The following is a 144179-nucleotide window of genomic DNA, read 5'->3' as shown; positions in this document are numbered from 1 at the left end:
TCGAGGCAACAGGAAAGGTATAGTTCACTCATCTTATATGGCTGGAAGGCGGGAGGGGGGATCTGTAGGGAAATACAGTCTAAACATATTAATTGACCACAGCAATAAATTAATAAAAGACTAAAATCCATCAGGTTAAGCAAGTCCCCTCATAGGTACAGGTCTATCTCACTTTGAAACATGCTTCTAACAGGAAGGGAATTCCAAGTGGAAATGATGAAAGTGCTTTCCCCCCAGATGTCCATTAGTTTTCAAGTGAGCCTGACTCTCTCAAGAAACGTCAGCGCAGTAAGTGAACTAATGGATGAATATTCAGGAAAGCTCAGCTGAGACCTTATTTACCAGCTGCAGCACTGTTTTTTTTTAGTAATGAACATGTTCTCCAAAAGGTAGCAGATGATGGGTGAGAGCTCTGCCTTGGACAGTGGAATGATGCTTCCAGCCAGAGAGACATCACTGGGCTATGTGGACCAGTATAATTTGACTCGGTATAAGGTGACTTCATGTCTTTCTAGGAGTTGAGCTGCAGTCCAGGAAGTATTGCTAGCCCTTGACTAGAGAAGTCACATATGTTGAAAAAAACACGTTTGATGGATTCCCCCCACCCACTGCCTTCCTTCCAAGGTGTCTGTTTGTAATTCTCCTGCTTGCCTTCAGTATCACTGTAATGAGTGGTTTTAAATTCTCCCAGCTGAAATGAATTCATATATACAAATGGGCATCCCACACATCATTTCTCCTAATCAAATCTTTTGACCCAGTGCATTAAAGAGATGTGTGTCAATATTTAGATAGTGTGTATGTGTGCGCGCATCAGCTTTTTAGCTCCAAATATTACAGTATTTGTGGATTCCAAGCCGGAAAGTAAATAGACACAAAAGGTAACATCTGAAGTGCTGAACTCTGTGCTTCATCCATAATACTGGAGCTGACAGCTTTCTGTTTTCAATAATATAAACAGTGGCATTATAGAATTTCAATCACGCTGTATCTCGCCAAGAGTTTGCAAATAACTTGGAGGAATTGGCCCAGCCATACTTTTTCATGTTTCCCAAATGAGCAGCGCGGTGTTATGAAAATTAGGGTAGGAATGAGAAAGAGGAATGCCCTTCTAAGGCACTGAAGGTCAAAAGACATGTTTTCACTTAAAGAGTCCCCCCCTCCTGCTGCCGCCACGTGCACAAACTACTTGTAAACAAGGTCAGAGGAAAATACAATTAGCTGAGAGCAAACCTGGTTTTCATTTTTTTTTTCTGTCTTAAAGGGCCTGAGTGCCTTTTTTTTAACAGAAATTTGAGCCGTTGTTGAAGAGCTGTGTGATGCTGTGAATTTCAAGAATAACACTAGGAAATTAGTTCAAAACCACGTCTGAACCGGTTTGCCTTTCTATGCAATGAAATCTTTTCTAAGTCTATGTGAATGAATGTTGAGAAATATTTTTCAGTTTTTCTAACCCCTTGCCACAAAAAAGCTATACTTCAACAACATGTTGGTTCATGCAACTGCTGGGTTCTTTGCACACATACAGCCAGCCTTGGCCAAAGTTATGTGTTTTGAGATGTAGTGTGAAAATGAGGCCAATCTAAAAGGACATTCTAAGATTAAGAAGAAGAAAAGTAGCAAGATGCTACTTTTGCCACCATTTGTGCCACCAATTTGCATATTCAGAAGATCCCAGGTACCTCCCAGGCTTGAGATGGCTGTCTAAAACCCTAGAGAGCCACTGCCTGTCAGTGCAGGCAATACCGAATGAGCACATGGAATTGTAAGACATAAGCCATCTTCCTATGTTTCTGTGCTACTGGTAGCAATTCTCAGGGCGTGGAGTCAGTGAGTCACCATTTGCTTCCACCAACAGCATTCATGGAATGTCATAACACTGTGATATAGCCCCATTAGAAGGGGGTTTTGGGAAGTGGGGGTCTTATTTTTAGTGTTCTGTCAAACTGCAGAGAAAGAAGAGGGGGGATGAAAGAATAAGGCCAAGTGTGGAATCTTGGAGGCTAAATTGCAATGTTCAAAGCAAAAAACAACAACTCACCATTATTAAGCTAGGAAATGCCTTTGAGAAACAGATGGTATTTTACAGCCACTCTTGTCTTTCCTTTTCAAGCGCCAAAACCTTTAGCCCAAACAGTTGAAAGTTCAGTGGCAGAACACCGGTTTATGCATACAGAAGGTCCAAGTTCAATCTCTAGTTATCTCCAGTTTATTTTAGTTTATTTAAAAAATGGATCCCGGGCAAATAACTTGGCAGCAGCTCAACTTGACACCCCAGAGAGTTGTTTTCAGACAAGAGTACACAGGCAGTTGTGGGCTATGTAGGACAGTGGTCTTAAACTTGGCTTCATGAGTTGTGGTAATGGGGACAAAAGGGTAAGAAGACTCTGCTTTCAGGCACTTCAAAATGTTGCAAGGTAAAAATGTTTGTTGTGGCCTTTGTCAAAGCCTTCATGCAGCTCTCACATGTTTCCCATTGCAGTTCAAGAGCCAGCAAAAATCTCCAAGCTGCTTGTGTGTTTTTCAGCATTTGCTTAGAAACCACATTCCCAAAGCCTTTAAAACATAGGCTGTTCAGCAGCTTTGGCTTATTAGTGCATTTGTGACTTGGTGAAAGAAGCTACCTCCAGCTTTTAGGCTAGAGACCCTTTAGAATACAAATGCATGACAGGATTTTATTTGATAAAAGACAGAAATATTTATACCCTAATTCTCCCCTGCCCCTTATAGATCACATAACAGGAAAAGCACACCGCTTCTGATCTTCCCAGAATATATTCTGTTGTTGTTGTTGTTGTTGTTGTTGTTGATTGTTTAGTCGTTTAGTCGTGTCCGACTCTTCGTGACCCCATGGACCAGAGAATGCCAGGCACTCCTGTCTTCCACTGCCTCCCGCAGTTTGGTCAAACTCATGCTGGTAGCTTCGAGAACACTATCCAACCATCTCGTCCTCTGTCTTCCCCTTCTCCTTGTGCCCTCCATCTTTCCCAACATCAGGGTCTTTTCCAGGGAGTCTTCTCTTCTCATGAGGTGGCCAAAGTACTGGAGTCTCAGCTTCAGGATCTGTCCTTCCTGTGAGAACTCAGGGCTGATTTCCTTAAGAATGGATAGGTTGATCTTGCAGTCCATGGGACTCTCAAGAGTCTCCTCCAGCACCATAATTCAAAAGCATCAATTCTTCAGCGGTCAGCCTTCTTTATGGTCCAGCTCTCACTTCCATACATCACTACTGGGAAAACCATAGCTTTAACTACACGGACCTTTGTTGGCAAGGTGTTGTCTCTGCTTTTTAAGATGCTGTCTAGGTTTGTCATTGCTTTTCTCCCCAGAAGCAGGTGTCTTTTAATTTCGTGGCTGCTGTCACCATCTGCAGTGATCATGGAGCCCAATAAAGTAAAATCTCTCACTGCCTCCATTTCTTCCCCTTCTGTGGATCAATGCCTTGCCGTGGCGAAGGGGATTGAATAACTCAGAGAAGCTATGAACTATGCCGCGCAGGGCCACCCAAGATGGATAGGTCATAGTGGAGAGTTTTGACCAAACGTGATCCAGCTGGAGCAGGAATCGGCAAGCCACTCCAGTATCCCTGCCAAGAAAACTCCATGGACAAAGACAACAGGCATATTCTGTTACTTCTCTGAAAAAAAAGAAAAAAAGATTAAGACTTTTCATAATACGTTATGGGGGGGGGGACACTAATCTAAACAAAAACAAAGGATCAAGAGAGAGAGAGTAAAAGATTATAAAGTCCTCCTTCACAGGTAAATCTTAGCTTTTCCCACACAGAGAAAGGCCAACCCTCCCAGCTCTCACCTGGGAGCTTTCTTTTCTTCTCCCAGCCTCCCAACCAGGGAGATCTTCCCTTCCCTGCCTCTCACACAGGGTCCTTCATCTGTTCTTTCTCATAATACAAGTGAAGTTACTTTCTGAACATTACACCTAGAGTAGGATGCATCCATTTGCAAAACCCCTTTTTCTGTGCTAGCTGTAAACTGTACCTACTTGTCATGACTGAAGGACTTTAAACTTCCCCAAGATGTGCTTTGCTAATTAAAATTTAGCTGCACTGTTAAATGAAATTGCTAGTAATACTAAAATAGTCCTGGGGCAAGATTTATTTCTGCAGTTGTGGGCCAAACTATGCCCACTTTACACAATATTTCTGTAGCTGCTTCTTCTTCTTCTTTCCCCCTCTTTTTATTTAATTTTTTTATTTTCAATGCAAAATTACAACAAAAATTACAAACATTGAATCCAAAACAAAACAGTACAAACAAGAAAAAAAAACAAGAGAAAAACCACACAAACAAACAAAAAACAAAAAAAACAAAAACACACATCTACAAATAAAACCATATCATCATTCTAATCATTACGTACCTATACACATATTGACTTCCTTCCTTTGTTCTAAGACCTTGAAATTTTTACTCTTTCTAAATTGTTGTGTCTAATGTAGGTTACCTCTATCTTTATACTTTTTGCACCATTTTTCTCTTTCTTTAACCCTGCAAAGCTTCATTCGTTACATACCGATATGCTTATTCCAGAACAATGTTTTTTCATATAATCTTTAGCACATCCCCATTCTTTTAATAATTTTTGGTCCGATTGTCCCCTTATGAATGCTGTGAATCATGCCAGATGTATATATTCACAAAATTTAATTTGCCATTCTTTCATTGATGGAATTTTTCTCCCTTTCCAATTTTTTGCTATAAGCATCCTGGCAGCTGTTGTCGCATAGAGGAATACTTTCCTTTGATTGTCAGGAATATCGTTTGTGATTATACCTAAAAGGAATGCCTCCAATTTTTTACTAAAAGATATTTTAAACATCGTTTTGATTTCTTCATATATTTCATTCCAAAATTGTTAAATAGGTCGGCATTACCACCACATGTGAAACATTGTTCCTATTTCTTTCTTGCATCTCCAACAGGTATTTGATTTTAATTTGTAAATTTTAGCCAATTTTACCAGAGTTAAGTACCATTGGTACATCATTTTCATCAATTTTTCTCTGATTGTATAACATGCTGTAAATTTAATATCACATTTCCATAATTTCTCGCATTGATCCAGCCGAATTGCGTAACCTATATCGCATGCCCATTTAGTCATAACTTCTTTTACTTCTTCATCCTTTAACTCCCATTCTAATAATAAATTATACATTTTGGATATACTCTTTCTCGAGTTTTGTAATAATACTTTTTGTAATTTTGATTCTTCTTTTTCAAATCCTATTGTTTTGTCCTGATTAAATATTTGGGCAATTTTATGATATTGTAACCATGTGGTGCAGTATTGGGTCACCTCTTTGTATGGTCTTAATTTTAATTGGCCCTGTTCCTCCTTTCGGAACTGCTGGTATGTCGCCAGCCTTCCTGTCGTATTTTTCTTTTTGACCGATATCACTTCTAACAGTGATACCCACCATGGGATTTTCGGTTCTAACAGCCTTCTATGTCTCACCCAGACCTTATATAATGAATTTCTGATTACATGACTTAGAAATTCTTTATGCACCAAATTTCTAGGTGCATGTAGCTGCTTCTTCTTTGTAGACCACTTGTAGCCGAGTTAGATTGTCTTCCATGAATATGGTCTTTTTGTATCTGAAGAAGTGTGCATGCACACAAAAGCTTATATCAGAACAAACTTAGTTGGTCTATAAGGTGCTACTGGACATTTTTTTATTTTTTTATTTTTTATTTCGACTGCGTCAGACCAACATGGCTACCTACCTGAATCTATGGTCTTAACAGTGAGGCCATAAATGACTGTGGAGGCCAATTCACATCCTTCCACAGTGGGGACATAGGTTTCCAGGCGGGAATTGATCACAGTGAGGATTTGTCAAATGTGCCTTCCCCTTAGCTCATTTCTCCCTTTCATCCTGAGTTCGAGTGTCTTCAAAGCCTATGACACCTTTGGTAGAGACTGTTCTCCAACTGGAGCACTTGCAGGCCAGTGTTGAATAATAATAAGAAGAGTAGTTTGGATTTGATACCCCGCCTTTCACTCCCCTTTAGGAGTCTCAAAGCGGCTAACATTCTCCTTTCCCTTCCTCCCCCACAACAAACACTCTGTGAGGTGAGTGGGGCTGAGAGACTTCAAAGAAGTGTGACTGGCCCAAGGTCACCCAGCAGCTGCATGTGGAGGAGCGGAGACGCAAACCCGGTTCCCCAGATTACGAGACTACCGCTCTTAACCACTACACCACACTGGCTCCAAATTATTTGTGCTTATGCTGCATTTTTTGAGATTTGACTTAAGAGTGTATTTAAACCTCTTTTGTTGTCCACCAGAATTTCGCTTTCCGTTCTTAAGCTGGGAATAAAGTAGATACTTTGGAAGACAATAATCAGGCACATCTACTGTCACAAAACCACTTTCTGTGATTCACTTCTTTTTGTTAGTAAAGGGAGAAGGGGCATTCTTGGCCTTCCTGGTGTTGCTGAACTACAATGCCCATCTGCTCCAATAAGCATTACCAGGGGAGCTGTAATTCAGCAACGTTCGGAGAGCTAAAGGTCCCCCATACCTTGTGCATGACTTGCAATGGAGAAAATATGGGATAGAACAACACTAGTCTCCATTTTGAATGCTGAAAATAAATAAATCAAGCCTTCTGTGTGTCAGGTGTTTCCAAATTGGCCTCCTGCCTTTGATATGGAAAGCATGCTACTTAACACATTGAAAGAAAGCTGGCTATAAAGGGGCACTGTTGAGAAAAATGTCAGAGTTTCTTGGTTTTATTTTTTCCTCTCATGAAAGAATTTTGCAATATATCAGGAGACAGGCTGAAAGACCCTGTGATTGAGGAACTAGCAGGTAATGCATTTCTGAATACTAACATTTTCATTGCACACGTCCATGGTGTGAATGGGAACAAAGAGACGGCCAGCCCCATCACTTAAGGGTTTGGTTTTTTTTTTAATGTTCTGGGGGATTATAGAAAGGCAACACTGTTTTTTCCCTAAATGATATGAAGGGGTCTTGCCACTAGAGTATGTTTCTACAGCAATTTGCTGAAAACTCTGGCATTTTAGTGCTCAGTTGGAAATCTAGCCAGCAGGCATGTTTGGTTATTATAGCTCCAGAATTCGGTGCGGGTTGCCTCTGGATGGATTTGGGAATGTCCTTGGGCTGGACTTGTAATGAGGAGTCCTAACTTGAATTGGCTGTAAATTTGTGACACTTGGGGCCCCTTCCAACTCTACAACTCTACAATTATATGATTCCATGTGGCCACATGTAATGGCATCCTGGAAAATGGGGACACTTGGAGGGTCTGGATTTGTGGCAGGGGGTGAGGGGTGTCTGCTCAGTATGTTGTGGCCATGGGGAAAGAGTAGTGGCCACTCCCCCCCCCCAAGATCCAGGGTCCTGGTTGGCTCAGTCTACTTATAAACTAGAAAATTGGAAGTTAAGAGCAAAGCCTGCATGTGGCAGTGGCACTAGTTCACAATTCCTTTTCTGTTGCTCTGAAACAAGAGGAAACCATATCCCTGGTTTTCAGAATGTTAGCAACATGATCTTGTTTTTATATTCCACTTTTTCTCTTTATAAATATACATGCATACGTTATAAACTTTTTTCATTATAAATATACATTTGGTGTTGTTGGCGGGATGGAAAGGGGCAAAGCTGAATTATAAATGGTGGGAGAAGATAGACTGCTTGAACGTCCCTTGCCCATTGTCAAAGGTATCCTTTAAAGGTGTATGGGGCTTCTAATTTATAATAGATAAGGCTTATTTGCATCCATTTTATAGATAATTGCTCGAGCACTTCCAAGATTGTATCCAAGCATGACTTTTATAACCTTGTGAAAATTGCAGTGATAGAGGATTCTCTAGGCTTCTGCACTTTCAGTCCCATTTATTTGTGAAAGCAGTTCATCAGTATCAGTCCAGAAATAACAAATGAAAGAGGAAAAAAGCCAGAGAAAAAACTCCAATCAGGTTAATCTAGTATAACAGATAAGAGCCAGACTTAACATGTTCACATCATTTACTGAATATCTAGATGATAGCATGGTCAAACATCAAGATCAACAGCTTTTCATTTTTTAATCCACTTGCTTCGGAGTGGAAAGCAATTATTTTATGGGATAAAAGTCCCGTTACATATTCAGCAAGCATAAACCGGTGAGCTCCCTGATGTTTTGTGTTGCAAGCCTATGAAGACTAATGGAATAAACATAAATACAGAATAACTAGAAGCAAGCACTGAGAAAGATAACAACATAATATATCCAAATATGTCTGAGCAGTGATGGTTCTAGACATTTTGCTGCCAGAAGCGGAATACAAAATGGTGTGTTGCTTCCATTTTTTCTGAAGCAAGTCAAATCCCAAGGTATTGGAAACAGGAATAAAATAATACGGCTCCACCAGGAGAATGATCTCCCTCCACACTTTTGTGTTCCTCTTTGTGCAAGCACAAATTCTGAATATACCTTTTGCTTTTCTCTCTATATGCATTTTTTCTCCCACACATAGAATCATAGAATCATAGAGTTGGAAGAGACCACAAGGGCCATCGAGTCCAACCCCCTGCCAAGCAGGAAACACCATCAGAGCACTCCTGACATATGGTTGTCAAGCCTCTGCTTAAAGACCTCCAAAGAAGGAGACTCCACCACACTCCTTGGCAGCAAATTCCACTGTCGAACAGCTCTTACTGTCAGGAAGTTCTTCCTAATGTTTAGGTGGAATCTTCTTTCTTGTAGTTTGGATCCATTGCTCCGTGTCCGCTTCTCTGGAGCAGCAGAAAACAACCTTTCTCCCTCCTCTATGTGACATCCTTTTATATATTTGAACATGGTCATTTTGAAGTGTGATCCTGTCCTCTGGGGTGTTAGCCACCCCTCCCAGTTTGGTGTCATCTGCAAATTTGATCAGGATGCCCTTGAGTCCATCATCCAAGTCGTTGATAAAGATGTTGAATAAGACCGGGCCCAAGACAGAACCCTGTGGCACCCCACTAGTCACTCTTCTCCAGGATGAAGAGGAACCATTGATGAGCACCCTTTGGGTTCGGTCAGTCAGCCAGTTACAAATCCACTGAGTGGTAGCATAGTCAAGACCGCATTTTACCAGCTTCTTTACAAGAATATCATGGGGCACCTTGTCAAATGCCTTGCTGAAATCAAGGTAGGCTATATCCACTGCGTTCCCTTCATCTACCAGGCTTGTAATTCTGTCAAAAAACGAGATCAGGTTAGTCTGACATGACTTATTTTTCAGAAATCCATGCTGACTATTGGTGATCACAGCATTCCTTTCTAGGTGCTCACAGACTGTTTGCTTAATGATCTGCTCCAGAATCTTCCCTGGTATTGATGTCAAACTGACTGGGCGGTAATTATTTGGGTCCTCTCTTTTCCCCTTTTTGAAAATAGGGACAACATTTGCCCTCCTCCAGTCTGCCGGGACTTCGCCTGTTCTCCAGGAATTCTCAAAGATGACTGCCAGTGGTTCTGAGATCACATCTGCCAGTTCTTTTAATACTCTTGGATGCAGTTCATCTGGCCCTGGAGACTTGAATACATCTAAACTAGCCAAGTATTCTTGTACTATCTCCTTAGTTATTCTGGGCTGTGTTTCCTCTGCTGAATCATTTGCTCCAAATTCTTCAGGTCGGGCATTGTTTTCTTTATCAGAGAAGACTGAGGCAAAGAAGGCATTGAGGAGTTCAGCCCTTTCTGTGTCCCCTGTTTGCATTTCACCATCTTCTCCTCTGAGTGACCCCACTGTTTCTTTGTTCTTCCTTTTGCTACGAACATAACCATAAAAGCCTTTTTTGTTGCTTTTAACCTCTCTAGCAAGCCTGAGTTCATTCTGTGCTTTAGCTTTTCTGACTTTGTGTCTACACGTGCTGGCTATTTGTTTGAATTCCTCTTTGGTGGTTTCCCCCCTTTTCCATTTTTTGTACACATCCTTTTTTAATCTTAACTCAGTTAAAAGTTCTTTAGATAGCCACCCTGGCTTCTTTAGGCACCTTCCATGTTTCTGTCTCATTGGTATTGCCTGAAGTTGTGCTTTTACTATCTCCCTCTTAACAAACTCCCAGCCATCATGAACTCCCTTTCCTTTTAGTATTACTGTCCATGGGATCTCACCCAGCACTTCCCTAAGTTTTATGAAGTCGGCTTTCTTAAAGTCAAGAAATTGAGTCCTAGTATGCTTGGCTGCTCCTTTCCGCTGTATAGTAAACTTAAGAAGAGCATGATCACTCGTGCCTAATGATCCTTCCACTTCTACCCCACTAACCAGGTCATCAACATTGGTTAGGACCAGATCTAAAATGGCTGTTCCTCTTGTTGCTTCTCCCACTTTCTGGACAATGAAGTTGTCTGCAAGGCCAGTGAGGAATCTGTTTGACCTTATGCTCTTGGCTGAGTTTGACATCCAACAAATATCCGGGTAATTGAAGTCCCCCATTACTACTATCTCCCTTCCTTTTGCATGCTTGGCCATCTGTTCCAGGAAGGCATCATCTATGTCCTCCGTTTGGCTTGGGGATCTATAGTAAACTCTCACAATGAGGTCACTGTTATTCTTCTCTCCCTTAATTTTGACCCAAATGCTCTCACTTTGGCTTTGAGGTTCTAAATCTTGGATCTCTTCACAGGTATACACATCCCTGACATATAACGCCACTCCTCCTCCTTTCTTGTCTGGTCTGTTTCTCTGAAATAGATTGTATCCCTCCATTATTACATTCTAATCGTGGGAGTTATCCCACCAGGTTTCAGTGATGCCTATTATGTCATATTTAGTTTGCTGTACCAAGAGCTCAAGCTCATCTTGTTTATTTCCCATGCTTTGTGCATTAGTGTACAGACATTGAAGTCCATTAATCATTCCCCTGTGTCTCTTATTTAAGGATTTTTTCCTCCCACCACTAGGTCTGCGTGCTGTTAACCTTACTGACTTCTTCCAATTTTCTTCCACCCAAATGTCTATGCAATTATTTTCTCTCTTTACAGAACTTTATTTGCACCATTCATATTTGTCTATCATTCCTTCCTCCCCACCACCACCATGCCCCTCTCCCTCTTGCAGATTCCCTCTTCTAAGCACAGTACTGGATCCTCATGAAACTGCACCTTGGGAAAGAGTTTGAAAGAAAATGGGGAAAGAAAAAAGATATATGCCTTCATATGTTCAAGCAATAATGGGGGGTGGGCATGCATGCTGCTCCTGCTCCCAGTGTCACTGTCCCCATCAGACTGTGGTGCATTGGGCAGGAGGTCTGAAGGGGGGGACATATGCACATTGTGCTAAACCTCAATATGACCCCCCAATTTCCCCACCCATTGCATTCTTTGAACACATAGAAGCTAATTTCTGAAGTGCGTCATAATCTTGAACTGTCCTGCAAGTGGCTTCACTCCAGGGTTGTGGTGAAGGGGACAATATATTCTGGAAGGTCATCACCACCCCCGCCATAAAAAGTCCCAGAGGATGGACTCCACAAGGCTCCAGGGGATCAAGGAGCAGAGCTGAGCACTACTTTCCATCCCAAGCAACAGCTTCTGGCTGGGATGGAAAAGGTGGAATAGGCTGGATGCTTATTTAGGATATCAAAGTGGGAAATTTTTAGATAGCAATGGGAAACCTGTGGCCCAGCAGATGCTGTTGGACTCCAGCCCTCATCAGCTTCAGCCAGGATGGCCAAAGGACAAGGAGGCTGAGAGCTATAGTGCAACAACATATGGAAGCCAGTGGCTCCCCATCCCTGCTTTAGATGCTTATTTTTCTGTGTATTAGCTATGCTTAAGGGATTCCACCTTTGCAATCCCTTCCAACTCAACAATTCTATAAATACTACAACACTGTGTCTTGTGAACAGCACCCCCCTAATTAATAGAATCATAAATGTCAAGTGAAACAAACCTCTCATTAATTTTGCTTTGATTGGACCTTGTGGTCTTTTGTCACATGCTTTCCAGCAATATTTATGTGTTTGAGGTTTTATTAAGTTGGAAACTAATGAAAATACAAGCTTGGAGTAGGATGTAATTTGGTGAACTTGCTTATGGAAAATACAGGCGGCTGCCGCATGTTTGGGTTGCTTAAATTCAGCTGACATCAGTGGGATTGAAGCAAAGTAGCTGGGTGCAGTCAAAATGTTTATCATGTTGCTGGGAAGGTGACAAAGAAAGCATGCTGAACTTCTTGGCGTGGGGCAGGTTCAAAATAATGTAGTGAGAATAAAAGGTTTGATCACCATACCTATGTTACCCAGGACTGGTGCCAGACTTGAGGAGACACTCAACATGGTTCTGCTTATTGATACTCCTCCCTCCAATACTCACCCATCATTGCCACAACTATATAATAATCTCTTCTTTTCAGCAGTACCACTCATGGTCCTCCCCTGCTAACCCCCCCCAAGCATTTTAGCAGTGGGTGGGCAGCAACGTCACTTTTCTATGGGACCCAGGTTTGACTCCCATCTGCGGTGTCCGTCTACCATTTTACTTTACCCAAAATGCAATGCCCTGGCCTATAGATTTGTGGAATATGTGGATTGGGTTAGACATTAAGGCACTGTGCATTGCATTTTGGGTGAATTAAGATGGTGGGCAGATGCTGCAGATGGGAGCCAACCTCAGCTCTTATTCAAAACTGGCACTGCCACCTGCCCACTGCTAAATTGGCCATCCAGGGAAGATGGCAAGTAGTGACATGGTCAGGTCAGCCTGAGGAGGGGCCTCTTCTGAGTCCCTGGTGCCCTTGGCATGTTCCTACTGGCACCAGGCCTGACTTTACTACAGTTGTATTAACACATAGTAGAGTTGCATTGCAGCCAACCTGCTTAGCTTGTTTGCAGCTGTGGAGTTACACCTTCATTTCATTGTTGGTTGTGGCTGGAGGAATTTTGACCATTGTACTGTACAACCCCTCATGTCCTCACTCAGTTTATTATTTCTTTAGAGTATTTGTACCCCACTCTTCTGCAAAAAAAGCTCCCCAAGTGGTTTACAATCAATTAAACAAGACAGTCTTTACCCACAGGCTTACAAGCTAAAAAATCCAGTTTATTTACTGATTTCTAATGTGGCTGTTCATAGCTACAATGATTACTGCCATTGATTATTATTTTTTTAGTGCTATTCTATACAGCGTAGTACCATAATATTGCCTAGGCAACAGGAGGTCCTTCCAAAGTGGCGATGCTGCACAGTCTCCCTGTTCTCTCCTCCAGAGCACAGCCCTAGAAGACAGGATACAGTTCCACATTGCCGGGAGAACTTGGCCACTTTTGTAAAATGGTAGCAACTCTTGCAGCTGTGAACTACAGAAGAATAAATTGATATTCTTTTTTTAGTTGTGGGTGGGGTTTCACACCTTGTACATTCCCAAATTCACCCCTGACTTCCTGCTGAGAGATACTCTGCCTCAGCCCTAGTTTATATCAGATGTGAGTGCTGCAGAGGGACAAACTGTAAATTTTATGAAGGTTGTATATGTGACACAGTAGAAATTATCCTTTAAGTAAACTAGTAAGTTAGTTCAGTCCATTGTGAAGTATTTGTTGTTGTTACTGTTGTATTTGTATAATTTTTATTTTATTTTATTCTTAGTATATTCATATTTATATCATTTATATCCTGTTACTAAATAGGTACCACTCTGGCGGGAAGGTAAATGGTGTTTCCGTGCGCTGCTCTGGTTTCAGCAGAAGTGGCTTAGTCATGCTGGCCACATGACCCAGAAAAACTGTCTGCGGACAAACATCGGCTCCCTCGGCCAGTAAAGTGAGATGAGCGTCGCAACCCCAGAGTCTTTTATGACTGGACTTAACTGTCAGGGGTCCCTTTACCATTACATTTACTACAGTATATGGATCTTAAATCAGCTTAAAGTTAATTAAATATGAAAAATAAAGAAGCACCACATTCTATTTATTTATTTTTAAGTAAGCACATCAAGAACCTGTGGGCCACATTTTATCATCCTGTCGGGATGACTGTGTCCTCCTAGCCTCTGAGTGCCTGACTGGATCCTGCCCATGGAACCTTTTCTTTACCCAGAGTTGGGTAAATGTGGTCAGTTGCCAGAGAATGCTTATTCAGAAGGGCCATTATCTTAGGATGGCCACCCCCCCCCACTTCAGATGTAATAAGAGCAGCCATTCGAACTCCATCTAGGACTTGATTGACACTTATATCATAACTGGGAGCCTTCTAGCTGAGTCGGTTCTTGGATCATCTTTGACTTTGTGTGGTAGGATAGTCACAGCCTTCCCTCTCCCCAGATGGACTATGGATTCCTAGATTCAGGGTCATGGGTTCAAGACCCATATAAGGCAAAATATACTTGCATTGCTGGGGTTTGGACTAGATGGCCCTTGTGGTCCCTTCCAACTCTACAATTGTATGATTCTAAATGTATGGTCAGCTACCTCCCTGGACTTCAGCCCTTGCAGGATACAGCCAATCATTGAAGGATGATAGCCATCCCTAAGCCAGGCTCTTGGTTATAGAAGTCAGTCCACCACAGGCAACCCAAATGGTTAAACCTGTACTGATAAAACAAAAAGCTGAATGGATATTTTTCCTTTGTATTTTTCCTTTCCTTTCCTTTTTTAAAAAAACCAATGACACATTTAGTGCCAGCACTTTATATAGGCCATAATTCAGAACACTCATCCTTCCTATATACTTCACGACTACAACACCCCTCACTATAATTCCAAGAGGCTAGGTTGTTCTCTTGTTCTTCTAAAGTGGCTATTACTCCATTCCCTTCCTATTGCTCTTTAAATATTTACTGCTAACTAAAAGTCTCTAAACCGTTTTGCTGCTCTTCTATTAAAGGTTGCTCTTTTGACTTCTGCTCCATGCTAACAGGGAATGGAGATCCATTTAGAAGCCCCTCACTTGGAATGACAGTAGCACCTGTGGTTTGATCTCTAACTTTGTCTCCAGCCTAATGGAAGCTGATGGGGGAAAAACCTAGGCATGGGGAGTTCTATTTGGATTCCCCTCTGCTGTTGTACACAGCTGACTGAAAACACATTAAGCACAATATTTACAAGACAGCAGGAACCCCCTAAGTCCACATTACTTCAATATATTTAATAGGCACTTTGCAGTAGAAGTGAGGAACTTTTGGTCCTCCAGATGTAGCTCTAGCAAACATGGCCAATGGCCAAGAGTGATGGGAGTTGTAGTTCAGCAACATCTGGAGTGTCTAATGCTTCTCACACCTGCATTGGAGAAAAGGGCCTGGGTCAGTATTTTGCATGCAGAAGGTCCCAGCTTCAAACCCAAGCCTCTCTATGTGGCCCTGGGAGGCCCTGTCTGAAACCCTGGAGAGCCTATGTCAGTATAGATAATATTTAACTAGATCAGGGCAGTCCAACATGGTCCTCAAGGCCTTTTTGGGCAGCCCTTGGCAACATTTGATGCCTCGCCCGGCCTCCCTGAGGTAAGTGAGATGGTTGGCATACATCTTTCATTTTGGGGATTGCAAGTGTACCCCATGCTGTATGTTTTCCCCATTATCTGATGGATCTAATGTAGTACCTTGGTTCCCGAATGCCTTGTGACTCAAACGTTTTGGCTCCCGAATGCCACAAACCCAGAAGCGAGTGTTCCGGTTTGCGAACGTTTTTTGGAAGCCGAACATCCAACACGGCTTCCGCGGCTTCTGATTGAGTGCAGGAAGCTCCTGCCGCCAATTGGAAGCCGTGCCTTGGTTTTTGAATATTTTCGGAAGTCGAACAGACTTCCAGAACGGATTCCGTTCGAGAACCAAGGTACGACTGTATTGGTTTCTATGAACACATCATAATGTGTTGAAAACTGCATGGGTGTAAGTACATTAATAGAGACTGCATTTTGAAAGTCTTACTTCAGCCCTGTAAGATGTGCAACACAACTTTGTTCAACATCACATCTTGGCATTTGGCATGATAGTACTTCAAGAATGATTGTACTTAAGCGGTACATATTAGGAATGTAGTTTGATATTGCAAAATCTGGCAGCATATTTTGCTTGTATCGTTGTGACTGACACATACAAGCACTTTATCTTTAGTGTTTCCACGGGACTTCAATTGTAATTCAGAAGGGCACATGACATTCTGCCCCTCTTGTTCTAAATAATATATAAACATGTGAAATAAATCTGTGATGAAATGGTTTGGCGCATCCAATTAATGTTAATGATATGTTGGTTTCAGCCTAATTGGATCAGAGCCTGGGAATTGAGAAGTAGTTCGGCTCCACTGTTTCTTTTTAAATAAACACTTGGAAATCTTGTTCTGTGTAATGATCTTGATTTATTGGATACATGGCAAAGAAGAACTCATCAGATCAGTCTACCCTTGTGTCTTCTGTGTGAGCTCATATGGAGAGCAACCATGAGAAAAGCAAAAGGCTGCTGTTGTGAATTAACTTTTCTGAAACAAACTGATATTACAGTGACACTGAGGATATGTGCCATCAGAAGGTTGTCTTAGGGAACTTTTTTTAAATAGGGTCTGAGACAGGTGAGTCTTTTTGTCCTGCTAATGCTGCTTATTGCTTGCTCGTAATGCACACAACTGAAGGAATTTAATTTTAGGAGGATTTTCAAACCTCTGGGTTACCGCGGAATGGCGGTGGACGGCGAATTTTGTTCTTCATGAATGGCTTGCTCATCACAAGAGCCTGGGGGGAAACACAAAGGCACTGTGAACTCCTAAAGAAGCCCCAAAGTATTTTTTGTGTTCCAAAAGGTCCAGCAGCACGGAACTGCGAGTTCTGTTGTCCCTCTTGCCGTTCTGAAAAGAGTGGTGTGTGAGAGAGATTGAGCCAAAAGCTCAAGGCTCCATCGCAGCTCCGTGATGGAAAGCCCCAAGCTCCGTGCATCAAATTAGTAACTTTTCTGATATTTCAAAGCAAGAATTAATGAACTGTAAAGGGAACTTCGTTTTTTTTAAAAAAATGTTTGTTTAATTCAGCAATGATTTGGGGTGTAAAAAGGAGGTCTGCCCCAGTCGTGGGGTTTCTTTATCTGCATGAGAACAATTTACAAGGGAATTGAATGAAAAGAGGGGGGAGGCTTTTGATTTATGCTCAACAAGGAATTTAACAAGGTTTTACTATGCCCCCCCACCTCGACTGAGGCTGAATGGACTTTATTTAAAATTATTCTTGGATTGCTGTTGGAGGAATGCAGTTGTGGGGGTGGGGGTGGAGAAAGAATGAACTGCTGCTGAACAGATGCGGTAAAGAGGCTGAATTTGAGAAAAGATCTTGCTTTTAACTGTGTGCTGAGGAAGAACTCCAGGGTGGAATTTTAATGGCAGGGTTTGGATATATACTCTGTAAGTTATTTATGGCTGCAGCTTGTACGCTAGTCTGTAAATAGTGGAAGGAATGGAATGTGACCATGTGCCATCCAGATAAACTGATGAGGGGGGCTCCTCTTCCCCCTCCTCTCTGCAGCCAGCAAGTCACCCTTTTCCATGAGGAGGGGCTTGGACTCGGAGGCAGAGAGATTCTCTGAGCTCTGAGCTCCCCCCCGACCCCCGTGAAAAGGGTTCCTCGCTGGCTGGCTGCTTCTCTCTCAGGTGTAGCGCTGCAGAGGCTGGCTGGCTGCCTCTCTCTGGCTTTGCCCATTGACTTTATGTGTGCCCGGCCCCCACAATTATATTAGTGTGGGTTCTCAAGCACCCACGGTCCCCTGTCAAGGGGTAGAATGAAAATAAAGCCATCATTGCAGATAAAGATTTCTGAATGGCAACCTCTTTAATATCTGCTCTAAGTTAAAATCTGGCTTGTATGTGTATAATGCACACCTCTCCTTATAGATTTTTAAAAAATGATGAAAAATGGGATTCCTCTCCTGACTTTTTAGAAAAGATCCAGTTATTATGTTTTCCTTACATAAATGGAGCACTCATATTTAACTGCTTCTTAAATGGTAGCAAAATAAAATTCCACAGAGTCTATACAAATGGTAAAACGGTGTGATACTGCTGCCTGAGCCCTTGTCTGTGTGATGTGAAAAGGAGAAGGTCACCCCATCTTTCTCTTTGCATTTCCTTAAGATGTCTTTTACCCAGGTACTCAACCAACCTCTCAGATCTCTCCGTGGAATCTTAGCACAAAGCGTTATGTCTCCAGGCAGGTAATTAGCAGAAGCAGCACAGCGAGTAATTAGTAAAGACAGCTAACTTCCAAACTAGCAGAAGTGAAAGCTAGACACTGATGACCAGGTAATGTGCACTCAATTTGAGTTTGCCTGCATTGCTGACGTATGAGATGCTTGCCCTGTTGATATGGATTTGAAGCTGGCTGTAGCTGTGCTGGAATAACATTAGAATTTGCAGCATCTGTTTCTCGGCGATATTATTATTATTACTTTCCGGCTTTCATCCCACGAGTCACATTCAGTGTTCTGCCAGTTTTTCATACATGCTTTATTCACACCTGCTCCCCGGTTTAGAGCTTCTCAGCAAAGCTGGGAAACGCACAGTGATAATATGCCTGCGGGCTACAAAACCAACCTGCATCTACTAATCTGTACTGCAGCTCCCTAAATGGCAAAAAGCACATCGGTGTGTAGCTTTTTCCGCTGCTAGTTTAAAATGGCAACAATTTCCTGTGTGCTTCAAATGTAAATTTATGTTGGTTTAGAGGGAAATGTGTTCAGGATGGCAGCCCTGCATCCATTTATCAGCATTTCAGAAGGTGTCCCACAATCCCACTGTCTTCTTTACAAACCAGGATTATGCCCTAACAGTTTTAAGATTATTGCTTGATAGGGTTGTACGAAGCCAGGCAAATGTATTCAGAAAGCAATTGCTTGTGTTCTCTGGCAATTGCTTATCCAAAGCAATAGCTTTTTTTAAAAAAAAAAATGTGCTGGAGGAATTAAATTCTGAGTAAAAATATGAAATAGGGATCCAGAAAACTATTAAAACCTACACCCAGCTATTTATTTTGTAGTTTGACACCCACCTAAGTGTATCTAAGCGTTTATGTGGAAAAGTCAAACAAACTTCCAGAAATATTAAAGTAAAACAACAGACAAGAAAGCTAGTGCTGCCTCACACTCTTTGCTGCTTTACCCCACAGTACTGGAAATTCACATTTAGCAAAAATGAGAAACATGGTTTCAAATAAATACTATCAATAGCCAGTGTGTTATAGTGGTTAAGAGTTTGGGGCCAGGACAGGAAAGACTCAGGTTCAAATTCCCATTCAGTGATGAAGCCCAGTCATTATATTGCTAAACTACCTCACAGGGTTGTTATGTGTACACTCTGAAATATAATCAACAGGACTTAAGGAAAGGTGAAGTTTTAATTTTACTGTCCAATTTATAGATGTTCATTTGATGTTCTATTTTTGTAAGAAGTGACATTTAGTAACACCCTTTTTTGTCCACATGGGATGGCATCTGTGGTGGAAAATCAGAGATCATAGAAGAGATATAACTGTTTGGTGTTCTGATAATACCATTGCATCTCATTCAGTGACCACACACACACATTGAATGGGGAATGGAATAATCCCTCTAGGTCAAGGGTCAGCAAACTTTTTCAGCAGGGGGCTGGTCCACTGTCCCTCAGACCTTGTGGGGGGGGAGACTATATTTTGGAAAAAAACATTCCTATGCCCCACAAATAACCCAGAGATGCATTTTAAATAAAAGGACACATTCTACTCCTGTAAAAACACGCTGATTCCTGGACCATCCATGGGGCGGATTGAGAAGGCGATTGGGCCGCATCCAGCCCCCGAGCCTTAGTTTGCCTACCCATTCTCTAGGTCATTGTATGGAATACACAGAGGAATCTTGCATCAAACCTTGTCTGTGAAAAGGTTACCTGATTCCATCTCCGACAGGTTACCCATATTCTAAGTCCTTACAGCAGGGATGCAGAATCTGTGGCCCTCCAGATGTTGACGTTTGTCTATGCCTCCTGAGGCTGATGGGAGTTGTAGTCTGGCAGCAACTGGAGAGCCACAGCTTCCTCATACTCACCCTGGACTCATTCCTGTGCATGGAATTACATATAATGTGGGGATGAGGCTACTGACATATATAATACATAATGGAAGAAGTAGGTCTTTGGGCCTAGTTAAGACCCAGAATTATGCTAAGAGAAGGGCAGGATAGGGGAAACCTGATGATGGTGAGGCTGGTATTAGAAGGAATGTGCATCTATACTTCCTCAGAATAAAAGCATAAAGTATGTTCAGATCACTGAAATAGCAAAATAGGTTTACCATTCTATGGAGGATCAGGATCAGACAGGCTTTCACTTCTCAGCCTCGGGATCAAAGCATTACATCTCTTAAACTTCCAGACATCTTTAAGGTTGCAGTCTTTTGCACATTTACTTGGAAGCTGGTCCCTATGCAGATTGCTTCTGGGGGGAAAGCCCATTCATGGGAACAAGCTGTAGAAGTGTTAATGTGTCCCGTCCCCCCCAAGAGCAAGGGAAATAGAATTCTCTTTTCTCTGTTGTTTTCAGTGTATGATTCAGTGTGCGATTAGTTTGATTTCTTTCTGGGTCCAAGATCATCACAGTTCCCCATTTCCCAAGAACTGAACAGATGGGAGCTTTTCAGAAAGGACGCATTTCATTAGAAGTATTGTTAAGTAACGCTGTAATATTTTCACAAGATACAGTTAAAACGTCTGATGATCAAAGCCTACAACAAATGACAAGTTTGGGCTTGTGCCAAAAAACTATAATGTTAAGATCCTAGGGAATTTTAATATGCAGTTAGTGCTCTGTGGGATTTACGATTTACTGTTCATCCTAGTAATTCTGATTAAGCGACAAGATGGAATCTAGTTTTGGTGAGATTTAGGATCTGGATGGAGCTGGCACTGTACTTTCTCCTCTTTTCACTGTGAAAACTCAGTGCCAGATTAAATTACACCATGTGGAGGTCTCTAGGCAGTTGAAATCTTGGGGACCCCCTCGCAAATTATCTCCTAATATGTTTTTTATTCTACCAACCAAAAATTGTAATAAACCAATTTTGATCCACCGTCATGGGGCCCCTAAAAGGCATGGGGTCCATAGGCTGGTGCCTACTCTGCATATTTGGTAATTCGGCACTGTGGAAACTTGTTGTTGTTGTTGTTTTAATGATAATAAATACATTGGAAAGGGCTGCCAGATGTCAGCCACTTGAACTGGACAAAGGATGTGAATCAGAGTCAGCAGTGATAGTCAGAACAGCATGCCTTCAAAATGGCCTTCATTTCAATTATTGCAATTGTTTTGGATTTGGATTTTTTCATATATATTCCATCAAAATTCTAAAAATGGCCTGCATTATTACACAGTGTATTATGCAAGCAGGTCAATGGTCCTCAGCTTTGACTGTGGAGTGTTTTGGTGAAGTAATGAGGTAAGAGAGACCTGAACTTAAAGTCTACTGCTTTTGCTTTGTTCTGATTAAACAGTACATTTCTTAATAAGACATATTCATCAAGGAGGCCTGTCTCGAATATATGTTCCCAGTACATAACATCTCAGTTTAACTCCGCTGTTTGAGTAGGCAGAAAACTGAATTCAAGAATTAATCTACTTCTACATCTTAGTTAAAAGCTTTGGGCCTCATTCATAACATAATTAATGAAGTGGGTGGAGAGAAATCATTCCTAAAGGATACCAAAGCCAATCTGGAGACTGTTGCTGCACATTTGAATGGCCTTTGCTCAGTGTCAATGGGTTGGGCAGAGTTAACAAACTACTTATATACCTACTTAATGCTAAGTACATGAGTTGCCTTAACTAGTACTAGAAAACATGTTGCCTGGACTGGTGGAAGGAGCTTGATTAATCAATGACTTGCTGCAAAACACCCAACGGCTACTGTGAATGAATCAATAGAACTCTGTTAAAACTTCAGTGGAAAGGGCAATACTCCCTAATATTAAGTGGAAAGGAAGGAGTTTTCTGACTACTTGATTGCATTGGCAGTCGGGACACGCACTCATACATACAGATTTAGAGATCAGAATCTGTACGCATTTTCTTCTCTGTAATGTTTAAGCTTTGAGGATGGGTAAAAGCTTAAGATGATCCTATTAGCCTGAAGAATGTAGGTAATAATTCCCTCGGTGGCAGGGCAATAAGGAAGACTAGGGATTAGAGAACAGGATGAGAACGAAGGCGCTCTGCGGGTCTTAATGAGAATAACCAGGGGAGGGGGGGAGAGACATTGCTCATCTTCCGTCTATATTTCAAATTGCAGTTGAAACAAACGATGCAGTGGTATATACCTGGAAATAACAGCAAGCAGGCGGTTAGGAATAAATTTGGGGTGTTCCCCATTGTGTTTGTACAAGAGCCGAATGTGAAAGGAATCCTGTGCATTTAAACTAGAAAGTAAGGCTTCTGTCTAGGGATCCCATAAGTGGAAATGTTGGGGGCAGGAACCTAGAAAGTTCTGCTCAAGGGGTGTACCCACTGTCACAGTGGAGGTGGTGATTTTTGCCCTCTTCCCCCTGTTTTGGAAAGTTGGAGGACTCTCTGAAACAGCATAGGAGGGGTTGCTAAGGCCTGCAGGGGGTTGGCAAGATTGGTGAAAATAGCCAGCGCCTTCCCCCTATGGTAGCCTCTGGAATGGTGTCAGTAAGGGGCGAGGTTGTGGTAAAGTTGGTGCAGTGCAATCAACTGGTGCAGGGCCTTTAGAAACCTATAGCCCTGAAGAGATTTTGGTCCCCCCCCCTATATATCTAATTCAAAATATAAACAATAATAAATGGTACAACAAAATTTTATTTTTCAAAATGAAAAGATTGAAAACAACGTTCATTTTTCCATACAGTGGTATCTCAGGTTACAAACACCTTGGGTTACAAACACTTCAGGTTACAGACTCCGCTAACCTGGAAGTAGTACCTCAAGTTAAGAACTTTACCTCAGGATAAGAACCGAAATCGCGTACTGGCGGCGCAGCGGGAGCAGGAGGCCCCATTAGCTCAAGTGGTACTTCAGGTTAAGAACGGTTTCAGGTTAGGAACAGACCTTCAGAATGAATTAAGTTCGTAACCAGAAGTACCACTGTACTTGTATAAATAATGTTTATTTTTGTTCAGCTGCACCATTTGGTAAATCCAGCAATAGAACATTTCTGTGGTGCCCCTCTTCCCTTGATGCTCTAAGTACAGTCATACCTCGGGTTAAATTTGCTTCAAGTTGAGTGCGTTCGAGTTGTGCTCTGCGGCAACCCGGAAGTAACGGACTGTGTTACTTCCGGGTTTCGCCGCTTGTGCATGCGCAGACGCTCAAAATGACGTCATGCGCATGCGCAGAAGCAGCGAAAAGCGACGCGTGCGTGCGCAGACATGCCGTCGCTAGATACGTTTACCTATAGATGCGAACGGGGCTCCAGAACGGATCCCGTTCGTATCTAGAGGTACCACTGTACGTGCTTATTTTGTTTAATGGTTAATCCAGCCCTGCACTTGTGGAACCAATCCAAGGCTCCTGCCAGCATATTTGCACCATGCTGACCTTGCCACTGCCTCACCCATCCCACCCTCCATTGCCGCATGCAGCAGCAGCAGCAGCAGCAACACCACAGCTGGAGGGACATAAGGTGAGCAGCAGAAGTCCACCATGCCATCCACTACTGCAGGAGCAAATTCAAGGAAAGAGACAGAGTGCTTCAAATGAAGCATATTTTTCTTGCGACTTTGAACACAACAAGTTCTTTTTTCTTAGAACAGTTTTGACTTGGACTTGAAATAAAGTTTAATCTACCTTGAAATATAGAACAGAGATGCTTTGGGGTGAAGGAGCAGAGAGGTATATCTGGCAGACTTCAAACAAATGCTGTGGTGAGAAAATCCATATCAAATCCACGTAAAATTGAGTTGGTTAGCAAGCTTTTGATGTCATTCAAGTGCTTCACAAAACTGCTTTGACTGAAAGATTATCTATTAAGATTTTTAGCTATTTGGTGACAAAAAGCCTCCCTTTGTCTTGTCTACGGAGTACTATGCATAATAGCTGTAAAATGTGCTAAAGCATACTTTTTTTTTCTTAATAGAAAACTGATACATTTCTCTCTCAAGCCATCCCTTCCTTTCTCAACAACACCAAGTTGCGAAGATTAAATTCAATCACTTTATAAGCCAGATACTGTTGGACATTATCCTTGTACATTCACGTGAGAGGTAATCATGCCTTTGCTGCTTCCAGATTCACAGCACTTTCTGGAACGGAAGGTTTTTTAATGGACCAAATTCTGATAAAACTAGTTTCTGAATTTTCAACAAAGCCTCATGAAAGAGTTGGCAACATATTGTAAGAATGCAAGAAGGGCCCTGCTGTATTACTTCAAAGGCCCAGCTAGTCCAGCATAATGCTTCTGACCAAGCAGATGCCTCTGAGAAACACACATGCAGGACATGAGCACAATAGCACACTCTTGTTCACGACCCCCAACAACTGCCATCCTGAGCCATACTTTGCTAATGCTGAAGGTAGCACACAAATAGCTGTCATAACTAGTAGAATAGACAGTCACCCTCCATGGATGCGTGCAACGCTCCTTTAAAGCCATCTAATTTGGTGGCCATCACCACATCCTGAAGAAGCAAATTCCATAACTGTGTGCTATATGAAGGCAACGGATCTGTTCAGGGCTTCTTTTTCAGCCGGAACTCACCAGGACTCAGTTTTGGCACCTCTTGGGTGTGCACCACTGCTGTTATAAGAGAACAAGGGAGGCACTCATGGTGAGTCCTGGCCCCTCTTTTTCTAGTTAGCTCCAAACTCCAGGATGTACGTAAGCCTGAGGTGGTGGTGGCGGCGTGGTTGTATGAACTGCCAGACAGGTGGCAGCAGTGGTGAGTAGGCAATGCCACATAACCAAGGCTCCAGCTGCCATTTATTATTTTCATTTAACAATCAAAATTTCCTGGAAAGGAGAGTGGCAGTGAGCTCAGCCACTCAGATACTGCTTTTGAGGCTGCTGCACTTCAGGCATTCAGCTGATAGGTGTTTTTCCCCCCAAAGATGTGGAGGAGGAAAAACAAGAGCAAGGAGGAAGGCACATTAATGCTTTGCCTCCTTGCTTGCCTGCCTGCTCCTGGCTGCCCCCTCAGAAAGAATGGCCCCACAGCCAAATACCCGAGGTGTTGCAACTTCCCCTCAGGCGACAGGCTACAGGAGGAGAGAAAATGGTTGCTATGGCGGGTGACAGGCTAGTGGCTGCACTATACACCATGGCTCAAATCATGTTTTGTTTGGTGTCCAGCCTGGCCCATACATATCCACCCTTCCTGTTAGTATCCACAAGATTCTATGGTAAAGGACAATACAGGAATAAATACCAGCTCTCTTGCTCAGTATATAATGCAGATTATATTAAGTGATAGAGTTCTGCTCATTTTTGAAGTGAAGATGTGTAGTTAAACACATGTCTCTTCCGGAAACCATTGGAAATAAAGAAAGGACAAAGTATGAGAATTTAAGCTAGATAGTGATTCTCAGAGCTAGAAAAAGAAAAGAAAAAAAGAAAGATAGCTTAAATTCCCTAATGTGATGCTGTTTTCTAACTAATGTTTGGTTGTCTTAGTAGAGTCCCCCCAAATTAAGCTATACATCTTTTCTTTTCTTTTTTTGTGGTAATTCCATACAGAAAGCACTCCTCAGAGCAGATGCTCTTTGTCTGGGGAAGGCAGGGATGGTGCTGTTACTTTTCCTCATCCTCTTGATTGAATTCATATCCAAATCCTCTGGGAAAGCATTTGGGCTGCTGTTGTTTGTGACAGTTCTCTCTGCCATTTGTCTGTGCACCTCGTTAGCTTGGTTACATGGGCTGGTGCCTGTGCTATGTTACCTAAAAGTCACAAATAAAGGCTTCGAGTGAGCTCATAGGATGTAATTAAAAGCCAGTGAGCAAGATAAGCACACATGTCCTAAGACTTAAAAATACTCTGTGCCCAAATCCAATTTATCCTTAATGGTGCTTAAATGTGCTTTTTATATTAAAAAAACCCTGCATTTCCTCTGCGTATATTTTATAGTAAGCCAACCAGATTTTCAGTGTGACCATGCATGCAATTCCATGCAAGGGAACTGCAAATTGAAAGACATCTTCTCCGCTGCCACCAAATAAGTCCTTGTTATTCTAGGGCAGCACTCAGACAGGACTTATTCCATTTTTCCTGATGTTTCCCTACCTGATAATTTCTGCATTTCATATGACCTTTCACACGACAGACAAGCCACTTCTGGAAATCTAGCAGAATCTAATAGAAGTTCAGTGTTATTCACCTTCAGGAAAAAATAAATCTGTTTGGAACCCTGTTAACCCAGAAAATCCAGGGGGGTTTTGAGCTGCAATTTCTTTGTTGTTTTCATGGATGCCCCATGGAAGGAAATATGGGACACTATTCCTGTATACAGTTTCTGTAAACAGTGGGGACATGTCTGATGGATGAGCCTCAGGCTTGTGTCTTCCCCACAGAACCATAGAGTTTGAGGAAGTTTGGGAAGCTAGCTAGTCCAATCCACTGCTCAATGCAGGGAATCCAGAGCTAAAGTGTCCCAAGCAGGCAGCATCCCCACTCTGCTTGAAGACCTCCAGCAAGTAGTTGGATCCATTGTCATACTCCTCTTATCATTACGTTTTCCTTATAGCCAACTTTATAGTAAAGTTATCTAGTAAATTAAGCCCATTAGACCTAGTTTTGCCCTCTGAAATTGCTCTTTTCTATATGACAGTCCTTCAGGTATTTGAAGAATGTCCCTATTCGGCCATGTTTCTGCTGACTCCAGTTTGTGATCACATTCTGACATGCCCTACAGCCAAGCCCCATCCTACAAGTATTTATTAAAAAGAAAATAACTAAATGCATTTGTCTCTGTTAAATTCAATTTATTTTCTGTTCAGTTTTAATGAGGTCATTTTGAATATTATTCAGTCTTCTGAGGCGTTAAGCTATTCCTCACAGTTTTGTGTCATTTACAAATCTGATACAGATTACATCGGAATCACTGGTAAAAATATTGAATTTTACCAGGTCCAAGACGGAGCCCTGGTTGTCATCCTGCTTGAAACATCCCTCCAGTTTGGTAAGGAAAAATAGGTGAACAAATTTTTTCCAAACAGCTGTGAATTCATCTGATGAAATGATCACCTAATCCACATCTAACCATTTGCTAACTAAAATATCATGTGGAACTTTCTCAAATATTTTGTTGACATCAGCACAATTAACTCCACACCATTCCCAAAATCCACGAAGATAGTAGCCCAATCTAAAAAGTGGTCTGTCAGAGTTTATTCTTAATAATAATAATAATAATAATAATATGCATTTATTTTGTATTTTTCAGGAAAAAAAGAGAGAATCAACCAGGCAATACAAAATTATAACAATTTTCCAACTTGACACAGAGAATAGTTACAAAGGAATCTTGCATTCAAAATTTTCCATTAGATCTATTAATTCATCTTGGAATGCTTCTCTACTGAGTCATGCAGAGATGAATTAAAATTGGGACGTTTGTCTGCCTTCAGTCCTGTGGCACCTCACCTGCCCCCTAGGATTTCTCAAATATGATAGATGGAGGACTGTTGTGATGCAATAATCCAGGCCTAAAGACTTGAACTCATGTAAGGTAGCTAGGCATTTCCGGACTACTTCCTTATCAGTCTTGAACTGTAATCCTCTCTCCTCATCAATCGTACCACAAGGAGGCCATTGGAAGCTTTTACTTACATTTTCCTCTAAATGCGGCTTTTCACTGTCTCTTCATACTTGGCAAATTGTGGTTAGTGTTAACTATGGTTTATTGAAACAAGCCAACTGATTAATGATCTGGTTTTGCATTACATGCTCAATGCATTTTGTAGATTCTTTTGTTATCATCAGTCCAATCCAGTTGTTCAGTGAACTTTCCTGCTTCATGACTATGAGAACAGTTTTCTTGGGTGATGAATCAAAAGAAGGCATTTTGTGTGCCTTCCCTATTGACCACTACATTTTAGCACTAACGGTGTGTGGAGTCATACTTTGAAGTTGTAGTTTCTTGTGCACTCAAGAAAAACACAGAAGGAGGGAATGGATGGGCCTGAGAGAAGCTTGCATTTTCTCTGCTAATTTTCTATCATCCACTCTGTCAATAGTGAGAACCCTCGCATTGTATGGAACAGTTGTCATTAAACAAAATAATGTCAGGGTACTTTTACATTTCCATAAATCCTACATATGCTGTACTTGATATATTTTTATGTGTGAAAGCAATTGCATGCATCTCAATAAATGTATGCAATATTTATGAGAAATATAATTATGGCAACGGATATACCTGGAAAATATGGGAAATATAAATATAGCTGATACTGGTATTGCCTCATGTGATCTTTGGTCCTTCACATTGCCACACTGTTTTTGATACGCACAAAGGTAATCTAGGTAGAGGATGTGCGGCTAATCCTTGAAGTCCTATGTATGGGGCCTTTCTTGGGTCTGCATGTGGTAGCAGTGCTACATAGGGAGACACATAGCCTAGGAAGCAGCCAAGAGGTCCATTAGGGACTATGATCAATCTGTCTCATGTGTTTGTTTCTGCATTTTTGCCTCCTGCTAGCTTTTAGGAGCCCAACTGTCTCTTCTAATACAAAATAATGTTTCTTTGGTGAGTGTCAGCAGTTGGACAGCTCAGACATGTACAACTGAACACCTTTATTGAAGATCAACTTATGCCTTGTACAATCTTACACAATCTTCTAGCCATAGGCATATCACTGCTAGCCAAAACTGCTAGTGTCATAGAAGGAAAATGAGGTTTTTAAAAAATATCTTCTCCATTACAGGACTTGGGTGTTGGTATAGAAAACTCATTCTAACTCTGGCTCATGAAACTTTAGCCTGTAAACTGAGTAGAGGGTTTGAAATCCACGTACTTAAAGTTTCAGCAACTTTATAAAGTTAAGTAACTTCCTTTCTATATATGCCAGTTTCAGAATCCTTTATCCCTGTTAGTGCAATATGCTGGCACTTTATATTGGTGGAGTCCTGTTCTGCGCCCAGGTGTTGCCACTATGACTTGATACAGTGACCCTGCAGGGCAAGCTGCCAGTTCCCTTGCTCTTCATAGCCATTCTGCCCGTCAGTTTTCTTTCAGGTCATCCCACTGACATTCTCTGGAAAGAAGGCATCTCAGGCAGCAAGAAAATCTGCCTTATTTCCCATTCAGCGGCACTGCTCGCAGTCTCTAGTCCAAAGCTTGCTCCCTGGCTCCAATGTCAGATTACAGCTGCCCTCCAGGATTGGATCTCACTTCAGTAAATGCACTCTGTAGCAGGAGTGGCCAATATGATGGCCTGCTGACATTGATCTCCAGCTCCTATCACCTCTGCATGATGGCTAGGGATGATAGCAGTTAAAATCCAATAACATCTGGCAGGCGCCTCATTGTATACCCTTCCTCTAAAGGACCCCTGGAGTATTCACTCTTTCCCTTTCCCATCTTCAAACCTCTTGTATCCTTTCCCACAACATTCCAGCCCCACCTTGCAACAGTTGCCTGGAGTTGTGCACATTCTCTCCTTCAGCCCATCCTAGTGAACCTTCCCTCATATTCTGCCTGATCATTTGTTGTGTTGCCTATTGTTGCGGCAATGTTGCAATCTCAGCTGAAAGGTTTAAAAGCTGGCAATGTATTTATCATGGGATTCTGGCAAGAGATTAGTCCCTAGGGGTAAGATAGACAGTTCTATGTAGGAAGGCGACATGAAGCTGTGCAATTAAGAAGAATGAAAAAAATAGGATCAATATATGCATTTTTAAAAATATTCCAGGGGAAAACCTTAAGTTATCATATTGGATGGCTCACTGCTTGGATTAATGGTGGGAGATTTAGTTGTATGAACAAAAACGCAGCCTAGCACATGGATGTGTAATAGATCAGTTCATAGATTCTTATGCTACAGAAACAGTTAATCGAGGGGCCCATGTGAATCTATCTTTCCTTTTTCTCTTTTTCCAGTAAGTCATTAAGCGCTTAAGTGAAGCTGCTCCTGCCAGTTTTCCTTTTCATTAAATATTCATATTTACTAATGGATATTGTCTTGACAAATTGGTCAGATTGAGCAATTTATGAATTTATGTTGCACAAAAAATAATAATTTCTGTTTTCAGAATTCCCAGCGAGCCAAAGTAATGCTTAAATCATTAACACTTCATTGATTTTATAATTAAAAAGCTGGAGAGTAAATATAGCAGGCTTCCTAAATGGCCGGCTGTTTTTCTTTTCTTTTCTGGAGGCTGCAAGTGGATGCCCATCTCCATCAGATTTGGACGTTCAGCCTGTAGTTATGCAACAGTTAACTTTTAGATAGAGGTGGGGGGGGTCTACTGTCTGTAACAGAAAAGTGAATGGCACTCCAAGAGAATCAAAGCAATGGGCATCTCATCATTTATGTACAGAATGCAATGTTCCCTGGCGCTGGGAGCCTGGAAATAAGAGACTCTGAGGGCAACACAGATTAGATCAGGCATGGTAGACCTGTGGCTCTCCATATGTTGTGGGCCTACAGCTCCCATCATCCCTGACCTTTTGCCAGTGGTGGCTTGGTGGGAGAAAGGCAGTGTGAAGCATGGTGGTAGGAGCATCAGAGCTGTCCACCGAGCTCCCCACTGCCTTGTCCCTCCTTTTCCTGCTAAATAGCATCAACACATGATGTTCAGAAGCCAGGAAAGCAACACAGTCCCACCAGCTGCCACCATCTGGAGGATTACCGTTTTGACATTCCCTCATAGAGAGTTCTTGTGTAGGGGAACAGTGAAACCAAGCCACTCCCTGGTTCTTCTCTCAAGTGTGACCTCTGTCTTCCTAGTGTAAGGCTGAGATTGAGCAGCCTGCATTTGATGAGACTAGAACACAGTAGCATCCACTAGGCATAGCCTTATTACATAACAAAAAGCTGAATGTTATGCCCATTTTCCCTGCAGGGAGCAGAATGGCCTTATGTTAGGGTCTGTTAATGCAGACAGAACAGCTGAGATCCTAAGGTGCCATTGCTAGTCAGAGCAAACAGTGCTGCTGTAGGGGGACCAGTGGTTTGACATGATATAGAAGGTAGCTTCATAGATGATATGATACCAAGATCCTTATATTTGGTTCTCTTATTGGTGCATGGCACAATGCAGGGGCTTGCCTGGTGTACTGTGCCTTGTAATTATTATTATTGGCATGTGTTTATGGCATAAAACAGAGCTGTATGTAGGGATGGATGAATCTGTCCATTTCCATTCTCTAAGCTTCTCATTTTTTCGGTTCTCCACATTTCCATAGCAGTTTGTGACTTTAAAAAACTCCTTTCTCCTAATAAGCACATTTTTGTATGCAGTTTTGACTGGCATGTACATTTGGGAAAGCCGTTTTCCCCAATGCAATGCACTTCTGTATCTTACTTTAATGAATAGAGGCATTTCCCTGCACACTTGACTCTTTTATATTTGGCAGGAGAAGCGCATTGCAATATTCAGAAAATACGAATGTCAAAGTATAGCTGTGTTTCGGTTCACAGATTGGTTCACGAAGTTTGCGAATTAGCTAGTTTCTCATTAAAATGGAAACAACATTGAATTTATCCTCCATCTCCGTGTTGGGAAAAATTAATGGCTGCTCCTATGGAAGGCTCCTTCAGTGCAGAACCTGTCTGAAAGGAGCATAGGAGAAGAGTGCGCATATGTGACTGCTGCAAAACTCCAAGGCACAGAGCATATGAGTAGGAAGTGATGCTCTGGTAAGTGCAAAAGAAGGCCTCCTATTTCGTGTTGTTTGGCTCTGAATGGCAGATCACTTCCCTTTTTTTGCAATAATTTGGAACTAATGTACAGCATGAGTTTTCCTTTTTACATCTCATGGCTGTAATAGTCTCCATTTTCCTCTCACATTTCAAGCAAGAACCCACTTAAAAGCAGAACAGTAAAAGCTACAGCCAAAGTAGGATCAAAGCTTGGTTTTGTTTCTCTGAATTCTCTCTTTTTTTCTGCCTAGAGGCAGCCTTATGCTCTGAAAGTATCAGTTGCATGTCTGGTCTTGCCACACCTATTAGAAAGGCACATTCAGAAGCCATAACCTTTGGGCAGAGCAGCAAACTTTGGGGCACTGCTATGTGCTAGTAATATTTGTGCCAGCTTTATTTGTTTGGATAGTGAACCCTGTTGTTGTTGTTGTTGTTGTTGTTGTTGTTGTTGTTGTTTGTTGTTGTTTTTAAAACTCCACAATAAATTGTGATTAAATTACATGGTTTTAAAAGAAAAAGGCATTATCTGCTATTCACAGACGCATTGTAGAATATGTCTATGCTAGAAGTTATTTTAGTGAACCATTTTGCTGAAATGTCAGTCTGACTTATCAGTGTGCTATTTAAAAGTAATCAAACAGGGCAGGAGCAAATCAAAATTATTGGATATAGGGTTGCATCCAATGGTTGTATCCTCTCCCTATGCAGCCCCCACCCTCCAAAAACTTAATATGGAGGTTTTCCCCTGCCAAGCTTCTGAAGCATATCTATTTTTTTTTTAAATAATATTTATTGAAGTTTCCAAAATACAGAAAGAGAAGAAAAGAAATTATGAAGATACATTCAGAACCTTATTTTCAAACATCCACTTTCTGGGACTCCCCCCTTCCCCCACCCCTACCGTATTCCCCTTTCATATTGTTGTTTCCACAAGTTCTATTTCTAATTTAAAGCACAATTTATATACCCCATTGTTCAAATTTAAATTTATACAAACCTTATGCAACACCCTTGATAAAAAAAAAAGCAAAAGATCTCTCCCCATAGCCCACCCCCTTTTCTTTCCACAATGTCCCCCTTTTTTCCCATTAAAGTAAAAGCACACAGAATAAAAGTATAAAAAAATAAAAAATATATTAGAAAAAAGAAAACCAATTCAGAAAATAGTTGCAAGCCTTTGGATTCTAATTCTCCCTCCCCTTCCCCGGTTTAATTTCCCTTATCCTCCAATCTATGTTTCCAGCCTGGAAATCTTAAGTCCATCAATCCCATTTTTCCCCCAACTCCTTGCAGAATTATTTCCCATTTTTAGGATTACTTTTTTTTAAAAATTAATTCCTAAATCTTTAAAAATGTCAAATTATAAAATTCCCCCCATTGTTCTTTCAAGGTTATAGTCCAGCTTCCTCTTGTTCCGCTGCTAAAACTTTCTTATTCAGAAGTTTAGTAACTCTACATGGGTTGTTGTTATTCAGGAACAAAAACTTGCGTTCAGTCCCTTCCTTCTTCAGTAAGGTATTCTGTTGTCTCCTTTTAGTCTAAACACCCTGTAGACGAGATTCAGTTTCAGTTTTGCAGCTTTCCCAGGAGATAACCAGTTCTGTGAAATTCCGAAGTGTTGTATTTTTCCCGGCTTACGCCCATCTTTGTAATGTCCCGAAGCTCCTCTAGGGGGGTTGTTGTAACTTTGTTTCCAAAAATCCGATTGTTCTCCGTATTTTCGCCATTTTGTATTCAAGTCTTAACAAATTATATCAAGTTGTAACAAATTTGACCAGCAAGGTCCTTGTAATAAAATCCTCTTTAAAATTCCGACTTTGACAGCTACTTTGACAGCTGTCAAAATCACCGGCTCTTTTCACCAGGCTCACTCCTCAATCGCCCCGGTTCCCAGGGAGGGGGGTGCATTTTCCTTCTCCTTCAATTCTTCCTCCAGCACAATTCTTGTACTTTCCCATCATGGAATTCTTGATTTTAGCAAAGATACCGTTCTTTTTGGGCCTTGGCTTCCCAATCCTTGTTTTAAAATGTCTACAATAGGGAGGGGGACTGACTTCCTTTTTAGATCCCCCCCCGCTCGTCTCAAATCCCAAAAATTTTTCTTCTTTTAAACCCGATTTCCAATTTACTCACGGGTTGTTGTTAAAAGTCCAAATTCTCAATGGAAGAAGTCAGCGCTCTCCGCCGGATGGCATGCGGCTTCGCTCGGCAGGGATGGCAGAGGACTCAAAGCACCACGCTTCTCCCCGGCACCCGATCCGTAGCCTTTAAAAAGGCTCCTTCACGAGTCGGGAGGGCGCTAGCGGTGCTAGCCGAGTCTCCAAGTCCACGGCCCCCGTGGCCGTGGTTTCTAAGGGTCCCCGCATCGCCGGTGCGGTAAAACCCAGCCCCTGCCGAGCCGGCTCCCTCCGGAGCTCGGAGGGAGTCCGCCATTCGGCGATGGCGCCAACCCGGAAGTTGAAGCATATCTAAAGGGTGTGGGGAGCTGCAGTGGGGAACTGTTTTGCTTCCTATTCCACTGACAGAAGCCTAGCTATCAGGCTGATTCAATCCATGGCTGACATGGCCATACTTAATTTTGATTAATAAATGAAAACAATAATATAATATTGCACCATCACAGAGGAAATATGCAGGGGGAGGGGTTCATTTTGGCTCATTTTTCTAATTTAGCATGTTGTTGCTTTGTGATGCATTTTGCAAGTATAATAGTTTGAGTAGCAAGGGGGGCAAGACCGTGCTCTGATTGCCATTCTACTAGAATAAACATCAATGAAGCTGGGACAAATTGGTGCAGTGGTTGGTGCCACCTCCAGACTGTCATAATTTTGTGGGAGGGATTCAGTTGCAAACTGGAAATTTACTTTTGTGCAATTAAAGTGGATTAAAGTGTTCTGATGGGGTGCCTGTGACCTTCCAGAAGTTCTTGGGCTTCAGCTCTCATGATTCCTAACCAATGGTCATGTTGACCTTGGTGCGAAGGGAAAGAGAGTTCAATTACCTCTGAAGGAGCCCCAATCTTTACTCAAAGCATCTTTACTCAAGAGAAATACTCCTACAGCATCTTTATTCAGAGAACTAATTCCAGTAACCAGCACAAGATTTACTTCCTACAAATAGTGCATAGAACTGCAACTCAGTGAGCTGAATATAGACAAATTTGTGTGTGTTTGATTTGCCAAAAAACATGGTGCTGGAAGAATCAGTCTAATTTGTGTCCTACTGAGAGCTGTGCTGAAATTAACTGTGGTAGGGGTGTTTTGGTAAACATATTAAATGTTGGAGGGGAAAGGAAAATAGCAGAATCACTTGCTCTTGGCAGCAAAGGAATCATTATAGTTGGGTTCTTTCTTTCCCCTCTGTTACCTCCATAACTAATAGATAATCTTCCTTGTAAGACAGTGACCCAAATTAGTTTCTTGTTTCATGGAAATTGTGTTACGTATGTTGCAGACATTCCTCTTCTGTAACAATTGTGAGCCTTTAAAATAAGTCCGTCCTGATGGCTGATCTACAGCAGTTTAACACAGTTTCTATCAACAGCTTGCAGAGAGTGGGAGGTTTGCAGCAAGATATTAGTGGCAAAAATCTAGGGGTTGCTCTTAAAATTGCTCAGAATTTGTGGCTAATGGGCAGTTATCTTGCTGAGTCTTTTAATAGTTTGGTGCAGCTGGAGAAAAATGTATCAGGCTAAGGAGAATTGGATGTGTGGGAGGTCATAGGAAAGGATTGTCACTTGGCTCTGTCCTCAGTTTCTGGATATTTCCCAATTTGTTCACAGTAGTGCTCTTAATGTAAGAAACTAGAAATGAACAACGTATAGCTGAAAGCAACTTAACAGAGCAGCATCTCAGCATTTAAAATGTGGTACAAAATCCATGGGAAATGTTTTGTTTTAGTCCATTTGGATAGATCTGGCCTAAGGGCAACAAAGTGTGTGTGTGTTTGTGTGTGTGTGTGTGTGTGTGAGAGAGAGAGAGAGATAGAGAGAAAGATTCATAATGTCATGTAATTCTGCCCTGACACATTTCTATTGCAGAATACAGTTCACCCCTTTTTTCCAGCTCGTCTCTTTTCCTCCAAATGGTTAACTCCAGCATATTATAAATGAGATTAATTGTGATGTCCCATGTGTTGCAAGCCCCGGAAAGGCCTGCTGCCACAAGGCCCAGCCCCTTAAGATTGGAATGGGTGGATCAGCCCCATTCCAATAGATGGGGAGGGGGGCTGAAAACACCTCAGCCCTATAAGAGTTGGTGCCTATGCTCAGAAGGTGGTGGACTCTCCTTCCTTCGAGGTTGTTTAATAGAATATGGATGGACATCTGTCATTGAAATTTCTGCATAGCAGGAGGTTGAATTAGATGACTCTTGGGGTCCCTTCCAACTCTACAGTTCTATGATTCTTTGAATTTCTGAGTGGATCAACCGAGACTTAGACTGTGATGTTCTTTCACAGAAGCCTTGTTTACCCATGTTGTTTTCTTAAGTGTGGATCATAAATGTCCTTTGAATCAGACAGGAATTATGTAACTTTATTCACAACTCCCTGCTTCCCAACACATTTTTCTTTTTTCAAAAAAGATTTGGAACTCAAATAAAGCTTCCTGACAACTCACATTATGCTTATTATTATGATTATTCCCCCCCTGATATTTACTGAAGCTCATTTCTGCTAGAATCAACATTTGGCAAATGAAAAATGGAAGGTAAATTGGAAAGTTTGTGTGTGGCATTTGTCAGGGAATCTCTGGTAAAACTGAGCTGAAGGATACACCGTGCCCCTGGAGGATAAAATTAATCTGTCATTGTTTGTTGGACCACAATGTGTTGTTGTTGTTTTGGGGGTGGTTTTTTGCAACTATGAATGGCCAACTGGCAGTTTTGGGGTCAGATCCTGCTTACAGCACATTTTCCCTACCTTTAGTGTTCTGGCTAAATTTTGTTCAAGATGTGGTGGAATATCAGCTTCTCTGGTAAATAAAATAAAATAAAAAAGGTCCAGCAACTGAATAATAAAGTACCTGCAAAGAGTTCCATTTAGTGATGGGGGATTTAGTTGGAGGGTCCTCTGAAACAGATTTTGGAGGTGTATGAGGGGAGACGAGGAAGGGAAAGTCCTGTTGCATGTGTGGCACATGACTTATGCAGCATTTGATACTTTGCTGCTATGGGAATTTAATGCATAGTTGTTGTTGTTTAGTCGTTTAGTTGTGTCTGACTCTTCGTGACCCCATGGACCAGAGCACTCCAGGCACTCCTGTCTTCCACTGCCTCCCGCAGTTTGGTCAAACTCATGCTGGTAGCTTCAAGAACACTGTCCAACCATCTCGTCCTCTGTCGTCCCCTTTTCCTTGTGCCCTCCATCTTTCCCAACATCAGGGTCTTTTCCAGGGAGTCTTCTCTTCTCATGAGGTGGCCAAAGTATTGGAGCCTCAGCTTCAGGATCTGTCCTTCCAGTGAACACTCAGGGCTGATTTCCTTAAGAATGGATAGGTTTGATCTTCTTGCAGTCCATGGGACTCTCAAGAGTCTCCTCCAGCATAGTAGAATACATGAATTATGAAGTACACATTCATAGCAATGACCTATGAAATACCAGGAGTCAGAGATCCATATTTCCAGTCACTTTTCAGGAACAAACACAGGACAGTAAGGATCGTTGCATAAAAACTAAAGCTAAAATTCAGTTCAGTTCAGATTTCATGTCAAGTCTAAGGAAGCTGATCTAAGGTTTAGTGGGATATCTGCATTGAGAAACCATGGTTTGCAACTGGCTCAGTTCAAATAATCTTTCAAATCCTCAACAGTGGTGAGTTTCAGGTTCATATCTTATCCTCTTGCCACAGCAAAGATCAAATTGGAAGTCTCTCAAAGTTGCTTAAAAGAGAAAGAATCAGCAGATTAGTTACAGATCTCCCAAATAATAGGCATATGATTCTTAAACATAAATGGAAGAGAAAAATCTTGTGCTGGGTGTCAAATCTTTAAAATGAGAGTGTTGATGAAGTTGTTTAAAAACCCTCTATTATATTATTTACTTTAACTTTATACGGTAATTAAATCACATATTACCAATACAAGGGCAAATTCCATATTCCTCATCTGTCATGTGATAAATGCTGCTGCCCTAATTACCTGAATGTGTGAAATTATTTTCTTAGACTAGCTACCACAATTTATTGTCTTTCACATCGGGCAATTAACCAGCAACGTAAGACAGAGGAGGGAAGATTCATACCTGAGAGCTCTCATTATTTTCTCTACATAATCATATTCATGGGTATTTATTATTTTATGCATTATTTATTTATTTATTTTATTAAGAGATTTTATGAAAACCACCTCTAATAGTAGTCTTGAGGTGATTTACAAAAGTGTGTGGGGGAGTTATATATCGATAAAAAATACAGCTGAAATTGGAGGGAAATAAAATAAAATCATCAAGCAAAGATGTTTTAAGAAGGTGCTGAAATGTCATCCGTGGAGGTGTCTTGGGACAGAGGGAAAGTGATTCCACCTCAGGGGTGCCACCATTAAAAAGGCTCTTCCCCTAATTCCGCTGTCGAGCCTCTGCTGCCCCACCAGGAACATCCCACCAGGTGAATGCAAAAATTTACCTCTCAGCACAATTCTTTTGAGATGGCTGTGACATGAGTGTGGTAAGTGATTGGCCTAGTTGTGCATTTTGCACCTGCTGCTGTTTCCAGACCAGCACCCAAGGTAGCAGTGACAGACTTTGGGCTTTCAAATTTCAGCGTTGGCCTGTGTGGCAGCAGAATTCAGTGCCTCCCCACCTCTCACCTTCTGTTCTAAGTCATTGTTGTGGCGTCCTCTCAGGTCAATGCCCAGTACGGACAAAATGGTTGTGCTCCCCTAAATCTGCCTCTGAGGGCAGCCCCATATGTCATTAGTGGCATAATGTTTACTGAGGTAGTGCATGCTCTGATTGGCAGTGCAGTTCTGAGCGAGATTTTCCTTTATATGTTTGGTCATATGTCTCTCTGATGTGTCCAAGGCCTGAACTAGGACAAAATCTTTTCTTTTCTCCTCAGATTATACACTGCTTTTGTTTACTTTTGCTCAGTGAAGTTTTCCCAGGATTTTCTCTCTCTCTGGACTCCCTCTGTGTCATTTAAGTGACTTTGCTAACTCATAGGTGATGGTACACATTGAGCCTTTTACCAAGGTCTCCTTAAACCTGCAGCTAAAATGTGTTTGCTTTGTGTTCCTGGCTGCTTCCCTTCATACAGTCTGTTGAAAAAAAGGAAGGGCTGCAGTGTAACATTTCACTGTGTCTTTAAATGTTTTAATCTGAGAGATTACTTCGAATTTGAATGTCCTAAGTGGTTGCATTGTAATAATAGCAGGAACCACTGTGAAAATGGTTACATTGCTCCTTGTCTCTCTTGATGTCATCCCTGCACTTTGCTATAATCACATTTATATAAGGCACATCTTCTGTAATAGCCACAGTATGTGCAACAGACACTAATCTCTCATTTTTATTAGTTGATTACCTATTGTCATCCATTCCTTTTCCTGCAGTTTTCCAACTTGCCAGCACCTTTTCATCTGACCAGTAGGAACACTGGCAGCAATTTTCTCCTCCAAATTTCCTTAAAGCTTTGCTTTGTTCCCATCTCCCTATGAGCTATTGATTGTGCTATTGGTTATGGCTACCCTCTGTCCAAGGGACAAGGCTTTCCGAAGGAGAGAGAAAGGATCCTGTTGTGTCCGTGAATGCAAGATACCTTTTAGTGATTGGAGTTAATTGAAATTGCTGGACAGCTGCAACCACCTATGTAAAAAAATGACAATGGTTGACTAATGACTTGTACTGTTTGCAAGTAATTAGTGGTCATTTATTGTAACAGCATTATCTGAATTTGTTTCTGAAATACACTTAGCCACAGGGAATTTTCTGTATGTATTGAAAAGAGTGGCACATACTTCAACACCCATCATTACGTTGGTGAAGTTGTGTTTTCTACCTCCCTCTTCTTTCTTCCGTTCAGCGTCAAGATCACTATCCAGCATTCTTTCATTCAGCACAACTTTAATGTCTGACAAATTAAATTCCTGGGCTGCATAATTACATGTAAATGCTGCTAGGCTATTACTCTCAAGGGGGCAATTTCCTAGCCATTTGTCAGCATCTGAAATGTCAAACGTATTGCATTGAGAATGTAGGTCTACATACAACATACTCTTCAAAATAAAGTGTGGAAGGCATTAATCAACATTGCCAATGTAAATTAGAAAGGTATGAGCTGGCCACTGTAATGTGAAGTTAAAATCATTCAGGTTAAAGCACATTATCTCAGAACAGACAGAAAATGGGGTTAAAATAGACTTTTCATGCCATGCGGTTAACAGGTGTTATATTTCAACAAGTTCTGTCCTTTCTGAACAATGATTTCTTAGTGAGCTGCACAGATACCAAATATAAGTATACATACATATGCATGTGAAGTGAAGGCACAAGACAGGTGTTGATCATCATGTGAGCTGCGCACAGGTGGGCTGCATGCAAGCTGCTGACCAGTCCTGTGGAGCCTCCTTTTATTGAGACAAATATGCAAGCCAGGCAAATACATATTGGGCTGTGACCTTTACACACCTTCAGTCCCGAGATCGTGGGGTGGTACAAAGTTATTTTGGCACCTGTTTCCACCGCGTCATTTTCCCCTTGCACAGTGTATGACGAAGGAGACAAAAGGTCTCAGGGACAAAGGTTACAGACAGGACACCGCCGACTAATGAGACCGCAAAAGGTTAGACAGAGGGAATGATGTTCCAACAGCTGTGGCTTGTCTGAGGGGGGGGTGTACCCCTCACCCCAGGGTTATGCGTGCAGGCAAATTGTGGCTGCCTGCTGGTGGGGAGTGTGCTCCCTCCGGACCCCACTGCCCACTCCACGACATGCATGCATTCACATAGCCTTCTGGGTGAGTCAACAGGAATGGCCAGTGGTGAGGGGTGTTGTTGCAGGCATGGCCTGCTGGCAGGGGTGGCGCTGCCACTTCCTGGGGCTGGAGCAGCACCAATGTCAGAACAGTAGTGTGAGTCATTCCTGCTGTCCATTCCTGTGAGTCAGATATGCTCTTTGGTGCTCAGTTGGATAGCCCAAGGATCACTGGTGGCTGGTGCCCATTTGGTACAGTAGGGTGGAAGTTGGGGAGCCCAACAGTAGGTGGCGCCAGAGATACTAACAGACAGAGCCAATGATAGGCAGAACCAACTAATTTTAGTTTTGTTTCTACCCTTCTTGCTAAATTCTACAATGGCAATATTGAGACTGGAGGAGGAGGAAGCTGAAAGGCAGTGTGACTTTGGATAGGTTGTAAGGAAGGAGGCTGGATAGGTTGGATAGGTTGTAAGTAAGGAGGCTGCCATAAAAGGGCTGGCTGAGGACAAACTGCTTTGGTGGGGCAGTGCCCCACATGCCCTGATTGACCAGCCATCCCTAACCAAGGATGGTATCTGAAGAAGTGTGCATGCACACGAAAGCTCATACCAAGAACTAACTTAGTTGGTCTTTAAGGTGCTACTGGAAGGAAAAATTTTTTTTTGTTTTGACTATGGCAGACCAACACGGCTACCTATCTGTAACAAGGATGGAATGGGATGTTACAAGAGATACAAGAAGTTCCAAAAAGAGCAATGGTGATTCAACGAAAAATTCACAAAATTGCACCAGTAATTAGAGGAGAAATTTAACACTTGTCAAATTGTCCCCCCTGACTTCATCCTCAACTTTGTTTCAACAAATTATTTTGCAGATTTATCAGCACGTTTACTTGAGAGGAATGCTACTGAACTAAATAAGGCTTACTTCTGATTAGATTTAGTGGACTGCTATATTTCCCTATACCTCCTCAGTGAGAATATGGCATGGCTCAGCTTTTAAAACTCTGATTCTTCTTTTGAATGAAGCATGTTTGGATTTTTCAGAGATCTTCTTCTTCTTCTTCTTCTTCTTCTTCTTCTTCTTCTAAAAAAGTTTCTCCTCTAGTATTTCAGTTTTTAAAATAGGATTGCTTGGAATAGCACAATGCAGCTTTATATTTATAACAAGCCTCCCTCAATAACTGCCCTTTTTCTGGAGGTGCACTTAATTCTACCCCTCAGAAAAGTGAACTGCTGGAGGAATGATATGCCTACTTTGTAAAAAAAGTGTGACTTTCTCTCTATATTTAACTGCTGCCCACTTCAGGGTTGACCCACAGTGAGAGGCAAAGGAGGCAGCTGTTGATTATGGCGGCCGTCATACTGAATCTCCCAAAGTTCAAAACACACCTTAGCTCAGGCCTTTCTGTGGAAAATGGAATGGCAGATGCTCTGACTCCCTCCCCCTCAAAATAAAATATAGCTGAAACAAAAAGGCTGCTTCTGAGGTGGGCGGGGCGGGGGGGAGCTGAGAAATGGTCCAGCATAACCCTATTACCTATAGGCAGTATCTGACGAAGCAGTTTTGTTAGCCCAAGAATTTCCATTTGCACCATGGATCTTGGGCTCCCTCTCCTCTCCCCACATTCCCCCCCCCCAATATCTGCTCCAGAACACATTTATGGTGGGGGCGGACAAAGGAGAGGAGAGGGAAATAAAGTTCTGTTATACAGCCACGAATGGAACTACTTTGTTGGATGCTACCCCATGTTTTTCTCCTAACATTAAAGCAAAAACGGGGGTGGGTGGGTAATTGTGGGAGAGAACTGATGGGTAGGAGGCACTTAACCCTTTCCTTGCCCATTCAGGTCTCCTCTGCAAGTGGTGCCAAAGCAGTTCTTAAATGTTTCCTCACCTGGGCTCATGAACCAGAAATGAATGCAAGCTGGGTGTAAGACTCAGCACAGGGGTGAAATGAGGGCAATTCCATACATTCTTTTAGCAAAGAGATTAATCTGCAGAGGTGAATTGTTTGTGAGAATAGACGATGCAAAACTGGCATGATTTTAATTTTCCTGTTTTCGATACAGTGACAACAAATTTGTAATTTATTACCCTCCTACCCACCATCATCTTCCTTAACCTATTTTGTCAGAATTCAGTAAAATCCCTGCCAGCCCACTAATCATGGATTTAGGTTACAGGTAGGTAGCTGTGTTGGTCTGCCGTAGTCGAAACAAAATAATAATAATAATAAATTCCTTTCAGTAGCACCTTAGAGACCAACTAAGTTATTGGTATGAGCTTTTGCGTGGACAGGCGGAGTCCCCAGATCCCGCGCGGTCCCCCCGTCATGTGGAATAACGACTCAAGACAACGTGCTATGGGATTAAATTGGCCACAACTTTATTAAATTTCAAATGTGGGTAGACCTTGGCTCAGGCATTGGGCGTTCTCCCTCCCCAGTCCCCAGCCGGGGACCTAGGGAGCATCAGGGTTATCCAGTGTGTGTGTGGGGGATGGGCCGGCTCTGGAGAACATATGTTCAAGCAGAGATAGCCGCCCCCGTAACGCCGCCGCCGCAGGGGAGAGCAATGACGACCTTTCGGCGTACGGTCAAAGCCTCCCTTCAGAAAACCCCTTTAACGGGGAACCCTGGTATCGCCGCCGCAAAGAGGAAGATGGACAAAAGGATTCCGCCCAAGGCCTGATACCGCCAAAGTTGTGACGTTTTGCTACGGGAAAGGCGAAACCTGCCAATGCAGGGAAATTCCTTTCCGGCCCTTTAACAGCGACCTTAACGTAGCAGCGCCCGCATACCTGTGGAGAAAAGTTAACCTGCAAAACCTGTGAAGAAAAATTAACCTGTAAAATAAGACATTAACTGAGGGTGGGTAGGGTGGGAGAAGCTCTGGAGCCAAGTGAGGATTCCCAGGTAAGATCCTCCCTCTATTGTGTGGGCAGGTAATCCCTCCCCTACCTGGCCTGGTCTCCTTGGCAACGCTTCCCCCAGGTGGGATTGGACGACTGACTGAGGTAGGCGGAGACCTCCAGGCATCCCACCTGAGGGAAGGCAAAGCCAAGCCTATGTTGTTGGAGCCGCTCCAGATCTAGGGGCTGCACGCGTCCACGCAAAGGGCGCCCCCAGTTTTAAGCAGGGAGCGGTCATTGTGTGCATGCACATTTAGGAACTGCTTTGAGCAATCATGAGATTTTGTAGTCTAAGGCTACAATCCTCTGCACACTTATTTGCACGTAAGATCCATTGAACTCAAGCGTGTCTTTCTTCTCAGTGTACATGCATATCATTGGGCTGCACATCTGCAATCATAAACATGTCGACAGGAAGTCAGGCTGATTGAACTCAGCATGACTTTCTCCTAAGTAAATACGCTGAAGATTGTGCTATACAAGCATTTATAGCAAAATTTATAGTAAACATAGAAAGTTGTTCCCTTGCTTCTGGTGGCCAGTGCTGGAAGCTGCTAGGCACCATTACCAGCTCTTATCTCCCATTTAGGAAGTGAGTGCTGAAAATGACCTGGCACCATATGTGGGAGCTCATTTCTTCTAGTCTGTGTTCAAGGCCCATTTCCACTATAAAATGTGGCTTAACGTTTCCCATTCAAAACAGAAGTCTAAGAAGTCAACTGCACCAGTACAAGGAAATGAGTTTGTTTGATTCTATCCCCCTTTTGTAGTGTCTATTTCCAAAGCCAATCAAAGCAAAACCCCATTTTCCAGTTAGATAATTAATATGTTGTAATTGCCTAAAGGAAACTACTTGATAGGTTAAGGATTATCTTACTACACGTCCTTGGAGGTTATTATTTCCAGAAAACTAATGCAATTAGTTCCAACCTATTAAAAATATTGAGAAAACAATAGAGAGCTGATAAAATAGCTAAGGCAGAGGGAAACGTCATGCTTGTCTGCGAGGTCAGGGCCTAAAACAAAGACAAGGTGCCACAGCAATCCTTGTTTTCACATGCAATTCCCCACCACCATAATTACGGAATACATATATGTACATATTATTGATGCAAAATCTAAAAGTTAATCCTATGTCCAAATTGTGAAACTATTCTGTGAATGGAAATGCTTATGGGGCCAAAATGGGATCATCCATGCCCACAGGGAGGTGACTGTAGGCTTTGAGGCACCCCAAAGTTTTCATATGTACAAAACAAAATAATGAAAAAATCCCTTATTGGCACTCCCCTGAAAAAAACCCTTTTCCTGCTCAATGATGACGGAGCATGCTCAGTGGCCATCAAATGCCGGTTCAATGTTGTGGGGGTACAGGAAGAGGATGGAATGGAGTATTCCTCCAGCCCATGCTGTGTAGCCCTTGGGACTCAGTCTAGGCCACCCCCCTCCAAAGACCACACTTCTCACTGGCCCTGCTCTGTGCCCTCCTCAGGTGCCTTTGCCTACCTAGTGGCATGTCTCTGGACTGTGCTAATGCCCCTTACTTGTTGGGATGGTGGTGCATCCCATTTTGCCACCCGAGGCAGAACAGGAACATGGTGCCATGCCTTTGCACTGCCTCTGCCAGAGAAGTGATGCTGGCAGTGGCTCTACTTTCTGGCGAGATCTTGCCAGATCTCATACGCTCTGCTGCTTCACTCTACCTCATGGGCAAGCTGGTCCTGGGATCAAGGATGGAGATATGAGTGTGGGTATGCAGGAACTTTTGGCAGGCTGAAATGTAGCACACTGTGCAAAAGTAAGAGCTGCATCCATAGCTGTGCCCACTTTTGACTCTAGATCTACCCACATCAGCTTCTGGCCCTGCCAAACATTGGTATGTGGCTGGGTCCCCAAAAGGGTGACCATGAGGGAGAAAATGTTTCTAACCTTTGCTCTTGCTAATGAATTAGGTACCGGACTGCAATCTTAAGATGTAAGATAGGATATCCAGCTTTGAGGACTGAAGATAATATTGGATCATGGATAGTGGATTTGTTGGGTGTGGATGTTTTCAACAATTTTCTACTTAGAGCTGACAAATGAAGAATCAGAAGTTTTCTTTTCTTTTCTTTTCTTTTCTTTTCTTTTCTTTTCTTTTCTTTTCTTTTCTTTTCCTTTCTTCCTTTTGGTTTGTGTTTATATTTATATTTGTTTGTTATCCTTGATAAGAAGACATTTGATATTAAGCTTAGTATTCTTTTTCAAATTTTAATATATATATTTTAAAGGCCTAAGTGACAACAGTGATGAGAGAAATTTTCAAAGTACAGCTGGAAGGGCTATCAGATGTCTGTCGCTTGAAGCTGGATGGATAGAATGTTATACTTTTGCCCATTTTATTTTAAAAAAATGTTTGATTTCAAACTTTTGCCTTTTTAAACTTCAATAAAACTTTCTATACAGTATACAGCTGTGATATCAAATCAAAGTCAAACCGCAGGATCAGTTAGTATGAGAAGTTCAGTTACTTCAGTAAAAAACAACTAACAACTTATTCAATAAGGAATCAAAAGCAAGGCATCACTTTGATTAACATGTGTGAAACTGAAACACATTACAAGGCAAACCACTAATTGATTTAACTAGGTTTGATTGAATGCACTGAGGTGTCCAGCTAATATGAGTCTCCACAGAAGTTGTTGGTGCAAAACATCCACTGAATTCACTAGAATTTTTTGTGCATAGTCTGCAGATGAAAAACACAGATCTATTTCAGTCTGTTTGGAATTCTGGATTGACTTTAACTGACTTCCTGCTAGATTGCATAGCAGCTACTGAAATCGTGAGATTTCATAGACAAAACAAAATTAACAACTCCTTTCAATTGAGGAATGAAGAAAATATGGACAAGGAATTCCTTTTTAAAAAAAAGCCCTTTCACATTAACAATAAAAATAACCTATCTATCCTGACATAAGGATATATATTAATATCAGCAGTCCAAATAAATATTCATCAAGACTGATGATAACAAGATATATAATCTATCAGAAAAAGCAGTGACATCTTTAGATCACTGAGTCATTTACATGGGTGGCGCTGTGGTCTAAACCACCGAGCCTCTTGGGCTTGCCGACTGGAAGGTTGGCAGTTCGAATCCCCATGACGGGGTGAACTCCCATTGCTCTGTCCCAGCTCCTGCCAGCCTAGCAGTTTGAAAGCATGCCAGTGCAAGTAGATAAATAGGTACCGCTGCAGCAGGAAGGTAAACGGCATTTCCGTGCGCTCTGATTTCTGTCATGGTGTTCCGTTGAGCCAGAAATGGTTTAGTCATGCTGGCCACATGACCTGGAAAGCTGTCTGTGGACAAACGCTGGTTCCCTTGGCCTGAAAGCGAGATGAGCGCCACACCTCATAGTCACCTTTCGCTGGATTTAACCATCCAGGGGTCCTTTACCTTACCTTTATCTTTACCATTTATGGTGGGTGTTTATCCTTCCAGTTTAGCAGTATGAATCTTAGTAGGGCCATAGCAGTGGTGAGTTAGTGTCTTATAATCCAGCAGCTGGTTTAAACACAAGTAAGCCATGAATTTAGCCACTGCATCTTTCTGCACTGATCTAAGCGGGTAATACACTTGGCATTTAAATAAAAGGGATAGGCATAGAGCACTCATATCCGTAGCTGGGAAGACTAGAAAATATCAAGGTCACAATCCAGTCCTCCATGCATAATGCTACACTCACACAGAGGAATGCCAGAAGGTCTGACTAACCCTCTTCCACCTTCCCTCTCCTTATTCAGGTACACAAAGCATGTGTAGACTGTAGCAAACTAAGAACACAGTTCCTGAAAACGATCCAATCCTCCATCTCCTCCTTGGTGCACAAGGTACTTGAGAATCAGGCTGAGAGAATGAGCGATGGTTTGGTAGAAAATAAAGATAAGAAAGATGAAGCACAGGGAGGCTTTTCAAGTTGATTGACTGCAACGCTGCAGATTCTGTCATCAGTTCTTTTTTCCGCAGCTCTGCCTTAACCTCACACAAAAGAAAGAGAGGAAAAGTTAACTTTTAATTCAAAACTTTTAATCTGAAAAGAAAAGAAAAACATTAATTGTGATCCAAAGTGGGGCATGATTTCAGCTATCCTGACATTGTGAACCTGCACATTATACAGATCTTTCTCAGCTGTAACAGACAATGAACGCTTCTCTCTTGAATCACAGTGAACACAATCTACACGAAATATATATCTCACAGTCATTCTAGTCTCATAGCATCTGTCATAACAAAACCTGCTTTACTTACCTTAATGTAGAACATTAAGGTAATTCATTAACAGACAGCTGGAAAATAGAAAGAGCTTTGCAGAAAGGCATTTCATTTGGAGGCGGCAGGAGAAAATGGTTAATAGCTGTGAATATTCCCTTTCCCCCTTGCCACTGTTCAGTTCCTCAATGCAGTGTGTTAGATCTACTACATTAGTGCAATTTTTTTTTAAAAGTAAAATGTGGTGTTTTACTGCTGTCTGTGTTGGTTCAAAAGCATTAACCACATAAAATTTGTCACATGACCCTTCAACATCCTCAGTTTCAACTGGCCCCACAATTCCCCAAAGCTTGCACCTGTGCACATTCTCTTGTCATCCTCACAGCCCTCTGACAGACCCCAGTTACACCGGGGTTAAAAATGTTTGACCGTAAGAAAATGGTATGAAAGTAATACTTGGTGCAGAAGGAACACTTAGAACCTGCTCCGCCTTGACCCTCTTCTTTGGGACAAATTTTACATCTACAGTTGGAACACTCCTGCAGGCCCCATGGCCTCCTCCGGCAACTGGAAGGGCTATGCAGCATTCCCAGGAAGGGGTCCTGGTGTTCTGGGACTCATAGCTGCTCTCTTGTGAGCACCCGGTCTAGCAGAGTAAAAGCAGCGCAGACGAAGGTGATGAGGTATCTGGGCATACCTACTTTATTTCTACTAATTACAGATGAAAGAACATAACAAACACGTATCAGAGGAGCATTATCCTTCCTGATGTAGCAGAGCAAATCCCCTCTATATTCACGGAAGCTAGTTGATTAGATTCATTTGAATCTTTACAAGATAACTAAACCAATCTGGCTTGCCCAGATGGATTACTCCTGGTGTCCCCTTTTCTCCCTCTTAAAATACAATAAAGACTCATGAGTCTGTCTTTAAAAGTACAGTCATACCTTGTGTTGCGTTAGGTTCATGTTGTGTCTTTTCAGCTTGCGAACGCAGCAAACCCAGAAGTGTATACTTCCGGGTTTCGCCGCACATGCGTGCGCAGAAGCATTCTGTGCGCTTTGTGCATGCGCAGAAGTGGTGCTCTAGTTACGGACTTTTTGGGGTGCAAACAGCACCTTGGAATGGATCGAGTCCATAACTAGAGGTACCACTGTATAACAATAAGTTTACTCACAAGTTGTTCACAGTACACATCCTAGAAGGCAAGCTTTAAGCTTCAGGTTACAAACATATAACGTGGCTCACATCCTTTGTGAGGATGGGCCTAAGTGCTGCTGGCTAAGAGCCAGAGACTTACCTGAACTGAATCGAACAGAGCTGAAATTGAACAGAAGACAAAATGACTGTGTGACTGTGCTTTTTATAGAGTCACACTCATCTGCTGAATCATTTACATATCCCCCTGTCTCTGTCCACTCTTAGGAAGTAAAGCATGTTGTAATTGACTGTACTGATGTAACAGATCCCACAAATCCAGCTTGTCATAATGTTGTCTTTTTTCTTCCCTGGATATTATAATATGTGTTAGCTTCCCCATTAGGGCAAATTCTCTTCTCAGGCTTTTGTCTAAGGTCAAGTGTGGTTGATAGTAAATTTGTAAAGTTGAATATCTACAGTAAGTGCAGTTTAAAAGGACCAGGAGGAGAGGAGATCACACTGGAGGTGAGCAAGTTCACTCAGGTAAGCATCTTCCAAGCCCAGTTTTACTTAAAGAAGACCTGCCACAGGTCATTTGTTTGACTCAACCAGAGGGGCTGCAGCAACTTTATCCAGAGCCAGTTGAAAGAGTCAGATTTCAACAAGGAAATAAAAGTATGGAAGCAGGATTCCAGATATTTATAATTTTCTGGACCAGGAGCTGGAAGTTAATTGAATATGTATCTGACTATGAATTTGAATGCAGATGTTGTCTGTCTGCCCTGCGGTGCTTTCAACCCTGTACTAGAGGGTTCGTGGGTCCCAGTATTTGCTTTGTATCTGCACCTCTGCACTTTTAAACAATTCTAATTGGTTTGTGAATCATCCTTTACTCCATCCACTTAGATTTGTGTTTCAGGTTGTGAACCACTCTGTGTAAGTGAAGCTCTGTGTTTCCCTTTTCACTATAATGGGTAATTGCGGATGAAATGTATAGACACAGGGACCAAGGCTGTGAAACGAAGGCTGCCAAATTGCACACAATTAGAAGCAGGGGCCTTTTTTGGGAAAAGAAAAGGGCATTCATTTTCTTCTATGACCCTTTGAGGAGAGGGAGTGGAGCTTTCTCTCTCTTTTACCTTACAATAATTAAGAGGTAGCTGAGCTGTGAGTATTCTTGCTTGTACATTTTCTAAAACTTGGCAGCTCCACACCAACCTTGCTTTCTGGTGGTTGTTTTTGTGTCTCTCCAGAGGCTTTTGCAGGTCTCCCAACTGGCCTTGCAACCTGTCTGCAGCATTCTGAAAAGCCCTGGATTTATTTCTTTTTTTCTTGAAGCAGAGCAACGTAGGACTTTTAAAAAAAAGTTAAGTGAGGCATTTAACTTTTTTTAAAGCCCTCAGCCACTGTGCTTTAGCTACCATTTTTTAAAATAAACAAACAAATAAATCCAGAGTTCTTCAGAGCACTCCCACCCCACCCAGGTAAGCAACAGTGATGTCCATGTCAGGAAGAAGGGGGGGGGGGACTCCAAACCACCACATGCACCACTAAAAGAGATTATCAGTCCTTTTAACTCCTCTCTGTCCAACCAGTGCCTTCTCTCTTCATGGTAAGAAAGTGCTAAGGAAAATCCACGTCACCATCGGAGGAGTTATAGAAGGTGATTTGAGAATCCATGGTCGAAAGAGGAAGTTATTACCTCTCATGAATCCCTTCCAGTATTAGCTATTTTTCAGAATAGCAGCCAGGTGTTAAAAGTCATTCTTCTTTCATTGGCTTTTATCGCATAGCAAAAATTTATGGAAGTTGGTAATAATATCTGATTAACAACCAGGGGGGCAAATGCATAAATCTTGTGACCAACAGTGACACTAAACATTGTATTAGACTGCTGGGAATTAGGATGGATTGACAGGAATTGGGCTGAAATCTCCTCAGTAGTTTGTGGTGAAAGGAACATAGCATCCTGCTGAGGAGACTGAAATGTGTTCTTTACACAGTACAGAAATGTAGGGACCTTGGGCTCTACTTGCTGAAGAGGTTTATATTAAGAAAGATAAATGTTTGTCCAGAGACAGCAGATTTAAACTACAAATGCAGAGACAAAGGCTCTCAGCTCAACATATATGCAACAGGGTTCTGATAAAGTCATGAATATTCTCAGAGTTCCTTGGAAAGAGGGTTTGACTGTTAAACCACTGTGAGAACTGTAGTTCTGTGGGGGGAATAGGGTCTCTTCACAACTTTCAGCACCCTTAACAAATCACGGCTCCCAGGATTCTTGTGAGGAATGCACAGCTGTCTAAAGCGGTATAATACTGCTTCAAATGCACAGTGCAGATGGGGCCCAAGTCTAGTTTCAAGATAAAGAACCTTAAGAAGGAAGAAAAGAAGGAGGCATTGGGGTTTCTCATGAGTGCTTAGGAGGTATGTGCACTGGATCTGGCTGAGTCTATGTGGGTTGACCCAGGATTCAGCCCGGACACTGAGGTCCAGCTTTGAGGGCCTTCTGGCGGTTCCCTCACTGCGAGAAGTGAGGTTACAGGGAACCAGGCAGAGGACCTTCTTGGTGGTGGCACCCACCCTGTGGAATGCCCTCCCATCAGATGTCAAGGAAATAAACAACTACCTGAGTTTTAGAAGACATCTGAAGGCAGCCCTGTTTAGAGAAGTTTTAAATGTTTGATGTTGTTGCCTTTTTATTATTATTGTTATTGCTGTTCTGTTGGGAGCCACCCAGCGTGGCTGGAGAAACCCAGCCAGATGGGTGGGGTATAAATAATAAATTATTATTATTATTATTATTATTATTGGGTTGAGACAGCCTCAGATCATCCTGGGTCAGATCATGTGCACCTGGAGGAATACCAAAGTGGCAGGGGGCAGTCAGATGGTGAGTAGGGAGGGAGAAGAAGATACACAGGTTTTAAACCCTGATTAAACATGTAGTCAGAATCGGTGGGGAGGAGGAGACGGTGAAATTATTCTCCTTCTCACCACTTTCACATACACATACTCCTAAACATTTTGTGAATCTAAGTCTGGCCTCATTGAGGGGCAGTATTTCAATATGAGTAGGAAAAATGAGAGTACCCCTAAACATTTTTTAGAAAAAAGCACTGGGTGTTCATTTCTCCCTATTCCATTTTTATTCTCACAACGAGCCCGTGAGAAAGGTTAGGCTGAGAGAGAGAGAGTGACTGGCTCAAGGTCACCCAAAGAGCTTCATGGCTGAGTTCCTCACTTGAAGCTTTATAAATTTATATATTATAACATCACGAATTATGTTAATTATGTTGACTAAAGGATTATTATTATAACTGAAATGTAACTGATTGTGGAACACAGTGATATAAGATCGGAAGTGCACCCAAACCACCATGCGGGGAGCCACTTTAACTAAAATGTATTAATTGGAAGTTGATTGGCATTTTGGTAATTGTATAATTTGGGAATTAATTGTTATACTTTGGCTATTATTGGGGGTATATTGGAAAACTAATAAAAAAATTAAGAAACAACAGTTTGTATCTTCCATATTATATTCAGGATGTAGCTTGTACAGCAACCTACACATATGGGCTTTATGGAAATAGGGTCCTTGAATGAAGAGAGGCTGGGTCCAAGGCTTCAGTCCTCCCTCCACACATACATTTCGTCATGGATGAGCAGGTCCTGAGAAAGAGATACAATATTTGAAAAAGCAGAAACATTGATCCTGACAAAGCTTAAATCTTGTTCTCGTTCATTGTTTACATTTGTTTTTATCAACTGCATAAACCGACTCAGAGTGTAGCTTGCATTTATTTGATAAGAGTTCTGCTACAGACTTCAATGACATGTGGATTGCATTCTGTATTCCTTGCTCTAGGGCAGAAGCACAGAAGAAAGCACTGTGTGCCGATATAACTTAAGAACAGGGTTTGACTGATAAACATTGCCCTCTAATGGATATGGAGGCCTGTGTCTTGCCTTCCCTGTGAAGGGGAAAACAAAACACCAACCCCAAAACTGAAATGCTCCCAGAGAATTTCCTAAATGACATATATATGATAATTTTTTTACATTAGATTGCCCCCTAGCAGCTGTCAAATCAAAATGAGAAGCTTAGGATAATTTAAAATATACGTTGAACCATCTGTGTTTGAAAACAAACATAGTTTGCTAGTTGACACATATGCTAATAAACAGCTTATATTCAGCATAAATAAAAATGTAAAATGAAAGGATGTGACACTGACATTTCTTGTCCTTTCAAAACCTGAATTATGAAAATGCTAATTGCAGTTAATTTAGACTTGTTTTCTCTACATAAAAATCCTGCACCTTGAACTCTAATTGGTGCCAACTAAATTGCAAGTTTAGAATTTGATTGGACTTCTGAGATTTGTCTCTGCACACACAAAAAAATGCATTTATCCCGGGGAGCAGGAAGATAGGCCCTCAAATGGATTTTCATGCTTAGAGCTTCAAAACATAAGCACTGTGCAGCTTTAAATTTGTTTTGCAAATCCTTATCGTATCACAGTTATTGCTTGTGAAGTGGAGCAAAAAATAAAATCCACAGAGGGGGGTGAGAGAAGCTGCTTCCCAGACCTTACTAGAATGTTTCTCTTGAAGAGTTAACACTCAAAACTGCACAGACAGATCTGATAGTTAGCCAATGAGTTACTCTGGGTTTTATATTAATTCAGAACTTAAGATTTCTGCAGATACATTATTTTTAAGGAGAGTAGACCTGGATTCTCCATAATTACTCCTCATTTAATTCTCATCTTAATTATAGCAAAATATTGCTAAATGTTGCTATTTATGTTTCTTCTACCGGTAGGTGCTGCTGTTTCCAGAACTAGGCAGCCACCTGTGTACACATTGTTGTTCTAGCTTGGGGTAACCAACATGGTGGTGTCGGATTCCAACTTGTATCAGCACCAGCCAGCAGCATATCGAAAGGTTAGGAATGATTATAGCTGCAGTCAATCAGCATCTGGAGAACTTCATGCTGGTTACCCCTGGTCCAGATTGTTCTTAGCAACTGTGCAGCGGAACCCAAAAACAAATCTAGAGAAGGTTCATGTGCTTGCCACAGTTGTACCTATCTCTTCTGTGCATCTACTGCAGATGTGCAAGAACAAGGTGTTTTCATTAGGCTCACATTCAGGACTGGGACAACTGTTAGGCTGGATGGAGCTGCTGCCTCAGATGGTTGAAACCAGGGCCGGATTTAGGGCATTGTGGGCAGAGTGGACGAGCCAAGGAAGCGCAAAATTGAAATTCCATAATTGAGAAGATGTGGAATACATGAGATCTTGCTGGAAATTGGCAAGATCTCACTTGAAATGGGTGTGCTGCCGGCACCGCTTCTCCACTGGCAGGGCAGTGGCAGGGCTGCACATCCCATTTTGCCTGACGTGGTAAAACAGGATGCTCTACCCATGCTCACATTCATGCAGTGCTAAAATTTATACATCCTTTGCTGTATCTATTTGCATTTGTACTTGCTAGTGTGGCCTTTTGGGGGACAATAAGATTCCAGATGCTGTTCATCCTTTGACTCTTTCAATGGCCTTAGCACTAGAAAGTTTGATAGGCATTGTCCCCATCTTCAGTTTTACCTATGATCTAGGCTCTAATAACCTGCAGCTTGCTTGCTTTTGCACTTCAGCTTAGACTTGGGCTACGCTGCTTATTATCCATCCCATACATTTGATGTGGTAGAGGTGGGTATTAACATTTTTCTTAAGGTGGAGTCCCGATTTGCTGATTCTACTCTGGATTTCCTTGATGGATGTAGGATTTCAGCCTTCCTGATTCAGGAGGATCCGGCCTACCTCTTTCTGCTGCTTTATCCATCAGTAAGCCATTGCTACTGACTTATTCTCTGTCCCATTTAAGCTAGGGGAGGTGGTGCTATAGCAGGGCTAGTGGTTTACAATCCAAGAGGCAATTTTCATTGCTTAATATTTCCCCATTCTGTTAGGTGGCCTACTAGTCTGGGAAAGCAACAATTGCCTTAGATTTAAATGGTAAGCTCTTCAGGAGACACAGGCCCAATTTCCACTCTGTGTGTGCTTAATGACACAAGAGCTCCGTTCTGGTGTCTCCAAGCAGTGTGACAAAAATATGATAAACGCTGCTGCCAGATAGAGAGGGAGAGGGAGAGATGTATTTGATTTTAGCAGCTGAACAGGCAACATGGCTATTTACCAGGAGAACAAATATATTTAAGAGAATTTTGCTATCGAAGGCAATTACATCCTCTGAAGTAGGCTTTAGCTTTGTCAGCTCCAGGATAAATAGTTCAAGTGGATCATGGATGGCAGTATTTCCCAGTAGCACCTATTACTGAAAAGACAGAGAAGGCATTTTGATTCCAGTAAAAGCTAGGTTCACAATAAAGACAATGTGGAGTGGAAGAAGGTTGGAACATTGCAGGAAATAGGAGAGATGAAGAGGCAGCTTTATCATAAGAAGGAAAAACACTGGGGTGTTTCAGAAAACAACTCATCAATAGGGACTTTACCACAGCCAACCTGCTGTAACCTTTAAATATATGTACAGTATATAGGCACCCCCATGCTGTGTGGTTCCATGGAGCTGCTCCACATTTGCATAGAGCTAGCATGGTGTAGTGGTTAGAGTGTCAGACTAGGAGCTGGGAGACAAGGGTTCAAATCCCCACTTGGCCATGAGGCTCACTGGGTGACCTTGGGCCAGTCCCTCACTGTCAGTCTAACCTACCTCACAGAGTTGTTGTGTGGATTAAATGAAGAGCATGGAGAACTATGTAAGCCACCTTGAGTCCCATGGAGGAAAAAGGTGGAATATAAATGCAACAGACACAAACATAAACAACGCGTGGAGACTCAGTGTGATGGAGGTGCCACCATGCCACCATGGAAGAAGTAATAACAGTATTTCAGCACTTGAACATCAGAGGCTGCTCCATTAGGGTATATGGGGCACTGCTCCACCAACCTTGTCTGCATTCAGCCAGCTCCTACTTACAATCAATCCAGGGGGTGGCCCTGGCTATCTGCTTCCTTCTCCCTAGCCTCTGTGTTGCCCTTGTAAAAATCAGTAGAGGTAGGAACAGGAGGATGGGGACCAACCATGAACCAGTTGGCTGTGTCTGCCATCGGATCTGGCTCTACTGACAGTTGGCGTCCCATCCTACCAGTTCCAGTGGACATCAGCCACCACTGCACTTGAACAGCACTTCTGGAGTATTCAAGGACCTTCAAGTGTGTTGTCTGAGTGCTTCCAAATGATAGCAAATGGATTGGGGGGGGGGGAGAACTGGCTACAGGGATTTTGAGCAGCTCTGCAGTAAATAATACTATGCCCTCCCCCCTACTTCTCTGATTGCTGAATGAGTTAGATGGGAAGGGAAGAGGTGGTTTAACCCTTGAAAGAAGAGGAGCAGTGCAGGGATTTAAAAACAGAGAAGCGTGATGATGATAATGATGATAATTTATATATACTCCACCCATCTGGCTGGGTTTCCCCAGCCACTCTGGGCACCAACAGAACACCAATAACAACAATAAAAAAGCAACAACATCAAACATTAAAAATTTCCCTAAACAGGGCTGCCTTCAGATGTCTTCTAAAAGTCAGATAGTTGTTTATTTCCTTGACATCTGATGGGAGGACGTTCCACAGGGAGGGTGCCACTACTGAGAAGGCCCTCTGCCTGGTTCCCTGTAACCTCATTTCTTGCAGTGATGGAACCACCAGAAGGCCTTCAGAACTGCACCTCAGTGTCTGCGCTGAATGTTGACGGTGGAGATGCTCCTTCAGGTGTACTGGGCCAAGGCCATTTAGGGCTTTAAAGGTCAGCACCAATACTTTGAATTGCACTCACGGGGACCCAGTGTAGGTTATACATAACTATTATCTAATGAAAACACATACAACCTTACTTTTAGTGCTTTAATATCATGGCACATTCACCTTGTAGACAGCTACAGCTGTCTTTGTTCATTTTCTACCAGAAGTCTCCATGCTACCTAAAGATTTCAGTCCAGGTAGGTTGGAACATAGGAAGTTTCTTTATGCAGAGTCAGACCATTGGTCAATCTAGTTCAGTGTTGTCTACACTGGCTGGCAGCACTCTCCAGGGTTTCAGGATCTCTTGTCCAGCCCTTACCTGGAGATGCTGAGAATTGAAGCTGGGGACTGGTAAAGCAGCTGCTCTGCCGCTCAGCTTTACAGCCCTTCCATGATGGCTGAAGGCCCATTGAACACAGTGGGGTGCATTTCTGAGTAAATGTACACAGGTTTGCCTTTACTTTGAGAAATATTAATTTAAATGTAACAGAATTCCCTTTAGATTCCTGTTGGTTGTTCCACCAAAGAGAGAGAGGCGAATCCTTTATGTTAAAACACGCTGCAAGTAATTGCAGCAACATAATGCATAATTTAAAAGGCAAAGAAAAACTTCCAGGCTCTGTAGGTTACTATTGAGGGCGCTGCTACATTGCCAATTTAATTCAGGTTGAAATCTATTTAACTGTCATCACTTCCCCAAAGGACCCTGGGATTTGTAGCTTTGCTGAGATTTTCTTATGAGTAATCCCCAGTACTTTCGAAGAGCTACAGCATCCAGTATGGGGTTCAAACAATTCAGGTATTTGCAATGGGTTTAAAATTGGAGGATTAAAAAAACATGTGCAAATCAATTAGTGTGCGCCACTGTTTTACTTCATGACTGGAATGTTCAGCTACATGTTTTGCCTTAGTTTTATTTTCTCTTTAGGCAGTCTGAATCCCTGATGCAGTGAATGTATGTTGTCTGATTGGCCAAGAGAGGAAGAAGACCTGGTGTTGAACATGATTTGAAATACCACTTTCCCCCTCTAGTCTCTCTCTTGTAAACATCACCTCTGGGATTAGAGCTGAAAAGTAATCCCCCCTAGAACAGCATAGAATCTCAAACCAGAAGTGAAAAAGATATTGAATGCCTATTCGAAAAAATATTTAAAGCGGAAAATAAAATTTGCTGAAATTCTTGTAGATGATGTCTATATATTCTCTCGTTAGACATGGGCAGGAAAGGCTTCAGTCTCACTTTGAAAGTTCATTGCAGAGAACTTTTCCACATCAATACTTTCCAATGCAATCTTCTTTTTTTTTTAAAAAAAAAGGTCATGAAAATTCACCAGTATTTTCATCATCCGATTTCTCCCAAGGTACACATTGTTGTATGCAATCTTACCTAATATGAATATCTTTGCACTAAAAATCATAATATAACACATATTTGTATGGTAGTTTCAGTAATATATGCATGTGAATGCACACATTATTACCCTTGCATATACTTGCTTGTGCACATTACTTGACCGGAGAACTGCACTGCTAAATTCAGAAAAATGAGACCTTCAAAGGATCAGTGCATCTTGTTTTGGATGGTGTGGATAGGATACATAAGAATAGACTCCTAGAGGCTGAGGTTCCTTTGCCCCTCCCCCCAATAAAATATTTGAGGGGGTTGCTCCCGCCCCAACTGATGGGCATTGTCATTCAAACGGTGTGCATGTGCGGTGTCATGTTATCAATTATGTGGGGTGGGGCTTACCTGCCCCCCCATATTTTATTCAAGTTTTTCTTTAAATGCAAACAGAGTTGATTTTCTTCTCCACCTGTAGCAGAGATGTCATTGAAAGCCAATAGTTGGTCAGAACTGCCCTCCTGGCATCAACTGTGCTTCTGCACACATGGGCAACGTGTCAGTGAAGTCAAGGGAATGAACTGAGTCAAATTTCCCCCTCCCTACTTGTGAGTAGGATGTCACCATCCTACTTTCTGTGTATTCCCTCCCCCACACCCCCAGAGGTGCCAGGTTGTCCCCAAGATTTGGGGCCCTGGTGCGCTGTGTGCATGTGACAGGGGAGGCCAAGCAATCTGGAGGAGCTGGCCACTGGACCTGCATCGTGCATGCATGCAGGGCCTCCTCAAGTTTGAGGAGGCCTGGCCCCCTTAAAACAAATATTGAGGGGGCCGAGATACCTTTGGCCCCCTAGAGTTGGTGTGCCTGCACCTATCCCATTGCTCTGTTTGTCTGGATCAATGCATATGGGTCCAGGCCAGTTTTGAGTAACAATCTGATACTGTTGATACTGAAAATATATTACCTCCATTCTCATTCTGTGTGATCCAGTTCTTGCAGATGTCGCTTTTGTTGTGGTCACAAAAAATATACTGTGGGGGAAAGTTGCCCTGTGCATAGTAACAGCAAATAATTCAGCAAGGCGGAAATTTCTTATAAGGAAACCTTGAACAAAACATGCAAACCTACAGAGCTTTTTTCAAGGCAAGAAGGATTTCTTACAATGCTGTAACAATTCAATTTATTTAGTGGAGAAAGAATAGAAAAAAGGAGGGTATAATTCTGTTTATAAAAGTTCTTGAAACTGTCCATGAGGTACACATAAATTGTTTTTAACTAGGTCAGTGCAGCTTTCGACAAAGCACAATTATGCCAGGCGTGAATTCAGTTACTATGTTATGAAGGCTTATAGGAAAAGCTGCATAGTAAGCAACTTCTTTTGCTTTCTCTGCTTAATCTCTCCCAGTCTGTGAAATCTTTAGAGGCCTTAATTAACAATCAGTGGAGGTAATTCTTAAGATATTAAAAAAAGCTTTAAACATCTGGTGCTCTTTTCTAGACTCTTTATGCAGATTTCTGTTTCCCCAGTTTGCCTAAAGCATAGAAAGAGCTGAAAGCATATAAAAGAGAGCTGAAAGGCCACATTTGGTCTCCAGGCCTGAGATTCCCCACTCCTAGTTTACACAAAAGTCTTCATGAACTACTGTGACCAAGATCTGCTTGATCATTGTGCCCTTAGAATGAGATTGAGGCATGTGGGAAGCAATTTTGCTGAATGTCCCTTTCTGAGGAGCGAAAAGGAAGGACCCTCTGGTGCAAAATTCAAATATCGCCCCACCACTCAATTGGCTCTAGTATTTGCAAGGAACTGTGGCTGGTGAATGGCTTTGTTGGAAAGGTGGAGTTAGGAGGGACTCAACTGTCCTCCTCTTCTACTTCCTTAGTGCAATGTGGGCTGCTTTTTTGTGCTTCTCCTGCTGTTAAGCATGGCAGGAGTCAGCTAGTCTCTGCTTTCTTACAGCCTTGTGGAGGGATTTTTTCCCCTTGACTTGGCTTGATATGCTGTCAAGGTTCGTATGTTTCTTCACTTTGCCTTTCCATCACCTCTGAGCACACTGACTGTGCTGGAAGTTTTCTTACATAAATTTGTTGTGCTCCTTTGGTAGCCGTGTTGGTTTGTTGTTTGTCACAGTTGTTGGGTCTGCGTGGGATGCGAGGCCTGGTTTGATTCTGAATATAAAAATGCATGGATTTGGATTGGAATTGGAGTAAGCTGACCTGGAACAATTCACCATGCAGCATGGATCCATGGCTGGCTAAACCAGATGAGGACAGCTGATGGGTCTCAAACCCTTAGTGAGTTTAGGACTTCCCCTGCATGCAAAGACAGGCTTCAGCAGATTGAGCAGATAAGATCAATAGTGGGTCCAATGGTCAAGAAGGAGTTTTCTGTACATGCTGTAGGGGGAAATGAGGGGCAGATGGGGCTCATCAACCTGGGAAGGTAGCCCATCTGGAAGAAGAAGGTCCTAAACCTCCTCTGCCTTGTGGGATATCTTCTGGAGAAGGAAAGGCTAAGGAGTAAAACCCTACACAATTCCAGAGTGGAGTCCCAAAGACTGTTGGATGGTGCCTTGTATGCCTCCTGCAGTCAAGCTGGTGTCAAACATATTGCTCTGCTTTCCTTTGGACCACATCAGTGACACTGAGGGGGTGGTCCTGTCATCTGTGCAGCCCAGGACCTCCATACACACTGCCCAGGCTTCTACCCCAAGGGAGGTCACTTCAGTGCTGCTAACACAGCGGTTTGACTTCACTCCCGGAGGCACACTCCATTGTCTCTTGAGATAGACTAATGCCAACAGTTTGATTTTACCATCTGTTTAAGTTGGCATTGCAGCTATTGATTTGTTTTATTTGGTTGTATTAATTTGTCAATGATAATAATGATGAGGTAGTTTTTGTTTCTTACTATTGCTAGGTGTCCTGGAAATATAAATTCATGTTGAAGGTGATATAAATTCTGCAGATAAATAAACATATACACTTATCCACCCAGATTCTTTTTGCTGATGTACACTCAGGGTGGACTCGGATCGACATTTTACATGTCTTGCTTCTTTAGCACTTTGTAAAATGATGAAAATTAACAAATTACCCTGGGGTAAGGGAATTTTCCAAGTGGTAAGCTGTATGTACACTCCATTTAGGAACACTTGCTGAATGATTTTCAGTCACTCAGTTCTTTCTCAGAATCTAAAAATCACTATTAACTCTTAGTCAGAGATAACCGGAGCCTGTAATGTGTTCATTCTCTCTCCCCCCCTCTCCCTCTCTCCAAGCCCTTTTGGGGGCACAATTTCACGTAGACAACCTTGTCAGTTTGGTTGGAAAAAACAGTTTCACCTCCCATCAGTGACTTGTGACAGGCCAACCCAATGCCTGTCAGGAGGTTACACAATTGTGTTTTTGGTGCTGAAAAGCCTTTTTCTCTGAAGGAGAAATGCAAGATTAATAGATTACTAAATAAAGCCAAGGAGAAATTTTGGACATTTCTGTTAGTTGAAAATATATTCAGAAAACAGACTAGGAAAAGCAGCAATTTATGCTGGGCTAACAGTGACATGTCCATGAATAATTTTTCCCATCTGAGTAATTTGATTGATTTCAGACAGAACAGTTGGTGCTCAAGAGTAATGCCATTCCGCAACAACACAGGAGTCTTACATATGTATAAGTTTACACTTGGTGTATTTTTCACTGAAAGACCAGAAGGAAAAAAAGACATATTTATAAAGGGATTAAAAAATATGAAAAAAGAGGAGAGGCTACTTGATAAGCAAAGAATAAACATGCTTTAGGACCAGAAGGTACAAAAGTAGCAATGAAATTACGGCAAAGTACAAAATGGCAGTTTTGGCTCTGAAGATTGTTTGTGTTAGGGGTGGAAAGAGATTAAGCGGGTGTAGTGAAGAAATAAATATGAAAAAAAAGGAAAGTTAAGAGAACATTCAAGTCCCTGTAGCAAATGCCCAGTCACTGGAAGTATCTTAAACATGAAAGCAGCATTTTATGTTCCACTTGGGTTAACAGCATTGGCCGGCAAGATATTCTCTTTTCTATTATGGTGGTACCTTGGTTCCTGAACTCAATCCATTCTGGAAGTCCGTTCAACTTCCAAAACGTTTGCAAACCAAGGCTTCTGATTGACTGATTGGCCCTGGAAACAATGCCGACAGCTGAAACGGGTGTTCGGCTTCCGAAAAACGTTCGTAAACCAGAACACTTACTTCCGGGTTTGCAGCTTTTGGGAACCGGTTTGTTTGGGAGCCAAGACATTCAGGAACTGGGGTACCACTGTACTACAGTGGAACCTCGGGTTAAGTACTTAATTTGTTCCAGAGGTACGTTCTTAACCTGAAACTAGCACTACTTTAGCTAATGGGGCCTCCCACTGCCGCCGGAGCACGATTTCTGTTCTCATCCTGAAGCAAAGTTCTTAACCCGAGGCACTATTTCTGGGTTAGCGGAGTCTGTAACCTGAAGCGTATGTAACCTGAACAGTATGTAACCCGAGGTACCACTGTAATTGCTTCATTTTCATTGACATTATGGAATCAGGCAATGGACGCATTCTAGAAGAAAGAGAAAAGTGAACTGGGAGGCTGAGTCAGAGGTAGAAAATTCAGCAGGTTTTAGAAAGCTTTTTTGCTTCAAATATAGAGACACATCAGCAACATATCAGAAAGAAAATTTACTCTGTTTGCATTTTCCTCTTTTACAGAAACTTGTTATTGAATTAGTGCAGCAAAAAGATGGCAGTTTAGATGGTAGTCCAGGCAAGTTACAAATATATGTGCTGAACATGCCTCAATCTGTTCCAATGTCCATTTGTATTTGTATAAAGATAAAGTCAGCAGGTCACAAAAGAAGTAACTTCTTTCATAGCTGTCAAGTGTCCCTTATTTGAAGGGACAGTCCCTTATTCCAGTGCCATGTCCCGCTGCTGTCCCTTATTGATGGATGTCCCTTCAATGTCCCTTAAATGATGTCCCTTAAATTTCAAAGGAAGCAGCTCCTCTCCCTCCCTCCCTGCCGGCCAGGGAGGAGGGAGGCTCCAACTGTGTTGCTTGGCTGTGTTGCTCACCCAATAAGAAGTCTAAGAACGACTGGGGGGTGGAGCTTGCATGCCTTGTGCTGATCAAATCAGCTGCGTTCCCTGGGGACTTGCCTTTGCTCAGCGCTTCCCAGCGGAGAGGTGACGGTGGTTTTCCTTGAGGCTTCGTTTGGCTGCTGGCTGGGCTTTCTGCCTTTGGCTCAGAGTGGCTCAGAAGTTGAACATACCTGTGCTGAGTGCTCGGATCGGAATCGGATGGATACGTCATCGACGGCCCACTCACCCTTGCCGGCGAAAAGGTCTGTCTGGAGTGGGGGCACATGGTGGGGGAAAAGGAAAGGAGATCTCGTGGGGGGGGAAGGCTGTGTGTGTGTTAATGCAAGCTGAGAGGGTTTTTGAATGCTGGACGCCATTTTGTTGCATGTGCTGCTGCAAACTTTGCAGTGCAAAGCCAGGCCGGGGAGCCATCTTAAGTTGAGGCTGCATAGGCCTTGTGGTGCATGTGATTCAGATTCTATTCAGTTGAACCTCTGGTTACAAAGTTGGTTGGACAGTGTTCTCGAAGCTACCAGCATGAGTTTGACCAGACTGCAGGAGGACAGGAAGACTGGAGTGCCTGGAACAGGTGAGGCTGCAGGTCCCTTATTTTGGCTGCTGGTCCCTTATTTTCAAATCTGTAAGTTGACAGCTATGACTTCTTTCCGTGTGAAAAGGACCATAATGAATGACGCATTTCATTGGTTTTTAAAAATTAGCATAGGAAGGCCACAGTGGTAACCCCATTTGACTGGGAGTACCAATTGGATTCAATGGGATGTACTTCTGAGTACACATGGTTAGGCCTGCAGCCTTAGTACTTTTAGCCTGCCTGTAGCACCAAGCATTCTATACACACACAAAATCAACAAGCAACACTTCAGAAGAAAGAGAAGCAATGAGGATTCTGTTTGGGACAACAGCGGTTATACATCAATGAATATGTAAATAAGGTATATTGCAAAGCAATTGAAGTAAGTAAATAATGTTTACTTGTACATACACACATTATTTATAAGTAAATAATGTGTGTATGTTTAAAAATAAATATTCTGAGAACTCAAACTCAAAACGCATTCATAGCAAAAGCCCTTGTTGTAATGTGGGTTGAATGGGTGGGCAGAAGATAGTCCATTTTCAACGGATTTCTCTGGCATTCTTACGTAATACTGGGATATCACTTTTATGCAGTCTTGACTGCAGTTGGTCCTGATATTTGAAATAAAAATGTTTTGTTTTATTGAAGAAGGTGGCAGGCTGCTAGCAGCAAGAGCCTCAAAGCTCTAGCATTGCTTATGGTATTTTGATATGGCTTCAGTTTTATCTTCTGTGCAGGAAAACTAGGAAGGGTGGAAGCAGGGCTTTTTTTCAGCCTGAACTCACCAGAACTCAGTTCCAGCACCTCTCAGGTGGGCACCATTGCCATTATAAGAGAGCAAGGGATGTGTTTATGGTGAGTTCTGGCACTTCTTTTTCTAGAAAAAATAACATTGGTTGGAAGATTCATGAGAACCATATACAAAGGCTAAATTGGTTATTTGTGTATATTATTATTGTCTTTCGAGTTCATATATTTTATTGCAATTTTTTGTTTTATGAATGAGCCGCCCTGAGGTTTCTAACTGAAAGGACAGCATACAATGTTCTAAATAAATACGTACTTCAAATTTTTGTATACAATATGATAAAAGCCTATCATCATCATCATCATAGTGATACCATCCATCATCAAAAAGTCCTCTGGGCAGTTTACAAAATTAAAAGTCCTGAATTATGAAACACATCAGAAATAAATAGCAAAACACACATAAAAGCAGTATCAGTGCAACCAGAAAAAGAGCAGCAAAAACCACTATAAGAGCAGCATGAAACCAGCATAGATCCCGTATAAAACCAGCATGGGAAAGATATTTGTTCCAAAGGTCTAAAAAGCAAAAAACAGATGATTTAAAATGTGTCTCTTTGTGTGTGTAAGTTGCAGGTGTCTCCTCTCCGTCCCTTTTGGTGCTGCGATCTTTTAAAAAAATGCTTAGCTAGGAAAACGTATCTAAATAATCTTGATAACACGTCAGGCTTCAGAGTGAGCTATTTGAACACTTGTTGCTTCTTAACCTATTTGTCAAAATGACAAGGTGTTTTCTAACTCAAGTTAATGTTCTCGTTTTAATTTTCTCCAAAAAACAGGATTCAAAAATGTGCACCAGTTCAACATATAGATATGATGACAAATGTGCATCCACAATGGCAGTCTACCAAGATTCAAAATGACTGGCATACATTTCACTCTTCGTAATGTTTTCAGCCTTCCATCAGAGTAACGAATGACTTATCCATGGAAAGTGCATTTTCCACCGTGTTAGCACAAATGTGAATGTTTTAATATTAGGCAAGGTTACTGCTAAAGAGCCAGGAATACGATGTGGTGTGTTTCACAAGGGGATGTTGCCATTACTTTTAATGAAAACAGTCTGGAAAAGATGATGATCAATTACGCTACGATCTGGTACAGTAGGGGAATTGGAGGGAAGAGCTAACCTGAAACATTTTGCAGAATATCTCTTCCTTCCAGTCTAGCATCCAAATGCCACAATGTACTGAAAGGAGTTACTGGCATCATTTCAGTTTAGTGTACTGCCAGGAAAGGTGCCTTTGGAGGATAAATATAAGTTAATAACATGGGGATTGACTGGGAATTGATGGAAGGAGCACAAGAAGCAGCCTGTATGGGATGAACAGATGATGGTGCGGGACTGGGGGTGGGGGGGACCCCAAGCATATGTTAACTGTTTGTATTTGAATAACACTTTCTAATTTGTTTGACATATCTCTAGTCGTCCTGGCTGCTTTTACTCCTACAATTAACATCTTCATTTTGTTGCATTATAAAGATGTTAGATTACATATAGGAGCTCATAGGGATTTGGTATTGTTGCACACCACCCGAATCTCTGAGCAGTGTGAGATTCCAGGGTTTCCAGGCGCTTCCCCACATTTCCTTTTGGAAATGAGGCACAGCACCCTCTCCTTGACTTTCTTGATGACTGATTGTTCTTCTTAATGGCTCTTCGCCTTTCCTTTGTTTTTGTAATGACTCATCTCCTCATCAAAAAACCAGCCTGGCTTGCATTTTAACACTTGCTGGATCCAGGGGTTCAGGAGGCTTGCTTAAATTCTAGCACTTACTAGACCAAGGATTTTCGGGGAGTCTGGCACCTCCAAGTTCATAAAAATACAGTGGTACCTCACGTCAAAAATACAGTGGTACCTCAGGTTAAGTACTTAATTCGTTCTGGAGGTCCATTCTTAACCTGAAACTGTTCTTAACCTGAGGTACCACTTTAGCTAATGCGGCCTCCCGCTGCTGCTGCGCCGCCGGAGCACAATTTCTGTTCTCATCCTGAAGCAAAGTTCTTAACCTGAGGTACTATTTCTGGGTTAGCGGAGTCTGTAACCTGAAGCATCTGTAACCTGAAGCGTCTGTAACCCGAGGTACCACTGTATCTTAGTTTCAGCTGGAGGAAGTGAAAAAGGCGCAGGAGGATCTCATTGTCACTTGAAGAACTGCAATGTCTAACCAGCTTATTAGAACCAAAAGGCTGGTTGCACTCTGGTTCAGACAGAGCCTGCCCCTTTCGTAGAAGCCTAGCTTGTCCCAGAACATTCCCTTGTACTGGGGCCATATCACCCACAAGTTCCAGTAATAAATAATAATGGACAACACCCCCCCTTCTGCCTGTCGCATTTCTAGAAGTTTTGAAATACTGTGCCTCCACTCTCTTTCCTGACTCTATGGCCTAGTTAATGAATTGGCATGGAAACAGGCATAAAAGTACAAAAGTAAAAACAGGACTCTATTAAAATACAAAAAGTTGATTGCTATTTTAATCTCTTTTTGGGGAAAGGAAAGCATTTCAATCACAGAAACTCTGCATACACATAACAGTAAGATATAACTATAAAGGCTCTTCTTTTTGCCCCTGAGGTTTGACAGCATCTTGTCTCAAGCAATTAAAATCACTTCAGATGTCTATAGTGAATTTTTTTTTCTATTTTCCAATTTCTCCTACCAATATAAATTTGACACAAAATAGCACATTACTTCCCTTTTTGTATTAGTGGAGGGGGAGGGGGTTGCTAGGCTTCATTTTTCCTAATAGAAACAGGTCATAAATGTACAGGTGGATTAATTTAATTACAAGACTCGTGGAATTAATGTGTTGCTTTCAGAAGGAAGAACCGGAGACCCCTATTAGTAAGTGATAAAATACTTGTACTTTTTTTTGTCTTCTGTAAAATATAAGCCTTCCCACCTCCAAGCATTTCTGAATAGATTTAGAAAACGCTAAAGATAGCAACACTGCAAAGAATTGAACTGTGCTTCATTTGAATACAGAATCTGCTGCCACTGTACTTAATAGTCAATTAGTGCTAAACTGTAGGAACAATGCCCCAGAAAGGGAAGGCAGAATGCAACAATATTGGCCATGAATAATCTGCATTTGTTTGTTTACTAAAATGACATGGGTTACCAGAAATATAGGACCAGAATCCATTTCTTCACATTTGTGTAACTCTAATCCAACTGACGCGGGTGGCGCTGTGGGTAAAACCTCAGTGCCTAGGACTTGCCGATCGTATGGTCGGCGGTTCGAATCCCCGCGGCGGGGTGAGCTCCCGTCTATCGGTCCCAGCTCCTGCCCACCTAGCAGTTCAAAAGCACTCCTAAGTGCAAGTAGATAAATAGGTACCGCTTTATAGCAGGAAGGTAAACGGCGTTTCCGTGTCCTGCGCTGGTGCTGGCTCGCCAGAGCAGCTTTGTCACGCTGGCCACGTGACCCGGAAGTGTCTCCAGAGAGCGCTGGCTCCCGGCCTCTTAAGTGAGATGAGCGCACAACCCTAGAGTCGGACACGACTGGCCCGTACGGCCAGAGGGGTACCTTTAATCCAACTAAAGCCTTTTGAGTGACAGCTGCACTCTTAAAATAATTGTAGTGTTTCCAGAATAAAGGGGAGGGAATTCCCAACTGAAAGCTTATGTTGAAATTGTTCTGTTACCCCACTTTTATTTAGTTAGCACAAGAAGTTCTGTCTGCACTATACATTTAAAGCATTTTAAATAGCCATGGATTCCCTCAGAGAATGTTTTTAAGGGTTGTCAGGAGACCCATATTCCCTTCTCAGGGGTAAAATTTCCAGAGTAGTTTAGCAATCAATCCCTCTTCTCAGAGAGCTCTGGAAATTGTAGCTCTCTGAGGGAACTGAGGTCCATGGGCAACTCTTAGCATCCTTAACTAACTACAGTTCCCAGGATTCTTTGGGGAAGCCACCACTTTTTAAAACGATCTGATACTGCTTTAAATGCACAGTGCAGATGCAGACCCTCCAGAATTCCTCAGATGAAAAGAGGGACATTTCTTACACACACCCAAATGACGCCTCCCACCCATTTTTTTGTCCCTCCACAGAGCATTTCCTATCAGAAGAAGGGCAAGTGCCATCACCACTACACCAACAGGACACAACACAAACACCCTCCACCGTCCTGAGAAAACCCCTTAATCCTGATTTGATTTTATTCTTCAGAAGATTCACCAAAAGAAAAACACACACTAATAAATATATTGTAGAAAGTGGTAAGATTAGATGCAGATGCACAAAACATTAAAAAAATAAAATAATCAAGACTCCTTGTGTTCAACTTTGCTTCCCCTTTCCTTCTGCCCAGGGCGGCCCTGCCCTCTGCCTGCCCTTCAGAGCTGGGCCTTGGTGTCTGCAGTCTCTTCTCCTCCTTGCCCACTCTCCAGCAGCCGCTACAAGCTGCCCAGAGGAGGAGGTTGGCAGCAGCGGCCATAGAGAGGCAGTGGGATGCTCTCTCACAGCCATCACTGCTGCCTCTTAGGACAAGCGCCAGCTCATCCTCCCCTCCCTGAGCTCAGCAGCAGGAGCAGCATCACTGGCGAAGGAAATGGAGACATTCCGGGATCAAGTCAGAAACTGGGATGGCTTTCGTAATTCCAGGACTGTCCCTGGAAAGTAGGGACACTTGGAGGGTATGCAGATGGGGCCTGGTACATGCTGCTTCCATCTTCTGGTGGTGCTGTGGTAGAGTGGGTATTTCTTTTAGAAACTATGGGTTAGGAAGGCCTTGCTTCACATCTTCTCTCAGCCCTGACCTCACTAGGCAGCTTTAGGCTGCCCTATATACACCCAGCTGAGGGATGGTGGGGATTATGCCTTACTGAACTCAGTAATGAATGCTGAGGAGACATGCATAGAATCATACTATTAGGCACTTCTGTTTCTGCCCTTCCTTTGCAATGGTCAGCAGCTAAATTGACAGAAAACCCATCATGGTTGACAGAAAGCCCTTCCATGTTGTCACTTTCTAATCTCCACCAAAATGGTATGCTATTCTTATCACCCTGTTTCCCACAGAACTATGCTGTGTTAGTTCATTTTTCAGTTTCCATATATCACCCTTTCCTTCAGCTTATGTTGAGATAAAGCCATCTTTTTTGAAGCATTGTTTTACCTACTGTCTCCATTTCTGTCTCTATCATTTCTTTATCTTATACTATCCCCTTTGGTTATTTCATATGGTCTTCATAGAAACATAGTAGCATAGAATTGTAGAGTTGAAAGGGATTCCAAGGGTCATTTAGTCCAACTCCCTGCAATGCAGGAATCTCAACTAAAGCATACATGACAGATGTCCATCCAACCATTCCTTAAAAACCTCCAATGAAGGAGTGTCCACCACCTTCTGAGGGAGTCTTTTCCACTGTTGAACAGATCTTCCTGTCAGAAAGTTTTTTCTGATGTTTAGTCGGAATCCCCTTTCTTGTAATTTGAAGCCATTGGTTCGGGTCCTATCCTTCAGAGCAGAAGAAAGCAAGCTTGCTCCATCCTCCATATGACAGACCTTAAGATATTTGAAGATGGCTATTGTATCTCCTCTTAGTTTCCTCTTTACCCAGCTAAATTTACCCAATTCCCTCAACCGTTCTTCATAAGGCTTTGTTTCCAGATCCTTGATCAACTTGGTTGCCCTCCTCTGAACACATTCCACCTTGTCAGTATCCTCCTTAAATTGTGATGCCTAGAACTGGACACAGTACTCCAGGTGTGGTCTTACCAAGGCAGAATAGAGTGGTACTATTACTTCCTTTGATCTGGGCACTATATTTCTGTTGACGCAGCCTAGAATAGCATTAGGAATTTTTGCTGCTGCATCACCCTGTTGACTCATGTTAAGCTTGTAGTTTACTAAGACCCCTGGATACTTTTCACATGTACTACTGGCAACCCAGGTGTCCCCCATTTTAAGTTTCTGCAGCTGGTTCTTTCTGCCTACATGTAGAACCTGACATTTGTCCCTATTGAAATTAATTTTGTTAACTTTGGCCCATTTCTCCAATTTGTTAAAGTCATTTTGAATCTCGATTTTGTCTTCAGCAGCACTCACTATCCCTCCTAGTTTAGTGTCATCTACAAATTTGATGCACATCCCCTCAATATCTTCATCCAAGTCATTTATAATGATGTTGAACAACAAGGGGAACAGGACAAAGCCCTGCAGCACCCCACTTGTCACTTTTTTCCAGGATGATGAGCAACCCTTAGGGAGCATTCTGAGTGAGGTTAGTCAGCCAGCTACAAATCTACCTAATGGTTATCTCATCCAGTCCACATTTTACCGGCTTCTCTGCAAGAATATCAAGGGGGATTTTGTCAAAAGCCTTATTGAAATCAAGATACACTATGTCCACAGCATTCCCCTGATCATTCCATCTCTTCTCCCAGAGCGTTTTAGTGCTCCAGCAGATACATTTACAAATGCTTAAAAAGAACAGAAAAAAAAGATGCAAGTGTATAGTCCTGTCTGAAGGAGCAATATAAATAAATATTTTACTGGAGGAAATTCTTGTCACTGAATGGATGCTCTAGCAGCAGGATATTTCAGGGGATATTTTGTATTTTTTAATGGCTATTTTAACTACATAACAAAGGCTCATGCAAAAGAGAAGAAAATGATAGAACTGGCTGCAGAGTAGTTAATTGTGTATTAACAACATGAATTATATAAACTGTTCCCGTGGGGTTCCTAATAAGAGCAAATGTTGGTTTATATTAGAATTAGTGACTGAATCTGATAACAGAAGAAGCTATTTTTAGTTCTGTCCTAACCTCATTCAGTCTTACATCAAGTTCGATTAAGACCCGAAGATAAAAACAGAACTCCTGCTGTTCTTCCTTCCCTTCAAAACATGCCAAAGCTTCTTTCTTGCTTTGCATAGCATGTGGGATAATCGGTAGCTAACGGGCATGCTTTTTGTCAAGTTTTAAGCAACACTTTGTCACATGGTGCATTTGATAACTGACTTGTTGGTATTAATTAAGAGAGATGGCTTTCCATCTTGGCAAGATGGACAACTTAAACATTCATGATGGGAAAGACCCTGTTGTTTCAAAACAACAGCAACAACTAGATATGACGTATCATTCCAAAACAGAATATTGTCAAGTAAGATGAATTTTAGCATGACTAATGTAGCTTTCAGGAAGAAGAGCTAGGTATAAATGGGAGGTGATAGATTAGATAGATAGTGTTCTTGCCATAGTTTTGGGCATTGACCATCTAATTTGGGGTCTTACTAACCATCATACATTGCTTTCTACCTAAATATTTTTGATTTGATTGTATTAGCTAGGATACCTATTCCTATTTTGGTAGCCTAATGACCTGGCTTAAATGGTTTGTGGATCTCTGCCATTATGGCACTTGGCCAATATAGCTGACAATTGTTTACTGTTTTATGACAAATTTGCTTCCATAAATAGGATGCCTATCTGAAAGGACTTGTTTTCTGGTATTCAGAAGGATGTCAAGACATTAATCAGAGGCTGTGGAGAGTTGAAAGCTCAAGGAATGGAAGATGTCCCTGCTGTAGAAGCACTTGATTTTTGTCTGTTTCACCTTGGGATAAGTAAAAGTGTTAAAGATAGCATCACCGTTATCTTGAATATGCAAATATGTGTGGAGCTGACATTCATTATATTGGAACAGCAAGGTAGTGCTGACCATGGGATTGGATTGGAAATGCCAAAATTCAGCCAACCCCAGCAGGACTTGCTGTCAGAAAGCCTTGCTTACCAAGGAACAGCCAGAAATGCAGTTTAAGGATCTAAGTTGTTCTTTGCAGCCACAGCTTTACCTACTGCACACCTTAATATAACAAAGGAAATCAGGTGTGAGGCAGGTGGGTTTGGTTTTGGGAAAAACATCCTTGCAGGCAAAATAATGGTTTGACTGTCTTGTGGGGCATGGAAAGTGAATCTAGAACTGAAAGCATGAAGCACAAGGCAGGCCTGCATTAAGGAGTTGGATAGGGCTGTTCTGTGATAATTTTTTAGAAAATAAAATATTACTGTTATGTCTGCAGTCTCTGTCATTCATTGTGCCAATGGGTAGCAACAGGCAGAGGAAGGGATCAGGAGACCTGATGGTGGTGGAGCTGGAGAAGAGGAGGTCACAGGCATGGATGTATTGGTAAAGGCTGGGCAAGACCATGAAGGATGGGATGTGAAACCAAGGTAGGGACATTAAGTAGGAGAAAAACTGTCACATGATCAGAGCAACAGGACTTGAGAATTACTTGGGCACCAGAGTGTTGGCTAAGAAAGGACATCAACCTGTGGCAGCAGAAGACCAGAGAGAGTGATCTGCTTAGCACCACACTGAATTCTTCCCATAGATTTCTTTTTCCAAAAAAATAATTCCTACAAGCTTTGGAAGAAAGTGTGTGTGTGTGTGTGTTAATTCCCCCGCCCCACCACACCCCATAGGGAATGTCTTGCTGATGATTTGTGTCATTCACACGCAGGCAATGATTTCAAATCTTTTGTTTTGTTTCCTGTCCCTGGTGGCAGTTTGCTACTGGATGATGGGCGGTCAATAACAGTAGCAGTACTGTAAATAGCGGGGGGGGGGGAGGAACATAACAATATGTTAAATGATAAAGTTATTTTTGCAAATCACCATATTGGGCCAAGATCTTATAAATTTAATGAAATGCAAACCGTTACATTTGAATAATGCTAACATGATCAAAATACAAACAGGTACGGACCAGCAAACCCCATCCCTCCTACTGACACAGGTGAGCCAAGACCAAATGGACGGATTTATGGAAAGGAAGGCAGTTGATGCCATATATCTGGTTTTCAGTCAAGAACTGTGGTGGAATCATATGGAAGTGTGCTACTCCTACACATTGCAGTATTAACTATAGGTTTGTTTTCCTGCCAGACTACTGAACAGTAAATCCTGGGCTCCAATCCAAGAGCCTTCCAACTAGCTGAAGACATTGCAGCAAGGCTTATTTTGTGTCCTAAATGAAATCCTGCATGACTACTTAATTTGCCTCATCCCCAAAGAGGATAATTCTTGCTCTTCTGCATATTTACTTGAGTGCGATTGAGAAAGCATCTGTAGATTAGGTTCTATTGTGGCATTCCCTAGTGGAAAATGAAGGGATATCTACTGTAAATCCGAGGGAGACTTTCATAAGTTTGAATCACACCATGTATATTAGTTTAACAGCTGGGAAGGGGTAGTGGGGAAATACCAAACAGATGATAAAATAACTGGTAATTTCTAGTGATGACGGAATGCTCTCTTACTCACATAGAGTTGCATAAATACGAGTGACTTGAAGGAGCTGTGTTTCCTGTCTAATCGTATCAGAAAGGTATGCTGACATTATGAAATGTGCCAGTGTATTTTCATATCGTTTAACTAATTTGTGTCATTTGATAAATGGTATGTTGGTAAGAATCAATGTCACTCACTGCAGGTTCACTACTGATCTGTATGTGTCAAGGTTCTGTGCTTGAATCGCTAATAGCAATCGCACAGCCTATTACTCTGCAGCATCTCATCAATGTCTTATTAAAAATGTCTCTCTGTTCTAGAAAGTTCTATTTTACTGAATGAGAGAGAGAAAGAGAGAGAGAATGGTAGAGAGGTGTAGAGATGCAATGCATCAAGGCATATGTGCTGATTTAATTGCCCAGTTATTTATTTCAAAAGGAGATCAAGTGGTTGATTCTTATGGAAGCAATGGCACAGCTAATGCAAAAACACTCTGGATTTTCTCATAATTAAATTTATTATGGGCATATAAATGATAGTATTGCACTGAATCATTATACCGTTCTTTGTGGACAACAGCTACAATGAGCAATGGGTTACTTCTGTCCAATGCTGCGATTCCAGTCCTCATTGGATACAATCTACAATTGTCAGCTGTTCTTTGGAAAACACAGGTAAGGAAGCAGCCTTCTCTGACAATATATACTGGCTTGATACTTCACAGACAACCTCGAAATACAAACTGTTTTAAACTACTGTATATACTCAACCATAATTTTGCATGCAATGTATACTACAGGCTTGCCCATGACAGGGAGTCATGACTGACCATGACTTTCTGGCATATGACATATAACAAGCAGAGTCTTGCCCACCTAGTCCCGTCAGATGCCTGTAGGAAGCAGAACATGAGTGCAGCTGTGCTCTTCCCAGTTGTGACTCCCAGTGTGACTGCTATTCAGAGTCAAACTGCCTGCCTCCAACAGTGGAGGGGGGTGCTAGTGTCAAGGGGGTGGGGATGTGCACATAAGCCCTGCCTCCAATGTCCCCATGTGTATAGCCTCCTTTATGTATTGAGTTGGTGAGGTGGGAGGCTTCTAATAATTAATAACCAATGTGTTGATGTGGGGATGCTGGTGGCGCTGCGGTCTAAACCACTGAAACTAGGGCTTGCCGATCAGAAGGTCAGCGGTTCAAATCCCCACAACGGGGTGCGCTCCCGTTACTCGGTCCCAGCTCTTGTCATCCTAGCAGTTCAAAAGCACGTCAAAGTGCAAGTAGATAAATAGGTACTGCTCCGGCAGGAAGGTAAACGCCGTTTCCGTGCGCTGCTGTGGTTTCACCAGAAGCAGCTTAGTCATGTTGGCCACATGACCCGGAAAAACTGTCTGCAGATGATGATAATAATAATAATAATAATAATAATAATAATAATAATAATAATTTATTTATTTATATATATTATTATTTCCCCAGCCACTCTGGATAGCTTCCAACAGAATATTAAAATACAATAGTCTATTAACCATTAAAAGCTTCCCTAAACAGGGCTCCCTTCAGTTGTCTTCTAAAAGTCTGTTAGTTGTTTGTCTTTTTGACATCTGATGGGAGGGCGTTCCACAGGGCGGGTGCCACTACTGAGAAAGCCCTCTGCCTGATTTCCTGTAACTTGGCTTCTCTCGGCTCCCTCGGCCAGTAAAGCGAGATGAGCTTCGGAACCCCAGAGTCATCTGCGACTGGACTTAACTGTCAGGGGTCCTTTACCTTTTTTAAAATAAATAAATAAATAAAATGTGTTAATTCTCAATTGAATGGAGGCTTCTGGTTGTATTCAGCTGAACAGGGTTAGAAGCCTGCTTGGGACCTTCACGCTAATTGCATGAAGACTGGAGGAGCAAGGGATGTGGCTTGCAGGGAACTTGTGGGGAAAATCCTAAACACCCATTACATTCTGGCTTTGTGAAACTTCTTGGTTTATTACACCTCTGTCCTGCCCTGCTCTGAAGAGTTCTCTGCCCTGTCCCTGTTTAGTCTCACAATACTCGGTTGAGGTAGGTCTGGCTGAGAACCAGTAATTAGTCATTCAGTGAGCTTTCTGGTTGAGTGGGGGTCTGAGCCTTGGTTTTCTGTGACCACCTCTAATCACTACAACACACTTCTTTTCTGTGTGAAACTTAAGACCCCTCAAAATTCTCTGTACATTAAGACAGATGGAATTAGTAATTTGCATATTAAAGGTCAGTCTCTCTTTGTGAAGGGCTACATCAGTGAATATTGGTGATGTCTTTAAAAAAATAAAATATGCTAATTATTTTTTCAAAAGAATTAGATTTTTGACAATTGTTTGGTGCCCACAAAGCTTTTGACTTCCAGTGCACACTAGAGCTGATATTTTTAATCATTCCCACGATACCGTGATGGCTTTTGATGGTTTAAAATCAGATGGAAATCTGTTTCCTTCTGTTTTCAGTTCTCCCTGTGATACAGTGCTCTTTTGAGGGCAATGTCAACAGAGAACAAAAGAAAGAAAACTCTATAACTAGTTTTGTGTTTTGGAAAAACACATAGATTTTATGGGCAGAATGCAAGGTAAAAAAATGCTCTAATATATATGCTTGTATTTCAATAGACTATTTTGTATGTCAATGGACGATTAAGCTGAAAATATTTCAGGGTCTTTCAGACAGATACTTATCAAGTTCACTTTTCACTGTATGTGTTAGACTGACTTCTCCCTACTCGCTTTGCAGTAAAGCAGGACCTCAGTTATCACTTTTTAGAATAATATTCTCAGTTAACACAGGGATGGGAAACCTTTTTGGCTCAGTCAACCAGATGCTTATCTGGACCCCAACCCATGAGACAACCCACCTGTCAAACACCTGATGTTGCTGTGATGCCAGATGGTTGACAGGTAGACTGTACTACCCACCTTTCAGAGTCTGTTCTGTAGTGTTTCCCAGCGTCCTGGCAGCCAGCAGGTTGTCAGGTACTTGGAAACAGTTACTACTCATTTAGGGGCTGCTGCTGATTTCAGCAGTTGCCATTTCACCCCTTCCACAAATGCTTCAATCACTGAGTTGTTCCAGGGTATTCTGAGGGGGGGGGGGAATGGTGACTGCTAGTGAGAGCTGCCATTTTTTGTGGTAGCTACTGGTTCTTCCCACTCCACTGAGTATCCCTGAGTGACACAGGGAAAATAGAATGACAGCCACTAGAAAGCAGCTGCTGAAATGAATTATCTTTGCTGCCAACATCGCTACAAGCAGTGGCAGACCAACGAAGTAAATGAAATAAAACACAGCCAGGCCAGCATAAACAAACGTGAATAATGAAAATGACTATATTTTAACAAATGAATAACCAAGCAAATATAAAGTAAATGCATGAATAATAAAATGGAATTTTAAATAATGAAAGCAAATGGAATAATGAAACAGTTCCTCCCCCCCTTGCACAAGCCATAATCTGTTTGGGGGTTCCTAGGCCATCAATTAGCAAGGCTGCATCAGCTTATATGTTGTTGCTTTCATTGTGATCAACAGTTTTAGAGCTGGAAGGCAAGATGCTTTTAATTAACTAATTAACTTGTGAGCCTTAATGCAAGTCAAACATCTTTGGGTTTTGCATTGGTTCTGTGTGTGTCTTGAATTATGAGATGCATTGGGCTGAAGTGGAATGGGTTTCATGTTTCCGAGTCAGACCACACAGGTGAGAAAGTGTCTCAAAGTGGATCAGGGACCCTCTAAGCTTCCAACTTCTTCCAGGGTCTTGGAAGTGGGGAAGTGTATTCAATGGATGGATTTTGATGGATGGTGTTATCACCCAAATAAAGAGGTCTACCTTTTAATCTTGGATACGTATTTTCCCAGGGCACCCCAGTCGCAGGTATTGGGGTAAGGATTAAAAAGGGTGTTTGTTTTTCATGTGGATCTGTAGCAGGGGTGGTCCAAACCATGAATGAAATGGATTTAGAAAATCATTTTTCCTACAAGAGTGTTTGGATCTGGTCCATGACCACCTGCTCAAGAACCTTGTCCAAGAAGGGGAGATTGGCACACATGCACACGACATTTCAGTATCTGTTGCTGTGCACACACACAAATATAGCAAACTATTGTTTGTCTATCTGCCTGTCAAGTTAGGAATGCAGGATGATTAATGGGACATTGGATTGTTCCGTTTCTGATAGAACAATTCCTATGTTCTTATAATAGCTTCTGCAACTGGGCTAGTTGGGATAAAAACGGCAAAGGCTATCCATCATTGTGATCCAAAGCATTAGCTGATAACCAACCGGGGTCAGGAAAACATTTCCCATGATATAGCTGCCCATGCGTATTATGGGGGTATTTTTGTTGCTGTTTTCCTTCTGAAGCATCTCAAATATCAACTCCCCCCCTTCCCCTAACAAACATGCAGGAGTGAAATGGACCATTGATTTGTTGCAGCATGGCTTTGCTGGAGTTCTAATGACAAAGCCCATTAACTGGAATAAAGCTGACTCTCAAAAAGAATGAGAGGTAAGAGTGTCAAAAGCATTTTATTCCAGAAAGTTTTTGGTGCTTTCTTGCTACCTGACTGGCACTATTGTTGTATAGGAGCAGACCCACTGTTTTATCCTATATATCGAAGTTCTGCTCCCTGGGAAGGAAAGTTCTTGCTGGAATTTTTTTATATAGACTGAGATTAATGAAGGTTGCTTAGCCATACTACCAGGGTAGTTCTTCCTTGCTCTGCTTCTGAATTCCAGATAGGAGCCTTGATCTATAGGATTGGACAGTCAGCCAAATAAGAGAGTCTCCAGGGCTAAAAAAAGGGCTTAATGCAAGAATTATGCAATTTAATGCATGCTAGGTAATTTTCTTCATACGAATATTATATTTTCTGCTCAGAAAAAATATATTTGGGGGTTTGTTTGTTGGCTTGCTTTAAGAAAAGGATGTAGTAGATTACCACATTTTTCAAGAAAAAAAGGTTTCCACTTCAATTATTATTTTCTTGATATGCTAAGTAAATGAGCACTGACTCTGAAAATATTGCACAATTCAGCATTACGTATAAGTTACTTCAGCTTGATGTTTTTGCTTCAATGTTTTTGCAGTGTTTCAGATTGCAAATTATACAGAACCTCATTTATTTGGAAATTGTGTTGAATCACAAACTGAATATGTTTTGAGTCATTGCAAACCTGTAAAATAGGTCACCTTGATGTTTGGGGGTGGGGGGAAGAGAATGTAAATCCAGGATTATTGTTTAAGGCAGACATCTGACAATTCTCTTTGAAATATTCCTAGCCAAAAGAAGACACTTGGCAGGTGGCAATCTCTATTCACCATGGATTTGCCTACAAAGAACTCTCCTCTTATTTTAGTGCTCTTCTGTCAGTTTCCTTCCTGACAACCAACTGCATAGTGGTGACATACAGTATATAGTGGTGTTGAACACGGAGCATTAAAGCTCTTCATGGCATCAGTGTGTCTTTCAGCCATGGGATTTATCTGATGATTCTGCAGTTGGCACCGGTTGTGCCTACCTGAAAACACTGATCCTTTTGCCAAGAGAGACTTCTCCTTAAGTAACCTTTGATGTTTTTCAGTATATTTATTTTTTAAAAATTCAGCATGACAAATCCCTTTGAGCCTTAACGGACCATACCCTTGCAGTGGAAGCTTATGTATATCTACTAAGTCCAGTTGAGTTCAATGGGGCTTACTTACCTAAATTAGTGGAAACAGAACTGCAATCTGCATTGTTTTTGGCACTGAAGGGGGACTATAGTTCTCCACCAATAGGACCCAATGCATGGAGGAGAGTGAGTGTATAAACCCTGGCCAGCTAGTGCACTATCTCTTCCTCTTCTGTCCTCACCTGTACAACATGGTGCACAACACACACACACACACACACACACACACTATAGATATAGATATATAGATATATAGATTATAGATAGATATATAGATATATAGATGATATAGATATAGATAGTTTAAGGTCTATCTATCTAACCCTGCCAGACCTTAAACTTTACTATGAATCAGCAGCATTTTGCTGGTTGAAAGAATGGCTGCTTCTTGAGAACACAGACATTTTGGATCTAGAAGGTTTCAATAATGTTTTTGGGTGGCATGCATATTTGTGGTATGACAAGGTTAAAGCTCACAAAGCATTTAAAAACCATATTGTCAGAAGAGCATTGTTTAATGTCTGGACAAGATACAAAGATTTACTTGAAAATAAAACCCCAAGGTGGTTATCACCGATGGAAGCGAAGGCTCAATATGGAGCTCAATATGGAGCTCAATATGGAGGCCAAATGGCCAAAATATTGGGAGATTTTGGAACAAGAAGGTGACAAATTGAAATTGCAGAGTTTTGAGAAACTAAAAGATAAAGTGCGAGATTGGCTTCATTATTACCAAATAAGGGAGGCTTATAATATGGATGAAAAAACTGGTTTCCAGGTGGAAAAATCAAAATTGGAAACAGAACTGTTAGATCCCAAAACTAAGATACTTTCAAGAATGTATAACTTGCTGTTGAAATGGAATACACAGGATGAAACGGTTAAATCTGCTATGATTAAATGGGCACAAGATGTTGGACATAACATTATGTTTGCTGACTGGGAACAGTTGTGGACCACCGGTATGAAATTTACGGCATGTAATGCCCTAAGAGAGAATATTATGAAAATGATATACAGGTGGTACATGACACCAGTCAAGCTTGCAAAAATATATCACTTGCCCGATAATAAGTGTTGGAAATGTAAGGAAAATGAAGGTACATTCTTTCACCTTTGGTGGACGTGCCCAAAGATTAAGGCTTTCTGGGAAATGATATATAATGAAATGAAAAAGGTATTTAAATATACCTTCCTGAAGAAACCAGAGGCCTTTCTCCTGGGCATGGTCGGCCAATTGGTGCCAAAGAAGGACAAAACTTTTTTTATGTATGCCACAACAGCAGCAAGAATACTCATTGCGAAGTATTGGAAGACACAAGATCTACCCACCTTGGAAGAATGGCAGATGAAAGTGATAGACTATATGGAATTGGCGGAAATGACTGGCAGAATCCGCAACCAGGGAGAAGAGTTGGTGGAAGAAAATTGGAAGAAATTTAAAGACTATCTGCAGAAACACTGTAAAATTAATGAATGTTAAAATGATGCAGGCTTGAAATGAGATGGTTTTAGTAACAAAATTAAATGATAATTAGATGAAAATATGATGTTTAATATGTTAAGATTTAATTAAGATAAAAACAAAGAGGGAAAGGATTTGCTGAATTAACAGTGTGAACTGGAATACAAAAAAGGGAGGTGTGAGGAGGTCAGGAAACGAGTAATTGAAATATAAGACATGAAAAGTTTGATTTGTTTTTAATTGTTTTTTTATTTTTCACATATTTTGTATTTTTTTCTGTATTTTTGTATCTTTTTTCTTTGTCTTTTTTATTTTTCCTTTCTTATATTGTAATTTTCTTTGTTTGTAAGATCTTAATAAATATCTTTTTAAAAAAAGATATAGATATAGATAGATACAGAGATAGAGATAGAGAAAGAGATAGATAGATATAGATATATAGTTCAAAAAGAAAAGTTGCTGAGCTTTTTTCAGTTTTGCCCAAATTTATGTTTGAGCTATTTCTGAGGGAAATCACCAAAAATGTCGCTGCTGACACGGGATGCCATACATCCGGATTTCCTGGACATTTAGCCGATTTCTGCCCGGACGCTGCTTGCGTGTTGACCCTGGAAGTGTATATTCCATTCTGATCAAACCAACCCTTCTAGGAGTTTATGCTAAATACATAATTTTGGGTACATGAGCCACCATAGCTGCTAGAGGGCCATGGAAATTTGTATCCTTGGCTTTCGAGACTCGTCTACCCATATACTATCTGAAACCAAAGGGGCGCATTGGTTGCCAGATGTGAATCTTTTTTTCTTCCAGCTCTCCTACCCAACTAATTCAGCAAGCGTTTGTCACAAATTCTGTGCCATGTTGAATGGGAAAGCAATTAAAGACAGAATATACACACACACTGCTTTACTGAAGAGAATTTACTTCTGAGCAAACACAGAAATATATTAGCCATGGGGGTAGGATTTTCTAGACCACATAGCATATTAAGTGCTGTGTTGAATCACTATTTTATTTTCTAAAGGAATCCAAGAAAGTGAGTAATACTCATTACATAAGCTGCTAGTCCCCCCCCTCTTAATGCCATAAGTGGCAGCAATATTTGAGCATCTTACAGAGCCCCAGGCAATAGTTATCCCCACTATTAATAACTGTGGGTGGTGGTGAACATTTGACATCTGAACTTTTTGTGGTTATCTTTTTAATAACGTTGACTCTTTGGAAACATGCATTACTCTCTAGGGGTTAAAAACACGTGTTACTCTCTGAGGGTTGACTAAGCAATCAGTGCTATTGCTAACCTCTTTCAGTCAGTTTATCATTAAGAATTTTGTCAAGTGCAGGATAAAAACCAACACATCTTAATGAAGAGTAGCTAGTCATTACTCAAGAGGATTAAAAGGTTTAAGGGAGTTAATGACAGGATAAAGATCTTTTTAATTTTAGGTCACTTGTGAGCCAGGTCAATCAATATTGACCAAAATCATTAGAGCCTGACAGCTGTTCTCTGGCCTTCTGAATGATTCCTTTTTCTTTTGCTCTCTTTTTGGTTGGCCTTAATACACTCGGTGATACAAAATCCTACAGTAATTAGCACTGTTTGACATCCTTTTTATGCCGAGATGAGGAACTTGTTCAGCAGAAGGAGCACATTCAAAACTTAGTATAAACTGGAGAATTGCATTTAATTTTCCAGATTTAAATTAGCACTTTGCATACCACAAAAGCCATTGTTCATGTACTGGAAATGATGTTTCCTCAAATGGCTGCAGCTTCCATCCAGTTCCTGAGATCAAAAGTATATATGCAGAGATTAAAATCAAGTTTGGCCTCAAATTGTGACAGGAGGAAGGGCCATAGCTCAGTGGAAAAGCACGGACTGGAATCTCCAAATACAGCTGGGAATTCCACCCCTCATGCCCCGCAAACCTTCACTGTAGTTAGAGTAGAACAACCTCCCCGAATCTCCAGATATTTGGGGCTAAAACTGCTATAATCCCTGCTATAATCCCATTGGCCATGTTGCATTTATTAAAATTGCACAGTTTGAAGTGGCTGGAAGCCTATAAACTGACTCATTTTGTAAGAAATCATTGTCCAGGCCCATAAAAACTTAATAATAATAAATAATAATAATAATAATAATAATAATAATAATAATAATAATAATAATTATTTATACCCCGCCCATCTGGCTGGGTTTCCCTAGAACTCTTGGCAGAACTCTTCAAAACAAAACATAAGCATCAAATACACATTCAAAATATCCATACAATGTCTTGTGTTGTGCAGCACATTCAGTATCTTAGAAAATACGAAATAGTCCAAACAGACCTAAAAGCAGAGGTCTGTCTCTTCCCACAGCCTGCTTCCCAGCCTCCATTGGCCTTGAGCTTTTTATTCTCTCTTCAGGAGAGCCTCATTTACATCCCTGGGTTTGGGAGAGAAAGACTAAAGGCAACTCCCTTACTGAATGGAGATTTGCAACTCAATACCTTCATCACATGATCAAAGGTTCACTCTCAGCACAGAGTAGAAAACAATCAACAGTTATTCATTAACCCATTAAGGAGCCCAGAGTCCTTTAGAAAACAACATTGGAAAAAAATCCCTTTATATCTTGAACATATGTTTGCCCCATTCACATATAAAGTGGTGGTGGGTTGTCTGCTCTTTGGATGAATACCAAGGCATGGAGAGGCTATACAATGCATCTTAAATTATACCCTGTGAGTAAAAAGAAGTGATACAGAAAAACAAACAAATACACTGAGAAATGCTGCCATCTCCAAGTGTTTTTCATCAGAAGAGGAATATATTGGTTTTGTATGCAAATTTCATCCCTTAGGGAAAAATATATATATATATTTCAAAACTTACATGATTAGACTTGCATTCACTGGATTGCCAAGGGACAATCTTTCAGCATCAGGTCATCTACTGCCCTAAACTAAAGGTTATATATATATATATATATATATATATATATATATATATACTGGCCAAACTTACAGGGGTGTTAAATAGGGGTAATTGAGACAAAATTTAACATGGAGCAGCATGGTAAAATAGCAGTGAAAGTACCATCACCATCTTTGAGGTCTTAGAAACAGTGCTGTATCTGTAATTATTATTTCTAAATTATTCTTAATTCTTAATTAATAATAATTATTAATAATAATTAATAATAAAAGCTGCAGTTTGTTTTTTAATGCCACCAACGCTAGCTGTTTATATGGTAGAATATCCCAGTTCACAAATTCCTCCTGAGTAAATCACTCTACCATTAAGCTAGGAGAGGGGAACATTATGAAGCCATTACAGTGCATTTTTTTAAAAAAAATAAAAATAGGAAGCTTGACCATAAATAACAATGGGCATCATAAATTATATTTATTAAATACAAACTTTAATAATAATAATAGGAAGAAGAAGAAAAGGTTCATTGCTACAAAGCTAGCGGCTACTTCCAGAACTAATTTTCAACACAACATCAATTTTGTTTGGGATCTCAGCATCATGAGGAGACCAATGTTCCGTGGCTAAAAGCACATAAATTAAGGCATAAGCATGTCATTTGAACCACAACAATGAATTTAATAGGCCCTGTATTGTGAAGTGGAGGTTTTTGGATATCTCTTTGCTCACCTTAAAAAAAGGAAAAAAGGAAGGATTACAAGCCCACCCCCTTGAGACATTGGATAAATAACTTGTTAGGATGCCCTTTACCTCTTCATCTTTGCGGCTTCTCACTCCTTCCGCAAATTGTTTGGTTGTCAGCTTCTTGAGTGCCAACGTTTTAAAAGGTCTGGCTGGCTGTTCCCCACACTTGGCCAGCGGGGCTTGAGAAGGGCAAGAATCAAATCTATCTTCCCAGTGAGCATCCCACCATGAAAGAGAACCAGATGAGATGTCAGTTTTTGTTTCTGGGGGGAAATATCTTGAATACATGCTCTGTGGAACTGGGCAAAATTAATCTGTCTGACTTGATGTGGCCCAGTCATACTGTCAAATTCACCGTGTTACCAACACAAATTAATCAAACAACTGCTGTATAGACAGAGGATATGAGTGTGGGCTCCGTTCAAAGTACATTCCATGGAAGTCTGTCTGGATGAGCTGGGAGAGATGAGGGAAATAGGCAGAGACCCAGAGCGAATCTATTACATGTTAATGCCAAAGGGGGCATTTGCACCACACCACCCTGTTTCCCCCTTCTTCAGGGTTATGCTGACTACTCTCCATTTTACTACCATCAGGGAAAGAGGAGACTAAGAGGGAATTCTTCATGGGCTCAGAAGATGTTGGCTAGTATGAAAATGATATTTTGGTGGTACTTAACCCCAGTTAAATTAGCAAAAATGTATAGAACAAGTACCAATACATGCCGGAAATGTGAAGAAAAAGAGGGTACCTTTCATCACATCAGGTGGCATTGTGTTGTAATCAAAAAATTCTGGGGAATGATATATAATGAAATGGGAAAAAAAACATTCAAATTAACTTTTATTAAAAAACCAGAAGCTTTTTACTAGGAATTATAGGTACCGAGATTCCAAAAGATCAGATGAAACTGTTTATGTATGCTACAATGGCAACCTGCATACTGCTAGCCCAGAGATGGAAGGAAGAGACAATCCTGACCAAAGAAGACTGGCAGATCAAGTTGATGGACTATGGCAAAATGGCAAAATTAACCGGGAAGCTCAGGAACCAAGAAGACAAGAAATTTTAAAAATAATGGGAAATGTTCATTATATATATACAGAATCATTGTAAACAGGCTAAAACATAAGCAGGATTCTGAATACATTTGTAATGTAATAGAAACAACATATAATTTAGGATGAGGAAAACTCTGGAGAAGTATTGCTATGCAGATAAAAATAGAAGTAAGAGGACCCATGGATGGGATGGGAGGAAGTCAGGAGATTCAGACATAGCTGTCAACTTTCCCCTTTTCTTGTGAGGAATCCTATTTGGAATAAGGGAATTTCCCTTTAAAAAGGGGAAAAGTTGACAGCTATGGATTCAGAGCAATCTCGATATTTGATGTAACTCTATTCTTTTTTCTTTTTAGTTTTTCTTTTCTTATTTTTATATACATGATGTTGGTTAGCTGCAGCCACTGAGTGGGATCTGAAGCTGCATTGCTTTTGCTGTTCCACATTGAGCCAGGCCTGGAATGGCTTATTCCAGACTGGTGGCCCCACAGACACATCCTGGATAGGCAGGAGAGGCTGTCAGGAGACAAAAGGAGCTACAGCTGCTGCAGACCAAGTAACCTCTGTAGCCTAGTCTGCCAAGCAGAGGAGGCAGCAGCCAAAGGAGAGGGGAGCTTGTGGATGGAGCAGGTGGGATCTGAGCCTTACTGACCAGGAACGGCTGGGGACTTTCCCTTGATGTAAATTGACCCCTTTTAGCCACCTGTTCTCAAAGGGTTGCAGGAAAATGGTGCTAGAATCTGGAGAAGGACGTGTCATAGAGCCACTACCTCCTGAGGCAGCATGGTGACTCCTCCTGCCTTGACCTCCATCTTGGATTAATTTGAGGTGGGCCACAGTTCCCTCTGGAGGATGTGGGGCAAACATAAAGTGTGTTTACTCTGAGAATGCGCAGAGTACTATGTTGTGAGTGAAAAGGGGGCAGCAACTCAGCCCTTCCCCTTCTTCATCCTGTTAAGTAGCAATGGCACAAGCAATGGGAGGTTAGGTGGTCCCTGCCACTCCACTGACAACTACTGGCTCAAGAGACCCAAAATCCTGGAGGTAGCAGTGGAGTTAGCAAGAAAGATTTGAAGAGAAATTGTGAAATGGAGAGAAGCTAATACATTGTTGTTCTAATGCATCAGAAGCAGGAAACGAGCCAGAGAGGCAGTAATATCATCAGACTACAAAGATGTAAAAGCAGCAATGAGGAAAGGCAGACAAATTGCTTCCATACTGAAAGAATTCATTTTGTCAGTTTTTACTTTGGAAGATGTTGGATGGAGAGCCGTACCTGGAGTTTTTGTTTTATTCTGGTGCTTTATCTAAAGAGGCATACCAAACAGGTGACAAAGAACCAAGTATTTAGATAAACTAATGGACATTTGAAAAAGTAGCAAGTCAGCAAGAACTTTCTAGTCCCTTAGCCAGTGAACTTAATAATTCCTTGACTTGGAATACAATTAATACTCACCTTTAGAATGAGGTGAACATAGCAACCTCAAAATTCTCTGACTTGGATTTTAATCTGAGTCAGAGAAGAACTTCCTCCCTCCCTCCAAACCGCTCCCTTACCTGATCGTTACTTCATCAATGGCAACACTAGCAATGGAAGAGAGGGAAAGAGAGAGTTTTTTGTCATTTTCTGTCTCTTCGCCCATTCTCCTCCATCTTTTCAGAGCATTAATGGTCAGGGATGATGGGAGTAGTAGACCACCAATGTAGAGGTATATTTTTCATATTATAGGACTTTAATAAGTGGGCTTGAATGCAACATAGCTTTGGCAACTTACGTTCTGATGCCTTTGTCTTCCACCCTTTTTATTATAAAAACACCCTATTAACATGAACATGAATTTTTACAGCATGTCCAGAACATGTTTACTGTTGAGCACCAAACGCCATTCTGAAAATGGTCTGTCTGACAGCTTCTTTATTGGCAGTGAAGGCATTTAAATGAGAAACATGTGCAAAGAATGAACTAGTTGGCCCATGTGATGGCTATCAGATACGGATGAATTTTGCATGGGCAAACAGGTGACCTTTCTGCTTTCTATTCTAATTACTTTCCTGTCAGATGTTCAATTAGGATGACAGGGCCCCAAATCCCCAAAGATCTCCATTATGTCTTAGAAGATTAAAGGGTGGCAACTGTTTTTCGACATAATTATCATCATTATCTCAGGGAGATTTTATACTTCAGAAGTCAAAGTCATAATAGCCCAGCATACAGCAATTATTTGCAAATTGCCTTAATGCATTTTCCAAAGGCACTTTTTGAGCTCAGTAATTTGTTTATTTTCTAAAGCCATTAGCACACAAAAAGTGATAACATTTCAGCAAGACAGCCTTACACTATTTTGAAGCAACATGTTTGCCAGGTTTACTGCTTCATCCTTCCTGGAAAGACGCATGTATTTGTATATTATGGAGTTTCCCCCTCCTGTTGCATATATGTGAAGCTTATTGATTTTATTTGGGAGTCACATGTTTGCATTTGTACATTAGATCCCTTGAATAAGGCTTGATGAACTGAAAATTGCAATCTACAAGCTTGAATAACTAAATGCTTTTTGTTAATATTTTACAGACTGAAAACTAAACTGATTCTCTTGGTGGAAAACCTTTTGGGTTCACTGCACCTAATGCAATTGTAGTGCCTTTGCTGAGATTAATGGTAAAGGAAAGATCAAGCTTTGCCAAGTGACCTAGAAAACAGACAAACACTGCTCTTATGTCTTTAACAAAATGTACAGATTTGTAAAAAATCAGCATGGATAAGCTTGACATCAAGATTTTCAGAAAATTGCATCTTCACATATAAAAGAGATTCCTCTGCTCCCCTCATAGAAGAGAAAGATAATGATGCTTTTGAACTGGCATAAAATCTGCAAAATCATAGCTACAAAATCATTGCCATCTATTTGTGGTTACCAAATTTCTCCTAAAGCTAATTTACTTTGGTTTATTCTTTCATCACTTAGCCACTTTATCAAGTCAAAACTAGATGTTCAGATACCACAGGTATTGCGAAACTGTGGCCCTCCAGATTTATGCAGACTACAAGTACCATCATCTCTCGCCATCAGCTAGGCTGACTGGGGACTGATGGGGTAAATAACCAACATCTGGAAGAACACAGGTTCCTCACTCTTGAGATATAGGATTGCATCCAAACATAGTCTTGTTTAGAGTAGATCCACTGAAATAAATGGGACTTAAGCATGTAATGACTCTAAGCACGACTAAGTCTGGATCAAACCCATTGACTCCCCAATGGGACCAGCACAGGTGACCGGGCCTGGTGAATATTTAATATTCCTACCTTCATGGCTGTGATTTGTGGGTTGGCCACTTAATTTTATTCTGATTTTACTGTGATTTTGAGCTGTGTTTTAATCAATTGCTTGATTTTGTGTTTTTAATGTATTTTATATTTGGTGTTAGCTGCCCTGAGCCCAGCCTTGGCCTGGGAGGGTGGGGTATAAATAGAATTATTATTATTATTATTATTATTATTATTATTATTATTATTATTATTAAAATGAGAATATTCACTCCCAGGGGACAAAGAAGGTGAGATAAGCAGTGAAGATGTTTAACTATTTCCCACGTTCACAAAGAAAACTCCAAGTGGTTTTGCCCTTGGGGAACTTCCATATTTGGAAATCCATAGAGGGTAAGGGGAGTAATTTGTGGGGAAACCACGGTTGGAGAAAGGGTTAAGCACCCCCCCTTTCTTCCTTTGGAAATTGGTTTTCCAGATTATACAGGGCATTGGGATGATGCCTAGTATGACTTTAAGGAATGTGTTTTCAAATATAAATATCTTCATTCTGAAATTGCCTTTCTTCTGGGTCTTTTTAACTCTCCTTCTTTGCCTATGAATTTTTGATGTGGAGGGACGTATATCACACAGTTAATTTTTTATTTTCCGGGCGTAATATAATACTGCTGAAGTAAGAGAAAAAACTATGCTGCTAGCCCAATTTTCCAAGGTCACTCATCATATTTAAAAAATTGTTCCCCAAGAACTAGACAAAAACCGTTCCAAATTCGTTGATGTTGCCAGGGAAAGACAGAAGTGATTGGGAGTCATTTTCATTCAGAGACTGACCTCGTCTCCAGGAATCCTGTCATCATCAGAAGAAATGGGCCATGAGCGCTGTCTGCCGATCTGCCCTTTAAGAAATAAATAATTGCCTATTCCCACGAAAGAATGTTTCAATAATATACAAGGGCTTGACCTACCAACACTGAGAAAAACACATTGCTTCATTTGACAGAAGTTTGACAGAGTTTAAGATTTACTTGTAGCTCCTTCAAGATAAGCTGCAGCATATTATAAGCCCTTTTAGGGAGATGTGAATGTTGTTATGAATCACTCGCCATGAAATCTTTTCAGCGGGTGAGTAAGAAGAGCTGCTGTTTACTGTAAGACTTCGCTTATCAACGGAGAGTTTCTCTGATTTAATTTTGTTTGGCCTGTTGGGCTCAGCAAGACATCCTTGAATGTAAGAGCCTCTAATGTCTCAGAGTTTAGAATACACAATTTATTACTAATTTGGATTAAGCTACTCTTCACCTGACTGGGATTTATGTGTTGAATTCCACTTTCTCATTCATCCCCACAACATTGTCACCTAATAGTTGTCCTCTTGATCTCGCAAAATTCATCACTTGTGGAACAGAACAGCAGCAGAAGTGAACTTCACCTCAGCACTACTCTTCTGTTTTTTTAAAAATAGATATGTGGTTTTGATGTGTGCAGTGACATGCCAACCCTACATCTAGATGTCTACACTTTGGTACACATTCACCATTACCTTTCCAGTCAATGTTATCTTAGCAGGGTTTATTTTTTTAAGTGGGTTTTTACATTTGTGCTTAAATCCTCTTTTCGCTTTTATATATTTTTAAATTATTAGAAAATTCACAAATATGATGAAGCGAAAAAGAGAAAAGGGGGAGAAAGCATTTTAGCATCAGTTAAAACAAACATGAAGAGTGACATCCATTGGTGTCTGCCTGCCAGCAAAAGATGATTCCACGCAAGCATTAGGACTTCCTTTCCTATCCTTCTCCCTGCAACCTGCCACACAGCCACAAAAACTGCCCTAGGGGTTGGAGGACCATTTGGAGTAGTTTTGTGGAGTGCAGGGAGAGGAGAGAAAGGAAGGGCAAGCTTTCTTGATCAAGTGGATTTCCACTAGTGCACTGCTGGATGTCACCATTTAGAAAAAAGACATACTCCTCAAATGACATGCCTGAGTTAGGGTTGGAGGAGAACTTCAATTCAGACCACATTTATAAGTCAACCTAATTAGTTTACTCTTTCTGAAACAATATGTGAACTGAAACACAGCCGTCTTTCAAAATGAGCACTTCTCTGAATTTTGAAGCACAGTTCTCCAGCCAAGTAACGTGTACAAACTATGCATATGCTAGCATGAAGTGTGCATTAAAATGTGTGTGAGAGGCAAAATGGTGTATAAAAAGAAGTGAGTATTAGGTGAAAGTCTCACTAAAATGAAGCTGGTTTTCATGAGGATGTGCTTTTTAGGGGAAAAAAGTACAAGCTGATGTGGAAACATGGAGAACTGAGAAACTGAGAAACTGAAATGGACGGATTTACCCATTCTTCCCCTAGGTGTGTTGTCACTTTCTCTCACACACGACTGTTTTAGGCCCACTTGTGTGGAAAGAGCAGAGGGTTGTATTCACACACAGTATACCTACTCTGCTGTGAGAAGTTTGTAGCAAGCAATTGCACCTATAGCTTGCAGTGGAACATCACTAACTAATAAGAGAGCATTAAAAGCCTGGAAGCACCTTGGGTTCATCTACCAGTTTGACCGAAGATAGCACCTGTCCTTAAGAATTCAGCATAATCATCAGCTGCCGGAAGACAGAACATTTTCCCCTCAGTGCTCCCTGCCAGACTTTGGCTCTCATTAGAATGTTTTATTTGCAGGCACTGAAACAAAGCAGGGGAAAAAGACTGAGATGCTTAATGAGCTCTGGTCAGGACACTCTCTTGATTGAAGGTGTGAGGAGCTGAAGCGTCTCAAACTCAAAACTGGCACCTGGGAGAAGAGGATAAAGCTGCAGAAGGAAGGGCACAATTTTATTCATGATGAACCAAGACTTCACATGAAAGGGCCTCTTTTGAATATCTGAAATGTTAATAACATGTATTTTATTTGCCTCCAGGAAATGTTGTACTCGGAAAGAGAAGGTTGATGAACTGAGCTTATTAAACAGACTTACTGGTGATGAAAATGGTATTGACGAAAAGGCTGGCACACACTTCAAACACATTTATTGCCCTAATGAATAGAAGGCGAGAAAAGTTTGAATCACCTTCTATCTTCTGACACAGGGAATCCAGAGAGAAGATTGTCACCTAAATTGAACCTGATTTCAAGAAAACAAGGTCGGGGTGGTCGAGAGAGGGAAGAAGCAGATAGCGGTCCACTTTGTTCCTGTGCTGAGGGACCCTGGTCTGTACCTTTCAGTATTGTTGTTCAATTTTTATAGCACATGTGATGAGGTGGAGTCACAGAGCCACCCTCCTGGCAATGGCCTCTCTACTGCTTATCTGAACAGGGCTGAGTGGGATTGAAGCCAGGAGGCTACCAATCCAGCGGTCCCTTCAGTACAACCATGTGACCTGAACATCAACACTTCCCCACCCCATCTCCATCCATGTAAGCAGCCGTGATGCTGCACTGCCACTTCTGCTGCTTCAGGGTGCATTGTGCTTTACCAAGGTCAGTAGGGCAGGCCTCTGTCTTGAAGGGTTTCTAGCTCAAAAATAATTTATGACATTTGTATGGTGCATACAACCCACAGGAGGCACTGATGGCTGCCATCTTGGATGACTTTAAAAGAGGATTAGATCAGGCATAGGCAAACTCAGCCCTCCAGATGTTTTGAGACTACAATCCCTATCATCCCTGACCACTGGTCCTGTTAGCTAGGGATGATGGGAGTTGTAGACCCAAAACATCTGGAGGGCTGAGTTTGCCTATGCCTGGATTAGATTCATGATGATATGGCTATCAGTTACTACTAGCCATGGTAAAGGATGTGGGCTTACAGTGGTACCTCGGGTTACAGATGCTTCAGGTTACAGACGCTTCAGGTTACAGACTCCGCTAACCCAGAAATAGTACCTCAGGTTAAGAACTTTGCTTCAGGATGAGAACAGAAATCGCGTGGCGGCAGCGGGAGGCCCCATTAGCTAAAGTGGTACCTCAGGTTAAGAAGAGTTTCAGGTTAAGAACAGACCTCTGGAACGAATTAAGTTCTTAACCCGAGGTACCCGAGGTTGGCGGTTCGAATTCCCCCAATGGGCTGAGCTCCCGTTGCTCTGTCCCTGCTCCTGTCAACCTAGCAGTTTGAAACCATGCCAGTGCAAGTAGATAAATAGGTAATGCTGTGGCGGGAAGGTAAACAGTGTTTCCGTGCACTCTGGTTTCTGTCATGGTGTTCCGTTGCACCAGAAGTGGTTTAGTCATGCTGGCCACATGACCCAGAAAGCTGTCTGTGGACAAACGCCAGCTCCCTCGGCCCGAAAGTGAGATGAGCTCCGCAACCCCATAGTCACCTCTGACTGGACTTAGCCATCCAGGGGTCCTTTACCTTTACCTTTTACTAGCCGTGATGAATATGTTGTGTGTCCATGGTTGGAGGCAGTATGCTTCAGGATAGCTAAAGAAGAGGGAGTGGCTCCCAAACAATGTTGCTAATGGCTCTCCAATTTAATCCAATCACCCCAGTAAGCAGGTGGAGGTGTTTGCACTCTGTAGCTAATGGGGGATGGCAGGCGGCATCAGCTTGTCTCAGCACTGCTAAGTATTTGGCTCGTCCAAAGGAATATTGATAGACATCATAATTCCCTAAGATTGAAGCAAATAGCATCTCTGTCCTAGGACCCCTTTGTCCAGCTGTGCGGTATTTGTACTTGTTCTGCATTTTGATGCTGTATGTTCCATCCATTAGCAACATCAAGAAAACAAATAGCAGATGGACTTGCTGCTGAACAGCAGTTTCACAGCTGCTCCTCAGGAAAACGACCCCTGATCCACTGAGGAGTAATTGCAGACTCTCTCCATGACCCATCCTGAGCAGCAATACTGAGCTAGATAATGAGGTGTTAATCGGCACTGATGTGCACTCGGCCTACAGAGGAGCAAACAAATTCATATGGACAAGCAAGCTTTGCCAGATGTCGTTAGACCCAAACCTTGATGAATCGAAGGTATCCGAGTCAACCTCTGACATCTGGCATATCTAACAAAAAATTAACCACACACAGTCTGTTTGCACTTTTAGCTCTATCCAAACTTTGGTGTGCTTTCATATTAAGAGCCCACAAATATCCCATATTATCTTCCCACAATGTATCTCACTCCTGGTACCATGTGTCGACTTCAACGTGAAGTTCCAGATTCAGTGTAGTGATTTAGAAGAGATATTTTATTAGCAAGCAAACACCCATATATGTACAGCATCTGAACTTAACCTTCTCTAACTGAGCAAGCCACCTGACAGGCTTGCTCTTAAGATTCTCTTTATCTTAAAGTACCATATATTATTAAGGAGTTTATGTGTGTGCATGCAGAATGTGAAATAATATGGTTATTCTGCCACTGGGAAAATGCTTCTAGTCATTTGAATCATTTGCATTTTTATGGATGTGACTATTTTGGGTTGGGTGAATAATGTATGTCATGATTTTTAGGAAATTATGTCTTGTATTGGGAAGGCTATTCTCACTGGATGTTATTTGAAATAAAGCTTAAAATATACAGGAAAGGAGAAGAAGATTAGAAAGTGATATGCAAACCCATTGAATGCAGTCCTTAATATAACATACTTATGAGACAATTAGAGTAAAACAGCCTAAGGATAGTACATTTAAGTGATATGACATACATATCATGGTCAGAAAAAAAGCTAGGCATCTATACTTGAATGGAATTTGATCAGAGTTTTGAAGAGCTTCTACATTGGACATTTACAAAAATCACGGTGTTGTGATAACTTTTCTTTTTTTGAAAAAAGAATAATTTCTTGCTGCACTTGCTGAGTCAGTTTGTACTTCATTATAGTCTTACAAATGTTATCAACCCATTTCTGTTTAGATGGCTGCAGAGACTTGCAGTTTCAGAATATGCACAACTTTGCCATTGTATTGTTTTTTGTGCTTCCTCTGCTGGTACCTTGCTGGCTGGCTCCCTTTTCCATACAAAGTTTTATTCCTCTAGGCTCTCAAGTTTAATCCATAGTATAAACCTGCAGTTAAGGTATTTTGCTTAAAATGAACCATGTATCAACAGATGAAAGATTCCCTTGTACCGGAAAGCTCTTTTAACACAGTTCTTTATGGCTGGTCCTCTGAAGACTCAGAAGTGGAAGGGAAAATGGGCACTGTTAATTTGCTTCCCATTGAGTAAAGCAAATGCTTAAATTTCTGAAGATTTATTGGTAAATGAGGGAGAACAGACCACATGCAGCTCATTTGCATTCTAAAGATTTGGAACAGGAGTGGCTGTGGGAAGCTGATGTTTGTGTGTGTTCTGGGGAAATGCGGAGAGAGTGTATTATCACCACAGAGAAATGGTAAAAGTGGCGCAGTGCATGACTGAACCCAACTGGGTGTGTATTTGTGTGTAATGTGTCCTGCATATAGAAACCTACCCATAAACTGAGCAACTCTGTGTAGCTTCTGTTGATGTTACACAAAAGGCAGCGTTAAAAATAAATAAATGCTAGCATTCAATATGCTTTGGGTTTTGTTTCGGGTGCTTCAGAATAAGAGTTTTGTATTTATGTTGTATTTTGTAATGGTTCCTGGTACCCTTCCTTTAGGCAGAGTGAGGCAACCACCTCAGGTGGCAGATGCTGAGGGGCAGATGAAATGGCAGATGAAACGAAGCAGGACAATTGGTGGAAGAACCAGGGGCCTGAGCAGTAACTGTTGCTGGGAAAGCAGCTCTTCAGACAGTGGTGTGTCTGTCATAATCTGGACCACGTTTTATGTAGCTCTGGTTGTATGCTCTCTAGAAGTCCCCCCTTTTCTCTCCATTTTTTCCCAGAAAATTCTACACAGTCGCAAACCAGATGTCTAAAGTCTTATCTGCCTAAACCTCCTACCACCCAGAAGACATTTTTCTTGGGCTTATTGCGAAGCATCTCTATTTCTCGAAACACCCAAATTCGCATCCCACTTCAAGCAAAATACTGTGGCAAGTTAGGGGTGTGCCTTGCCTGTGAGAAATTTCACTAGTATTATCAATTAAACACCCATCCCCCCCAACCAACCAACCACAATCCCACACCTCCCTCCCTTTCCTTGACATTCCTTGGATGTTTCACTTTACCAAGGGCCATCAAATTCTCACAAGAAACAAAAAGTAGTGGCAAGTCTGTTGAATAGCTATAAGAAGTGTCAGCTTAGGTAGGAATGATAAACATTTTGGACAAGAACTGCATATTGTCTTCTGGGCACAGAAGTGAGCAGAGCAATAAATATGATTTTTAGCTTTGTGCAGTATACATACATAGGTTTCTATACATACTTGCACACCCTCTCTATCCGCTATCCAGACAAACAAATATTATCAGACACATCCTAGCCATCAGGCCCTCCAGCTTGGCCCCTGGACTGTTGTTACCCGGGGTCATGTCTTCATTTGACATCAGCACACCTGTTGTAGCTCCGGACACATTTTTTGATGGGGTGGGGCATGACTAGGCGCCTCCACACAGGCTCCCTTATTGGAGCCTGGTTCCGGATCGCAGCTGGCACTCCACTCTTGGACACAGGGGCACAGTTGGGGAGAGGCAGTGGCAGCTGCGTTGCCACAGGGCTGCCTCTTTCTTGTACCGGCCTGTGTGAGAGTGGGAGCTCCCAGCTCCCTTTCCCCCAGCCATAGCTCTGCTCCTGGGTCAGGTCTGACCCAGGAGGCGGAGAGAAGGAGAAGAGTCGTGGCAGCATTGCCACCCCTCTACTCAGCTGGGCGTGCTAACATTGGGTCACATGCCCCTGTGGCATGCGTGGCCCAGCACAAAAAATTGTGGGTGCCCTGCCCCTTCATGGGGGGTGCTGAGGGGGGGAAGGAGCACCCAGGGGCCCTACACCTGTTGCCTGTGCTAACCATGCAGAAGTACGTTTCCGAGCACAATTCAAAGTGTTGGTGCTGACCTTTAAAGCCCTAAATGGCCTTGGTCCTGCATACCTGAAGGAGCATCATCCAGCCCGGACACTGAGGTCAAGCGCTGAGGGCCTTCTGGTGGTTCCCTCACTGCGAGAAGTGAGGTTACAGGGAACCAGGCAGAGGGCCTTCTCGGTAGTGGCACCCGCCCTGTGGTATGCCCTCCCGTCAGATGTCAAGGAAATAAACAACTATTTCACTTTTAAAATACAACTGAAGGCGGCCCTGTTTAGGGAAGTTTTTAATGTCTGACGCTGTATTGTTTTATTTATTTATTTTTATAAAATATTTATTGAAATTTTAGAAAAACATAGGTTTACAGAATACAAAAAAAAACATAGAAAAAGAAAAAGGTAAAAAAAAGAAAACATACAAAAATACATAAAAAAATAAAAAAATAAAAATAAAAATACAAAATACAAAAAACGGATAGATAAAAAAGAGTTAAAAACAAATCCATTTTTTATAACTTTAAACTCATTAGCTTGTTTCCTTGACCTCCTCACACCTCCCCTTTTTGTATTCCCATTTAAATAATCAAATCAGCAAATCCTTACCCTCTTTCGTTTATCTTAACTCTATATCTTAACATATTATAACTCTGTATTTTCATCCATTATCAATTCATTTTTGCATATTCTCATTAACTTTGTTGCTAATGCCACTTATTTTCAATCTAGCATCATTTTTAACATTCATTAATTTTACAGTGTTTCTGCAAATAGTCTTTAAATTTCTTCCATTCTTCTTCCACCAACTCTTCTCCCAGGTCTCGGATTCTGCCAGTCATTTCCGCTAGTTCCATATAGTCCATCACCTTCATCTGCCACTCTTCCAGGGTGGGTAAATCTTGTGTCTTCCAATACTTTGCAATGAGTATTCTTGCTGCTGTTGTTGCATACATGAAGAAAGTTCTATCCTTCTTTGGCACCAATTGGCCGACTATGCCCAGGAGAAAGGCCTCTGGTTTCTTCAGGAAGGTATATTTAAATACCTTTTTCATTTCATTATAGATCATCTCCCAGAAAGCCTTAATCTTTGGGCACGTCCACCAAAGGTGAAAGAATGTACCTTCATTTTCTTTACATTTCCAACATTTGTTATCGGGCAAATGATATATTTTTGCAAGCTTGACTGGTGTCATGTACCACCTGTAAATCATTTTCATAATATTCTCTCTTAAGGCATTACATGCCGTAAATTTCATACCGGTGGTCCACAACTGTTCCCAGTCCGCAAACATAATGTTATGACCAATATCTTGTGCCCATTTAATCATTGCAGATTTAACCGTTTCATCCTGCGTATTCCATTTCAACAGCAAGTTATACATTCTTGAAAGTATCTTAGTTTTGGGATCTAACAGTTCTGTTTCCAAGTTTGATTTTTCCACCTGGAAGCCAATTTTTTTGTACAAATTATAGGCCTCTCTTATTTGATAATAATGAAGCCAGTCTCGCACTTTATCTTTTAATTTCTCAAAACTCTGCAATTTCAATTTCTCTCCTTCTTGTTCCAATATTTCCCAATATTTCGGCCATTTAGCCTCCATATTGAGCTTTTTCTGAGCCTTCGCTTCCATTGGTGACAACCACCTTGGGGTTTTATTTTCCAGTAAGTCTTTGTATCTTATCCAGACATTGAACAATGCTTTCCTGACAATATGGTTTTTAAATGCTTTATGTGCTTTAACCTTGTCGTACCACAAATATGCATGCCACCCAAAAACATTGTTAAAACCTTCTAGGTCCAAAATGTCCGTGTTCTCAAGAAGCAGCCAGTCTTTCAACCAGCAGAATGCTGCTGATTCATAGATAAGTTTAAGGTCTGGCAGGGCAAATCCGCCTCTTTCCTTTGCATCAGTTAATATTTTAAATTTTATTCTGGGCTTCTTGCCCTGCCAGACAAATCTAGAAATATCTCTCTGCCACTTCTTGAAACAGTCCATCTTGTCCAAAATTTGCAATGATTGAAATAAAAACAACATTTTTGGCAATACATTCATCTTTATAGCTGCAATTCGACCCAACAAGGAAAGCTTCAAATTTGACCATATTTCTAAGTCTTTTTTCACTTCTGTCCAATATTTCTCATAGTTATCTTTAAATAAGTTTAAGTTCTTAGCAGTCATATTAACCCCCAAATATTTTACTTTCTTAGCTAATGTTAAACCAGTCTCCTTCTGAAACCTCTCTTTCTCAATCGGTGTTAAGTTTTTCTCAAGAACTTTAGTTTTTGACTTGTTCAAATCCTGCCACATGACCAAATTCTTGAATCAGTTCTAACACTCTTTTCGTACTAGATTCTGGCTCCTGTAGCGTCAAAACTAGGTCATCTGCAAAAGCTTTCAATTTATATTGTTTGGCTCCGACCTGAATACCCTGAATCAGACGGTCCCTTCTAATCATATTTAACAAAACCTCCAGGACCGAAATAAAAAGCAATGGGGAAATTGGGCAGCCTTGTCGTGTCCCTTTCTCTATCTTAAATTCCTCTGTCATCACATTATTAACTATTAACTTAGCCTTTTGTTCTGAATAAATTGCACTTATACCATTTTCAAACCCGTGACCCACTCCCATCCCCCGAAGGTTTTTCTTCATAAAATTCCAAGAAATATTGTCAAAGGCTTTCTCCGCATCTATAAAAATTAAAACTGCTTTAGTATTAATGTTCACTTGCAACTTCTCCAATATGTTAATTATGTTCCTCGTGTTGTCAGACAAGTGTCTACCTGGGAGAAAGCCAGCTTGCTCCTTATGTATCTCTTCTACTAATACTTTTTTTAATCTATTTGTCAAAATATCAGCAAAAATTTTGTAATCCACATTAAGCAGGGATATGGGGCGGTAGTTCTTAAGTTGTGTCTTTTCAGACTCCGTTTTCGCTATAAGTGTAATGTAGGTGTGATGGGATGGTGAGCTGCTTGTGCGTAAAATCCTGATCCCTCAGAGTTTGGCTAAGTTCCCAAACCTCTGTCTGTGATGGAGCTCCTTAAGCATGGCTCCATCAATCGCTCGTTGAATCGGACAGTGGGCGTTTACGGAACTTCTTCCAGCATAAAAGCTCCTTAACGGAAACACGTCTTCTGGACTCTCGGCGTGACAGTTTCCGCCGAGGAGTGGGTGTTCCTACGGGAGGTCCTGAAACCCCCCCACTGTTCTCGCTTGAAGTATCTCTGAGCTCTCCCTCCGACTCACTTTCCCTTGGAACTCCACTTCTCCCCCTGCTGGTCCCCTCCTCCGCTGAGTGGTCTCTCTCACCCTCCATGAGCCCTTTCACCTCCTTCGTCTCAGATGACAGTTCCCTGACATCCACCTCCCCTCCAGGGCCCCCTTCACCCCCTTCCCTCCCCTCCTCTGCGGGAGGCGAGGGAGCAAAACCCCTGAAGGAACCTCCCTCATCTTCCGAAGTTTCGAACACTTCCCTCCACCTTTTGCTGTTCCCGGTTTCCAAGTACTCCTCCTCCTCGGAGTCGGTACCTCCTTCCAACTCCGATTCCCTGAATCCCTCCAGTTCCTCCTCATCGTCGGTGGTGCCAAAGTACTCCCTCCGGAACCTCGCTACTGGCTGAGGTTTCCTGGGGAACCTTTGGTGGAACGTTTCGATCAAGACCTCGTCATGGACCTCCTCTGCCTTCACCCAGGTGTTTTCTGACTCTGGTTCCCCTTCCCACGCGACCAAATACTCCACCTGATTCCCCTTCCACCTGGAGTCGATGATTTCTGCCACATAGTTGCGGCTTTCCCTTTCTTCTATGGCTGGCCCCCGTGTGGATACCCCTTCACCTTCCCCCCTGTATGGTGACAGTAATGACCTGTGGAATACTGGGTGCAGTTTCATGTGGTTCGGTAACCGGAGTCTGAAAGCCACTGGGTTGATCTGTTGGATGACCTCAAATGGTCCCAATCTTTTGGGTCTCAATTTCTTGCAACCCCCCTTGTACGGCAACCCTTGGGTTGATAGCCAGACCCGACTCCCCACCCTAATTGTTTCACCTTCCCTTCTGCTCTTGTCTGCCTGCCTCTTATATTCTTCTTTGGCCCTTTCTAAGTTGTGTTGGAGTTGACGATGGATCGCTTCCATTTCTTCTACAAAAAGTTCAGCGGCCGGAACACTCCATCTCTCTCCTCCTTCCCCTGGAAACGCCCTGGGGTGGCACCCATAATTAGCCAAAAATGGGCTCATCCCGGTGGACACATTCTCTGCATTATTGTAAGCAAATTCCGCTAGTGCCAACTTTTCGACCCAATCGTTTTCTCTGTCATTGACATAGCACCTCAGGTATTGTTGAAGGATACCGTTTGCCCTCTCCGCCTGCCCATTGGTCTCAGGGTGCCTGGCAGTCGAAAAGTTGACCTCTACGTGCAACAAGCTCATAAGCTTCCTCCAGAATCTGGACGTGAACTGTTTCCCTCTGTCGGACACCAACCTCAAGGGGGCGCCATGCAGCCTAAAAATATGTTCTACAAACAATTTCGCTGTCTCTTCCGCCGTGACTGCATGTGAGCAAGCTACAAAGTGACCCATCTTAGTTAACTGGTCTACTACGACTAGTATGGCGGTTTTCCCCTGGGATTTGGGCAGATCAGTCATAAAATCTATCGACACCGCCTCCCACGGTCGTTCTGGTGTGGGTAACGGTTCTAATAAACCCGCTGGTGCCCGCCTTTCTCCTTTGGCTCTCTGGCATTGGTCACACCTTCTCACATACTCCCGTACATCCTCCCTCACCTTGGGCCACCAAAACTCCCTGGTCACCAACCACATGGTCTTGTGTTGCCCAAAATGCCCCGCTGTGGGATTGTCGTGCAACTGTTTGAGTACTCTCCCCCTCAATTCCCCTTCGGGTATATATAGTGCCCCTTTGTAATACAATGCCCCGTTTCTTTCTTCAAAACCTCCGGGGTCTTCTCCCTCTCTCCTTAAACCTCTGAGCTTATCCTGGGCGTACTCATCATTTACCGTCCCCTCTACCAGTTCTCTTTGCCCCACCCAGGCCGCACCACACACCCAGTGGTCCTCTGGGATAATATGTCTCTCTTCTGGCGCTCCCTCCCCCTCCAAATATTCAGGTTTGTGAGAGAGAGCGTCCGCTCTGATGTTTTCTGGACCTGGCACGTAGCAGATTTCAAAATGGAATTTGGAGAACTCCTGGGCCCATCTCACTTGTCGCTGGTTGAGCACTCGTGCTGTTCTCCAATACTCCAAATTCTTGTGGTCCGTACACACTTGCACCTTATGCTGTGCGCCAATTAGTAAGTGTCTCCATCTCCGGAACGCTTCGTGAATGGCGAGTAGTTCTCGGTCATATACCGTGTAGTTCCTCTCGGATTTGTTCAGCTTACGCGAAAAGAAGGCACACGGTCTCCATTCCGACTTATTGCTCCCTGGCTGAAGCAGTACTGCCCCCACCGCCCGGTCTGAGGCATCAGTTTCCACTCTCATGGGTTTTTGTAAATCCACATGCAGGAGCTGTTCTTCCGAAGCGAATGCCTTTTTCAATTCCTCAAAAGCGTGCTCCGCCTCTGCCGTCCAAACGAATTTCTTCTTGCTGCTTAGACAGTCCGTGATGGGAGCCGTTAAGTGGGCAAAGTTCTTGATGAATTTACGGTAAAAGTTCCCAAACCCTAAGAACCTTTGCACATCTTTTTTGGTTTTCGGTGTCTTCCATTCCAGCACCGCCTGGACCTTGCCTGGATCCATGGCTAATCCCTTGTCTGATAAGCGGTACCCCAGGAATTCCACCTCCTTGGTGTGGAACTGACACTTCTCCAATTTCACCCACAACTGGTTTGCTTGCAGCTGGCTCAGCACTTCCCTGACATCCTTCACATGCTGCTCCTCATTCTCCGAATATATCAGCACGTCATCGAGGAATGCCACGCAATTCTTGTAGAGCAAAGGTCCCAGTACATGGTTCATGAGCGATTGAAAACAGGCGGAGCCTGATTGCAATCCGAATGGCATAACGAGATATTCGAAAGCCCCTAGGGGGGTGAACATCGTTGTCTTCCATTCATCCCCCTTCTTTATTCGTATCAGGTTGTACGCTCCTCTCAAGTCCAGTTTCGTGAATATCTTTCCCTTCCTCACCCTGGTCAAAATGTCATCAATCCTGGGCATGGGGAAAGTCACTGGTTCTGACACGGCATTCAGGGCCCGGTAGTCCACGACCAATCTCGGTTTATCCGTGTTTTTTTTGTCCACAAAAAACACTGGACTGCCCCCCACCGCTCTGGACTCTCTGATGAAACCTCTCTTCAGGTTTTTGTCAATAAACTCCCTCAACTCCTGCATTTCCCTGTCTGACATGGCGTACAGCTTGCCCACGGGGAGCTGGGCCCCAGGGACCAGGTTAATCTGGCAGTCAAAGTCTCTATGCGGTGGTAGTTTATCTGCTTCCCTTTCGCTGAAGACCTTGCTCAGGTCAGCGTATTGTTTGGGCACCTTCCCTTTGTTCGCCACTTCCGTCCCTGCTATGGAGGCTTTTGCCCCTTCTGGCACCTTTCCCTCTTTGCAGTGTTCCAGGCAATGTCCTGACCCAAAGGACACCACTCTCTGATGCCAGCCCACTAGCGGGTCATGCAACGCTAGCCAGCTCATTCCCAAAATGACTGGCGCCCCTCCCAGGGTGGCTACATTGAACGCTATCCTTTCGGTGTGCCTTGCCACCCTCATAACCATTGGGACGGTCTGTAGGCTAACTTCTCCCCCCAACAGCTCCCTCCCATCGATCGTGGTGACCTGCAGGGGGTTGCTTAAAGGGAGTGTCTGTATCTGGTGTTCAGCTGCAAACTCCTTGCTCATAAAATTACAGGAGCTGCCTGAGTCTAACAGCGCCTTGGTCTTTAGTGGGTATCCGTTTGCCAGCTCTAGCAACACCTCTATTACTAGGGCTGGTCTTGGAGGTTCCGGAGTGGGCACTTTTACTGCTCCTTGGCCTGTCTGCAGTGCCCTGACAGAGGCAGACAGGCGTTGGCTTTTACTGGCTCCTGGACTTCCTCCTCCTTCCCCCCAACAGCCCCCGCCATCCCTTGCCATTCCTTTCTTTGCGGGCAGACTCTGGCAAAGTGACCTGGCTGCTGGCAGAGGTAACATTTCTTGGCGCTCTTTCCCTCCTTCTTCCTCCCTTCACTGGGATTTGAAACTGCGCGCGCGCGCGCTGTTCCAACTTCCATCGGCTCTCCGGGCGGGAAACTTGGCTCTGGAATCTCTGGAATGCGGAAATCCCTCCAACGCTCTCCTTTCCCCTCCCGCTTCTCCAAGGCTCTTGCCTCCTGGCGCGCTCCAATGGTCAGCGCTGATTTGGTCAGCTGGTCCATAGACTCCGCCCTGGGCGCCCGGGAAAGTTCGTCTTTCACCGCCGAAGAAAGCCCCTCTTCAAATAGCATTTGAATGGGTTCCGCCGATAGGTCCCACCCCAATCTATGTATCAACATTGTAAACTCAGTCCAGTACTCACGAACCGATCGGCTCCCCTGTTTGCAAGCCATCAATTGTCTGCGTACCAGTCCCTGTTCAATCTCGCTGGAAAACATCAAATCCATGGCGCGAAAAAACTTCCTCGCGTCCTTCAGCATGTCACTATTCCCTGCCATCAGGGGCCGGACCCAGTCTCTCGCCCCTCCTTCGAGATGGCCAATCACAAACGCCACTCGCGATGCCTCATCGGGAAAGTCATTAAACTGCAGTTCAAGAGCATACTGCATCTCTGTCCTAAAGGCTTGGTAGTTCCTGGGGTCCCCCCCAAACTTCTGCACCATTCCTGGCATCTTTCTTGCTAGTGTAGCGCCTTTTGCCTTTTCTGCATCCTGCGCCCTCCTTTCTTCTAGCCTCGCCGTTTGCATTGCTAGCTGGAGTTCCAACACTCTGTACCTTTCTTCCAGAGTTGGACCTTCTCCAGCTCCTGCTGCTCCTCCGGTTCCGGCTGGGTTGCTCATGATGCCTCTCTGCACAAGCTGCTTTCAGGGACTGTCCGATTGCTGTGATGGGATGGTGAGCTGCTTGTGCGTAAAATCCTGATCCCTCAGAGTTTGGCTAAGTTCCCAAACCTCTGTCTGTGATGGAGCTCCTTAAGCATGGCTCCATCAATCGCTCGTTGAATCGGACAGTGGGCGTTTACGGAACTTCTTCCAGCATAAAAGCTCCTTAACGGAAACACGTCTTCTGGACTCTCGGCGTGACAGTTTCCGCCGAGGAGTGGGTGTTCCTACGGGAGGTCCTGAAACCCCCCCACTGTTCTCGCTTGAAGTATCTCTGAGCTCTCCCTCCGACTCACTTTCCCTTGGAACTCCACTTCTCCCCCTGCTGGTCCCCTCCTCCGCTGAGTGGTCTCTCTCACCCTCCATGAGCCCTTTCACCTCCTTCGTCTCAGATGACAGTTCCCTGACAGTAGGCTTCTTTCCACGACTCTGGCACTTTTTCCCCCTCCAAAATTTCATTACAAACCTCCTTCAGTGGCTGAATTAACCAATCTTTCAAAGATCTATAGTATTTTGAGGTTAAGCCATCCGGCCCTGGAGATTTACCCAACTGCATATTCTGAATGGCACCTTCTACCTCCTGCTCTGTAATTTTGTAATTCAGCATTATCTTATTTTCTTGAGAGATTTTTTGTAATCCATTTGTTTTTAAAAATTGGTCTATATCAAACTCTTTCTGTGGCCCTTGTGTATATAACTCTTTAAAATACCTCTGGAAGAATTTTCTAATTTCCACTGGATTCTGAATATTCTTTCCTTCCACTTCCAAATTAGTGATAGTATTGAGCTTTTGTCTTTTTTTCATTTGCCAAGCTAACAATTTTCCACATTTATTAGCCGATTCAAATGTCTTTTGTCTCATTTGTTTAATTTTCCATTCAATTTCCTGGTTCATCATCTTCATATATTGCACTTGATATAACTTTATATCTCTCAGAATCTCTTGTGACTTTGGTTTCGCTCTTAGTTTCTTCTCACCCTCCTTTATTTTTTCTAAAATTTTATCTTTTTTTCCATTTTGGGCTCTTTTCTTTATTGTATTCTGTTGAATCAGAAACCCCCTCATAACTGCTTTACTTGCGTCCCAGATTATTCTTTTTTCAGTAGTAGTATTCAAATTTATCTCAAAATAGTCTCTCAGGGTTTTTTGGGCCTTCTTGATAACCTCTTGATCTCTAAATAAGGTGTCATTCATCCTCCATCTGAAGGAACCGCTTGGTGTTAGTTTCATCTCCATTTTCACAGCATTATGGTCGGAGCAAGTTTTTGGGCAAATTTCCACTTTTTGAGTCTTAGGTGCCAGTCCTCTAGTTATCCATATTTGGTCAATTCTTGTCCATGTCATTTTGGCTTCAGAGAAGAATGTTCCCTCTCTTCCTAGGGGGTTCTTAATTCTCCAAATGTCAATCAAGTCCATATTGTCAGTCAGTTCAAAAAAGGTTTTTGGTAGTCTGCCATCTTTAGTTACAGTCTGTCTCTGCGACTTATCCATATTTGTAGATACCACTCCATTCATATCTCCCATCATAATGATGTTGTGATCCATATAGTCTAACAATGTCTCGTGCAATTTCTCATTTGGTGCATAAACTCCTACTATTAAAAAATTTTCTCCTTGTGATTGAATTTCGATTGCCACGAATCTTCCTTGATCATCTTTAAAAACAAATTTCGGTGACAGGCTCTCTTTGGCGTAAATTACAACTCCTCTCTTTTTAACCTTATCTGATGAAATAAACTCTTGTCCCAATCTTTTATTAATCAATACTTTCCTTATCACATGTGTTTCCTGTAAACAAATTAAGTCCAATTGTTCCTTTTTCAATAAATGAAAAACTTTCCTCCTCTTCTCTGGGGAGTTAAGTCCATGAATGTTCCAACTTAATAATTGCAGAGACATGATGTATTTATTCTACTTTCCTCCAACTGCTCCCAGTAATTCCTCTTGTTCTGACGGTGGTATCACTTTTTCTAATTTGTCCAATCCCGAAGGTGGTGGTACTATGTCTAGTACTCCTGGTTTTAAAGCTCTTAGCTCTTCTAGAGCTTCTTTTTGCAGGTCTTCTTCGTGGTCTCTCAGGAATTTTTCCTTGTCTTCCACTGATCTTATTTTGAACTTATTTTGAACAAGGTAAAGGATAGGCCTTGAGGGAATTCCCACCTAAAAGCAATTCTGTTACTTCTCAACAAGGCCACCAAATCTCCGTAGTTAATTCTAAGATCCAATAAGTATTTCGGAATATCCTTGAATATCTCCACTCTTGAATTGTTTATTTCCAAGGTCTTCTGGAAGTGCAGACTCAGTATTTTATCTCTCTCTTCTTTCGTTCGGAAGGTAACCAAACAGTCTCTCGCCCTGTTCTTTCTCCCTCCTCTTCCAAGTCTAAAAGCACTTATTATCTTGAAATCTTGCTTAGCATCCAAATTCCAAAATTCTGCAAATTCCTTCGTAAGAAAGTCAGTCAAATTGTCTTTTTCCAATTCAGGGACCACCCTGATCCTCAGATTAATCTGTTTTTCCTTAAGTTCGATCATAGACAGAAGCGACCGGTGATCCTTTAGCTCTTTGCATATAGTTGGAATCTTTTCCTCTACAGCCAGCACTTTTTCCTTTGCTTCCTCAACTGCCTTTTGGTTCGAAGCGGATTCTTGCAACAGTCTTTCAATAGCTTCTGTATTTGAGTTCACCTTCTGCCCCAAATTGTTAATGCTAGTAGTATTTTGGTCAATTTTAGTAGTCGCTTCAGTAACTTGGTTACTTAATTTTTCCAAGCTTTCAAAAATTTTATTTAATACTGAAGTGAATCCCTCTTCAGTAGCCATTCCTTTAGACCCAGCTTGTGCAGGATCTTTTCCTTGTGCAGAGTCTTTTCCTTGTGATGCAGAAGGGGCAGATACAGATGCAGAGGCAGATACGGATGCTCTGCGCTGCTGCGTTACACTAGTCTGCTGCTGTCTAACCTTTCCCGATCTTGTTGTCTTTTCCTGAAGCAAGTCTGCCATGCCACTTTATCTAGGGATCTGAAAGTCAAGGTCAACCCCACGGTCAAAACTTGTTTTGCTACGGAAGTTTCCCAGGCCAGTCGAGAGTGGAAAATCCCCTGACTAGTTGCAACAATTTCAAAGCTCCTCTAGGGGGACACAGTAACGATCAATGATGTTGCAATAAAGTCTCTTTTCCGATTTTCCAAAGTCCCCCTTCTACAAAAGAGAAAAGCAACAGTTCCAAATTCAAAGTAACCCTTAGAGTAAAAGTATCTCACTTGCAGAGTTAACTGTCACAAAGTTACAATGTCCATAAATAGTGAGATTCTCAGTACAGCAATTTTATTAATCTGGCAGTCCGTTCCCAAGGATTAAGTGGTGGTCTTTTACTCCTTTTTCCTGCACTTTTCTTGCAGGCAAAATATGTTTTCTCCTCTTCCCTCCCCTCTCCTGCAATTCAAGAAGGGAAATCTTTTAATTTGACGTTAAACCCAGCTCTCCAGCGTTAGCTTGATCAGTCTTTGCTTTGATCTATATACATATAGATCAAATATATATATACTTTGATTCTATATACAGAAAGGAAGGCGGACTTCCTGTTTGCGCCTTCCCGTTTCAGTGCCAAATTAATCCTCTTTTTCTTGAATCCCCCGGTCTTTGAACTTGACCTACTCACGGGTAGTTGTCTGTAAGCCGAATTGTCCCAGGAAAAAGGTCAGTGCTCTCCGGCAACGGCTGTGCGGCTTCGCTCCACAGAAGAAGCAGTTGGCTCTCAGCACCGCGCCAATCTCCCCGTTTCGCTCCGGGATCCCTTGCGGGGTTCCCTCGCAGTTAGGGGGCGCTAAAGGTGCCCGCTGAGTCCCACGAACACAGGCTTCTCCCGCCTTTAGTTTTCTAAAGGATCCCCGCGTCGCCGTCGCGGTTAGACCTGATTTCAGTGGAGTTATTCCCTCACAGCTGGAGGGAATCCGCCATTACCGATGGCGCCGCCTCCGGAAGTCTCTGTATTGTTTTAAATATTCAGTTGGAAGCTGCCCAGAGTGGCTGGGGAAACCCAGCCAGATGGGTGGGGTATACAGTAAATAATAAATTATTATTATATTATATAAGCACTCATGGAGTGTGGTTTGGCCCAGAGAGAGGGAGTGTTGCTGGGGAAGGGTGTGGCCTGAGGGTCTTAAGGGCTGAATTTGGTCCCCAGGTCTTAGGTTCCCCATCCCTGGTTTAAGGAATGCTATGCCTGTGGATGTCCATGAGCTATTTCATCACCAGCTCATTCCATTACTCTACATCAGTTACATTAAGACCTGTGACAAAAGCATGCATGGTTAAATGATTCCAGATATATTACCCCACCTCAATTGGTTGCATGTCATGATAAAATGCAGCATTTTCCATAGGAATTAGCTTTTAAGTACCTGCTCATTGGTGGCCAAGGTCAATTTAGAAGAAGGGCAAGAGAAAGGCAATGCCAGGAATCCTGTGACTGGGCAAATCTTTCTTTATCCATCCACCTTGAGGGTGATATTCCCACAGGTCCTTATTAAGTAATTTCTTAGTGTTCCTCGCTGATTAATTAGACCATATGTATAACCCCCTTTGCTAGGAGAAATGTAGAAGCTGTTTCAGCAGATTCATGCTGTTCCATTCATCAATTAGTCACATCCTTATTTCATTGAAGAATTCATCTCTGTAAAATATACATATATTTCCAGTGATATCCTGCAGACCTCCCCTAATTTTGCCTCTAGGGGTTTTGGTGGAAGAATCAAAAGAGAAGTTATGGAGGGACGTTGCAAACAGGCAGCCTTCCGTTTCATCCATCCCATATTCTCTTGTAGTTTTGTCACTTCTAGCACTGAAGCACATTTTCTATATATATTTACAGAAAACCAGGCAGGTGGGCTGAGAAAGAAAATGGAATTGATGAAGAAACAACTCTAGTGAAACCCGTACTTAAATGATAGAAAGCAAAAAATGTATACACATCATTTTGGACCCCTAATGATATTTGCAAGTATGGCCCAGCCTTTTGTATTTATTTAAATAAATCAACATTTTCTGAAATGAGTTTCAAAATTTTGTGTGTGTAGCCTGAAGCTATTCAAATTCAGTGTCTGATCATATCACAACTGGTACGCTTTTAACATGGCTAGAAACTGGCCAGTTGTAGATCAGAGACTTTTCTGGGCAAATCGTGATACTGCAAGAATTTGTTGTTGCCTGTGGATGGCTCTGTTACTAAATTCCTGGATCCAGTAAAGTGTTAGAATTTAATCAAACTTCCTGAATGCCTAGATTCAGCAAGCATTAAAATATAAGCCAGGCCAGCTTCTTCAGGAAGAGATCACCTGGGAAATTAGTCATTAAAAAAAGCAAAGGAAGGGTGAAGAGCCATTAAGAAAACCAAAGAGGGGGGCTTTGTGCCAGATACCAACTAGGTGGAGCTCCTCCTCTAGCTTGGAGATAGTGAGAAGACAAAGTCAGAGTTTTAGATTTGGCTGGATGTGACCTGGAGGGAAAAGGCTGTAATCTGGAAAAAGCAGCAAGCTGAAGAGAGGGTCAGAGCCATGGCTGATGTCTGTTTGAATCCACAGCTGCAACTATGGGAGAAACAAGACACTCTGGTGGTGTCAATGCAGTACAGTGGTACCTTGGGTTAAGTACTTAATTTGTTCCAGAGGTCCGTACTTAACCTGAAACTGTTCTTAACCTGAAGCACCACTTTAGCTAATGGGGCCTCCTGCTGCCGTCACGCTGCCGGAGCATGATTTCTGTTCTCATCCTGAAGCAAAGTTCTTAATCTGAAGCACTATTTCTGGGTTAGCGGAGTCTGTAACCTGAAGCGTATGTAACCTGAAGTGTATGTAACCTGAGGTACCACTGTAAACCCCTCCATCATAGATTCAGGTTGTATATATGTGTAACTAAACCTCATATCACAAAGATACCACTGTCTCCGCTGTCCCTCATTCCCTCAGCTCACTTCCCTTGGAGTCACCACACTTTCACAGACAAGGTGATCTTTTCATGATGAGTTTTTCCTGGCAAATAAATGAATAAATAAATAAATAGCTTGGTTAAATTCAATTGCTGCCGTCTTCTAACTTTTCATGTCTTTTAAAAAAACCTTACCATTTATTTATACATTGCCATCTTACCCTTCCTCTAAGCAGCTCAGGTTATCCTACCTCAGGAGTGGGGAACCTGTAGCCCAGCAGATTTTGTAAGACTCCCAATTCCCATCAGCCCCAGTCAACACAACCAGTATTCAAGGATAATGAGATCTGTAGTCTAGCACCAACCAGAGGGCCACAGGTTCCCCACCTAGGTCCATATGCCTTCCTCTTTCCTTTCATCCTTACAATAACACCATGAGGTAACATAGCCTGTGATATCATGACTGAAGAAGCACTCCCAGGAATCGGTGGCTGAGCAGCGGCAGATCCACACCACACATATAAAGCACATCAAATGCACATAAAAGCACTCACTTCCGCAAAGAATACTGGGAACTGCAGTTTCTCCCCTCAGGGCCCAGGGAGGTGGCCTGGAGAGTGTTCTGAGGGACCAGATATGGGTTTCATAGGGACCCCATTCAGACCCTGGCCTGAGATTCTCCCTTCCCCTGGTTTACTGCTAGGTTATATCAGCTAAGTCTTTGTGTGTGTGTGTGTGTGTGTGTGTGTGTGTGTGTGTGTATTATAATTAATATAATATAACTTACAGTCTGGTCAGCTTTTGCACATGGCATCTGCAGTGGGACATCCTGTCCTTTGCTTCAGGCAGCACAATGCATTGGGATGGCCCAGGTTGTGTGCATCTGTTTACTACCTGCTGACCCAGGGGACCTTCTATAGATGGAGGAGTCATCTCATCATAGACTAGACATTGACTAGTCTACGTAATGTACTGTTACTGTCTCTTTAAGAAGGGCAGCTGTATATACTTGGTCCTGGTTCTCATGTCTGGTGAATGAGATACCTTCCCCTCCCATCCCCACATGGTCATCTTGTAAGGTGGGGTGGAGACTTTCTGCCCTCTGACTACAGTCTGGGACTGCACTCAACTTTCTTGTTTCTTCTCCACACACACTCCCAGACTTCCTCTTGTCTAGTTAGGGTGACTGCAGCTTAAGAAGTATTCATTTGAACCAGAGGGCTACTGAAATGCCTCACGCCACTGCTCCTAACATCTTATTTTTCATATTGGTTAGACACTTGAAAATCATTGCATACATAATTGGAAAGGGGTTATGGAAAGGGTGCTGCTGTTGTGTTTCCTCTGTTTTATATTGATAAAAAAGCACAAATTTGACTAGAACATAATGTGCTGCTGGTAATACTGCGGTATAGAGAAAAGCCTCATGTGGAAAGAGATTTATGCTGTGTCATATTTTTAATGTGGCCTTGCAAAACTGCCACAATAATTTAACAGCCAGGCACAAAATCAAATACTCTAGCCATTTCTGTGAGGAAGTTAATAATGAAGTAAATATCATTTACTTCCTAATCAAAAACATTTTACATGCCATCAGAGAGTAGAACTTTACAAAGCAACCAAACTGAAAATTAACTGCACAGGGCATCCATTGTTATCACAGGTGAATAACTATCAAATTATTTTACAGATACTGTTGCTTCAATCTAGCCACCTTTGCAAAGTATTGAAAAATAATTTACATGAAAATTTAATTTTGCATTAAATCTCTCTAGGATCAACAATGAACTTTGGAGGATCATAGTGCTCCAGAATAGTGATTTTTATATCAATGAATAGCAATACAGCTATTTCTCTTTTTCACTTTCTACATAAAGTTTCCAGATGCTAACTACTGAATATTTCAGGTCTGTTGCTTTGGTTTGCTGCTTTATTGCATTTTGGTACTTTTGGGGTAATCATTCATCTTGAATTTCATAATGTGCATTAATAAGCAATATAGGAAGCTGTCATGTGCTGATTCAGTTGCTCCACCTAGCTTAGTATTGTCTACATTGACTGGCAGTGACTCTCTCAAGGATTTCAGACAGGGGATATTACCAGCTCCTTCAATGATGTCTCCAAAATTTTTTACACATCACTTGGGAAGACAGGCGAACTAATGCCAGTGTACTAGAAGAAGCAAAGACCACCAGTGTTGAAGCAATGATTCTTCAACATCAACTTCGTTGGACTGGTCATATTGTTCAGATGCCTGATTATCGTCTGCCAAAGCAACAACTCTATTTCAAACTTAAAAATGGAAAGCGTAATGCTGGTGGTCAACAAAAGACGTTTAAAGACTCTCTCAAGGCAAATCTAAAAAAAATGTAGTATAAACACCAACAACTGGGAAACACTGGCCTGCGAGCGCTCCAGTTGGAGAACAGCCTTTACCAAAGGTGTAATGGGCTTTGAATACGCTCAAACTCAGGACGAAAGGGAGAAATGTGCTAAGAGGAGGGCACGCCTGCCAGACCCTCACTGTAATTAAGTCCTGTCCGGAAATTTATGTCCCCATTGTGGAAGGACGTGTGGATCCAGAATCGGCCTCCACAGTCACTTATGGACTCACTGTTAAGACCGTGTTCATGGAAAACAATCTTACTTGGCTATGAATTATCGCCAAAGAAGAAGAAGAAGATTCCCAGCTCTACCAGGAGATGCTGGGGATTGAACCTGCATCCTTCTGCATGCAAAGGAGATGCTCTAATACTGAGCTATAGCACCTGAGTGCAAGTTTTCAGCTTTGGGTCCAAAATATTTACAGTGTTGCACCATGTTCTTTTTTATAAAACAGTATCCATTACATATCCCTTTCTATGACTGTAGAGAATGAGTTGGGAACTTGCCCAAGGCTGCCCTGAAGTTCTACTGATTGAGTTAAGATTGGAACGCGGCCAGTCCATGAAATCAGTGGCGTGTGCAGGTTACGAACACATGGCCAGCTCTTTCACCTTTCTTCCCAGCCTCATTGTGTTCAGTGAAAAGAAAACTCAAACATGGAGCTGGAAGATACAATTAGCCTTTGTGCCTTTCACTCTTGGGGAAAGTGAGTTGTCTTTCACTGCAAAATTCTTTTGAAATATGAAGTACGGTACCTTGTTATAGCCATAATGATGGGGAAATGGCAGAAGGGAAGGACAGAGTGAGAAAGTGTGAGGAACCTGTGAGGATGGTTCAGTGTCCAGATACACACACACACACACACACACACACACACACAAACATGGGATGGGGGGGAGAGGTCCATATCTGCTGGTCAACCCCCAACCTCCAAGCACTGGAGATGGTAATTTTCATTGACTGTAAGTTCTGCACAGGGGTACACAGAACCACACCCCCACATGCACATACAACATGCATAGGTTGTGACTGAGTATGTGAGCATATCCAAATCTGTGGACATTGAGTTAAACATGCATATTATTACTTATTAGTTTATATGTTGAATGCCTCTACAAATCCTCTCCTTGATGGTCTACACCAGTGTTTCCTGAACTTTGATCTCCAGCTGTTTTTGGACTACAATTCTTATTATCCTTGACCACTGGTCCTGCTAGCTAGGGGTGATGGGAGTTATAGTCCCAAAACAGCTGGAGACCCAAGTTTAGGAAATTCTGGTCTACACTCAGAATGCTTGTGCTTTAATCAAACTCAGGGAAAGACTGCAAGAGCTAATTTCTCTCATGGGTCTTTTACAGATCAGGAAGCATAGGCAACGTAGGATGCTGCAGAGTGATGGAGAAATATTTACTGGAAACACTGAGGTGTTTCACTACTCAGGCCTGGGATCTGAAGAATTTTCTAGAGAAGATAATGCACAGTCCTGTGGCAGCCATAAGATGTTTGCTTGTAAACCTCAGAATAAGAGAGAATTTAACTTCACTGTGTTTGTAGGAAACCCCCTTCAGCTCTAGATAAAAGACGCTTTGTGTACCTGGAGTAGGGGGAGGGGAAGAAAAGGAAAACAAAATCTCAGTGGCAGAATATGAAAGGAAAAAACTCCAAGCCCTTGACATATTGATAGCTCCTTCTGCCACCTAAATCTCTTTAGATTAGCACATCTATTTAGTTTCCACAGATATGTTTGCTAGCACTAAATCATCAGACCCAATCTACAACTGAAGGATATATATTCCTGAGCTGTTGGACATTTTATATTGTTCACCTGTCACTTATGAATAATGGGAAAGGGAGGAAAGATAATGTCAACTGTATTAAAAGGGAACATGTGAGTATGCACAGTCTGGTAACAGTGTACAGTTATGTGTTGTTAGCCTAAAGCAGTTATCACAGCCTTTTACAATTGTTTTAGTTTGATGAAATGGTGGGGAGAGAGGGAGAGGGAGAAGTGTGAATTGTTTTTATTTACTTTCTTGGAAATTGAAAGGATATCCAGTAACAGGGCTGTGAAAGGTCTCTGCTTGAAACTTTCACCTAGAGAACTGCCGCAGTGCAGAGTGGATTTCGTTAGATGGACCAATGATCTGAGCAATAATAAGGAAGGTTTCATTTTACTTTAAACTGGCACTACTGGTACCTTAGGCACATTGTCTGCTGTGCAGTGCATTATGGGAGGGAATGGTTGTTCTCCGTAATAAATGAACATCATGGCTAGGATATAACATCAATTGTTCCAAACATCTCCAAGATGATTTTATGGTTGCAATTCTCAAAACATGGTTGCCGCACAGCTCTGTTGGAATTGGGGGAAAATATCCCCATTGGCCTGGACATATAAATGAAACATTTCCTTACATTGCTTGTTACCTTCTTGGGTGTTCTGTGCAGAGTGAAAATGGTGGTGGTGCTTATCCTGAGGTTGGGACCGGGGGTAAATATCTGACATTTCTATCTCCAGAGCTCTTACTTCCCTGTCCCATTTGTGATATGACCTGGGGCTACTCAAGGACAGCAGGGAGCTGGAATAAAAAAGAAATAAATAAAACCCAGTTGGTATATATAAGCCCTTGATTCTAAGTCCACATCAACACCATACATTTAAACCCAATTAAAAGCACATGCCCGGCAAGGATCCTGGTAACTATTGCTTACCCCTCACACAGTGACAGTTCCCAACATGCTTAACAAGATATACTGCTCTAAACAGCATTGATGTCAGATGCCTAAATATGTGAAGTTGTTCTGCCAAAGTCATTCCTGTATTGATGGGAAAATTTGAATCTGGTTAAGAACGTAAGACTCTTACTGGATCATAGAAAGCCTGTCTAGTCCTGCATCCTGTTTCCCACAGCAGCTAAGCAGATGTCCCTTATGTGAAGCCCACATGCAGAAGAAGAGAAGAAGAAGAAGAGTTTGGATTTGATATCCTGCCTTTCACTCCCTTTAAGGAGTCTCAAAGCGGCTAACATTCTCCTTTCCCTTCCTCCCCCACAACAAACACTCTGTGAGGTGAGTGGGGCTGAGAGACTTCAAAGAAGTGTGACTGGCCCAAGGTCACCCGGCAGCTGCATGTGGAGGAGTGGAGACGCGAACCCAGTTCCCCAGATTACGAGACTACCGCTCTTAACCACTACACCACACTGGCTCTCAACATGAGGGCCGTAGCCTTCTCCCTCTTGTCTCCCAGCAACCAGTATTCAAGCATACAGCCCTCATCACCATCATGGCTAGTAGCCATTGGTAGCCTTCTCCTCCATGAATTTGTCTTAACCCCACCTTAAAGCCATCCAGGATAGTGGCAACCACTGCATCTTGTGGTGGAGAATTCCATGGTTTATCCATGTGCTAACTTGTAGGATGCTCTATGCTGCTCTTCTTCAGAACAATCCGGGAAGAACTATACAAGAGATTGCTGTAGGCTGAGTTCTTGGCTCTCCAACCCCACATTTATAATTAATGTAATCTTAAATCAATTTAAAATATAAATAATACAGCAGCATCTAATGGGCTGGTCAAGTGTGGTACCATGCTGCCACGCTCACTCGTCAAAAAGATGGGTGAGAGAGGATTGCTTAGTTGAGTAAGTTCCTTGTAAAACATAAATAAAATATTTTATTTTCTTCGCAAGTGTTATATCCTGTTCCTAGCTTTTTAGGATGCAATTTCTTCTAATTTAACATCTGCCAGCAGTGCGAAGGGAATATAATATACTCTTTTTCTTGCTCTCAATTTTTTTTAAGGCCCTTGAATAAATCCAATGTTTCATTTTGAAAGATGTGTATGAATTTTGAAAAAGCAGTGTAATGATGCAATCCTATATGTGCCTGTTCAGAATGGAGTCCCATTGTCTTGAATAGGGCTAGATCCTAGGCAAAGGGTTACGGAATTGCAGCCTAAGTAAAAGTGGTTTGGGTTTGGCTTTCAACTAGATTTTGCAGATTTCTCATATCTATGTAATCACAGAAATGTTTAATTTATGTTAACCTCCTTGCCTAATACTGTGAGACAGGAGCCATGGGGAAGGGATTCAGAGGGGGCCAGAGGTCTATAATAAACTAGTAAAACTAGTAAAACAGAGCACACTGTAAGTAACCCTCTCTGGATGCAGGTCTCCATTGTGGAATTAGGGAAACCAATAATGAGGATATGCTTTATTATTATATATAATCACAGTCTATATATCCAATGTCATATGGGTGAACTTCTGCTTGCACAATGGAACTCCCCCTGCACCCCAGTATGCCTCTAAATCTTTTCCAGAGGGTTCCCCAAACCCTCTGGAGTAGGTTTTGGAGCTCATGGTGGGCTGCAGGGGGCAGGTGAATCCATTCTGTTGACAGTGTCCCTCATGTTGACAGATAATATTTCATGTGTGTAATCCAATGAAGTCTATCTTGGTCTTGTGCCACTGAAGTTGCTCTAAATGGTTTTTGTTTTCTGGTAGTCCTACCATTCCAGGGTTGCCCAATTTTGCTAAATATTCACTTAAAGGAAAATCCCATTGACTTCCAAAAGCACCACCACCGCCATCATTTATTATTCCCCAGCCACTCTGGGCTGCTCCCAACAGAATATTAAAAACACGATAAAACATCACACATTAAAAACTTCCCTAAACAGGGCTGCCTTCAGATGCCTTCTAAAAGTCAGATAATTGTTTATTTCCTTGACATCTGGTGGGAGGGCGTTCCACAGGGCAGGCGCCACTACCGAGAAGGCCCTCTGCCTGGTTCCCTGTAACCTCACTTTTCGCAGTGAGGGAACTGCTAGAAGGCCCTCGGCGCTGGACCTCAGTGTCTGGCTGAACTATGGGGGTAGAGACGTTCCTTCAGGATGTTTAGGACTGTAAATTTTGCTTCAACATTTCAATATCTCAGCTTGTTTTAGCAGAAAGTTAAGCATGCCTGCTAAGATTTGTTTTGTTTTGTTATGGTGGTGGGTGGTATAACCTGACCTGTTTTTAAAAAGAAAAGAAAAAACACGTTGGGCGAAGAAGTAATATTTTTCAAAATTAGAAACTAATTTCAGAGTTTGTTTTCCTGAATGTGTTTGGTACTCCCCCTCACTCCAAAGGTTACATCCCTCATTAAAACGGAGTGGGAAAAGGAGACAGAAAACTGTTGATTATAGAGCATTTTCCCTGCTATGTACATTGGCTATCAGTGGTGACTGGTGCCCATTGGGACCAGTATGGTGGAAGGCAGGGAGGCCAACAGTAGGTGGAGCCAGAGCTAATGAAAGGCTGAGCCAACCACTTCCCTGCTGAGCCCTATAAGGGGCTACAATGAGGTGAAGGAGGAAGACACTGATAGGCAGTGCCGCCACTTAGATAGGCTGTAAGTAAGGCAGGCAGGCGTTGGTTGTTTGGACAGTACCCCATTTACCCAAATGGGACACCACCCACCATTATCTATGTATAGTTATTCCAATTCATCAAGCTTTTACTGGAGCAAGTTCTTCCATGCCTGAGCCGAGTTATCTGTTATCTGTGATGTTCGAAAGCACACACAGAGTCTGCCATGTGTCTAGTTAAGATAAATAATGATTTCAGTCAGAGGAGGTATCTGATCACAAGATGGACTGGGCCTGGGATGCACTTTTTCCTCCTAATTTCTATTCTCTCTTGGCTGAGGAGCAATTACAAGCAACAGACTATTCCTGACCTCAGTGGCTGCTCATCACTTTATCTTTCTACCAGAGAAATGAATCATGAAGTAAATAAGTAACGGGAAAAAGTGTTGATAGAGCCAACATTTTTCATCATCATCGGATGACTATACTGGCAAAGCAATCATTGATATGGCCCTGGGAGCTAAAAAAAAATTGCCTCTTATTTACAAAGTAGTACGTGGAAACATTTAATATAGAGGGCATACTATAAAGGAAATCCCTCTGCGTACTACTGCTCCTTATCCTTCTCCCAATCTTTTTTTAAATAGCTTGGTTTAACGGGTATCAACTCCCAATTATCTTTTGCCCCAGAAAAGGTCATCTGGGGATAAGACTGGGATGAATTAAGACAGAAGCAAAGCAATCCAACACCATTTTTTTCCCAGGATTTTATTTTATTTTATTGCATTGCATTGCATTAAATGAGGGTGTCTATCTGCTCAGTTCCAGTGGCTGAGCCAATTTCCCAATGGAGTGGTTTAACTGTGTCAATGCTAACTTCCCTCCTCCCCATGGGCAGGCTGAAGGCCCTCTAGAGGTATCCCCTCAAGAGATGCCCAGAAGAAAACCAAAAAATTGGACATGCTGAGGACTGAGTATTGGCTCCTAAGTTGGTCTTGCAGGATTGTGTCCTGATTGCTGTGCCAGCCAGTCTGGAGCTGACATAGGAACCAGGACCAATCACCCTGCTCCCCCATTTCTACTGTGCCCTCTGTATGCAGCTGGGCTGCAGATCTAGGGATAGCTCTGCAAAGTCCTGTGTGCAGGATTGTACCCTCAACCATCTACAGAGTAAAAGCACCCAATGCAAGAGTTAAAAAACAACAACCCTAAAAGTAGTTGGCTAAAAAAAATTGCTGCCTGAGGAAGAACATTTCCCTTTGTGAATTATTTTCTAAATTTTAATTCCATACACAAAGTCATTTTTCACAAATATGTACATACTTTTTCCAGTCTCAAAGTCACCTAGGAGAAGGATGTCTCTGTTCAACCTTTTGCCAAAATACAGAAGTTTGTTTAAATAGGTTTTGAATACAATTCATCAAGGTTTTACATTACGTGATCTTCAGCGATTTAAACTGTAGCATTTCAGAGCTGACACTAAATCTATCGAAATAAATCACTTCAGAAAGCCCATTATTTCTTAATTACAGGACATATTAGTATCTAGCTTTAGAGAATCCCCAGAGTGGTGAAGGAACGTTTCCTTTAAAGGAAAGTTTTTACTTAACCTTCGTACCGTGCCAGACATCAATGAAACATCATTATCAGTTGAAAGAGATACAGAGGACATCAGTCTGGTGTTTAGCATTCATTAGGGTGACTAAAAGGAGGAAAGAGAAGGAGGTGAATCCTTCCCTCAGCTAGTGTGTGTGTGTGTGTGTGTGTGATGGGAATTGCAATGGGAATTTGAGGTATGGGCATTTTGAAGGGCAATGGGGCTGTTGTATCTGTGCAGCTAACTTTAGTGGGGGAATAGAACTATGAAGACCTCCAATGGTCCTGTTTTCTAAACAGAACATTATAGTTTCACAGAACATGAAGGCCCTAGCCCAGCTTTGAATGTAATGGGATTTAACTTAATCCTTAATAAGCTCTTTCACAACCAGCCTCAGTAGACGGGAAAGACATTTGATTCAGTTTGCATTTAAAGGCAAATCAGCACTTTATGAAACAATATGCAAATCACAACACAGCCAACCTTATTAAGGAAAATTAGATTGCTAAAATATGTTTATCAAGCAAAACTGAATAGAAAATTGTATATATTCATAATAAAATGATGGTGAATTTTCATTATGACTTTTTTTTTAATTAAAAAAAATCACAAACTAATGTGGAAAAGTGGAGAACTGAACTTAAGATTGAAGAAATGAGAAACCAAGGGAAACTGAAATTCACAGCTTTGCCCATCCCTAAACCTTGGCTGAAATACTGCTCTTTTTCAAAGCACCACAAGCCCAGTAAAATCAGAAGAAGAATAAGAGTTTGGATTTGATATCCCGCTTTATCACTACCCGAAGGAGTCTCAAAGCGGCTAACATTCTCCTTTCCCTTCCTCCCCCACAACTAACACTCTGTGAGGTGAGTGGGGCTGAGAGACTTCAAAGAAGTGTGACTGGCCCAAGGTCACCCAGCAGCTGCATGTGGAGGAGCAGAGATGCGAACCTGGTTCACCAGGCTACGAGTCCACTGCTCTTAACCACTACACCACGCTGGCTCTCAGTAAAATGAGAAGAAAATGAAATGCAGAAATGTACAGCTGATAATAATTACCTTATTAATAGTGGCCACTGAAGTGGCAGGAATTTTGTTGATGATACTGGTATTATGGCCTTGATAAGGGTATGATATGAACCCATTGTGTCAATCTAACCCACAAGTGATAGCACTGACTCTTGAAATGAATTGTAATTCAGGGGTTTCATGTTATGGTCTTTCTCTGAAGCTTCTCTATTCCAGTTTGGCTGCATTAAGGAGGTCAATGCAGTGTTCTGGAAGGTCAAACTGTTTCCTCACTGGTTTTTCTAGATTGCCATTTTTATGTGGTATCTGTGTCCTATAGAGGATGCAGAAAGACATTGTTGGCAGATGGTATCATAGAGTCATAGAATTGTAGAGTTGTCCAACTCCCTGCAGTGCAGGAATCTTTTTGCCCAATGTGCATCTCAAACCTATGACCCCGAGATTAAGAGTCTCTTGCTCTACTGACTGAACTATTGCCTTGGAAGATGAGCTGATGAATGAAGCCCTGATGTTGTAGACAACAATATTAGACTCTGTCCACATAGCGATATGGTCACTGTGCCCATCTCTTTGTTATGTGGCCTGTTGCTGATGATGAGAAACTATCTAAACCTGAGAAGCTTAGTACAGCGGTACCTCGGGTTACATACGCTTCAGGTTACAGACTCCGCTAACCCAGAAATATTACCTTGGGTTAAGAACTTTGCTTCAGGATGAGAACAGAAATCGTGCTACGGCGGCAGCAGGAGGCTCCATTAGCTAAAGTGGTGCTTCAGGTTAAGAACAGTTTCAGGTTAAGAACGGACCTCCGGAACAAATTAAGTACTTAACCCGAGGTACCACTGTACTGCATTGACACCCCCAGAGTGTCTTGTTTCTCCCATAGTTGCAGCTGTGGATTCAAACAGACATCAGCCATGGCTCTGACCCTCTCTTCAGCTTCAGCTTGCCGAGGTACCACTGTACAGGCCTACAATCCAGGGCCTATGAGGGGAAAGTGCCATTGCCCAGAATAGGCTGTAGATTACTGAGGATACATTTGGCTGGTTTCGCCTGGGAATTGTAGGTGACATGTTTACTTTGAAGTTCCACTGAGTTCAGTTATACTTATTAGCAACTAGGACCCAGGTTTAAGTATGTGGTTTTCCCCCTAACATTTCCAGATTTTGTTTTTTATTTTAAGAATCAAGATGCCTGAACCAAGGAATATATTTACTGCTGCAAACATATCTGGGCACTTGATATGGCTTGAGTGTTTTGGAAGAAGAGACAAGGCTTCAAAATAATGGCTTTTGTTTAAAATATGGGAGTTCTGTCAAACTGTGCCGTTTCAATACATGTCATTAGTCAACTATTCAAAACCGAAAGGTGTGTTTGGTACTTCATTACAAGAGATGTAATTTCTGGTGTCCTACTTTAGCAGCTGACACCCACTCCCTTATTACCAGCAAATTTTTCACAAAGGACCCCGTGAAGCTGTATTATTAAACTCAGATGGGATGTTGACCAGAACAATGCACAAGTTATGCCAATTAGCCTTTGTGGTCACCTTCACATATACGAAGTCTAGGGACATTTCCTATTTTCTGATTTACCATATAACCATCATGTTAAAATACAAATTTAAAAAACCCAGCAAAGCCCTAGGGTCCAAAACAAGTCACAATAAATCTAATTCATTTCTTTTTGAAATGTTTATATAATACAGTGAATACATAGCAAAACCTCATTTTATGCAGACCCCCTATACTAAGCTCTTCCTATATGTGGAACATTCCTTATGTCCCCTGCTACTTTCAATCAGGAACCAAGCAGGGAAGCTCCAATATCCTTCCCTGTCTGAAAGTAACAGGGACATAAAAGTATACCCTGCCAGTTGAAGGTGATGTTCCATTGTTGATCCCCAAACAGCTGGACAGCAAATCAGCAATTGTGCTCAGTGATGAGTAACTGTTGAATGTTGGCCACCCAAATTCAATGTCAAATAAATGAATTGTGGTCCAACAGTACAAAGGGATGGTGGCGGCGATAAGTAGTAGTAGTGATAGTTATTATTTCTAAAATCACCAGGGGCTCTACAAATCTAGCAGGTTTACAATTCAAAATTAGAGACAAGACAAAATAAAATAAAAGGAACAGAGAGTCCATGGGAAAAGCTATAGTGAATAGATGCATCTTAAAGAGGTTCTTGAATGTAATGATAAAGGAAGAGTTGGGTGGCAGGTGGATGGGCATTCCTGTGGTAAAAATATAAAATAAGAAGGGAAGAGGAATATAAAGCAGCAAATACCAGGGAAACGTTTGAAGGTATGGCTGAGGTGAAAGTTCTTCTCAGAAATATTTTGGCCCAGAATTGGTGGTGGTTGGATCAAAAGGACCCTCAAATTGACAGGGAGCAATTTCAGGAGCAATAAATGTTGGTAGGGTTTTTGGAGGAGCGCTTACCATCTTGTGGCAATAGCAATTTCTTCAGTTTCTTTATTTACTTATGCTGGCATAAATGGCAGTGGAGATCTTCATAGTAGCTTGTCTCCTCACAGCCACCCGACCCACAGCCCTGGAATAATTCCACATTGTGGCTGTTCAGGGGAGAGATTGGTGGATGTCGCAAGGCATCTACCACAAAGAGCTTTGCCCCAGTCAACAAGTCCAGTGGTCAGGAATGTTCTAGAGGGCCACAAGCTCCCCATTCACTCCTGCCCCCTGCTCAATAGGATTCCATTCCATGTTCCACACAGCCAAACAGCCCTGAGGTCAACCTGCGGAATGGCTAATATATACTGAATCCTCTGGGGTTACATTTTCTTGGAATACTATGTGTATATTCACTACTTTCAGGTGCCTTTTGCTGGATGGATTTGAGTTTTATTGGGGGGGGGGTTGTGCTGATTATTAATCATGCTTATTACTTATCCTGCCTTTCATTAAAATGCTATCTAGTCTTGTTTACGTAAAGCTTTAGTTAGCAATTAAGCAGATTTGGAATGTGCTAAATAACTGCAATGCAAATGTGAGAAGCAGAGCATTGCAATCTATATGGTATGCCTTTCCATACAGCAATTAGCATTAGCATTGGATGAGAGATTGATGAATATGGCACACAGATGGAGAGGATCCATGACTTTCCAGCCTGCAGCAGTTCAGGAATGCAGGGAGCCCACTCTACCTTCCCTGCAGAGATCAATGACCCATATTTTTACATGCCAATGCCATGAGTGTACCACTAAGTTGTTGGCCTCCAGGGTATGCATGTGAGACTTCTACACCCTCTCCCATCCCTCACAGTAGTGGGGGTCATGGGACGGCAATTCAATCAACTGCTGTAGGAAGGAGTAGAACATGGCATGGTCAATCAGAGGAAAGCAGAGTTGGCCTACTTCTCTTACCTTGTTTTACTGAGCCCACTGCCAGCACCCCTCCTTGGCATTGCACCATAGCAGATTGCCTATTCAGATAGAGTTAGAATTTCCCCCTTTCTCCTGAATTGGCAATGGGAAATACTGTTTGCTGGCTGGCTGGCTGGCTGGTTGGCTTGCACGTTCAGTGCTGTACAAGGGCGTCTTGCCCATAAAGGCAAGTGGCGTGGGGCGCCAGGGCGCCAAGTTCTGGAGGGTGCCAAGAAAGAGGCAGAGGCTGGACATGGTGCCTCCCGGCATCAGGTCGCTGCCCTCGCCCGCCTCTGCCATACCACGCCGAAGCAGCACTGCGCCCGGAGCCTCCGCCTGCCGTGGCCACTGCGGTATGAGTGCCAGGGAAGAGGCAGAGGCTGGGCATGGCACCTCCCGGCATCAGCTCACCACCCTCGTCCGCCTTGCTGAAGCAGTGCCGCACCCAGAGCCTCTGCCTTTTCCCTGCCGGAGGAGCCGTCCTCCAGCTGCTGCCCCCCTCCTCCAGTCCCGCAAAGTTGCCAGCCGTGCCAAAAAAAGGTCAAGGTCAGCAACTCTGGGAAATGGGGTGTGTGTGCCGGAGGGATCTTTGCACCACTGCACCTGATATACTTAAGATGGCCCTAGTGCTGTATATAGGAGGAGAAGGACTCAATTGGCTTAGGGTTTGGTAACCTGGTATCTGTGCTGAGAATGGCTGTTTAAAAAGTATCTAACGGCTAGCTTGCCACAGAGGCTTTGTAAATCAAAAAAAAGTGTGGCCTTTTTATCCAGTATCTTCACTCTTCAGTCCTACATCTGGATCCAAAGTTCAGTACTAGCTCACTACACCCAAGGGAGCTTTGGAATTGTATAATTTACATAGCAATGCAATATATCTCACAACTGGTAGGAAGACAGTGACCACTCTCATGTCCAGGTGCTAGCTTTTGACAGGCAGCATCAAGGCTCTTGGGGTTCATTATGTTAAAATGGACTTCGGACTTTTCAAATGATGGGCAGCACTACAAACAGAGGATTCTCCATTGTAATGTGGAGCACATGTTCACTTAAGCCTTTGGATTCTAGTTGATATGTTGACACACTTTCACTTTCCAGATATGGCAGTTTACTCTTGGCACTCTCTCCCTTCGCTATAAGCGCCCTTCATGTTGTGCACAGTCTTATTATTTGGCTGAAATTTTTGAACACACTGGATTATGAAATGTAATTACAGGGATATTTCCTTGGGAAAGGTAAGAGTGAATTAAATGAAGGGTGAAGTGTTTGTTGCTTTTTTGTAATAAACTGATTTGCTCATACTTGGGGTGTTAATTTATTGGTAAGCATCTGGGAGATTTACTGCAAAAATTATTCACAAATATATCTGCCTTTCCACTGAACATGTTTCATTAGGGTTATTTGCCTTGGGTTCTGAGCTTAAATCTGTGAAAATACAAATAATGAAAAAGCTTGGGATTTTATGGCTATGCATATGAAGAAGACTATGTAGTAAAGTTGAAAGGGCAGTTGTATTTCCCCCCTCCCCCCTACTGAAGTGGCTGCAAGGTGATTTGGAAGATGTGAGATGTTATCACATCAGTGACAAACCTAGATTAGGAATGGAGGAAGAATCAGTTTTAAATTATTTTATACACTGATTTTGGTAGTTCCAAGTAGATATTAAGCACCTGCATATGTCTAAGCCACTTATGTGTGTTTTTAAAAGTCCCAGTAATTAATTGTACCATTTCCGTTTTCCATGCTGTGCAGCCCCTCAATATTTATTTATTTATTTTTATTTCTAAACTGCTTTTCATTACTAAAGTGGTGTCTGTTCTGCAGTGAGATACCCCCTGAGCATCTTGCTGGAAAACCCCTATTTGGACAAGGGATGGGGCAATTATTCAAACCTTACTATTGTACAACAACCCTGCTTGAATGAGAACGCCCCAAATTTAGGACAAGTACAGCCCATCCCTTGTGCAGGCCCATCGCAGAATTGTAGAGTTGGAAGGGACCACAAGGGTCATCTAGTCCAACCACCTGCAGTGCAGGAATTTTTGCTCAACGTAGGACTTGAACTCGTGACCCTGAGTCTCTTGCTCTACTGAGCTATTGGGGCTCACAACCCAAGTGTGCTTCTCTCTGCTACTCCTTCCTTTCTCTTTCTGGAGCAAAAAATAAGTAACAGTGCCTTACTTAGGGAAATGGAGAAAGGGTTAGATCTCTTCAGCAGCAACCAATGTATGAAGTGTCTTTTCCTGCTGGGATTAAGAAATAACATTCTGTCCACCATTTGTGGTCAAGGAGAAGCTCATGGGTGACTTTCTCCTAAGTTGCAAATGACAAGAAAAGAGTCATTTCATTCTCTTAGGTTGAATTGCAGCAGGGGCCAGGAGAAGACGACTTCAAGGCCTCAGTGAATGCCTAGTGCTTCATGCATTTCTCTGTCTTCTAGTAAAATCCATGGTGGGGTCCCCCTTGTAACAGCACTTCAGGATTCTGATAGTCTAAAGTTCCAAGGTTGAAAGGGCTGAGATTTCAGGAAGCATATACAGTGGTACCTCGGGTTACAGATGCTTCAGGTTACAGACTCCGCTAACCCAGAAATAGTACCTCAGGTTAAGACCTTTGCTTCAGGATGAGAACAGAAATTGTGCGGCGGCAGCGGTGGGAGGCCCCATTAGCTAAAGTGGCACATCAGGTTAAGAACAGTTTCAGGTTAAGAACGAACCTCCAGAACGAATTAAGTTCTTAACCTGAGGTACCACTGTATTTCAGCAGTTTAAAACTGTGATAGCTAAGCCCCAGCCTCTGGACCTGATCTGACCTCAAACAAAGTTCCCATCCAAAAATGCCACCAATTCTGATAGTGGAAGCAAAGGTGGGGGGAAGCAGGCCGGGGGGAGTCTGCTCACAAACTTTGTTGAAGCAAGTTGCTCATTTGGAGCTGTCCATGGTCCTGCAGCCTTGCCTAGCCTCCAGTCTCGCTGCTTTCTCCGTGAGAACTGGCTTTGGACCAGAACACTGCAGTCCTGTATGTGGGTATTGCCTAAGAGTATGAGGTGGCCACACCAACCACTGGCATGTACCCCCAGATGGTTTGTGAATGGTGAAGGGGTCTATAGAGCCATAAAAAGGTTTGCCAACCTCTGGCATGCAGGATTTTAATTTTTATCAGGAATTTAAAAATGATTGGATATGCCAGATTTCAATGGGGAAGACATTTTAGAGAATTCTGAAGAAAATGCACATCAAATCACTCAATGGTTTATTTGTTTTTTCTTTCCTGAGACATATGGATCAGTTAGTATAGTTGAATGCTGAAAATCAAACTCCTTTGATATACAGTGAGCCAGCTGATCAGTAAGCAGCCTGGAGTTGTTTCTGGAAGTGTAATCAGAACATAAACCACATTTGAGAGGGAAGAAATTGGACATTTGTGTACACAGTTTGAAAGACAATGCATAATCATCAGTTTAGAGCCGAGGGTCTTAGCGTTAGAACGGCGCACAAATCTATCTTAGAAACATCTCATTTCAGAAATGCACAGGGGGACATGCAAATTAGGGAGACACAGGAATCTGTGTGATGATTCTTTGGACAGATAGTAGTCAAAGAAATGACTGTATATTTATTCTGTCTGAACTGAACTCAGTTGGTAGTGATCAAATGTTGTTACTATCAGATAGACACTGCTTTCATGTTCTGCATCAGAGCAAAGATGTAGCAAGCAGATTTGCATTTCCCTTCTCATATATTCAGTAGGCAGGTGTGCACATTGTTCTCTTCAAACCCATACAGAGCACTCTTAAGAAAACACAGTATCTGAGTCTAATGCAATGCCTAGTTCAACAAAATACTAGTCCACATGAGGGGTGATGCTTGAATGATCACAGTGAATGGGCATCTTCAAGTGCTCAGACTGATTGCTATGAGGGTGGTTTTTTAGTATCAATATCCATACAAAATGCCATTTTTTATGCCAGTATTCTCCATTTTCTGCTACTCTGCTATTTCCTCCCTTCAAACCTTTTGAATATCTAATGATAACCCAGCATCCATTTTTTAATCCAGTATGGCTACCGTGAAGGAAATGTTATGATTGATGTTCTCAGCTAATGCAATGTTGGTTTCATCCTTGAAATTCGTTTTCATGCATGAACAAATTACAGCCAATGTGGATTCCAATATGGTTCCTGTACACTCAACTTGCTGGACTGGAAACATGACTTTTCCTAGACAGGTATGCCTACCAAAATTACATTTTTTGTTGCTTGTGGGAATGGTGCACTTATTTACAACAACGGACTCTTACTGGACAATTTTTGTCCTGATACACACACACACTGCATAACAAAAAATCTTTAAATTGTGTACATAAAATATAAAATAATTATCAATAATATACAAATAAAACCAGCAACATTTTTTTATATTAAAAAAGTATACATAGCTAGATTATATGCTCTGACTGGCTTACTGAAACAGCAAATGTTTTCACTGATGTCTGAATCAGTACAGGGATGCTTGCTAATGTTAGTGGCAGTTCAGCTCCTCAGAAATGTGAAGAACACATTGCATGATACTTGTAACAATACAGATTCCATATTCAGATTGCCTTTAATGTTTTAACAACTCACAGAAGTGTTACTGTTCTGCTATGGACCAATGATCCTTTTATGTAAAGTACTTGAATAAAAACATGTCATGGACTTAAAATCTACATCTGAAATGATTAGTAGTATTTCAGTCAATCAGTCAAACATGTGTTTCACTACCTAGGCTTTGATCCAAATAACTAATAATTTATTTGAACATAATTGGATACATCTTAATTTGTACTGATTAGCTTAATTGATTTGAATCCAAGATCAATGGGCCTAACCAGCTGAAGTCTTACGTTTATAGATTCTCCTAGCTTAATTTAATGCATACTAAAAAGAAAGGGAGTCCCAGGATGCTAAACCAGACAAGACTCATGCCTGATAGCATGTGATGCATTGCCAACCAATTCTAAATTACATGAGTAAGTGTAAATGCTTCACGGAAAAGATTTGTTTCATTATACATTATGAAATAAAATGGGGGACCCACTGACATTAATAAACTTCAGTCTGTTGACTACAGTGGACCTACTCTGTGTATAACTAATATCAGCCACTGAAAGTGTGATGGCTCCCAATAAAGGACTGACAGTACCAAATAAATATGTTAACACAATTTCACTGTGTGTCCTGAAACCCTGGCCTACCTGGCAGAATGTTCAGAGTCCTGTATAGGTCCTCAATCATCCAAGCCAAGGTCCATCAACACGGGCAGGCGAGCAGACGCAGCACCTCAGCTCTGCTGTCCTTTTATACTTTGCATGCTGGTTGCAGCATCTGGGCTCGAAGAGGCCTGTGACCCTCACCTGTTCCAAGTCTACTCCAGCTGAGGAATCACACACCACCTCCCAGAGCTAGCGAGCTCCACCGAGCCAGCCAATGAGCTGGGCTGTGAGCCCTTGCCTGCCTCAGCCTCCTTCAGTGCCTCTCCCACTGCTCCCTACCCCTCAGAGCCTGCCATATTTGTGGGGACAGGGGTCCCTCTGGCTCTGGTGACGGATCCTGCTGCTCTGGATCCTGTGCACTGACCTCCATCCCCTCATCATCCTAAGTTAGACCACTGGTTCATCTAGCCCAGTATTTACTGTGGCTGGCAATAACCAACTCTGGAAGAGGTTTTCCTCATCATCTACTCTCTCATCCTTTTAACTAGAGGCACCAGTGACCGAACCTGGGAGTTTCTGTTTTTCATTGAGCTCGTGGATTAAAAGCACCAACACTACCATGAAATACAGCCTGCCTCTGCATCCCTGTGCTGTTCTCTCTGTGGAGTTACTACAGAGGCAGATAACTTCTAGCTCCATAATTCAGTTGGTGTGGTTATGTTTACATGATCATGGGACAGAATTAGAGCTATCGGGCCATTGGCTGGATGACATTTGTTAGCTCATACTCATGGATATGATGGGTCATGGGGGTGGGGAGCTGAATACAGTTTAGCAGCAATCATTCTTGGCATGTGGGGTTCAGCTGCTCCAACTTGTTTTCCTTTTTAGGATTCTCCAATCATTATCGCTTCAGTGGAAAGACACAAATGGGGTGTCTTGTGCAAATCAGCATAGTGCTTGTTGCAAATCAGAATTTCAATGTGCCTCCGCAAATGAAAAAGCCAAATTATGGAAGCAGCATAGAGGAGTAAATCAGTTCATGAGTATCTGCTGCCGCCTTGATCCTGCTAGGCTAGAGGACTTTGAAAGTTTATTATTCTGCCTGTAATCGTAACCTCTGCCACTGCCAGATTGCAGATTCAGAGTAGTGCTGGATTAGAATTGCATCCAGGACAACCCCCGGCTTTCTTTATGAATAAGAAGATTCATTTTGGGTGGGAAAATTATTGTTCTAGGATAAATAATTTAAATAGCCATTATCTATCTTTGGCAGAAAAGCAAAGGAACAAATAATATGCTGGTGCTCATTCTTTTTCTACAAATAGTATTTGATTACAATGCTGCATAATTTTTGCAACATCTCTTTTTGGAAAGGGGAAAAAAGACATGCCAACGGAACGCCGAGTAATCAATTTGAAAATAATGAGCATCAGAATTACAAGGGAGTAAGAACCTTAGTTCAGGGATAAATAATAAGTTCCTTCAGCTCCACATGTAGGTTTTGATGGGTTTGACAATGTTCAGAGAAACTTAAAACACTTTTCATTTGCATTTTATTGCTTAACCTTTGCATTTTTCAGATTCTGGTGATCGCTGGAATGCTGAACTGCATAAATGGAGATGTAAAACCAAACAGGAAACTATAAGGCTGATCAGTACAATGTTGACTGCAGTCGACGGCTTGACTGAGAGGTGTGTCATGTACATTACCAACTGTTCCTAGGTCAGGAGCCACCAGGAGACCCCATCTGAGGCTGTAGCCTGACCTTCTTTGATCCCCTCCCCACATCCTAGTATCGCCAGAGTTTTTGCTAGAGATGGGAAGCATATAAACAAAGGAAGAGCTCAAAGTGTGAGCTCCATCCACCCAAATAGACTGGGTCTACTTGGTGTTGGGTCCAGCTTTGAGTTGGGCTTGAACTTCTCTAGAATATCAGCTCCTCACAAATGCAGAACAAGCATTAAATGGGACTTGTAAGTGCAAATCCCACAGCTCAAAGTGGTCAGGGATGCCCATATGGGGCAAGGTGATCCCTCAAGCAAACTGGTCCTAACTGTTAAGGGTTTTAAATACCAATAGCAAAACCTTGAACTTGGCTTAGCAATAAACCAATGGTCAGTGAAGATCTTAGAGCACAGCTGTCATATTCTGACAGACTCTCAGTCTTGACAGCAGTTGTGCCACAGCTTCCTGCTATAGCTGCATTTTCTGGACCAACCACAAGGGAAGCCCTACACAGAGTGCATTGCAGTTCTGAAGTTTTCAGTGCCTGCATTCCTGTGGAATATAAGCAAGAAGTCTGTAGACGGGGAAAATAAGTGAATTCTTCTTGTCAAGACAAGAATAAAAAAGTGCAGGTTTAAACAAAGAGAAGGAAAGAAAAGCCCACCAGTATTGTGTCTTTTGATATCCAGTGCAAGAGATACTGTGAGAAATGTCAGAAGTCCATAGGAAAGGAGAGGTAGCTTCATGGCAGATTAAATTCAATTGACAAACGTCGGAGAAGATTGCACTTTAGAAAGAATCATTTGAACTTTTCACACAAATGGCTGGGTTCTAAATAAACTCTATCCATACTCAGCAGCCTTGCCATGAAGCATCACTATAGATCTTTCAATAAAACCCTGTGCTAGGTGGAAATCAAACCTAACAAAACATTGGGATGTATAAAAAGTGGGAAAGAAAATGAGTGCCAGAAATAATATACTGTTATTATTTAAGTGAATGGTATGTCTTCTCCTGGAAAAGTGTGCTCAGTCCAGTTTACTCAAAAAGGCATCACAGAACTAAGAGGAACAGGCAGCAAAAATGATTAAAGGCAAAAATAGATTTCCACCTGAAAAGAGAGTAAAAAAGACTGGGGCTTTTTCTCAGAGACTGGAAAAGGGAAGCATTATGATGGAGGTGTGCAAATAGGTGGCATAAGAAACAGCAGTACTGATACTTCTTCTCTCACACTTCCTCATATTGTATGAATAAGGTGATATTCAATAAGCCCAAGAAAAACAGCAACTGATAACATTTCTCAGGAATGGGATACTTTGAGTAATTGCATTTTTTCTTTATTAAGTTTATATGCTCATAGCTCATTTTTGGTGAACGGAAATGAATTGGATATTTTCTATTCACAGTTAGAACGTCTTCACTTACACTCATTAGGATTTTATAAGCTAGCCCCCACTAATATTCATAACCCACAGCTTGGGTTGGATTTTCATATAATTGCCCATTATAGAGATTTATAGGTTTGGGCTAGCCTTAGGATTGTTCCCAAAGTCAATAGAAAATAATTGTTTTATTTAGTTTTGTAGAATTATTTATTGTAGGTTTTCTATATTGCTCTTAAATACTCTTCCCAGAGTAGTTTACTTTTCTTTTTCTTTTTCTTTTTCTTTTTCTTTTTTAAACAGCCACAAAATTATGAAAGCAGTATGCAGGCTTAAAATTACATCTAAAAATCTTCAGGAAATAACAGTAATAAAAAGTTTCGCCTGATGCTTAAAGGAGAATAAAGTCCTGCATTTCTGAGTGAGAATTTATAGAGCAGTCGATTCACTTCTTCCAAATGGTGATCTCTATGCTGCAATGGCCTTTATGCTGATTATTATACAAATTGATCTCTCTCTGTGCTTTCAGGGATGTTATGCATTGCCTCAACAGCCAACCTGCTGTCCTTGCTAGCAAATGACAGCTAGGATGGAATATTTATATATATATATAAATTTTTACACTCAGTTGAGAGGAAAAGGTTGCTTTCCGTAAGAAAAATCAACAGCTCAGGCTGTGATTAATATGAAATAACTAATTGAACCAACCCCCTAGAGGAACCGCTAGGGCTCAAAGATAAGAGCTGCGGAAATCTTTCTGTTTGTTCTTTCTAATGACAGACTACTACTGTTTAAATTTCTTCTTATTTGCATCTTACACAGACTGTAGCAAGAATTTGCCCCTTTTCTTTGTTTGCATATGTTTAAAGCTGCGACCTTTGGAATTGCTTAACGAACATGCCAAATGCCTAAAGACCAATCCACATATTTCCTGAAGTGAAACAGTGGTTTGAATTAAGCTTGCTTTATGCAAGGGGAAGCTATCGATCCAAACAGTGAGGGGAGAGTAACCGGCATTCCGGAAAGCAGAGATCCACACTGATATAGGACTCAGTACAAAGTCAGTAAACAACGTAAGTGTCAGGTGGCAGAGGAAACAACCCCCGTGGCAGATTCCCAGGAACAGATAAGACAAGGAAAAGTCCTTACCATCTGCTTTTTATTCAATATTTACAGAGAGAGGCTTGGAACACAGCCTCTTGGAATAATGGCATTGTCCCGAGTGACTCTCTCCACCATCCTTTTCTCCCACTTCCTCATTCATCATCATCTCCTCTACGAGTGGTGCTGAGGGCCCTTTGCTTCTGGGCCCTTTGCTCTGCTACAGGCACCCCCAAAACCGGCCCTCCAGATGTCTTGGGACTACAATTCCCATCATCCCAGACCACTGCTAGCTAGGGATGATGGAGGGCTGAGTTTAGGGATGCCTGCTCTACTACTTTCAAGGCTCACCAGGTTCTGGGAGGGGGAGTCTGGAATGCTTTCTAAAGACACTGTGTCTGTCAGCTGTTGCCTTTCTGGTGGTTCCTCTTCCTCCGCCTCTTCTCCCATTATTTCCCAGATTTCCCCCTCATCTGCCTCTGAGCTGTGATCTCCCTCAAACCCCTGTTGTAATTCTGAACTGTCGTCTTCTTCTCTGGAAGGGTCAGGCTGGGGAGGCAGTCTCTACCATTCCTCCTCTGCCCAGTCTCTGACAGTAGGATTCAAAAGTTGGCCCTTCTGTAATGCTTTTCAGTGGAGTTCTATGCTAGAAGCATTTAGGATGCTGACTAACTGTGCAAACCAAGCCCCCATTGATCTGAGCTGGGGGTGTGAGGGTTGGATTAGGTGGAGGGAAAGCCCTGTCAGCCTCTGCCTGTGGACAGACATCAGCATCACTCTATTGGTGTGGAGCTCCATGTCCCAAATGGGCAGGTGGAATTGCCATTGGAGGGGTTCCCTTTGTGCTTAAGCCAGTGGAAAGCCCAGTACTGGGGTGTTCCAGGGACTGGGAGTGGCTGAGCCTGCCCAGCATCCATTGGCTCCTAAGCTGGCCCTGTGGCCATCATGCAATGGCACCAGCCCTAATTCAGCCCCAAGCATTGTGCCAGCTCCAGGACCTTATTGCCACAGGATTTGGGACATTGCTGGATGTATGGCCATTGAAGTCACAGAGGCAAAGCTGAGCTGTTCTGGTTTTCTCCCCATCTTCCTCTTCTGCAAAGATGCTATGGACACTTCAACATTGTGGTTTTACAAACACTTAGCACTTAAGTAGACAGAAATGGTGCCAGAGAATGAGATTGACATAAATATCTTCAGGAGTCTCTCTAAATACAAATGGAGTGATACAAACTGGAGTGGGGGGGCTGGAAAGAGTGTTGATTTGATATTTTATGGAATATTTTAATGTTTTTGCTTACAATTCTCCTTGCCAGGGCTGTGCCCCAGTAGACCTAACGCAGCAGCCACCGCTGGCCTTCTTCATCAATGTAATACAATTATAGTAAAGAATCTTGCCACTAGTATGTTGATATTTTCTGCAGTCAAAATGCATTTCGGTGCCGTAGGAACACATTCTAGGTAAATGAGGCATGCCTATTCACATCTACGATATCTTGATTGCAGATCAGGGGTCTGGATCTGGAATCCGTGAACACCTTCATTTTTTATAATACTAAATGTGGATTTTTTTTATCTAAGCTATTACTGTTAAATATGCCGGGTCTGGGAGTAAAACTCAAATTGCTTTGCGAATCCTTGCAGACACCAGCAAAGTAATTCCAGCCACCAGCCAGTGAACCGTAAGGCAGCAAACAAAATTACATTAATTTTTCATAAATTAAAAGCTAAAACTGGCGATGACTCACTGCTTCTTAAGTTATTGATTTTTTAAATCCCCCCTCCAACCCGCCAACTTCTTTGGTTACACAACAGACTGTTCAGTTCTTCTACCAAACATCTTCTGATTCAAATCCATATTACTATTTTTCCCTCTGTTTGCTTAAATGTTGTTGCCACATACCCAGGAGTGGGCTTTGGAGCAAAATCCTATCTACATGATGCCTCAGGTGCTGGTACAGTCCATTGCTTCTTTGATTAAACTCTGCAAAAGCATAATGAACTGGAATGCTTCATTATTTTCTTGGCAATGTCTACTACAGCTTTTATCCAGAAAAGCTTCTCTCTCTCTTTATTTATCAAGGCATTAGAGCCCAGACTACACATGCTAGACTGAGCAAATTGCAATCCTTAGGACATGAAGATATCTGGATGAAGAATCCAGTATTCCACCCCCCTCCCCCTTCAAGGAAGGCTCATTTGTTACAAAGCCCATACTTGGGACAAAATCTGACTTCCTAATCCTGTGAAAAGGAGGACATATGAAATTCCCTCCCTCCCGCCCTCATTTTATAAAACCAAGGATGATTTTGTGGGATGTAAACCACTGGGAGCAGTCAAATACAACATTCCTTGTTTTGCTAGAGTGGACATGCAAGGGAATGTTTGGTCCAGCCAGTCGGAACTTCCTGTTTCTCCTGGCCTGGAGCATCCTTCCTTGCATGTGACTAGTAGGTGGGCGTGACCTTTCCAGACCCGGTAAAAGGCCAAGTCACACAGCCACCTCCCTCTCTTCGATCTTCTTTTTCGTCCTGCGTGCTTCCTGATTCACCTGATTCTCCCATATGGGGTAAACCTGTTTGTACATGTTTGTAACTTTAAGCCTAAAGCCTGCCTTCAAGGATCACACTGTGCTCTGCCTGATCGTGAGTAAAACTACTTTTTGTTACTTATGATTAAGACTGTTGTGTCTTTATTCTTTTAGGAGGGAGTAAATTGGCCTCACCTGGAATAATAGAACGTAACTCAATCTGGGCAAGCCAGATTGAATTGTTTATTGTCTTAAGAGGCTCACATGAGTCTGCAACCAGTTTCTGCTGTGTAAGGAGGGGAATGTAACTCTGCTATATAAAGAAACTTGCTAGCGCGAGTTAGGAAGGGTATTAATAATCAATATATCCTCTCCTGCCACCCTCAACATTCCCACAGATTTCGCAATCTCTGTTCATTTCTGCAGAAATGTGCTCTACAGAGGGACACCACAAGCACAGCCTCTCCTGTTTTCATTGTAGCCCATCGCTCCTAATTGCCCCTTTGTGTGTCCACTTCTCTTGGCCACTTTCCAATGTCTCTGGCCTGTACTGCCCCCAATGGCATCATAGTTGAGATATCAGTTTTCAGGCCCTGGTCTTTTGAGTGCTAGCTCTGCTCCCCGGTTCAGATTTGTGCAATATGGTTATAAGTAGTAAAAATAAATTGTGATATGACATTATCCTCTGGCAGTCCATAGCTCAGGCACTCACCCGCACATGGAACAGAAGGACTGTCATGTTAACATTTTAGTTAACTTCAGCCTCCTGTTATTTCCCCCGTTTGGTGTTGTGCAGAGAAATCTGCCTTTTTCTTTATGTTCTGTCAGGACGTGAATGTGTCTTTCTGTCAGATGATATTGAGGGCATTTTTCTCCATGCACGATATGAAGCTTTCTGCTTTGCAGGGGAATAAGCTGATTCACAGACTGCCAATATGCATAAAACAGAGATGATGGCAGATTCAGAATGATTTCTATGCCCATTTATTTATTTGAAAATGGGCCTCTGCTCTCTTCCTTTTGTGGTGATTATATTTTTTGGTGAATTCTATTAATAATAAAGTATTATCAAACAATGTAAAGTAGTAACACTAAATAAGCAGGGGGCTGGTGCTGGAAATAAACAATAATTAAATTAGAATAGGTTTAATCTTGGCTTTTCTATCATCATAGCTAAATTGTTTAAGTTTCGAAAATGTAGTAGCTGGAATCTTGACTGAGGTTTTAATTTAGCTCATGTGACAATATTGTTGCATGGCTTGATTTGCTCCATATCAGTTATGAGCCAAGCTGAACATCTCTCCAAAGTTAATATTCCTTTCTAAACATCTCTCATTTAGATCCAGGCTAGATTGAATCCTCACCATCGCCAGAGGCAGAGGCTGAAGCAAGCAACCAAATACTTTTTCCTCCTTGCCATTGCTACTGCTTAACTGTCTAGGCAGCCAAACAACAGGGCTGCCATGTCAGTGAGCAGGAGAACTCATTTGTCTTCTATCTTGTAAAGATGCAGATGTTGGTGGAGGTACCAATGATTATGATGCTGGTGCTGATGAAAATCAGGCTTGTGTACACATGGTTGGCAATGAAGATGATGACAAAAAGGAGGAACAGCAGCTGTCAATGGCAATGGTGACGTTGGAGAGGTGAGACCATCTGGGGGCATCTTTCTCAAGCAAGCTGTCCTACATCTGATGCAACTGACTCTTCCTTTTAAGGGACTAGTATTTCATCAAGGCTAGTGACTCCTCACTACTCATCCAGTTGGGAAATGTTAGGATAGACCATTAGAGAGGCAATTTGACTTTTCTATTTGTAGGCTATATGTGTGAATCTTTACCATATCCATACATTTTGACTTAGTATTGTGCATCCTTACGATACTGCACCCATAAATACATACATACATACATACATACATGCATGTGTATGTACCTACGGTAATCGCTCATTCAAGCTGATGTTTCCTTAGTTTATTCTCTCCTGTATTTGGCTCACAGAAGCAACTGAAAGTAGACTATTTAAGCAATAAAAATTTATTGCCTAACAGTGAGATAATATCTGCTAGAGAAGTATATGATAAATTCCTGCAATGCTGACACATGTTAGCAGTTACATAGTAAATCATGGTTGGTGTCTTCCATCTCTGGATGTTTATAGCCAGACAATTGAGAAATGCAGAAAACTAAACACCCCACATTTCCTGTAATTTTTTGACTCACCCTGCTTGTTCCCTTTACTGCTCTCATTGCAGGGGGCATGAAGACAGGTCTCCCCCCTCCCCATTTTTACAGATCCACACAAACAATATCGGGAATCAAGGCTCTCTGTGCAACAAAGGTGGTCAGTATGTAACCTTTTAATTATATACATCAGGAAGGTTTGTCTACCCCCCAAATATTTTGAGTTAAGTATATGAAAATTATATTTATGCTGCAATTCTATGCCCACATACATTCTATGCCTCCTTGAATCCAATGGGACTTACTTCTGGACTGGATTTTATAAACTTAAAAAAAAATTTCAGAAAATGTGTACACTGTTTGATTGCGGTAGAAACCTCAAAGTGGTTTATTTAAAAAGCTAAAACAAAATTATCTCACACACAAAAATTACAACCATAAACCATAAATTGAAAGATACAGAAAGTTGAAACCACAGTAGAATAGACTAAAACAAATTAAACTCAAAAAAACATTCTAAAGATCTGGGTGGACTTGTCTAAATAAGAATATATTCAGCAGGTGCCAAAAGAATATAGTGGTGGCACCTGCCCAATATCAAAAGGCAAGGAGTTCAGAAGTATCAGTGCTGCTACACTAAATGATCAGGTTTTTCCATAGGCATTGCAGATATTATGTGGCACTTGTAGAAGTGCCAATTCTGCTGACCAAATTGGTCGAATGGGCACCTCTGGAATAAGATGATCTCATAGATAAACTGGTCCCAAGTTGTTAAGGGCTTCCTATACTAATACAGTCAAACCTCGGCTCCCGAACGCCAAAAACCCAGAAGGAAGTGTTCTGGTTTTTGAACATTTTCCAGAAGCCGAACGTCCAACTTGGCTTCCGCTTGAATGCAGGAGGCTCTTGCAGCCAATCGGAAACCATGCCTCAGTTGTTGAACATTTCAGAAGCTGAACAGGCTTCCGGAATGGATTATGTTCAACAAATGAGGTTTGACTATACTAACCTCTCAAACTTAGTCCAGTAGCAAATCAGCAACCAGTGCAGCAACCAGTGAGCACAGGTGTTATATGCTGATAAGGCCTCACTCCTGTCAGCAACTACACTGCAGCTTCTGGATTGAGTGCAAGGGAAGCCCCACACAGAGCAGTGTTGCTATGTATTTGTTAGATTTTATGTGTCCCATGAGCTCAAAGCAAGTTACAGACATTTTACCAGCCACATGCTACAATCTCCAAGGGGCTCCCAATATGAGGGCAGAAGTAGACATGACAAATATGGTCAGGGAGGCAAGCACAAATTCTCTTTACTCTGCCCATAATGTTCATGGCTATCCTGGCAGGATTTGCTTTGGTGCAGTTTTGCAAACCTGACAGGATTTCAATCAGTTTGGCAACATTGCCTGTGAATATTAAATGATGACATATAATGGTTTGTCTGCATCCCGGTGTGTTGAATTACTTGGCTGTATTGTGGAATTGGTGCTTGTGTGACCAATAATGTTCCCTTGTAAATGAGGCAAAAATGTTTGCATTTATCATCGCCCACACACAATACTGGAGAGCAACTTCTATTTTGGTTTTATGTGACTACACTGAGCCATACTGAAATCTCTCCATGATGTGAACTCACACGCATCATGAATTTTGGACCTCACATTATCCACTACTTGTTGCCAGAACTCTTGTTATCCCTTGTACAGATATGTTCCCTTCTGGATTGACATGGAAAGCATGTTCTGTCAATTTAGATTTTTTTCCCCTGCAGGAGCCTGATCAGGTTAATTCTTGAAACCTCCCCATCAAAGCTCAACTTTCAACAACTTTTGGCATGTCATTTTCTATTTTTGAAACCTACAGGCGTTTTGGCACCTATCTTTCCCCTTACCGGGGGAAGAGCTGGATTTAGGCCAGGACTACATGCAAGGGTACAGAAAGTTTAACAATTGCTAGCGGCATGAATACTTTCACCAGCTCCTTTTGATTTAGAGAGGGGAGAAATCCAGAAAATCACAGCAGGGTCACACTGATTAAAAACCCTCCCTGTTTCATACACAGCCTTTTGATTTACAGGTTTCTCGTGGACCTAGGAAATGTTATTTTTCTCATTTCTGTTCAATCCTGATGTATCTGCACAATTTGCAGCCAGTTGGCATTCTTTTATGTAGCTGGGGTGGAGGGGAGTTCAAATGAAAATAATTCCCTAACAGAGAGCCCAGTCCATATGTTACAACATTGTTCTATTTAGCAAACAACCCCTCCTTTCATATCCTTGATTTTGTTTTAGTTCCTATTATTCTATATTGATCTGTGCATGGCAACATTTGGAAGTAAACCACAGAGCCTAGGGCTTGCTGATCGGAAGGTCGGCGGTTCGAATCCCTGCAGCGAGGTGAGCTCCCGTTGTTTGGTCCCAGCTCCTGCCCACCTAGCAGTTCGAAAGCATGTCAAAGTGCAAGTAGATAAATAGGTTCCGCTCCGGCGGGAAGGTAAACGGCGTTTCCATGCGCTGCTCTGGTTCACCAGAAGCGGTTTAGTCATGCTGGCCACATGACCCGGAAGCTGTACGCTGGCTCCCTCTGCCAGTAAAGCTAGATGAGCGCCACAAACCCAGAGTTGTCCACGACTGGACCTAACGGTCAGGTGTACCTTTACCTTTACCTTAGTCATATTATTGCTTCTTTCAAATGAGCATTATTGGCAAAGTAGGCTAGGCTACGGGGTAGCAACTTGCTTAGGGCCCACCTAACAGAAATGGGCTTTCTGGCCAATGATAGTTCTGAACACAAGTCTCCACACTCCAGATCTAATACACTGCCAAACAGACTGGGGTAGCTTTCAGTTTGGTACCGGGGGAAATATTCCTTTCCTCTTGGATTCATAGGGAAATCATAGGCTTAAAAAGTACTCTTCTTGCATAATACCAACACACCTACTAATAGAGGGAGAAGAATCCTGGACCATCTATCAGGCAGAAAGTGAATGTGTTGTACCACCTGCACTGTGCTTGTCTTCTACTTGTGGTGCTCCTGCAACAGATTTTGGCTTCCTAGAGAGACCAAGCCATAATTCAAAAAGTGAAAATCCGGACACAAAAGTTTTTGATCAGAGATGTTGAGCTTTTTAAGTTTTGCTCACAGTTGTTGAGCTTTTTCTACAAAATCTCAAAAAGAGAGAGAGGTTTATCAGCTATTTTAAAGGAAATTTGCCAAAATCTACACTTCCAACATGGGCTGCCATATGTCCAGCTTTTTCACAGACATTTCAACGGTTCCTGTCCAGAAGCTGTTTCCAGCAGCTGAATACCAGCTATATCTGGGAAATTCCAGATGTATGGCAGCCCCCCTAATTAGCTGCCTCTACCTCTTGATCTCACCAGCTTGCATCAGATTCCTTGGGTAGGGTCTTAAAAGAAACACCACATTGGATGGCAAGACTGTAGAAGGTAGTGTCACCACCACCAAAGAAGAAACATCAAACAGCATCTCCCCTTTGGAAGCCACATTGGTGTGGGGAAACCACCACCCCTTCTCTGTCTTTCCCCCACCCCATGCAGCATTGTGGTGTTTCCTTGGAAGGCACTTTTCTTTTCTTTTTTTAAAAAAAATATTTATTACTTTTCCAACAATTTAAACACTACAAAAAAAAAGAACAATACAAAAAGAAAAAAGAACCATACAATACAATACAAAAACACTACATAACACTAACACATTAAACTAACAAAACAAAACAAAAACAGTTTAAAACACATCAAACAATTTCAATATCTTATCTTTCATTCACTTATTTCCACGACCTCCTCACACCTCCCTTTTTGTATTCCACTTCTATTAATTGTTTCAGCAATTCCTTTCCATCTTCCCTGTTTTCTATCCTATAATTATCTTAACATCTTCTAACCTTATTTTTTCCTTTAATACTCTATTAATCTATTTATACTTAATTCCTTATAACATTTCTACTAAAGCCATATAACTTCATTCCCACATTTTTCTAACATTCATTAATTTTACAGTATTTCTGCAAATAGTCTTTAAACTTTTTCCAGTCTTCTTCCACCGACTCTTCTCCCTGGTCTCAGATTCTGCCAGTCATTTCCACCAGTTCCATGTAGTCCATCAACTTCATCTGCCATTCTTCCCGAGTGGGTAAATCTTGTGTCTTCCAATACTTCGCGATGAGTATTCTTGCTGCTGTTGTTGCATACATAAAAAAAGTTCTATCCTTCTTTAGCACCAATTGGCCAACCATGCCCAGGAGAAAGGCCTCTGGTTTCTTCAGGAAGGTATATTTGAATACCTTTTTCATTTCATTATAAATCATCTCCCAGAATGTCTTAATCCTTGGGCATGTCCACCAAAGGTGAAAGAATGTACCTTCAGTCTCATCACATTTCCAACATTTATTGTCGGGCAAATGGTAAATTTTTGCAAGCTTGACTGGTGTCATGTACCACCTATAAATCATTTTCATTAAGTTTTCTCTTAGGGCATTACATGCCGTGAATTTCATACCTGTGGTCCATAACTGTTCCCAGTCAGCCATCATTATGTCCAACGTCTTGTGCCCATTTAATCATAGCTGATTTCACCATTTCATCCTGAGTGTTCCATTTCAGCAGCAAGTTATACATTCTTGACAAATTCTTGATTTTGGAATCTAACAATTCTGTTTCCAATTTTGATTTTTCCACCTGGAAATCAACTTTTTTGTCCAAATTAAATGCCTCCATTATTTGGGAATAATGGAGCCAATCTCGCACTTTGTTTTTCAATTTTTCAAAGCTCTGCAATTTTATTCTGTCTCCATCTTGTTCCAGAATTTCCCAATATTTCGGCCATTTGGCCTCCATATTGAGTTTTTTCTGTGCCTTCGCTTCCATTGGTGACAACCATCTTGGGGTTTTCTTTTCTAACAAATCCTTATATCTTATCCAAACATTAAACAATGCTTTTCTAACACTTGGAAGGCACTTTTCAGTGAGAGGAAGGAGTTTGGGAAGCAGGGGAGTGTCCAGCTCATCTACTGGTGAGAGTGCAAGTTGTGGGACAATAGCCTGTGTGAAGATATGGAGGTGTCCAAAATCACACATCCATTTTGCTTGTGAGTGGGAGGCATGTGTTGGCTTTATATATTGTTTTCCTTTAATTGTATAGCCTGAGTAGCATTCGGGGGGGGGGGAGAGTTTGTGAATTCAGATGTGCCTTGATCAGAAAATGAAAGGGAAAGGGGATATGCATGCACCTGAAATTGTGGTTGTGGGTTGGGGAAGGTGTGGTGGAATGAGGAGAGAAGGACATGAGAGAGTTGGGAGAACCTGGAAAGCTATAGGCCACCCATTCTTCTTCCCATTCCACAGGAACCAAGTGGACTGGCTACTATGTCCTCTGGTCTGGTGGTGCT

This window comes from Podarcis filfolensis (assembly GCF_964270895.1).
Source record: "Podarcis filfolensis genome assembly, chromosome: 2".
Lineage (NCBI taxonomy): Eukaryota > Metazoa > Chordata > Lepidosauria > Squamata > Lacertidae > Podarcis > Podarcis filfolensis.
The sequence above is the reverse complement of the archived record's forward strand: the minus strand, read 5'-3'. Positions refer to the sequence as shown.